Genomic DNA, 144,179 nt, shown 5'->3' on the forward strand with positions numbered 1-144,179 from the left:
GTTTTTAACTACCAAAGTGGATAACCTCACATTTATCCACATTATACTTCATCTGCCATGCATTTACCCACTCACCTAACCTATCCAAGCCACTCTGCAGCCTCATAGCATCCTCCTCGCAGCTCACACTGCCACCCAACTTAGTGTCATCCGCAAATTTGGAGATACTACATTTAATCCCCTCGTCCAAATCATTAATGTACAATGTAAACAGCTGGGGCCCCAGCACAGAACCTTGCGGCACCTCACTAGTCACCGCCTGCCATTCTGAAAAGTACCCATTTACTCCTACTCTTTGCTTCCTGTCTGACAACCAGTTCTCAATCCATGTCAGCACACTACCCCCAATCCCATGTGCTTTAACTTTGCACATTAATCTCTTGTGTGGGACCTTGTCGAAAGCCTTCTGAAAGTCCAAATATACCACATCAACTGGTTCTCCCTTGTCCACTCTACTGGAAACATCCTCAAAAAATTCCAGAAGATTTGTCAAGCATGAGTTCCCTTTCACAAATCCATGCTGACTTGGACCTATCATGTCACCTCTTTCCAAATGCGCTGCTATGACATCCTTAATAATTGATTCCATCATTTTACCCACTACCGATGTCAGGCTGACCGGTCTATAATTCCCTGTTTTCTCTCTCCCTCCTTTTTTAAAAAGTGGGGTTACATTGGCTACCCTCCACTCGATAGGAATTGATCCAGAGTCAATGAAATGTTGGAAAATGATTGTCAATGCATCCGCTATTTCCAAGGCCACCTCCTTAAGTACTCTGGGATGCAGTCCATCAGGCCCTGGGGATTTATCGGCCTTCAATTCCATCAATTTCCCCAACACAATTTCCCGACTAATAAGGATTTCCCTCAGTTCCTCCCCCTTACTAGACCCTCTGACCCCTTTTATATCCGGAAGGTTGTTTGTGTCCTCCTTAGTGAATACCGAACCAAAGTACTTGTTCAATTGGTCTGCCATTTCCTGTTCCCCGTTATGACTTCCCCTGATTCTGACTGCAGGGGACCTACGTTTGTCTTTACTAACCTTTTTCTATTTACATATCTATAGAAACTTTTTCAATCCGTCTTAATGTTCCCTGCAAGCTTCTTCTCGTACTCCATTTTCCCTGCCCTAATCAAATCCTTAGAACTCTGCTGAGTTCTAAATTTCTCCACTCTCCGGGTTCGCTGCTCTTTCTGGCCAATTTGTATGCCACTTCCTTGGCTTTAATACTATCCCTGATTTCCCTTGATAGCCACGGTTGAGCCACCTTCCCTTTTTTATTTTTACGCCAGACAGGAATGTACAATTGTTGTAGTTCATCCATGCGGTCTCTAAATGTCTGCCATTGCCCATCCACAGTCAACCCCTTAAGTATCATTCGCCAATCTATCCTGGCCAATTCATGCCTCATACCTTCAAGGTTACCCTTCTTTAAGTTCTGGACCATGGTCTCTGAATTAACTGTTTCATTCTCCATTCTTATGCAGAATTCCAGCATATTATGGTCACTCTTCCCCAAGGGGCCTCGCACAACGAGATTGCTAATTAATCCTCTCTCATTACACAACACCCAGTCTAAGATGGCCTCCCCCCTAGTTGGTTCCTCGACATATTGGTCTAGAAAACCATCCCTTATGCACTCCAGGAAATCATCCTCCTCCACCGTATTGCTTCCAGTTTGGTTAGCCCAATCTATGTGCATATTAAAGTCACCCATTATAACTGCTGCACCCTTATTGCATGCACCCCTAATTTCCTGTTTGATGCCCTCCCCAACATCACTACTACTGTTTGGAGGTCTGTACACAACTCCCACTAACGTTTTTTGCCCTTTGGTGTTCTGCAGCTCTACCCATATAGATTCCACATCATCCAAGCTAATGTCCTTCCTAACTATTGCATTAATCTCCTCTTTAACCAGCAATGCTACCCCACCTCCTTTTCCTTTTATTCTATCCTTCCTGAATGTTGAATACCCGTGGATGTTGAGTTCCCAGCCCTGATCATCCTGGAGCCACGTCTCCGTAATCCCAATCACATCATATTTGTTAACATCTATTTGCACAGTTAATTCATCCACCTTATTACAGATACTCCTTGCATTAAGACACAAAGCCTTCAGGCTTGTTTTTTTAACACCCTTTGTCCTTTTAGAATTTTGCTGTACAGTGGCCCTTTTTGTTCTTTGCCTTGGGTTTCTCTGCCCTCCACTTTTCCTCATCTCCTTTCTATCTTTTGCTTTTGTCTCCTTTTTGTTTCCCTCTTTCTCCCTGCATTGGTTCCCAACCCCCTGCCATATTAGTTTAACTCCTCCCCAACAGCACTAGCAAACACTCCCCCTAGGACATTGGTTCCGGTCCTGCCCAGGTGCAGACTGTTCGGTTTGTACTGGTCCCACCTCCCCCAGAAACGGTTCCAATGCCCCAGGAATTTGAATCCCTCCCTGCTGCACCACTGCTGAAGTCATGTATTCATCTGCGCTATCCTGCGATTCCTACTCTGACTAGCACCTGGCACTGGTAGCAATCCCAAGATGACTACTTTTGAGGTCCTACTTTTTAATTTAGCTCCTAGCTCCTTAAATTCGTTTCGTAGGACCTCATCCTTTTTTTTACCTATGTCGTTGGTACCAATGTGCACCACGACAACTGGCCATTCTCCCTCCCTTTTTAGAATGTCCTTCACCCGCTCCGAGACATCCTTGACCCTTGCACCAGGGAGGCAACATACCATCCTGGAGTCTCGGTTGCGGCCGCAGAAACGCCTATCTATTCCCCTTACAATTGAATCCCCTATCACTATCGCTCTCCCACTCTTTTTCCTGCCAACCTGTGCAACAGAGCCAGCCACGGTGCCATGAACTTGGCTGCTGCTGCCCTCCCCTGATGAGTCATCCCCCTCAACAGTACTCAAAGCAGTGTATCTGATTTGCAGGGGGATGACCACAGGGGACCCCTGCACTACCTTCCTTGCACTGCTCTTCCTGCTGGTCTTCCATTCCCTATCTGGCTGTGGACCATTCACCTGCGATAAGACCAACTCGCTACATGTGCTACTCACATCATTCTCAGCATCGTGGATGCTCCAGAGTGAATCCATCCTCAGCTCCAACTCCGCAACGCGGTCCGTCAGGAGCTGGAGGCGGATACACTTCCCGCACACGTAGTCGTCAGGGACACTGGAGTCGTCCCTGAGTTCCCACATGGTACAGGAGGAGCATAACACGTGACCGAACTGTCCTGCCATGACTTAACCCTTAGATAGGCAACAACAATGCTAAAGTTTACTCACTGTTATCGAAGAGAAAAAAGAAAAGCTACTCACCAATCACCAGCCAATCACTTACCCCCTTGGCTGTGACGTCACCTTTCTATTTCTTTCTACTTCTTTTTTGCCTTCTTCCTGTAGCTGCACAAGTCACGCCTCACCAATGAACTCCCGACGCCTCTCCACGCACCTCTCGCCGACTCTGGGCCCCGGACTCCCTGCTGTGCCTTTTATAGGCCTCTCTCCGAAGTCCCAACGCCTCTCCACGCACCTCTCGCCAACTCTGGGCCCCGGACTCCCTGCTGTGCCTTTTATAGGCCTCTCTCCGAAGTCCCAACGCCTCTCCATGCACCTCTCGCCGACTCTGCTTAAATTTTAGTTTAGGCTTAAATCCAACTGTTAGTTTATTACACAAAAACCAACTAAAAATTACAGAACAAGACTTCTGAGAGCTTGATCGAATACATACAATCACCCGTCCAGCCAATTGCTGCTGTTGTCGATTGTAGGCTCGTGGAGCTAGGGAAGATGTTAGATCCCAGCTGCTTGCTTCGTGGTCGTTGTTCCTTTGACCTGCTCCCCTGAGCTGCTGTTTCTTCCTTCTTCCTGTTGTTCCTTCTCTTCTGATGTTCTCAGCTCTTACATATATATCCATTTGATTATACACATCTCCTGCTGGGCTGCTTTTCAGTTAATGCATCTGGAAGAGTCTTGATGGCTGTGATGATGGGTCTGGATGGCCCATAATTCACACACGGAATCAACAGGCCAAAAGATAACTCCTTATCTTTTGTGCCTCATATCCAAAAATGTATGCCTTGTGGGATCCTTTGTTGTCCTGGGTTTTCGCAGACTTGTAGTCTCCATAGGGAACTGGTTTTTCCCTTCCGGCCAATGGGCTCCTCTGCTTGATTGTATCAAAACCCTTTGTCTCAATGTTAATCGGGTCTCGTTCCTGACCACAGAAATTGCATTAATCAGCTATGAGTCACCACCTGCCTTGGGCTGGTGCCCTTTTTCCAGCCCAACAGTCCCAAACGTTTTCTTTTAAACCATTTTAGTCCATGGCCTCTTGCTGTGCCTTGTTCATGAAATGTGTAAACCTTACAGCGGGGACCAAAAACAATGGTTTTGGTCTTCCCAATATTTAGTTGGAAGAAATCTCTTGTAATCCAGTACTGGATCTGGGACAAGCAGTGTAACAAATCAGAGACTCATTATACATTAATAAACATATAAACATACACAAGAGTAATACATTTATTAATACAATTGATAAAAGTTCGAAAATGTTTGCCAAACACATTTTCATGAAGTGAGTGTCTTTTTAATCTTCCCATACACTGACGGCCAACATAGCTGGGTAGTTTTCCTCTTAAATTGCTACCAACTCCAGGGCAATCTCAGGCTATTTTCATCTCCTACAGTGTGACTTGAAAACAAATGCTCATTATACAGTAATAAACATACACAAGAGTAATCATTTTATTAATAAAATACTGTCATAACCAGCCCTGTACTGTTGGGACCAGGTCACAATTCAATGCTATTTGATTTTAGAGTCAATTAAATCCACACTATCTGAGATAGTGTCAGAGTGATTGGGCCCAGGTAAAAATGTTGGTCCCCTGTGCAGTAAGGATTCATTTATGGCTTGCATTAAAATTTATGAATTGTATTTCATTTGATATATAGCCACCCAATACTTTACAAAAAACAAATCACAATTTGTGATGGCTTTGTAGACTTTGGAACGCATGCTGAGAATGTATTTTTTAAATAGGCTCTAATAAAAAAAGCAATGCAAGTTGGTTAAAAATTGTCAAAACAACTCAGAGGCAGGAAGATTTTCCATCCTTCAAATGCTGCTGTCTTGTTTTATATGCATGTATTTAAGTAATCATGAAATCAGCAAAAAAAAGTCAAATTGCCTGACAATTTATGTCCTTTAATAATGTGCTTCTGATTAAAAATGCCATCTCATTGCTCACTTGTGTCCAAGTCTATGCATTGAGTGACTGACAGATGAATGCAGTAACAGCAACTTGCATTTATATTGTGCTTTTAACATAGTAAAACATACCATGGCACTTTACAAGAGCATAATCAGGCAAAAACACACTGAATCAAAGAAGGAGACGTTAGGATGGGTGACTAAAAGCTTGGTCAAGGAGGTAGGTTTTAAGGAACATCTTAAAGGAGGAGAGAGAGTTGGAGAGGTTTAGGGAGGGAATTCTAGAGCTTGGGTCCTCGGTGGCTGAAGGCACGTTGTCAGTAATGTAGTGAAGGAAGTGGATGATGCACAAGAGGCAGAATTGTCAGAAGGTTGTAGGGCTGGAGGAGGGTGGTGTGAGGCCATGGAGGGAACTGAACACGAGAATGAGAATTAAGAAAGTGAAAGGGATGGTGGGCACATTCTATGGCGAGGAGAGCTAAATGCCATTGTTGTAATTGGGTGCACCATGGTGAGGAACAGTTGGACGGGGAACATAAGATTGGAATTGAAATCGAATGCTGTACAGCATGAGTATGGATATGGTGATGAGTTAAGCGCCATTTGATGCCTTGTCGAGGTAAGCAGAAAGGTTTTAATGGCAGTTGTCCAATGTGCACTGCAGGCACACAAAGGCAGCTGTTGGGTTCTACGCAATGATGCGAAAAGCTATGTATGAATCTTGCAGTTTATCATTTATGTTCATCACAATATGTGTTCAGAATAAATGATATTAAGTGCTGCTTTCAGCATTCAAAGTGCGAAGAGTGACTCTGGGATTATTTGACTGTAGCCCTGGACACGGGTTGTATGTGACATATACCCAATATATTACACCTTGGAGATTTGAACCCAATCAATTTTGAACAGACTTCACTTCCTTTACCAAAGGGAATGGCTTTTGCATAGAATACATTACAGTTTACCTGAAATCCATTATTCCTGACTTGATTTCAAAATCCTTGTACTCAAGTTATACTTCAAAAGCATTCATCTGCAACAATCTGCAAGTTTCCTCATTTGTACGGAGTGCGACACTGTTTCTGCAATAAAATGTGTTTAAAAGGGCGTCAGCATTTCATTTAGTTAAGAAGTGCAATAAATAGACCCAGCCCCTGCAGTTAGTTTAAATTGTGAGGTCAGCACTAATCACATCACATCCAGACAGTCTGCAGAAAGCAATCCAGAAATTCAATGCATTAGAATTCCCTCCGCGAACACATGTAGTCTTACTCTGCCATATCGCTGTAGGAAAGCTGCTAATCAAAACTAGAGCTTGTATATAATGCACGGTCCAGCTCATTTCCAATCACTAGAAATCATTTTCCTTTGAGCTTCCAACACATTCATTTTTGCTATACTTTTTCTGAAAATGCATGCGAGAGTGACACAAATCATATCATGTAGATGGTTTTAGAATGTCACATATGTTCTAAGCAGCCCTTTGTATTTTGGAAGGGACCAATGGAGAATGATTTCTTCTCACTGATATTTTGAGTGAAATAGGTCATGCATCAATGGCACTTTTGACTTATTTAGAACTACCGGCCAAAGAAAATCTCCAGGCCTTTCGTTTTAGCATGTTGCTGCACATATTGACAAGGGACAAACATTCCCACAGAAGTGGGATGGGCTGAACTATGTGTGGGTCATAGTCAGAATATTCTGTCATCAGCCCCTCACCCACCTCATGTAAATTTTGTGACCAGTTACTAATATTAAAAGACAATTGACCCCTGGACTTGGTGGAAGCTAAGTTTCGCCCAAGTGCTGCCCAAAGGATCACTGAGATCCTGATGGTACTTTGGGCAGAACTTCCATGAAAAAATCCTGGAAAGACCGCCCGGCGGCAAAAAAAGGACTTCCGCCATGAATCTGGGCGGGAGCTCCCAATCTCGGCGGCAAATGCAATCCTCGGCAAAGTACGGCTGAGGATTGAATCTGGTCCAGGGAGGGGGGGGAACAGATAAAAAATAAACATTTCCCCCCAGAAAACACAGGGAAACCTTCAGGGGACCCCGTCCACCTGAATTGCTGGAAAAAAATAAAGAAAAGTTTACTAACCTTTTTTAGCAGGTAATCATACTTACCATTAAGGTCAGACCTGCCTCCACGCGATGGTCCTTTCCCTGCTGCAGCGGAGGATGGCCCGGACCAAACTGGCAGCTCGGCGGGCGGGAGGACACTTCCGACGATGAGAATTTAAAAATTGCACAATGTGAAGCCATGAACAAATAGCAATAGAAAAATTCTTCTCTTTCTATATTAGAGAACCAGTGCTAGCAAGCTGATTAAAGAATTTGAACTGCGGTTTCATGGTGAAGATCGATCTGACACTTCTCAATTTCCTGCTGCAGTATGGGCCATTGTGCATTATTACTTGATCAGCTGATAGGTAATTGAATCTTTACTACCCTATTGAGTGGTGAGACAGGCATTAACGTGAAGTGAATGCTTGCCTTCCTAGAATCAGTGTGGCTGCAACAGCTCAGCAATCCTGGTAATTCCCCCTTAATCAGAAGCCATAAAAGCTCAGTCAGTGCAAGTGATAACGTAACCAACTAAATAACAGGTTAAAATAGAAATTCTTTATTTTGGCTGGTTTGGCAGTCAGGTCTTACAATACATTCATGAAGGTGACATTTTATTTGTTTACATCTGATATCTCACAGTAGTTAGGTTACAGCTACTACCAGAGCACATTACAGATGGACAGGTGACGGGACAGACAGAAGCTTTAGTCATGAATCAGGATCTATTACAAACCACCATCAATATTACTGTATAACAGCATCATCAATCCTATCATATAAAATATCCTTGCCTGTCTAAGTGCCATTAGTGGGTTCCTATATGGTCACTATCTTGTTCTGTATCTCTTGCCTCAACTGTGCTTGTTACCAGTTAATTTATAATAGTCAAGATGCAAAAATTAACACAGTATCGTTAAAAAAAAATGGTTGTTACGAAATGGGTATTTAAAACTCCATCCTTGAAGTACTGAAGCAAAGTTTTTTGCTTTTGAAACAGTGAAGTAAACTTTTATTTAAGGTGTTTAAGAATCTAGGAGGCTGAAATTGGCACTTTTTAGCACCCCATCGGCGCCTCGGGCGAAATTGCCCCGGACGTTTTGGGGGCGATGTGCCGGTAGCACGAGCCCCATGATTAGCACCCCGGCCGATGCACACCCGCCGAGAAAAAGGTGGGGCAATATCAATAAATAGCGCATACGGGCAGTTAGTTTACGTTCAGTGCTAATCTGTGCAATTGGTTTGCGGTCAGTGCAAATCTAAGCATTTGGTTTGTGCTTAGTGCTAATCTATGCAACTAGTTTTGTGTTTAGTGCTAATGTATGGATTCATAGACCAAGCAATTATTTACAGCCAAACGCAAGAGAGGAAAATCTATCCCCTCCTGCGGATTTTACTGATATCTTCAGCTATTTTATTGAACGTTACCAGGAATTGTCACACTGCTGTCTTTATCCCACAGTTAAAATGTCCTGTAAAATTAACACATTGGAGTGCATGTCCGCAGATCTCTGAAGGTAGCAGGATAGGCAGATAATGTTCTTAAGAAGGCACATGGTATACTTTCCTTTATTAGCCGAGGCACACAGAGTATAAGAGCACGGTGGTTATGCTTGAACTGTATAAAACACAAGTTAGACCATGTCTAGAGTACTGCGTGCAGTTCTAGTCATGACATTACATTGTTGAGGCCAATTCACCAATTCACTAAATATATTCAAAAAGGAGTTAGATGTAGTCCTTACTACTAGGGGGATCAAGGGGTATGGCGAGAAAGCAGGAATGGGGTATTGAGGTTGCATGTTCAGCCATGAACTCATTGAATGGCGGTGCAGGCTCGAAGGGCCGAATGGCCTACTCCTGCACCTATTTTCTATGTTTCTATGTTTCTATGAAAGATGTGATTGCACTAGAGAGGGTACAAAGGCGATTTACAAGGATGTTGCTAGGACTGGAGACTTTTAGCTATGAGGAAAGATTGGATAAGCTGGGTTGTTTTCTTTGGAACAGAGGAGGCTGAAGGGAAACTTAATTGAGGTGTATAAAATTATGAGGGGCCTAGATGGAGTGGATAGGAAGGACCTATTTTCCTCAGCAGAGAGGTCAATAACCCGGGGCATAGATTTAAAGTAATTGGTAGAAGGATTAAAGGGGAGTTGAGGAGAATTTTTTTTCACCCAGAGGGTGGTGGGGGTCTGGAACTCACTGCCTAAAAGGCTGGTAGAGGCAGAAACACTCATCATATTTAAAAAGTACTTGGATATGCACTTGAAGTGCCGTAATCTGCAAGGCTATGGACCAAGAGCTGGAAAGCGGCATTAAGCTGGTCAGCTCTTTTTCGGCAGGCACAGATATAATGGGTCGAATGGCCTCCTTCTGTGCCGTAAATTTCTATGATTCTAAACAGCACTCCCAGCAGTCACTTTCAACAAAAATGAATCATTCCAAAAATAATGGGCTGAATTTTAATGGGGAAGGCGCGTTTGAGAGGCTGGCTGGCTATGGGAGGTTAGGCCTGAACCACTAGACTTCACAGAGGAGGGGGGAGGATGGGATTGAGTGGGGGCTGGGGGTGCGGCCAGAAAAGCAAAGGCGGGGGCGTTGGATAAGGATCACGGGGCGGCTGAAGGAGCATGGAGTGGGCCTGGACCAGCACGGTGAGCGGGTGGGTCATTAAGGATCGGGGGGGTTTGCGAGGAGGCCCGGAGCAGCACGGGCAGGGTGCGAAGAAACTCGGCGCCTGGGGCAGCATGGGGCTGGGGGAGGGGGTGGGTCTGGAGGATTAGGGGGGAGCAGCACAGGATGGCGATCACAGGCCTGAGGGGGGCATTCGGAGGCCCCGTGGAGGGGGTGTCTCTGATCGCGTGGCGTGGGTAAGCAGGGTCCCTGGATCCAGGAGGCAAGTATAAAGGCACATACCTCCTGGATCCTGTAGTTGTTGCCTTGCTTTAGCTGGCGTGTTTTACCAGGCATGCAAAACTCAATCAACTAAAGTTAAGTACAAAATGGAGATTAAATCAGAGGCTTCCTCCCTCATTATAATATTTGAAACATAGAAACATAGAAAATAGGTGCAGGAGTAGGCCATTTGGCCTTTCGAGCCTGCACCACCATTCAATAAGATCATGGCTGATCATTCCCTCAATACCCCTTTTCTACTTTCTCTCCATACCCCTTGATCCCTTTAGCCGTAAGGGCCATATCTAACTCCCTCTTGAATATATCCAATGAACTGGCATCTACAACTCTCTGCGGTAGAGAATTCCACAGGTTAACAACTCTCTGAGTGAAGTGAATAGACGATCCACCACCTGGCAGCGTATTGGCTGCCCGCCCCCCCATCCTGTCTCCATTAAAACTGGAAGTGGGCGGGCTGGAGGTGGGTTCAGGGCAAGGTTCAGATTTCATTACCCACACACACCCCTCCAACCCACCTGTTTTTTTTAGCTTAAAATTTCTCCCAATGAGTGGGAAAAAGATGCTTTGCACTTTATTTTTCTAGAGGAAAATTATAGCCCTATTTTGGCGGCTCTAAGAGGGAGGGTTCGGTGGCGGGTCTTCTGTCAAAATCTGAAAGATTGACAGCAGGTCGGGATCCCACTGTGAACCTGTCTCCGTGTCAGTTTCCCAAGTGCTGGGTCTGTCTGCACTTTACAGACCCGACTCTAAGCCACGGGCGAGACAATTGAAGTAGTTAAGAGGTTGTTAAAAGATACTTAAACAGCATTTTTCCAGCTTGTTAACAAATTTCACGGTGCTCGTGCATCACGTCAGGTAAGTAGGTCAGGTTTTCAGTGACTCTCCATTGCTCTGAATAGATGACAACTGCAAAAGTGGTATAAAAGCTACTATTTCACAGCTGTTCACTTTCCAGTGTTAGAAGTTAGAGTCGTCAGGATTTGGAATACACTTTTCAGCTTTAGGAAGGTTGGAAGTTTTTGGAGTAAACTCTCTATCCACTGTCACCTCCTTGGAGCAACCTCTCTCACCATTAACAGATTGCTTTTGTCATCTCAACTTCAGCCTTAGTTCAAGAAGGCGGCTCACTACCACTTTCTCAAGGGCAATCAGGGATGGGCAATAAATGCTGGCCTTGCCAGAGACACTCACATCCCATGAATGAATAAAATAAAAAGCTGCCATCTATTCCAGCATTACGGTGCCCGTGAAAAAAATCTCACCTTGGTCCTCAGAATCCCACCACAATCAGCCCCAACATCAGCATCACCAGGCACACCAGCAGCACCGACAACAACATCAACCTGCTCCATAATCACCTAAAGCTGCACAGGACACAGGGCATCAGCACCCGACCATATTGCTGCCCAGGAGGACAGGGATGCCCTCACTGCGGCCTGATTTTCTTCACTTGACGCTGTACACCCTGGCTGCCACATGATGTGCCAGGTTGGCATCAGCCCACACCAGCTCCATAAAGCATCCCTGCAATGCCCAAGCCATTCCTTTAACACTCATCACCATTGCGGAGGGCATCGCTATGTCTCACCATTCACTGCAACTCACTAAGCCACTTCCAAAGGTGCACACAAATCTGTCCAAGAAGGCAGAGTGTTGAAAATAAAGATTTTAATGTTTGGCAACACATTAACAGAAACGTTACATGAACATTGGCTAAAAGACCCAAATGCCTACCTACCCTTGTGTGTTGTTAGTTGGTATAATTGGACAACGATTAAGATAAGTGTGAGGGGTGGCTATTGAGATGAGGAAGTGATAATGTAGATAGATTGAGAAGATGGAGGTGCTAGGTAAGTTGGTGTAAGGAGTAGGGTACCAATATCCTAGGGGAAGTGCTGTTGGGAAGGGGTTAAACTAATATGGCAGGGGGATGGGAACCTTTGCAGGGAGACAGAGGGAAGTAAAATGGGGGCAGAAGCAAAAGATAGAAAGAAGAAAAGTAAAAGTGGAGGGCAGAGAAACCCAAGGTAAAAATCAAAAAGGGCCACATTACAGCAAAATTCTAAAGGGACAAAGTGTATTAAAAAGACAAGCTTGAAGGCTCTGTGCCTCAAATCGAGGAGTATTCATAATAAGGTGGACGAATTAACTGCAAGCAGCTATTAACGAATATGATATAATTGGGATTACGGAGACATGGCTTCAGGGTGACCAAGGCTGGGAACTCAACATCCAGGCGTATTCAACATTCAGGAAGGATAGACAGAAAGGAAAAGGAGGTGGGGTAGCGTTGCTGGTTAAAGAGGAAATTAACGCAAAGTAAGGAAGGACATTAGCTTGGATGATGTGGAATCTGTATGGGTAGAGCTGCGGAATACCAAAGGGCAGAAAACGCTAGTGGGAGTTGTGTACAGACCACCAAACAGTAGTAGTGAGGTTGGGGACAGCATCAAACAAGAAATTAGGGATGCGTGCAATAAAGGTACAGCAGTTATCATGGGCGACTTCAATCTACATATAGATTGGGCTAACCAAACTGGTAGCAATACGGTGGAGGAGGATTTCCTGAAGTGTAATGTGGATAAATGTGAGGTTATCCACTTTGGTGGCAAAAACAGGAAGGCAGAATATTATCTGAATGGCGACAGATTAGGAAAAGGGGAGGTGCAATGAGACCTGGGTGTCATGGTACATCAGTCATTGAAAGTTGGCATGCAGGTACAGCAGGCAGTGAAGAAGGCACATGGCATGTTGGCCTTCATAGCTAGGGGATTTGAGTATAGGTGCAGGGAGGTCTTACTGCAGTTGTACAGGGCCTTGGTGAGGCCTCACCTAGAATATTGTGTTAGTTATTGGTCTCCTAATCTGAGGAAGGACGTTCTTGCTATTGAGGGAGTGCAGCGAAGGTTCATCAGACTGATCGCTGAGATGGCAGGACTGACATATGAGGAGAGACTGGATCAACTGGGCCTGTATTCACTGGAGTTTAGAAGAATGAGAGGGGATCTCATAGAAACATATAAAATTCTGACAGGATTGGACAGGTTAGAGGCAGGAAGAATGTTCGTGATATTGGCGAAGTCCAGAACCTGGGGTCACAGTCTAAGGATAAGCGGTAAGCCATTTAGGACCGAGATGAGGAGAAACCTCTTCACTCAGAGAGTTGTTAACTTGTGAAATTCTCTACCGCAGAAAGTTGTTGATGCCAGTTCATTGGATATATTCAAGAGGGTGTTAGATATGGCCCTTACCGCTAAAGGGATCAAGGGGTATGGAGAGGAAGCAGGAAAGGTGTACTGAGGTGAAGGATCAGCCATGATCTTATTGAATGGTGGTGCAGGCTCAAAGGGCCGAATGGCCTACTCCTGCACCTATTTTCTATGTTGCTATGGTAGGGAAGCCAGTGTGATGGGGATCTGATGAGTGACACAGCAGAATGAGGTTGAGTGTGGCTTTTGTGATCTACTGAGGTCATTGAAAAGTTTGCTCCACTACAGCCAGGTACTTCTGATGACATCCCTGCATATGTCCTCCTGTACAATGTGTAACAAAGCTGTGTTGGTGTCCTGGTGAGGTCTCTTCCGTTCATTGGAAGTGAAGAGAACCTCCCTTCATGCTGTGACTCCCTCCATATACTTATGGAGGGAGTCAAGGAGAGCCTGGGTGCAGCCCTGTATCTTTGTGCAGTGTTTGTTAGTGTTTGAAGCACCTCAATGCTGCAGAACACTGACAGCACAACTGTCAAAATTAACGTGGACATGGGTCCCTTTAGGGAAACTGGCTGATAACGCATCAGCAAATGATGTCCTCAGACCCGCTTCCTTTTAATTGGCTGGGAACCTTGCAGAGTAAGCTTAACAAGCCCCATCAACGGAAGATTTTTCTCACAGAGTGGGATGGAGCTGGGAGCGGGGTTGCAGTGCACCAGCTAGCTTGTCCGCACTGGGCCCGCCTCATTGGCACTGAAACCCCTCAACTGAACATACAACAGAAAGTGAAAAAATTATCTTAGAGGCTTGCAACAGGCAGGGTGAATAATCAGACATGGTTTACTCAGTCAGGCTGTCAGAGTGCTGCATTGGGATATAATAAAGTGACATGCTAAAAGGTTGTTTGTGGAGAGGTGGAGAGTTGATTGGAACAATGACCAAAAGCAGAAGAACTGGTGCATGCATAGAGGGGCAGCTCAGTAAGTTCAAAATGTGTACAATGCAAAGCTTTTCTGTTTCTTAAGTGCTGTTAGTAGCTTCATGAGGCTGAAATTGGTCTTCACCAGTAGTGGGAAATGGGCTCATTGTGAATTGGCAGCCATTTTACACTGCCACATTTTCCTCTCTGTTGACTGCAACAGAAAAGAAAATTGAGCGCTGTGTAAAATGGCTGCCGATTCACTACGGACCTGTCACGCGCTACTGGCGAAGATTAATTACAACCCCCTATGTGTTTGCGATTTGTTCTTCCTCCAATGCCTAAATAGAATTGGTGTCACAGTCCAGTGCGCGCAATGTGTATGGACAGAAAAGGATGTTGAGAGCGTGGTCTGTGCTAGGGATGTAGGCCAGGCCAGGCCAGGCCAGGACAACTGGTGTCGATTGTATTTACTTTGCCCAGTGGGAATCTCATCATGGAATTGCTGAGAAGGTAACTTTGATTGAGAAGCCATTCAACAGGTGGTACAGCATTGCTGAGACCAGAAACATTGTATAAACAACCCAGATTCTATAAAAGGGTAAGATTGGTAAGCAATATATGTTTTATTAGGACTTTGGGAACTATTCTGTGGTGTTTAACACATTAAATCTGACTTCTGTGTTTAATAACCTTTGGGGACTCAAGTACCAAATCGTTTTATAAGGCCCAGTTATGTGAAGTGCTGTTGTTAAACCTAATATAACACAGCCGGAGGACCATTAAGCAATGACTTTGAAATTCCTGAATTATATTGACTGTCATGAAAACCTGTTGCATTAAGATCTAATAATGGACAGAGGGAAAGGAGAAAATAAAGCCAGTTCAGATTGAATGATCCACGACATAGCCTCTGATTCCAATTATAATCTTTAGAAGTTGTTTTTACATCTGCACATTTAACAAGCTTGGGAGCAGGACTGCTCAATACATTGAATTCAGTGGATCCATTTTATTGTTTACTTAGATGCTTGTGAGGGAGACATTGCAGAAATAATTATAAGTTTTAGTGCACTCCTAATTCCCAGGCCTGAAGCTCCTGAAAAGCTACTTAGTTGGCAGAAAATGAATAGCAGCCAATTACAGCCAAAGAGGCCCAGACCCTGTCCCAAATTTCAGAGACATCTATGTACAAGAGGTACCAGTAACAACAACAATTTGCATTTATATAGCGCCTTTAATGTAGTAAAACATCTCAAGGTGCTTAACAGCAGCGTAACCAGACAAAATTTGGCAATGAGCCACATTAAGAGATATCAGGACAGGGGATCAAATAGAGGTGTTCAAAATCAAGAGGGGTCTGAACAGAGTAGCTAGAGAAAAACTGTTCCCATTGGCAGAAGGGTCGAGAACCAGAGGACACAGATTTAAGGTGATTGGCAAAAGAACCAAAAGCGACATAAGAAAAAACTTTTTTACGCGGCAAGTGGTTAGAATCTGGAATGCACTGCCTGAAAGGGTGGTGGAGGCAGATTCAATCATGGCTTTCAAAAGGGAATTGGATAAGTACCTGAAAGAAAAAAAAATGCAGGATAGCTCAGATGAATACGTGGCTTGAGCAATGGTGCAGCAGGGAGGGATTCAAATTCCTGGGGCATTGGAACCGGTTCTGGGGGAGGTGGGACCAGTACAAACCGGACGGTCTGCACCTGGGCAGGACCGGAACCAATGTACTAGGGGGAGTGTTAGCTAGTGCTGTTGGGGAGGAGTTAAACTAATATGGCAGGGGGATGGGAACCAATGCAGGGAGACAGAGGGAAAAAAAATGGAGACAAAAGCAAAAGACAGAAAGGAGATGAGTAAAAGTGGAACGCAGAGAAACCCAAGGCAAAAAACAAAAAGGGCCAATGTACAGCAAAATTCTAAAGGGTCAAAGTGTAATAAAAAGGCAAGCCTGAAAGCTCGGTGCCTCAATGCGAGGAGTATTCAGAACCCAGGAGAGGGCTCTGAGCTAGTTATTGTGGGTGAAAGCGCAGATGAGCAGGATCTCAAGAAAGAATGCAAAAGGCAGGAGGCAACAGAGCAGAGTAGCATTGGGGTAAGTGTAAACCACAAGGTGATAGGAAGGGACAATATGTATGAATATAAAGGGGCTGCAGGAGGGGTCAAAACTAAAAATCATGGTTTAAAAGCTAGTATTAAAACACTTTACCTAAACGCACGCAGCATTCGAAATAAAGTAAATGAGTTGATGGCACAAATCATTACAAATGGATATGATTTGGTGGCCATTACAGAAACGTGATTGCAGGGTGGCCAAGACTGGGAATTAAACATACAGGGGTATCTGACAATTCGGAAGGATAGACAAGAAGGGAAAGGAGGTGGGGTAGCTTTGTTAATAAAGGATGATATCAGGGCAGTTGTGAGAGATGATATTGGTTCTAATGAACAAAATGTTGAATCAGTCTTGAATGTGGAGATTAGAGATAGTAAGGGGAAAAAGTCACTCGTGGGCGTAGTTTATAGGCCCCCAAATAATAACTTCATGGTGGGGCGGACAATAATCAAGGGAATAATGGAGGCATGTGAAAAAGGAATGGCAGTAATCATGGGGGATTTTAACCTACAGATCGATTGGTCAAATCAAATCGCACGGGGTAGCCTGGAGGAGGAATTTATAGAATGTATACGGGATTGTTTCTGAGAACAGTATGCTACAGAACCTACAAGGGAGCAAGCTATCTTAGATCTGGTCCTGTGTAATGAGACAGGAATAATAAACGATCTCCTCGTAAAAGATCCTCTAGGAATGAGTGATTACAGTATGGTTGAATTTGTAATACAGATTGAGGGTGAGGAAGTAGTGTCTCAAACGAGCAACTATGCTTAAACAAAGGGGACTACAGTGGGATGAGGGCAGAGTTGGCTAAAGTAGACTGGGAACACAGACTAAACGGTGGCACAATTGAGGAACAGTGGAGGACTTTTAAGGAGCTCTTTCATAGTGCTCAACAAAAATATATTCCAGTGAAAAAGAAGGGCGGTAAGAGAAGGGATAACCAGCCATGGATAACCAAGGAAATAAAGGAGAGTATCAAATTAAAAACCAATGCGTATAAGGTGGCCAAGGTTAGTGGGAAACTAGAAGATTGGGAAAATTTTAAACAACAGCAAAGAATGACGAAGAAAGCAATAAAGAAAGGAAAGATAGATTACAAAAGTAAACTTGCGCAAAACATAAAAACAGATAGTAAAAGCTTTTACCGATATATAAAACGGAAAAGAGTGACTAAAGTAAATGTTGGTCCTTTAGAAGATGAGAAGGGGGATTTAGTAATGGGAAATGTGGAAATAGCTGAGACCTTAAACAATTATTTTGCTTCGGTCTTCACAATGGAAGACACAAAAACCATGCCAAAAATTGCTAGTCATGCGAATGTGGGAAGGGAGGACCTTGAGACAATCACTATCACTAGGGAGGTAGTGCTGGACAGGCTAATGGGACTCAAGGTAGACAAGTCCCCTGGTCCTGATAAAATGCATCCCAGGGTATTAAAAGAGATGGCGGAAGTTATAGCAGATACATTTGTTATAATCTACCAAAATACTCTGGACTCTGGGGAGGTACCAATGGATTGGAAAACAGCGAATGTAACGCCTCTGTTTAAAAAAGGGGGCAGACAAAAGGCAGGTAACTATAGGCCGGTTAGTTTAACATCTGTAGTGGGGAAAATGCTTGAAGCTATCATTAAGGAAGAAATAGTGGGACATCTAGATAGGAATAGTGCAATCAAGCAGACGCAACATGGATTCATGAAGGGGAAATCATGTTTAACTAACTTACTGGAATTCTTTGAGGATATAACGAGCATGGTGGATAGAGGTGTACCAATGGATGTGGTGTATTTAGATTTCCAAAAGACATTCGATAAGGTGCCACACAAAAGGTTACTGCAGAAGATAAAGATACGCGGAGTCAGAGGAAATGTATTAGCATGGATCGAGAATTGGCTGGCTAACAGAAAGCAGAGAGTCAGGATAGATGGGTCCTTTTCAGGTTGGAAATCGGTGGTTAGTGGTGTGCCACAGGTGCTGGGACCACAACTGTTTACAATATACATAGATGACCTGGAAGAGGGGACAGAGTGTAGTGTAACAAAATTTGCAGGTGACACAAAGATTAGTGGGAAAGCGGGTTATGTGGAGGACACAGAGAAGCTGCAAAGAGATTTCGATAGGTTCAGCGAATGGGCTAAGGTTTGGCAGATGGAATAAAATGTCGGAAAATGTGAGGTCATCCACCTTGGAAAGAAAAACAGTAAAAGGGAATATTATTTGAATGGGGAGAAATTACAACATGCTGCGGTGCAGAGGGACCTGGGGGTCCTTGTGCATGAAACTCTTTTGAGTTTACCTGCGAAAACATAAAACATTAAACGGTGCCACCCGACCTGGGTGACACTCCAGACATTTACAAGGCCCTTTTTTTTTCCCCCCCTTTTTTTGTTTTTTTTTGTGTTTTTCTTTTTTTTTTTTTTGGGCACTAAAATCACAATTTTCCCCAGTGCCCCCTATAAAAGGGAAGGGGGACACTAAAAGCACCGGCAATTAAAACAAATTAAACTTAAAAGCGTAAAATCAAATTAAAATTTGGTTACCGGGCATGATGATGCACTCCAGTCCCTCCGGTGCCCACCTCTCGCGGAAGGCCGCGAGCGTACCGGTGGACACCGCGTGCTCCATCTCCAAGGACACCCTGGACCGGATGTAAGAGCGGAAGAGAGGCAGGCAGTCAGGTTGAACGACCCCCTCGACCGCCCGCTGCCTGGACCGGCTGATGGCACCCTTGGCCGTGCCCAGGAGCAGTCCTACGAGGTCCTTGTGCATGAAACTCTTTTGAGTTTACCTGCAAAAACAAAAACATTAAAACCATGCCACCCGCCTGGGTGACACAGCAGACATTTACAAGGCCCTTTTTTTTTCTTTTTTTTTGTTTGTTTTTTTTTTGTTTTTTTTTTTGGGCACTAAAATCAAATTTTCCTTTTTTCCAGTGCCCCCTATAAAAGGAGAGGGGGACACTAAAAGCACTGGCAATTAAAACAAAATAAACTTTAAAACGTAAAATCAAATTAAAATTTGGTTGCCGGGCGTGATGATGCACTCCAGTCCCTCCGGTGCCCACCTCTTGCGGAAGGCCGCGAGCGTACCGGTGGACACCGCGTGCTCCATCTCCAAGGACACCCTGGACCGGATGTAAGAGCGGAAGAGAGGCAGGCAGTCAGGTTGAACGACCCCCTCGATCGCCCGCTGCCTGGACAGGCTGATGGCACCCTTGGCCGTGCCCAGGAGCAGTCCTACGAGGTCCTTGTGCATGAATCCCAAAAAGTTAGCTTGCAGGTGCAGCAGGTAATCAGGAAGGCGAATGGAATGCTGGCCTTCATTGCGAGAGGGATGGAGTACAAAAGCAGGGAGGTTCTGCTGCAACTGTCCAGGGTATTGGTGAGGCCGCACATGGAGTACTGCGTGCAGTTTTGGTCACCTTACTTAAGGAAGGATATACTAGCTTTGGAGTGGGTACAGAGACGATTCACTCGGCTGATTCTGGAGATGAGCGGGTTACCTTATGATGATAGATTGAGTAGACTGGGTCTTTACTCGTTGGAGTCCAGAAGGATGAGGGGTGATCTTATAGAAACATTTAAAATAATGAAAGGGATAGACAAGATAGAGGCAGAGAGGTTGTTTCCACTGGTCGGGGAGACTAGAACTAGGGGGCACAGCCTCAAAATACGGGGGAGCCAATTTAAAACCGAGTTGAGAAGGAATTTCTTCTCCCAGAGGGTTGTGAATCTGTGGAATTCTCTGCCCAAGGAAGCAGTTGAGACTCGTTCATTGAATGTATTCAAGTCACAGATAGATAGATTTTTAACCAATAAGGGAATTAAGGGTTACGGGGAGAGGGCGGGTAAGTGGAGCTGAGTCCATGGCCAGATCAGCCATGATCTTTTTGAATGGCGGAGCAGGCTCGAGGGGCTAGATTGCCTACTCCTGTTCCTAATTCTTATGTTCTTATATTCTAAAAAAAATTGCAGGGCTACGGGAAAAGGCGGGTGAGTGGGATTAGCTGAGGTGCTCTTACAGAGAGCCGGTACAGGTTCCACAGGCTGAATGGCCTTCTTCTGTACTGTAACCATTCTATGATTCTATGATTGGTCCATCCTCTAGGCACACAGCCTTCCCCTGCCAATTAGGAAGGGAAAAGACTCTTCGTTATCCAATTAGATTCAGCTTGACTGTTAGCGAAACAGGCTTTTTCCCCCACCTCCAATAGTTTTATGAGTAATAAATGAAAGTGTTCAAAGAAATTGGAAAGCACCTACAATGTTGTTTCAGGCGCCTATGAGGATGGCAGAGAGCTGCGATCCGGCCACCACAGGAATAATTTCCAATCTACTTGGGATGTTTTACTGTGTTAAAGGTGCCATTGGAGGGAGCAGCGTGCGGCGGCATACCACTGCAGGGAGCAGCGCGTGCTGCTGCAGGAGGGCAACGGCTACGAAACCAGGTCGCTGATTGCAGGTGCGGGCAGGCACAGTAGGAGGGCGAAGGAGTGGCAAGAGTCCGCAGAGGGAAGTGATCGGGGCCCAGGAGAGGCGTGAATCTGAGGCCCAGAAGAGGCGAGGGCCCAGGGGCAGCACGGGCCAGCCCACACTGCGATATGTGTGCGCGCTCGGTCTGTGCAGCAGAGCTGATCTCCAGTTAGTCTTGGGTAATCCTTGCCACTGGACCAAGACCTAGCTCGGTCAAGCCCATATGGTGGCTGGTGTGCAATGGCCACCACACGTTAAAACAATCCAAGCACAGGCATCTTCCACCCTTCACGATGTAGTTCAGGACCTGGAATATTAGGTCCTTCATTAAAACACCTGTGAACTCATCCCTTTTTGGTGTGGAAGCAAGTCATCCTCACTTTGAGGGACTGCCTATGATGATAATATAAATACAAGTTGTTGTTGTTGTTATTGCAAACACATGTCAACCCTCAGCCTTGACACTCTCCCCCAGCTGTGGGTATCGCATAGTGGGTCTGTTACTGGACTAATGATCTATTAGATGCTCGTTCAAATCTCACCACAACAGCTGGGGAATTTAAATTCAGTTAAATAAATCTGCAATAAAAAGCTAGTATCAGTAATCTGGTTCACTAATGTCCTTTAGGGAACGAAATCTGCTATCCTTACCTGGTCTGGCCTATATGTGACTCCAGACCACAGCAATGTGGTTGACTCTTAACTGAAATGGCCCAGCATGCCACTCAGTTGTACCAAACTGCTACAAGAAATAATAATAACAATAAAGCTCGATGCATCAACCTAGGTACCGGCTTCAGACACGACAACGGCACACACAGCCCAGTTAACCTTGGAAAGACCCCTCACTTACATATGGGGACCCGTGCCAAAATTGAGAGAGCTGTCCCACAGACTAGTCAAGCAACAGCCTGACATAGTTATACTCACAGAATCATACCTTTCAGCCAATGTCACAAATTCCTCCTTCACCATCCCTGGATATGGCAGGACAGACCCACCCGAGGTGGCGGCACAGTGGTAACAGTTGGGAGGGAGTGGCCCTGGGAGTACTCAACATTGACTTTGGACCCCATGAAGTCTCGTGGCTTCAGGTTAAGAAAGGGCAAGGAAACCTCCAGCTGATTATCACCTATCGCCCTCACTCAGCTGATGAATCAGTACTCCTCAATGTTGAACATTTTGGAAGAAGCACTGAGAGTAGCAAGGGCACAGAATGTACTTTGGGTGGGGAACTTCAATGTCTATCACCAAGAGTGGCTCGGGAGCACCACTACTGATCAAGCTGACCGAGTCCCGAACATATCTGCCAGATTAGGACTGCGGCAAGTGGTGAGAGAACCAACTGGAGGGAGAAACCCACTTGACCTCATCCTCGCCAATCTACCAGTTGCAGATGCATCTGTCCATGATAGTATTGGTGGCAGTGACCACCACACAGTCCTTGTGGAGACAAAGCCCTGTCATCACGCCCTCCATCATGTTTTAGGATAAGGGGTAGGCCATTCAGGACTGAGATGAGGAGAAACTTCTGCATTCAGAGAGTTGTTAACCAGTGGAATTCCCTGCCGCAGAGAGTTGTTGATGCCAGTTCATTGGATATATTCAAGAGGGAGTTAGATATGGCCCTTATGGCTAAGGGAATCAAGGGGTATGGAGAGAAAGCAGGAAAGGGGTACTGAGGGAATGATCAGCCATGATCTTATTGAATGGTGGTGCAGGCTCGAAGGGCCGAATGGCCCACTCCTGCACCTATTTTCTATGTTTCTATGTTTCTATGTTGTGTGGCACTACCACTGTGCTAAATGGGATTGATTCAGAACAGATATAGCAGCTCAAAACTGGGCAACCCTGAGGCACTGTGGGCCATCAGCAGCAGCAGAATTATATTCCATCACAATCAGTAACCTCATGGCCCGACATATCCCTCACTCTACCATTACCATGAAGCCAAGGGACCAACCCTGGTTCAATGAGGAGTGTAGAAAAGCATGCCAGAAAACCACCGGGCATATCTAAATATGAGGTGCCAACCTGGGGAAGCTGCAACACAGGACTAAATGCATGCTAAACAGCGGTAGCAGCATGCTATAGACAGAGCTAAGCGAACCCACAAAGAACGGATCAGATCCAAGTCCTGCCACACCCAGTCGTGAATGGTAGTGGACAATTAAACAACTAACCGGAGGAAGAGGCTCCATGAACGTTCCCATCCTCAATGACAGCAGAGCCCAATACGTGATTGCAAAAGACAAGTCTAAAGCATTTGCAACTGTCTTTGGCCAGAAGTGCTGAGTGGATGATCCATCTTGGCCTCCTCCTGAGGTCCCAAGCATCACAGAAGCCAGTCTTCAGCCAATTCAATTCATTCTAAGTGATACCAAGAAACAGCTGACGCACTAGACACATCCCGACTGTCGTGCTGAAGACTTGTGCTCTAGAACTAGCCACAACTCTAGCCAAGCTGTTCCAGTATAGCTACAACACTGGCATCTACCCGACAATGTGGAAAACTGCCCAGGTATGTCCTGTAAACAAAAAGCAGGACAAATCCAAGGCAGCATTTAACCAAGTGTGGGAACAAGGAGCCCTAGTAAAATTGAAGTCAATGGGAATCAGGGAGAAAACTATCCACTGGCTGGAGTCATACCTAGCACAAAGGAAGATGGTTGTGGTTGTTGGAGGTCATTCATCCCAGCCCCAGGACATCGTTGCAGGAGTTCCTCAGGGCAGTGTCCTAAGCCCAACCATCTTCAGCTGCTTCATCAATGACCTTCCCTCCATCATAAGGTCAGAAGTAGGGATGTTCTCTGATGATTGCACAGTGTTCAGTTCCATTCGCAACTCCTCAGAAAATGAAGCAGTCCATCTCCACATGCAGCAAGACCTGGGTGACATTCAGGCTTGGGCTGATAAGTGGCAAGTAACATTTGTGCGCACATCCCAGGAATGAATTTTAAAAAAGCTCCCTCATCTGCCCACTGTTCCAGTTCAAAGAACCATCCTCAGCATTAATGCATAACATCCATGCACGTGCTTCTGAACTGGAGGAAAGTGAATAAATAAATACAGAGCTAAAATTGCAATGTCCACCATGCCATCTGCAGTTCAAAGACCTAATTTGAAGAAGCTTCAACATTAATGTACCAAAGCCTGGCAATATATTACAAGCAACAATCTCATTAAGAGTTTTCAGGGAATTAATCACTGCTGCCTATATAAAATATGACCAAGCAAATTTGCCCTGGCATTTCAGCGCACATGTGCTTGCAAAAAGAAAAGTGATGCTATCCAACCTTTTAAGTGTTGATTGCAATAGCTGCCAGTAATGTACCTACCAAAGAAACCCTAGGCTTTTGGATGGGATGAGTGGGCTTTATTTTGTAACAACAAAGTCCACCAAACCCAGAACTGATGACATCAGGGTGGAAACTCTGTATCTTAACTCGCATCAAGTCCCGTTCACCCATCACCCTACATTGGTTCCTAGTCCGGCATGCCTGAAATTTAAAATTCTTATTCTTGTGTTCAAATCCCTTCATGACCTCGTCCCTCCCTATCTCTGTTACTTCCTCCAGTCCAACAGACCTCTGAGATCTCTGCACTCCTCCAATTCTGGCCTCTTGTGCATTCCCAATGGCCTTTGCCCCACCATTGGCAGCGGTACCGTCACAGTTGTCTAGGCCACAAGCTTTGGCATTCCCTCCATAAACCTTGCCATTTCTCTCTACCTCTCTCTTCTCCTTTAAGACGTTTCTTAAAACCTACCACTTTGATCAAGCTTTTGATCACATGTCCTAATATCTCCTTATGTGGCTTAGCGTCCAATTCTGTCTGATAACATTCCTCCGAAGTGCCTTGGGGCATTTTACTACAGTAAAGGTGCAGTATAAATGCAAGTTGTTGTTCAAATGCATTCAATTGAACAAAGTCAAAGTGAATGCCCTGATGATTAGGCCTAACAGCAGAGCCTGACTGCTTGCAGATTGCTGTGAAACCAGCAGTTGATCATAATGGATTACTGTGCACCACCGTAATCGAATCATGCTGATGGGGCATTATAAAATTTGGATGAATTACCTTAATATTAAAGGCAGCAGTGTGGCCTCCATTTTACAATGCTCTAATTGTAGAGCCAGATGGAGCCTGATAAAATATACATTCCTAGGAAAAGCTGGGACACTGGAGGACACGGAGCAATGGGTTTACATCTTTATTTGCATAAATTATCATACCACTGGCAGCAAATGAGTAGCATGCTGCGTTCTAAATATTTCAGTAAGGCTCAACACCATTACAGTTGGTTTAATGATCCCAGATTACTATTCTGTGGAATAACTAAGAAGAGTGACAGAGCAAGAGAGGCCTAAGCAGTCCCTTCCAGTGTCAGCCCGCCTCTGGTGAAGATGGTGGTGGGGGAGTGGGGGCGGGGGCAGAAGGTGTGAACTGATTATAGCAGGGTATCCGGTGGCTCTCTTGTCAAGTGAGACTCCATTGGGTGAAGTAGCACCGAGCTTTGATTTTATTAAGATAAAGATGCTTCATTAGCAAACCCAGTCATTTTACAATGAGAGCACCGCATCGGTTAAACTTCTATTGCTCACAGGAAGCTACAGCCAGCACTGTTATAACCCGACGTGTTAAAACTCATTTTAACAGTGAGAACTGTGGGCTGCTAACTTGCACTCTCTGCAACCTCCCCCGCCCCCCGCCACCAGCCCCCCCACCCCACTCCCCCATTTAACAGGCGGTGAGTTGTCAAAGGGAAGAATTCGTTTCAGAAATCATTGCTTTCGCACAACGCGCTAGTTATTATTTTTTTTTTTAAAGTGTGATTTTCATTTTGGCACTTTTCTACATGACACACTCTCACCAGATTAAATGGCACAGGGAACTTGTAATTGAAAGGAGCACAATTCCTTTTATTGGGACTTCCAACATCGTTAAATGCAGTAAGTTGTACAATTTGCCCCGTCTCATTATGGAACTGCTTTCAATACCTCAAAGATTGTAACAGCTGAGAAGTCCTATAAAATGTTATTAAGGAATACAATAATCATTTGCCAGTTGTAAAGGATATAAGCTAACAAAATGAAGCACTAAATACTCCCTGGATATTATTTAGCTGTTTGTTATCTGCTCTTTACTTTTCTCTTCCTTGTTAAGTTTATTTTGGGTGTTGATTTCTTGCTAGGTTACAAACCTCTGGGCAAACTACCTTCCCCAACTGCTCATTATTCATGTGCGAAACTGGAAGTCGAGTCTCAGCAGGCTATTCAACTAAGGTGGAATCGCATCTGAGACATTCTTACCCTCGCCCAATGGCCCCACTCACAAGCGCTACTCACAAGTCATTAGAGGGCACTCAGATAAGGATTTAAAAAAATGATTTAGAGCTCATACTGCAAATTCTTTCACAATGAGAACTGAAGGCAAATTATTGACCTGGTTAAGAAATAGGCTGTGCGGCAGGAGACAGAGAGTAGGGATAATTGACAGATACTCCAATTGGCAGGATGTGATCTCAACTATTCACCATATTTATTAACAAGTTAAATGATGGGATAGAGAGCCACGTATCTAAGTTTGCCGATGACACAAAGATAAGTGGCGTTGTAAGCAGTGTAGATGGAAACATAACATTACAAAGTGTCATTAATAGACTAAGTGAATGGGCAAAATTGTGGTAAAGGGATTTCATATAGGCAATTGGGAGGTCATCCACTTTGAACACAAACAGGATAAATCAGAATACTTTCTAAATGGTGAAAAGCTAGGAACAGTGGAGGACAAAGCGACTTAGATGTCTAAGTACATATTTTGTTGAAACATCAAGGTCAGGTACAGAAAATAATCAAAAAGGGTAAATGGAATGCTGGCCTTTTTGTCTAGCGGACTAGAATACAAGGGGGTAGATGTTCTGATACAAAGCCCTGATTAGACCACACCTGGAGTACTGTGAGCAGTTCTGGTAACCACACCTTTGGAAGGATATATTGGTCTTGGAGGGAGTGCAGCGTAGATTTACCAGATTGATACCTAAACTCCTACGGTTAAATTATAAGGAGAGATTACATAAACTAGGGTTGTATTCCCTGGAAGTTAGAAAGCTAAGCGTGATTTGATCGAAGTTTTCAAAATATTAAGGGGAACTGATTTGGTAGATAGAGAGTAACTATTACTGCAAATTGGGAAGTTTAGGACTAGGAGACATAGGATAGGCCTAGAAACTGACCTCCTTAGCGCCACGCGTTATCGCCTCCAGGGACGATAACGGGACCCTAATGACTTACCGACTGTGCTTGGCGGCTGTATGGCGTCGTGCCCCGATCTCCTTTGCCCGGAGATCATGACATCATCGCCGTGCACATCGCCCCCTGCAGCATCACCGGTCGAAAACGTCGGTAGCTGCAGGACGCATTCATCAGGAGACTGGGCGCTTTGGGAGCGATGCTGAAAGGCGAGGTGGCCGAGGTAAGTAAATATAAAAAAATGTCAAATCTCTCTTTCAATTATTTTCCTTGTTTTCTGCCCACGATTGATGAGCCCAGCACTCTGCTGCAGTGCATCGAGCTGATCGGGCCGGATTGTGCCTGCTTTAAGGAAGGGAAGAAAATTCCACCTCGCCTGCGGCCTCTTGTGCTCCAGGAAGGCGCTTGAAGCGCTCCACTTCCTTCTTGGAGCACAAACGCCAAATTTTTTTAAGTTTGAAAACATTAGCGCCTGGTGCTAATAAATAAGGAAGGGAATTCCAGAGCTTAGGGCCTAGACAACAACAACAACAACAGCTTGCATTTATACAGCAACCTTAACACAGCAAAACATCCCAAGGTGCTTCACAAGAGAGTTATCAATAAAAACATTTTTGACACCGAGCCACAGAAGTAGATATCAGGACAAATATCCAAAAGCTTGGCCAAAGAGTTAGATTTTAAGAAGCATCTTAGAGGTTGAGAGAAAGCTAGCGAGGCGGAGAGGTTTAGGGAGGGAATTCCAGAGCTTAGACACCTAAGGCACGACTGCCAATGGTGGGGTAAAGGAAATGCACAAGAGGCCAGAATTGGTGGAGCGCAGAGTTCTCGGAGGGTTGTAGGACTGGAGGAGGTTACAGAGATAGGGAGGGGCGAGGTCATCATCTGTCACAGTTAAAATAAAGAGCAAAGTTTAATATATCTGCAAAATAATCCTTTAATAACAGTGGGGACAGCACCTGGTGAGTCATCATAGCAGTGAGCAATTGCCAGCTGGGAGTCTATGGCAGGAATAGAGCAGTCAGATGGAAAAGGGCAGATAAAGGGTGAGACTGTGGCTCAAAAGTGTAAATGATATGAATTTAAGCAGCTTGTCTTATTTTACAACCAGAATATGGGATCAATTTTGCCCAAGTCCGTTTTCTGGTGTATTGCCAGAGTTACGCCCGTTTTTCTAGGCCATAAATGCACCAGAAATAGTTTGCTAAAGTTTCCCCGATGTATACTTCGAATTTAGCGCCGCGCAGCGTGTCCAGTCACCTCGGGGGGGTGGAGCTTGCTGTCTGCGCCGAAAAATGATGCCGCACCTTCTGCGCATGCGTGGAAAAAAAGTTACGTTTCTGATGTCATTGCAATGGACGCGCGTGCGCAGTACAGCTCCGAATTGGCAATCGGCCATTTTTAAAGAGCCAGTGGTGTGTGAGAGAAGGAGTGCTGTGTGAGAGCATTGGAAAAATCACAGCTGCAGCAGTACAAGATGCAATGTGGTGCAAGGAGCAAGAATGTCTTAGTGTGGGTGCTCGTGAGACATTCCATGGTATCCCATCTTCCGAGGTTGCGGGTCCCAGTGGTGGGGTGCAGCGAGGCACACCCATGGGTAGGAGTGCGGAGAGCATTGACCTTACCCGATCACTCCTGGACGCCATCAGTGGGTTGAGTGATGAGGTAGCGGGACTGTTGGGAGAAGTACAGCAATGACACAAGAAATGGGAACGATGTCCGGGATCATCAGTGAGGGAATAGGGGCCATGAGGGAGGGAATGTCAGAGGTAGCTGATGCGCGATCAGTGACCATCAGGGAGTGAATGTCAGAGGTAGTGCAAACACTGTCACTAACCATGAGGAAGGGAATGTTGCAGGTAGTTCAGACAGTTTTTCTCAACAGGAGGGAGGAAATGTTGCAGGTCATTGAGGCACTATCAGGGCACATGAGGGGCGGCACGTTGGAGTTAGTTGCTGCAGTAAGGAAACACGCCCAGATCCCGTGCCGATTGACAGAATCAACTGTCACCCCCACTCCAATTCCCACACCAGCCTCTGAAGAGTCCAAAGCCGGGCCCTCCACTTGCTGCCTGGGCCCTCCAACTTGCTGCCTGCCGCCGATGCCCCACCACTCCCTCAACAGGTACGCAGTACCCGAGATCTTAGAAAGAATAAGCTTGGTACCGAGCCCAGAAACACTGTGTCACTGTCTGAGGGCAGGGGTGGTGGAGAGTCCAAGATCAAGCGCAGCGGGTGGTCTTAGAATAAGGTGAGGAGAGATGGGTGGGTGCAGCCTTTCTTTGCTGTTGTTGCTGTTGTTGTTGTTATTATTATTGTTACTGTTGTAACTGTTCTCAAATTAAAAGTTTGTAAGTTATGTAAATTTACAAGTTTAAAAGTTTGTAAGTGATCGTAAAGAGTGATCTTAAAGTAAAGTTTGATACAAGAATCATTTTATTAAAGTTAAGTACAAAAGAACTGTTTGTTAAACTTTTGAATAAAATGTATTTTACATTAAAACTGAATCATTGACATTATTTGTTCCATTAACACAACACAACATTACAGAACAGCTGCAAACAGTAAACATGGTCCATGTGGAATAGTTGTCGCTGAGCCCTCAGGCATCAGTAAAGCGGTCACGGATGAGCTGTTGGCACAAGGCTCGAGCAATCGTTAAAGGAGCACGATGGCATGCCCTCCTCCACCGTCGTACTGCGGCCTCAGGCACTTGCATGGCTTCCTCATCCTCATTGTCCTCCTCCTTCTCCTCCTGCTCATCATCTGCATCTTCCACATCATTATCATCAGCCACTCTCACCGCAGCTGGGTCTTCCACTGCCAGGTGCTGCTGCCTCATGATGGCTAAGTTATGCAGCATGCAGCACACAACAGTGAACTGACCGACAATCTCAGGGGAGTACAGCAATAGCCTCCGGAATGGTCGAGGCATCGGAAATGATGTTTCAAGATGCCAATGGTCCCCTCTATGATGCTGCACATCGCAATGTGTGACATGTTGTGTTCACGGTCAGCTTCCGTCCGGGTTATGCGTAGGGGCGTCATGAGTCAGGTGGCGAGGCCTTTGTCTTCCAAGCCAGCTCTGTCCTCCTGGCTGCTGCTGCTGAAACATGGCAGATATAATGCTGTCACGCAGGATGAATGCATCATGGGTGCTCCCAGGGTATCTTGCATCGACTGACATGATATGACGCATGTCATCACAAACGAGCTGTACATTAATGGAGTGGAAGCCTTTCTGTTCCTGTACATCTCGAAATCCTCCAAAGGCATGCAAGTGCCTGTTGCTACAGTTGTACAGGGCCTTGGTGAGGCCACACCTGGAGTATTGTGTACAGTTTTGGTCTCCTAACTTGAGGAAGGACATTCTTGCTATTGAGGGAGTGCAGCGAAGGTTCACCAGACTGATTCCCGGGATGGCGGGACTGACCTATCAAGAAAGATTGGATCAACTGGGCTTGTATTCACTGGAGTTCAGAAGAATGAGAGGGGACCTCATAGAAACGTTTAAAATTCTGACGGGTTTAGACAGGTTAGATGCAGAAAGAATGTTCCCAATGTTGGGGAAGTCCAGAACCAGGGGTCACAGTCTGAGGATAAGGGGTAAGCCATTTAGGACCGAGATGAGGAGAAACTTCTTCACTCAGAGAGTGGTGAACCTGTGGAATTCTCTACCACAGAAAATAGTTGAGGCCAATTCACTAAATATATTCAAAAGGGAGTTAGATGAAGTCCTTACTACTCGGGGGATCAAGGGTTATGGCGAGAAAGCAGGAAGGGGGTACTGAAGTTTCATGTTCAGCCATGAACTCATTGAATGGCGGTGCAGGCTAGAAGGGCTGAATGGCCTGCTCCTGCACCTATTTTCTATGTTTCTATGTAAAGGTGCTCACAAGGCGATGTGGGTACAATCAATGCAGCACTGTATCTTTGGGAAGCCAGCAATCCTGGAGAAGCCCACAGCCTTGCGATAGATTGCTTGGGCGGTCATGGGGAACTTTATGAAGTAATTCCTCCATGCATACAGTGCAGCTGTCACCTGGCGAATGCAGACATGTGTTGCATATTGAGAGATGGCACACACATCCCAGTTGTAGCTTGAAACGAGCCGGAGGCATAGAATGAAAGTGCAGCTGTGACCTTCACTTCAACTGACAAAGCAGTCCTCCTGATGCTTCTAGGTTGCAGATCTGCTTGGACCAACTCACATATCTGTTACAACCTCTTTGCGGAAACGCAGCCTTCTGACACAGTCTGCATCACTCAGGTGGAGGCACAAACGCCTGTCTCGATATACCCAAGGTGGGTAAGGCCTCCTGCCCAACACCCTACGGGCTCTGATGTTCCTGATGTGATGACGTTGAATCAATTGTCTCCTATGTAGCACCATGATGCAGAAGGCTCGCACAAGGTATGGCATTGTCAGTATTGCCCACATACTTAAATTTAACCTTTGAAAGAAGCTCAAAATGGCAGGAAAGCAGGCAGGACAGGTTCGTAAGTGTTATGTATCTAAGCATGTAATACTTGCCTCCAGAGGACGCGACTGTTGGAGTCCTAATGGTCACCTGCACACACGTGCAGAGCCAGTATAAAAGGTTGGCTGCCATGTTGTTTAGGCACTCTAGAGTTGAAATAAAGAAGATTAAAGTTGCACTAAGTTTAGCTTACAGTACTCAGTCTCGTGGAGTTCTTCTATACACAACAATTGGCGACGAGTAACAGAATATGAATCTTCATGCAACCATGGCTGTCGTTGGAATATTAGAGAGATTCATAGAGGGTGATGATTGGGAAGCCTTCGTTGAGCATCTCGACCAGTACTTCATGGCCAATGAGCTGGAAGGAGACACTAACGTGGCCAAGCGCAGGGCGCTTCTCCTCACCGTCTGTGGGTCTAAAATTTACGGCCTCATCAAGAATCTGCTCACACCGGAGCAAAGCGAACGGAGAAGGAATATACAAAGTTGTGACGCTGGTTCGGGACCACCTCAAGCCAAAGGAGAGTATCCTCATGGCCAGGTATCGTTTTTATACGCACCATCGCTTCGAGGGCCAGGACGTGGCAGATTATGTCACCGACCTGAGACGCCTCATGGGACCATGCGATTTTGGAGCTGCATTGGGGCAAATGCTGCGGGACTTTTTCGTGTTGGTCATCAGCCACAAGGTCATTCTTCGAAGGTGCTAGCTACCAAAACCCTAGACCTGAGCAGGGCCATCGCGATCGCCCAGGCATGCATGGCCACGGACGATAACACCAAACAGATATCTTCTCAACATCGAAGCTCACCGGCAAGTACTGCGCATAAAATGACATTGCTAGCAGGCCAAACTGCATATGGCAGGGCCTATCCGTCTGAAGCTGCAAGACCTGTGATGACTCAGAGTCCGCCATCGGGGGTAAATGTAAATTCATTAGCACCGTGTTGGCGCTGCGGGGGTAATCATCGGGCCCATCAATGTTGATTCAAGCACTACGTGTGCAAAGGCTGCGCAACAATGAGGCACCTCCAGCGAATGTGCAAACGTGCTGTGACATACCACGTGGCCGAGGATGATCGATCCGGTGCGGATCACGCAGCACAGGCAACTCAACCCGAGGAAGAAGTGTATGGGGTACATACCTTCACCGCCAAGAGTCCTCCTATAATGCTGAAAGTCAAATTAAATGGAGTTCCAGTATCCATGGAGTTGGAGATGGGTGTGAGTCAGTCAATAATGAGCCAGAAGGCTTTCGAGAAACTGAGGGGCCGTAAAGCTCAAAGGCCCAAACTGAGCCCGATTAATGCAAAGCTGCGTACCGACACCAAAGAGCTCATACCAGTCATTGGAAGAGCGGCAGTGAAGGTATCGGATGATGGAGCTGTGCATGACCTATCATTGTGGATTGTTCCAGGCAATGGCCCAACACTGTTCGGCAGAAGCTGGCTAGAAAAGATTAGATGGAATTGGAACGACATCAAAGCACTATCTTCAGTGGATGACGCCTTGTGTGCTCAAGTGCTGAGCAAGTTTCGCTCGCTATTCGAACCAGGCTTCGGCTACTTCACAGGCACCAAAGTACAGATCCATCTAGGCCGCGATGCACGGCCCGTCCATCACAAGGCTCGGGCGGTTCCGTACATGATGAGGGAGAAAGTCGAGATCAAACTGGACAGACTCCAACGCAAAGGAATCATATCGCCAGTCGAGTTCAATGAGTGGGCCAGTCCAATTGTTCCGGTGTTGAAAAGCAATGGCATGGTCAGAATCTGCGGAGATTAACCGAGTATCACTACAAGACCAGTATCTGCTGCCCAAGGCGGATGACCTGTTCGCAAAGTTAGCTGGGGGGGGAGGGGGAAGTCATTCACCTAAACTCTGCCTACATGACACAGGAGCTGATTGAATCTTCGAAAAGACTGACGTGCTCAACACACACAATGGGCTGTTTATATACCATAGGTGCCCTTTTGGGATTCACTCGGCTGCAGCCATTCTCCAAACAAAATGGAGAATTTGCTGAAATCTGTTCCGTGCACCGTTGTGTTTCAAGACAACATCCTGATCACTGGTCGTGACACCATCGAACATCTACACAAGCTGGAAGAGGTTCTAAATCGCCTAGAGAGAGTGGGACTCAGGCTGAAATGCTCCAAGTATGTTTTCCTGGTGCAAGAAGTCGAATTTTTGGGGAGAAAGATTGCAGCAGACGGCACCAGGCCCACGGACTCCAAGACAGAGGCCATCAAGAATGCACCCAGACCACAGAATGTGATGGAGCTGCATTCGTTCCTGGGACTCCTCAACTGTTTCGGTAACTTTCTACCCGGGTTGAACACATTGTTAGAGCCTTTGTACATGTTGCTACGTAAGGTTGCCGACTGGGTTTGGGGCAAATCTCAAGACACAGCCTTTGAGAAGGCCAGGAACCTGCTATGTTCAAGTAAGTTACTTGTACACTATGACCCATGTAAACGTTTAGTGCTAGCTTGTGACGCCTCATCGTACGGGGTCGGCTGTGTGTTACAACAAGCCAATGTATCGGGTAATCTCCAACGGTTGCATACACGTCTAAAAGTCTGTCTAAGGCTGAGAGAGCCTATAGTATGGTCAAGAAAGAGGCGTTAACGTGTGTATATGGGGTTAAGAAAATGCACCAATACTTATTTGGACTTCAGTTTGAGATTGAAACTGACCACAAACCGCTCATTTCACTGTTTTCAGAGAGCAAAGGTGTAAACACCAATGCTTCATCCCGCATCCAAAGATGGGCACTAACATTATCCACTTATGACTATGTTATACGCCACAGACCAGGCACTGAAAACTGTGCTGATGCTCTCAGCCGGCTACCATTACCCACCACTGGGGTTGAAATGGCGCAGCCCGCAGACTTGCTACTGGTCATGGATGCTTTTGAGAGTGAGAGGTCACCCATCACAGCTTTCCAGATCAGGACCTGGACCAGTTAGGGTCCTGTGCTATCATAAGTAAAGAGTTGCGTCCTAAATGGGAAATGGTCGGCCGTTCCCGGTGAAATGCAAGATAAAATTAAGCCGTTTCACCAACGCAAAGATGAAATGTCTATCCAGTCGGATTGTCTCTTATGGGGTAATCCCGTGGTTTTGCCAAAAAAAGGCAGGGAAATGTTTATACGTGACCTACACAGCATCCACCCAGGCATTGTCATGATGAAGGCAATTGCCAGGTCGTATGTTTGGTGGCCCGGCATTGACTTGAACTTGGAGTCATGCATGCACCAGTGCAAAATTTGCTCGCAACTGAGCAATGCACCAAGGGAGACTCCACTGAGTCTGTGGTCATGGCCCTCCAAACCGTGGTCCAGGATCCACTTAGATTTTGCCAGCCCCTTTCTAGGAAAGATGTTTTTAGTAGTTGTGGACGCTTACTCCAAATGGATTGAATGCATAATCATGCCATCCAGCACTTCCACAGCCACCATTGAAAGCATCCGGGCCACCGAAGGCTTGCCCGAACTCCTCGTCAGCGACAATGGACTGTGTTTCACCAGCTTGGAATTCAATGAGTTTATGACCCACAATGCCATCAAGCATGTTAGGTCTGCTCTGTTTAAGCCTGCATCTAACAGTCAAGCGGAGCGGGCAGTCCAAACTATCAAGCAGAGCATGAAACGCGGGACGGACGGCTCACTGCAGACCCGCTTGTCTCGCATTCTTACCGTACGCGACCCCACTCGCTCACCGGGGCTCCCCCGGCAGAATTGTTAATGAAAAGAGCCCTCAAAACCAGGCTCTCCCTAGTCCACCCAGATCTTAAGCATCGCATGGAAACCCGGCGACACCGGCAGAACAAGTACTACGATCGCGCGGCTGTTTAATTGATGTTAGCGACCCTGTGTTTGTCCTGAATTACGGTCATAGTCCCAAGTGGATTGCTGCCACTGTTTTGGCCAAGGAAGGGAATAGGGTGTTTATAATCAAACTGTTAAATGGCCAAACTTGCAGAAAGTAGTTAGATCAGACCAAATTGTGATTTACTGACAACCAGGAACGACTTGAAGAGGACATCACCATCGATGATCCACCAACACGCACCCAACCAGCAATCGACCTCACCGTCAATCATGAGGATGAACTCACCGTTCCTGACAGTCTGGTCAGACCAGCCGCGGTGCAGTGCAGCAATGGTCCAACCAACTCACACACGCCAGGGTTTGAACTTAGACGATCAACGAGGGAGTGAAGGGCTCCGAATCGCCTCAACTTGTAAATATCTTGCACCGAAGATTTTGGGGGGAGTGATGTTATGTATGTAACCATGTAATACTTGCCACCAGAAGGCGCGACTGTTGGAGTCCTAATGGTCACCTGCACACACGTGCAGGGCCGGTATAAAAGGTTGGCTGCCATGTTGTTTAGGCAATCTGGAGTTGTAATAAAGAAGACTAAGGTCACACTGAGTTTAGCTCACAGTACTCAGCCTCATGGAGTTCTTCTATACACAACAATAAGAACATAAGAAATAGGAGCAGGAGAAGGCCATGCAACCCCTTGAGCCTGCTCCGCCATTTAATACGATCATGGCTGATCCGATCATGGATTCAGGTCCACTTCCCTGCCCGCTCTCCATAACCCGTTATTCCCTTATCGTTTAAGAAACTGTCTATTTCTGTCTTAAATTTATTCAATGTCCCAGCTTCCACAGCTCTCTGAGGTAGCGAATTCCACAGATCCACAACCCTCTGAGAGAAGAAATTTCTCCTCATCTCAGTTTTAAATGGGCAGCCCCATATTCTAAGATTATGCCCTTTAGTTCTAGTTTCCCCTATTAGCAGAAACATCCTCTCTGCATCCACCTTGTCAAGCCCCCTCATAATCTTATACATTTCGATAAGATTACCTCTCATTCTTCTGAATTCCAATGAGTAGAGGCCCAACCAACTCAACCGTTCATAAATCAATCCCCTCATCTCTGGAATCAACCTTGTGAACCTTCTCTGAACTGCCTCTAAAGCAAGTATATCCTTTCGTAAATATGGAAACTAAATATGCACACAGTATTTCAAGTGTGGCCTCACTAATACCCTGTACAACTGTAGCAAGACTTCCCTGCTTTTATACTCCATCCCCTTTGCAATAAGGGCCAAGATTCCATTGGCCTTCCTGATCACTTGCTGTACCTGCATACTAACCTTTTGTGTTTCATGCACGAGTATCCCCAGGTCCCGCTGTACTGCAGCACTTTGCAGTCTTTCTCCATTTAAATAATAACTTGCTCTTTGATTTTTTTCTGCCAAACTGCATCACCTCACACTTTCTAACATTATACTCCATCTGCCAAATTTTTGCCTACTCACTTAGCCTGTCTTTGTCCTTTTGCAGATTTTGTGTGTCCTCCTCACACATTGCTTTTCCTCCCATCTTTGTATCGTTGGCAAACTTGGCTACGTTACACTCAGTCCCTTCCTCCAGTGCATAGTTTTCTTTCTCCCTAGGGTCGGTATGGATGGACCACACCCAAGGTCTTGTGACTTCTCCTCTCCCCCCCCCCTTAACTAATTGCAGTCTTGTGACTTCTCCCCTTCTCTCTCTCACCTGCCCCCCCCCTCCACCCCCCACCACCCCACACCCTCATTGCAGTTCTCAGAAGCCTTCTGATCGGCACCTCGCTCCCCGGGCTCGAAACCTTCTGATCGACACCTCGCTCTCTATCTCTCATCCACCCCCACCCTTGGCTTGTTTTCTAGCTGAGCCCCGAGCCTCTGTGTCCAGGGCCAATTCTGCCGGCCAAAGCTACAACCCTCCAGCCTTGCTTCAAGACATTCGGTGGTAGAATGTGAATGAGTAAAAAAATGAGAAAACTTCTGAAATCCAACAAATTTACTTTTACTATGTCGACAGGTAAAAAAAGTTGAACTTTATTATTGATTTTGACAGTTTTCTTGATTCCCTCCAAAATCTTCGGTTTAAAAACAATAGCGTCTTTCAGCGGCGATTTGTGAATGTGCGCTGGTTTTCTTAAGTGCCCAGATGGTTTTTTGGGAGTGGCCAGATACGCTAAGAGGAAAAAATGTTGACAAAACTGCAAAAAGTTACAAACAACCGGCGCAGACATGAGGGAACGCTCCTTATAGAGTAAAAAAAAACTGGTTTAGAAAAATCGTAACGAGTCAGTTACGCCGGCGCAGATTGCAGGGGGAAACTTGGAAAAAATAAATACATAAAAAAAAACGGTGCACGCCAAAAAAACAGCGCAAATGACCGGGGAAAATTGATCTGGACTTTCCACCAAAACGCATAAATATGGCAAAGATTAAGAGTAATCAAAGTGAGAGATGAAATTACAACTTCCAGGTAGTTTTGTTAATTTTTAAAATGCTCTTAAACTGCACCATGTGTACTCGAGATTCTGTTCCACAACCATTTTACAAAGCACTACTTAAGCAAATTGAATTAGGTGATGACCAGCACTCTGGCTCAATGCTGCACTTTCAAAATCAATTTTAAAAACGACACGATGGGATTGATTTTAATTAGTCAGGGGAAAGGTAAAATGTAGCAGGGTGTAAAACTGGCTTGTCAGGAACGGTTAAAATCGACCCCTAGAATTTGTTCTGATATAGGACATGGAGACATGCCTTAGCTGTCAGGGATCGGAGCACTCAATCTTCTCGATCCATATTTATAGCACTGTAAGTATACTTGCATATCATGTTGAGATAGAATTTATGAACTAGTGCTCCTGATGGTTTGGTTTTGCACATTGGGAATCTGACTAAGGAAGATTGTATCCGGCACACAGACCTCCATTCCTGAACTCCTGAGCCGTATTCCCGTGCAGGGAACATTACTTCACAAAATCTATCTGGCTCAGCGCTCGCACTTCCAAGTCAGGGTTTCAAGCCCTACTCCCATCTAGACCTTTGGTCATCTGCCCTAACATCGCCTTATATGGCTCAGTGGCAAATTTTGTTTTTTGATAACACTCCTGTGAAGTACCTTGGGACATTTTATTCCATTAAAGGTGCTATATAAATATAAGTTGTTGTTGTACACTGACACTTGAGTGCAATACTGAGGTAGTGCTGCATTGTCAGTGATGCCATCCATTTGATGGAGATGTTAAACCAAGGCCATCAATCCTCCCAAACCCGTGACCTCCACCACCTAAAGAGACAAAGGCAGCAGGTACATAGGAAGACCATCATCTCCAAGTCTCGCACCATCCCGACTTGGGCATATTTCGCCGTTTCTTCATCGTCGCTGGCTCAAAATCTTGGAACTCCTTACCTAACAGTATTGCAGGAACAATTCACCCTGGAATGCAATGGTTCAAGAAGTCGGCTCACCACCATCTTCTCTAGGGCAACTAGAGATGGACAATAATTACTGGCCTTTTTAGAAAATTCTAATGCTTTTTAACCCTTTCACTAGTGACACCCATTTCCGAAGAATTCATTTAAAAAATACTTGTGGGTACAGTCCTTGGGCCAGAGCCAGCCTTCCTTCCCCTTCCTTTCCCTGTTGGGTTTGTAGAGTACATATTTTTCCTTACCTCTATTTTAATTTCCCTGTTCTTCTATTTTGAAGACAGCTTGTACCCCCCCATTTCTTTCTCTTCAGAGATATATATTATCTTGCACGTTTAATCTTAAATTAGCCAACAATTTAAATAATAAATAACTGTGAAGCCGCTGGTCGAAGCCGTGACTTCCCTTGAATGTTGGAGTTAGGAGTGCCCAGGAAAAATCTTCTGGAAAGACAAAGCCCGACTTTTGAGCAGGCCCACTGAATTGGAGAAAGGTGTTGGATAACATCAGTCATAGAGACGGGCATGTGCAAAAAGTGGAAAGCGTATTCAGAGTTGAGCAGCGGTGGCGGAAGAAATGCCATCAGTTGTTAATCTGAAGTAGTGGCGGCAGGTTGAGCCGAAGGATGGGGATCAGAAGGCCGAGAACAGAAGGGCGATGATGCAATGGATTAGCAGAAACGCTAATTCATAAAATCAACCAACTGCTTCACAAATTGCTGTCCACAACTGATTGACATGTAACGCACTTTCAAAAATGCTTTCTTAAATTCATACAGTCATATCAACAATCGTTTTATTTGAATCAGTCATTGCTATAAATAGCTATCAACACAAAATCAGCATACTAATCACTGAACAACCCCACTCAGTAATTCCTGAAATTAGTTATCAAATTCAACCAGCAACTTCATATATATACTGAAGTGAAATAAATATAAGGGATATGCGCCATCTCCAAAATGGAAGAACAGAGCGATTAACATGGAGGTAAGGAAGAAAATATACTGCACAAACCCAACAAGGAAAGAAAGAACTTGGAAAAAATATATAAAAATGTTCAAAAGGATTACATCAGTACAAAATAAAAAGAGTGCAATAATTGAAGATGAACAACAAAAAAGAACTAATTTTGGGGGCAAAAATGGAGGCGGGTCGGAAAATTTACCGCCCGATTAACGTTTGTGCCTTGTGGAGCAACTTTTGTCATTTGAGCCCTGCGCCAGAGCAAAGGGAGGCGTTATACTACTTTCGCGGCACAAAATCTGGAACCTTGCCAACTAAAGTGCGGGGCCGGGAGCGCTCCGAGAGAGGGGAAAAAAAAATTCACAATAACTTTCAAAAAACATTGCCAACACCCTTACAACACAAATCGCTGCAAAAATATAAAAGAATAAAAACTGGAACTTACCTTTTTTGCAGTTTATCCAACTCAGTGCGGCCGGCAGAGCTGGACCGCTGTGTTTTCCCTGGCGGTATACGCGGGGTGTCTTTCGGGGCGTATGGGTCGGGTGTTTGTTGAAACTTCTGCCGGTGACATAATGTGATCTGTTGCACACCCGGCGCAGTTCTCCCTGGTGGTGCTTCTAAGTACTGTCGGCCGCAAAAACCAACCCGAGGATCGTGCCCGGATGCAAAAGAGCTCACCACTCCATTTTTCGTCGCAGAGAGTCAAAACCCAGCGAAAACCGAGTCGCAACGACCCGAAAATCCAGCCCAATGTCTCGCACCTAATGTGGGTTATCTTTATTTCTAATTTTGAGCATTTTTTGCTGAACGGGGTCCAAAGCCAGGTGTCAGGATATTGGATCAGGACCACCATATAAGAATGAGTTTGACACCCCTGTTTTAAAGCAATCTGGGTCAGTCCTCTCAGGTGGACATAAAAGATCCCATGGCATTATTTGAAGAGGAAAAAGGCAGTTCGCCCAATGTCCTGGGCAATATTTATCCCTCAACCAACATCAATAAACAGATTATCTGGTCATTTATTTCATTGTTTGTGCAAATTGGCTACCATGCATTGCAACAGTAACTACACTAATATGGCAGGGGGATGGGAACCAATGGAGGGAGACAGAGGGAAACAAAAAGGAGATAAATGCAAAAAACAGAAAGGAGATGATAAAAAGTGGAGGGCAGAGAAACGCAAGACAAAGAACAAAAAGGGCCACTGTACAACAAAATTCTAAAAGGACAAAGGGTGTTAAAAAAACAAGCCTGAAGGCTTTGTGTCTTAATGCAAGGAGTATCCATAATAAGGTGGATGAATTAACTGTGCAAATAGATGTTAACAAATATGATGTGATTGGGATTACGGAGACGTGGCTCCAGGATGATCAGGGCTGGAAACTCAACATCCAGGGGTATTCAACATTCAGGAAGGATAGAATAAAAGGAAAAGGAGGTGGGGTAGCATTGCTGGTTAAAGAGGAGATTAATACAATAATTAGGAATGACATTAGCTTGAATGATGTGGAATCTATATGGGTAGAGCTGCAGAACACCAAAGGGCAAAAAACGTTAGTGGGAGTTGTGTACAGACCTCCAAACAGTAGTAGTGATGTTGGGGAGGGCATCAAACAGGAAATTAGGGGTGCATGCAATAAGGGTGCAGTAGTTATAATGGGTGACTTTAATATGCACATAGATTGGGCTAACCAAACTGGAAGCAATACGGTGGAAGAGGATTTCTTGGAGTGCGTAAGGGATGGTTTTCTAGACCAATATGTCGAGGAACCAACGAGGGGAGAGGCCATCTTAGACTGGGGTGTTGTGTAATGAGAGAGGATTAATTAGCAATCTCGTTGTGCGAGGCCCCTTGGGGAAGAGTGAGCATAATATGGTGGAATTCTGCATTGGGATGGAGAATGCAACAGTTAATTCAGAGACCATGGTCCAGAACTTAAAGAAGGGTAACTTTGAAGGTATGAGGCGTGAATTGGCTAGGATTGATTGGCGAATGATACTTGAGGGGTTGACTGTGGAGGGGCAATGGCAGACATTTAGAGACCGCATGGATGAACTACAACAATTGTACATTCCTGTCTGGCATAAAAATAAAAAAGCGAAGGTGGCTCAACCGTGGCTATCAAGGGAAATCAGGGATAGTATTAAAGCCAAGGAAGTGGCATACAAATTGGCCAGAAATAGCAGTGAACCCGGAGACTTTGAGAAATTTTGAACTCTGCAGAGGAGGACGAAGGATTTTATTAGGGCAGGAAAAATAGAGTACGAGTGGAAGCTTGCAGGGAACATTAAGACGGATTGCAAAAGTTTCTATCGATAAGTAAAGAGAAAAAAGTTAGTAAAGACAAACATAGGTCCCCTGCAGTCAGAATCAGGGGAAGTCATAACGGGGAACAAAGAAATGGCGGACCAATTGAACAAGTACTTTGGTTCGGTATTCACTAAGGAGGACACTAACAACATTCCGGATATAAGAAGGGTCAGAGGGTCTAGTAAGGAGGAGGAACTGAGGGAAATCCTTATTAGTCGGGAAATTGTGTTGGGGAAATTGATGGGAATGAAGGCCGATAAATCTCCAGGAGTACTTAAGGAAGTGGCCTTGGAAATAGCGGATGCATTGACAGTCATTTTCCAACATTCCATTGACTCTGGATCAGTTCCTATCGAGTGGAGGGTAGCCAATGTAACCCCACTTTTTAAAAAAGGAGGGAGAGAGAAAACAGGGAATTATAGACCGGTCAGCCTGACATCGGTAGTGGGTAAGATGATGGAATCAATTATTAAGGATGTTATAGCAGCGCATTTGGAAAGAGGTGACATGATAGGTCCAAGTCAGCATGGATTTGTGAAAGGGAAATCATGCTTGACAAATCTTCTGGAATTTTTTGAGGATGTTTCCAGTAGAGTGGACAAGGGAGAACCAGTTGATGTGGTATATTTGGACTTTCAGAAGGCTTTTGACAAGGTTCCACACACGAGATTAATGTGCAAAGTTAAAGCACATGGGATTGGGGGTAGTGTGCTGACATGGATTGAGAAATGGTTGTCAGACAGGAAGCAAAGAGTAGGAGTAAATGGGTACTTATCAGAATGGCAGGCAGTGACTAGTGGGGTACCACAAGGTTCTGTGCTGGGGCCCCAGCTGTTTACACTGTATATTAATGATTTAGACGAGGGGATTAAATGTAGTGTCTCCAAATTTGCGGATGACACTAAGTTAGGTGGCAATGTGAGCTGCGAGGAGGATGCTATGAGGCTGCAGAGCGACTTGGATAGGTTAGGTGAGTGGGCAAATGCATGGCAGATGAAGTATAATGTGGATAAATGTGAGGTTGTCCACTTTGGTGGTAAAAACAGAGAGACAGACTATTATCTGAATGGTGACAGATTAGGAAAAGGGGAGGTGCAACGAGACCTGGGTGTCATGGTACATCAGTCATTGAAGGTTGGCATGCAAGTACAGCATGCGGTTAAGAAAGCAAATGGCATGTTGGCCTTCATAGCGAGGGGATTTGAGTACAGGGGCAGGGAGGTGTTGCTACAGTTGTACAGGGCATTGGTGAGGCCACACCTGGAGTATTGTGTACAGTTTTGGTCTCCTAACCTGAGGAAGGACATTCTTGTTATTGAGGGAGTGCAGCGAAGGTTCACCAGATTGATTCCCGGGATGGCGGGACTGACCTATCAAGAAAGACTGAATCAACTGGGCTTGTATTCACTGGAGTTCAGAAGAATGAGAGGGGACCTTATAGAAACGTTTAAAATTCTGATGGGTTTAGACAGGTTAGATGCAGGAAGAATGTTCCCAATGTTGGGGAAGTCCAGAACCAGGGGTCACAGTCTAAGGATAAGGGGTAAGCCATTTAGGACCGAGATGAGGAGAAACTTCTTCACCCAGAGAGTGGTGAACCTGTGGAATTCTCTACCACAGAAAGTTGTTGAGGCCAATTCACTAAATATATTCAAAAAGGAGTTCGATGTAGTCCTTACTACTAAGGGGATCAAGGGGTATGGCAAGAAAGCAGGAATGGGGTACTGAAGTTGCATGTTCAGCCATGAACTCATTGAATGGCTAGAAGGGCCGAATGGCCTACTCCTGCACCTATTTTCTATGTTTCTATGTTTCTACACTTCAAAAGTACTTCATTGGGTGTAAAGTTATGATAATGTGAAAGATGCTGTATAAATACTAATTCTTCCTTTATTAATATGCCTCTGGGAGGAAACAGATTTCAAGGATCAGATAATGTCTAATAAGCTGCATTTGACATTATCTGAACCCAATATGTGTTACCATTTTGAAGAAAATTTGGATTTGTATAATATAGGATAGCATAGAATGAGAAAAGGCCTGGTGCATTTTAAATTATAAACTACTACAAGACTGGTGCAGCTGAAGTCTGTAATCTGAAATTCAATATTTAGGGTTTATAATGATAACAAATAATTAGATATAGAAGATGATTTTCTCTATGTTTCCTCTCTATCTCATCTCTGATCATAAAAAACTTCTTCAAAAAATGAAATAGCTAATGTGGATGGATACTGGAGATTCAGAGAACTAAAAATGTAGAAGACTCTCTCATTGCAGCACTGACTTCCCACCGTTTTCACTTACCCTTATCTATCTTTTTAAAATTAATTCATGGGATGTCACTGGCAAGGCCAGCATTTATTGTCCATCTCTAATTGCCCTCAAGAAGATGAGCTGCCTCCTTGAATTGCTGCAGTCCATGAGATAACAGCACTGTTAGGGAGGGAGTTCCAGGATTTTGACCCAGCGACGATGAAGGAACTGCGATATATTTCCAAGTCAAGATGGTGTGTGACTTGGAGGGGAACTTGGAGGTGATGGTGTTCCCATGCGCTTGCTGCCCTTGTCCTTCTAGATGGTAGAGATTGCAGGTTTGGGAGGGGTAGATGTAATAATACATTTTGACATGAATACGAATGTATTTAGAAACATGCCGTTTCATCCGCGCAGCGATAGGATGGGAAGAACTGAGATTGGGATCTTTATCCTGTTCAGATGCTGTAGCAGCCATGGGGCTAGAACCTCCACTTTTGAGCTTATTCCCAAAAATGGGCATTATTTCCAGCGTGGGCGTTAAAAAAGGGTTTTCAGATCACTGGCTTCTCATCCATTCTCAAAACACCTAGTTTACATTTTTGAAAATGGCCGTTATCGCAAGCCATATCAAATGGGCGGTAGCGTTAAATTTTTCTGACCACCTGCCGTAAAGTGTGACCGTCCTTAGCAATGGCATGGCAATGCTCAATTCCCGCAATTCAGGAGGTCAAGGGTCATCATGACATGCGCAGAAGAGGGGACAGAGAGAGAGGGAGCTCACTGGCACTGAAAGCATGTGTGGCTGTGGTGTGTGCTTGTTTGGCTATTGTGGGAGAAACGACAGAGGTTCACCAGCAGCAAAAAGCCCACTAAGCACCAAGAACATAGTTGGCACCGAGTTTTTGTCCAACAAATAACACATAAAATGGAAGGGATGGAGGAGACCATGGAGCTGGTAGCCAGGAACACTGGTGGCAGAGGGCTCCCAGTGGTCCCGGAGTGTGGCACTGCACTGCACCGCACCCCCATTGTTAACCACACATGAGAGCCAGCGGCAACATCTTGCTTCTGGCTCAGAGCACGTTCCCACCTCGGGACCGTCCTTTCCCGGTATCCGTCCAAGCAGTGCTTCGGCCGTCACCGCCCCTCCCCCACCCGCCCAATGAAGCACCACCTGAGAACCTCCTCAGCCAGGCAGCTTAGAGTCAGGAGGGTAAAGGGAAGGGGTAGAGGTGGGGAGGAGAAGCCGGCGGTGGGGGAGTGGGGTGGGTGGGAAGGGTTGATTTGTACAGAAATACTGATGATTTCAGACTAATGTTCGGTTTTTTATTTAACTATACCTTGCAGCGCATTAGCTCAGATAGCTGCACCATTACACACTGGTGATTCCTTAAAATCACTTAACTTCAATCAACTTAAACTTTAACTGTCACCAAGGTGATGCCCACCATTAATGTATGACCTGCACACCCAGCAGTGTGTCAGCCTTGTAAATAACACCAAAGTTCTTTCAGGCAAAATGATCATTGATGAGCTCCTGAGGTAAGGCTCTTGCAGCTATCATGCCACCTTGGGCCCTTTCATGCAATGTACAGGGGGGCAGGGGCATGGCTTCTGCGTCAGCTTGATTGTCTGGTCCGATGTCAGCGTCCGCCTCTTCGTCCTCCTCTTCCTCTCTCTGGTGAGGTGGACTGTCATACTCATCAGGCAATTCTTGTCTCCTCCTGATAGCCAAGTTGTATAGCATGGAGCAGACCACCACGAATTGAGCTACCTGCTCAGGGTCGTATTGGAGCTCGCCTCCTTAGTGGTAAAGGCATCTAAAGCGCTGCTTTAGCACTTCAATAGTTTTCTCCATGATGTTGCGAGTTGCTCTGTGGCTCTCGTTGTATCGCCTCTCGGCCTCGGTGTGGGTGTCATGCAGGGGGGTCATCAGCCAGGTGGCGAGACCATATCCTTTGTCCCTAAACATCCAGCATTGACCTTGTGGCTCATTGATAAACAAGTCAGATATAGTGCTCTCACGCAGGATGTGCGCATCATGGATGCAGCCTGGAAATTGAGCATTCACTGCCAGTATAATTTGCTGGTGGTCGACAACCAGTTGAACATTCAGGGAGTGGAATCTCTTGCGGTTCCTGAAAACCTCAGCATCCTGAAAAGGTGCCCTCATCGTGATGTGCGTACAGTCTATTGCTCCCTGCACCTTGGGGAAGTTTGCAATCCTGGAGAATCCTAGAGCCCTCTCACTCTGTGCCGCCCTGGTCATAGGGAAGCTGATCAAGTCCCTCCTGCATACATACAAGGCTTCAGTGACCTGTCTAATGCAGCGATGTGTGGCCAGCTGTGGCCTGAAAAGAAGCCGAGGTGTAGAACGACAGTGACTTTAAACTCGACGGACAATGCAGTTCTGATGGTCTGGCAGGCTGCAGATCTGCCCTTATCAGCTGGCATACCTCAGTGTTAACCTCTTTGTGGAAGCGCAGTCTCTGAAGGCAGGTGGTGTCAGGCAAGTCGAGGTAAGAATGCTTCTCCTTGTACTTGCGGGGGGTGTAATGTATGGTCCTCCTCATCAGTCTGTCACGTCTTACATTGGGCACATGATGCAGTGGAGCGTTACTTCAGCGATGTCGACTCTGCTGCATGTATTTGGTCACCAAGAGAGGGTGAGAAAGGACAGGCCCCATTGCAGTAGCTCTCTGTTTTCCACCGATTGCTCACAAACAAGGAATGTCCAGATGAAGACACCTCTTCAATTCCAATCACTCACAGTATGGTCAAGATGTTTTTACAGGTGTTCACATCAACTCCAACGACCTGCAGAGTACCTCCAAACTCCGCCAAAGTTGAAGCACAGCAGCCTTTTAAAGGACGTGACATGTGATCTACAACATTGCGTCCATAACGCTGTGATTCGTTCCGGTTAGTTCTACTTTTTGTGAGCGTTTTTTTGAGTGAGCGATATTGAGGGCGAAATGTGTGCGAGGTGGTGAAATTGATGATGGGCGATCTCCATGGCCACTAGTTTGGGTAAATATGCTCTTTCCGACAAAAAACAGTTGCCGGGCATTAATATTTTTTCTCGGCATTAAGCACATGGGGAAAGTAACGCTTGGTGATAGGTTTCCGAAAAATGCCTGCCAGTTTCCATTTTGTGCCAAAATGGGCGATATATGGGCATTATACGTCATTTCAGTGGTAAAATGGGCGCTAAGTGGGCGTTAAGCAGGCAAAAAAAGTGGAGGTTCTAGCCCATGGTTTTTGCTTATGCCAGTCACTTATTATTTGGTGGAGGCTATGGTAACGTGTTGGCACCCAGAACCTTGTGGGCATGTGTTGGCTAATGCTTTCTTTTATCTGGTACCGGTACAAGCATTGCACTGAGCCCAGTTTTCAAGCCTATTCCAATACTTTACAGCATAGCATGACAGTTCTTCTAGGTGACGTACCTAGAGTTGTTCATCCCATACTGCAATGTTACAGAACTTCTTGGAAACAATGCAATCAAATGTAACCTGTATAACTACATATTATTTATTATTCATATCAATGCAAACTTAGCATTCAACCATTGGTAAATGGTTATTCTTCCTCTGTAGCTGAATAAGGATGTCTGGTAAGTGTTGAGTGGACAATATACGCACGTATACCATCATCATCATCATAAGCAATCCCTCGAATCGAGGATGACTTGCTTCCATGTCAAAAAGTTCATAGGTGTTTCAATGAAGGACCTAAAATTCCAGGTCCCGAACTAAATCCTCAAGGGTGAAAGATGCCTGTGTGTGGATTTTTTTAACGTGTGGTGACCGTTGCACACCAGCCACCACACGGGCTTGACAGAGCTAGGTCTTGGTCCAGTAGCAAGGATTAACCAAGACGACTGGAGACCTGCTCTGCTGCACGGACCTAGTGCGCACACATATCGTAGTGTGTGCTGGCCCGTGCTGCACGTGGGCCCTTGCCTCTTTTCAGGCCCCCAAACTCACGCCTCTCCTGGGCCCCGATCACATCCCTCTACAATCTCTTGCTGCTCCTTTGCCCCGACCTCACCGCTCCTGCTGTATCTGCCCGAGCTGCAGTGACCTGGCTCTTGATGATGTCACTCTTCACTGCCGTTGCTTTCCTGCTCCAGCATGTGCTGCTCCCTGCAGTGGTACACTGCCACGCTGATCCTTCCACTCCCCGGCCTGCTCCGATGGTGCTCGCAGGCCGGGGAATGCTCAGACGGCTGGGCTAGGCCGCCACACTGCTCCTTCTGCTCCCCGGCCTGCTCCGACGCACATATAAAGCTGCGAGGGGCTCTCAGCCAGAGATTCAAATTGGGATGTCTAGGATTTGTTCAGCTGTACTGTACCAAGATTAAACATTTGGCTGACAAAATAATATCTGACACAGTGATTTTGGCAAACGTTTCATAGCTTTAACATCTCTTTGCAAGAACCAATCAGCAATTATCAACTCACAACACAAGCCAAGCAGCAAATCTGGTTGAGGAAATAAGCCATAACTGCAGGTAAAGTGACCATGCCTGGGGACTGAGAAGGTAGGTAGGGGGCTGGAGTGATTGCCGGTGGAATTTAGGCGGCAGAGTCTGATTTTGGACAGTAATCAGTCAATGTGGCCTTCAGTCAAACAGTGACTACAGCTGAACACTGAATCTGGGGATAGGGACAGCCAATGACTACACTTTACCAACGGATGGAGGTTATGGATTCCAAAATAGTGTGTGTTTGACATTTAATTCTGGACATGTTGATTTCAACGGGGTTTCAAACTTCATATCAACAATTGGTCAAGGGCTCTGACTAAAGGATACCCATCATGTTTGGTTAACAATTAGACTGACTATTTATTTTCTCAAGTCAGGGCATGCTATCTAGAGGCCTTGCTGAAAAGCTAATGAACCCATTAGGACCTGTGGCAAGCAGGTTGAGGGAGGCTAACGCTCCCCCAGACCTCAACAAATTAAAGCACACACCTAAAGACATCTGAAGGACCTAAACCTGAAGAATGTCTGATGTAAACCATACTACAACATGCCTTACATTAATCAATATATGCCTTTGAGGAAACTCCTAGGTTGATTTTGTAGAGCACTGCAATTTTGTTGGACAAGCAGCTCTGAAATTGACTAACATCAATGAGTGATACCAATAAAGTTTCAAGCTATACAACAGCGCAATAGTTCTTGTTTTCACTGTTATTCCTCTCTCATTTGCTTCCTGCATAGGGACATTACAGTGGAAAAAGAAGGATTTTCTGTATTTTTATTCCAAAATTGAGAAAGTCAGTAATGTTTCTTTCTTTCTTCCTGCACTTTCCTGATTCCAATGATCACAAAGGGCTACACTTTCCACTTTGCTCGCTAGGGCCCAAAAAATGGGCGATGTTCCAGCCTTAGCGATGTTTCAGCCTTCATGATCGCTGGACCATTGCCCATTTTTTGGATTGCGGCTTTTGGCTCGGCGATAGTCCAGCAATGTGAAATGGGTGAAGCAAGATCCCAGCGATGTGACATCGCCCAGTGATCACGCAGCATTGGTGAAGGCAAAAGCTTCCCTAGCAATGGGCTTCTGCGTATGCGTGTTTTTTTTTGGTGGACATGTTTTCCTGCGTGTCGGGAGGTCAGGGGTCTTCCACACATGCGCAGAAGGGGGAGAGAGATCGAGAGAGGATAGAGAGAGAGAGAGATAGAGAGAGAGAGAGGAGGAAGGCAGAGACAGAGAGGAGAGAGAAAATAGAGAGAGAGATAGAGAGAGAGGTAAAGAATATGTCTGACAGTGATGAAAGTGTTAGAGATGTGGTGATGAGGAGGAAGAGGTTCAAACCCTTTTCGGATGGGGCCAACGAGGCCCTCGTCATGGAGGTCCACTCCCGGTGGGCCAAATTGACTGGGACGGGGAGCATGGTGGAAAACCAGAACCACAGGCATACCGTCAGATATGGAGCGAGATTGCCGCTGTCGTCTCGTCTGTGTCCCATGAAGCCAGTGGATCCGACCAATGCCGTAAGCACTGGAACAACCTTGTGGCATCAGCAAGAGTAAGTATGATTTTATATTGTAATGATGCAAATTCTGAGTATAATTTTAATTATAATAGTCAATCTCCTAGATTGAATGTAAGCTTGTTATTGTAAAATATATAAGATATATCATCCCCACTAAGAACTGGACATGGCTATGAACCTTTGCCCTTTTTAAATCTCTCTGGCTGCTGTCACTTACACAGGGACCCAGCATGGACGGGGGGAGAGCTGCCTTTGCTCACTGTCTGGCCTGGGACAATTTTAGATATTAGCTACTGTCATTGCCGAGTTCAATGTAGATTGTATTTGAGAGAGATGTTTGTGTCAAGCATTAGCTCCTAAACACACCGATCTTTGTTATAATTGTGCATCAATTGTAGAAACAAACCCTTAGCGCACATAACGTTGTATATAAATTATATAACCTAGTCAAGTAGCTTATGCCATGCTCTTTTCACGTTTGCAGAAGAAGATATCTCATAATCGGGCGCAGCAGAGGCACACCGGAGGAGGTCCTGCTGTAATACAGCCACTGACCGGCCTTGAGGAATGTGCTGCAGCACTAGTGGGGGCCCACAGTCGCGCAATCACCCCCGTGGTGTTGTCGGACCATCCCATGTGTCACATGATAATGTGTCAAGCAGTGTTAAAGTAAGGTAACATCATTTCATTATAATAGAATAGACGAATGATGTCCTGTTATGCATGCAGCCTCTGTGCTACTCTGCGCTACTCTCAAGTTGACAACATAAGAACATAAGAACAGGCTATCTAGCCATCTGTCCCCTTCTCTGTCTGCACCCCATAAACCCTCGCTCCCTTATCATTCTGTCTATCTATGACTGATCCAGCCTCCACAGCTCACTGTCGCAGTGAATTCCACATAGATGTACCACCATATGTACTACCATATGATGCATTACTACGTAACATTTATTGGAGTAGTGCTGTTCCTCCTACGTATGCCGGCGCAGCGCAACAATCCCTTCTGTTCTAATAAGCTCAATTGTGTTTTGCAGGACTCCCAGCTCCCGAGGCGCCAATGGAGGACACACCCTCACATGCACCTACCCCACCACATGTGTCATTCACCACGGGTGGTGAAGAGGAGACCACCGAGCCCAAGGAGGAGGAATACTTGGAGACAGAGGAGGGTGCCCCTTGCATCCCTCTGTCTGTTGAACCTGTGGCCGCGACGTTGATTTCCACAGAAGAGGTAGCGGCAACAAGCGGCATGCAATTGGCGATGCCAAGGCGCACATTGGTGCTGTCGCAGACCCCACGGAGGCCGGGTCAGCGGCTTGAGCAAAGGCCTACCCTGGACGATCGTGTAGAGAGCCTGGCATGACTGTGTGAGGAGTCTGTCGTGATCAATCGCAAGCAGCTCCAGGTGTTTGGAGTTCACAGAGGAATTATCCCGGGTGTCTGCTCACCAAGCGGGGGCGATGCGGCAGATGATCCACGAGATACGTGAAAACACCACCTCCACCCATGCATTGTGGCATGCGTTCTTGGCGGCACACGGCATTGCACCCCAAGGTCCCGTGACTACAAGCACCAGCACACAGGCGGGTCAGGAGGAAGCACCACCTCCTGATTCGGAAGGCGATCCCCCTATTTTGTCTTCCCCTACAACAGCCCCCCAATAGGCGATCGTGCCACCATATCCCCCACCACGGCAGGAAGTCTTGCTGTTGCCCACTGCACGCCAGCTTCGTAGCAGTACCGGGGACCAAAATGGGTGGGTGAGGTAAGAAGACGGGTGTGTCCAGGATCTGGAAGGAAACGTGGCCGCAGGTAGCGGGAGGGGGAAGGTGCAATCTTTTTTGTATTGTACATATTGTTCACGTTGTTTGTTGTTGATGTTTTTATTGTTGTTTCACTGTTGTGGTATGGGTGGGGGGGTTGTAGGGGGGGTGCGGGTGTGGGTGGGAGTGTGCTTTTGTGTTTGTTATTTAAAAATAACATTCAAGAGCTATTATTTTATGAGAACAATTTTCTTTCACTTTACAATTGTTGTGCAGTGTCTTCTAATAATGTAAGTTTTAGTAAAACATGAATGCAACTGTTGTAAAACAATGCCAGGCTAGACCAAGTAAGGATGAAACGTCACTTATTAATATAAATATAATAAAACGTCTAATTGTGAGTGGATCTATCTTTAAGAGGCCCTTAAATAATTCACAAACTATCAAAAAGCCCCTGTTTAAGCAGCCTCCTCTCTTCCTGCGACGTTCAAAATGGCGTCCGTAGTGCCAAACTCTGTGAGGAAGGCCAGGGAAAAGCAACTATTCTCCAGCGATGTTCTCAGCCAGCGATCAGCCCATCGATGTGCCGAAAATTGGGCTGGGCGTTGTGTGGGCGATCACCTCTGCGATCACTTCGGCGATGTGAGCCGAAAGTTGGGATGTCAATTTTCCGGCGATGTATTGGCCCAATTTGCAACTTTTGAGTCAAAATGAGCACTAGCAAGCCTTTTTGGATGATATATGGGCACTAGCCCAACGATGTAAATTGGAAAGTCTAGCCCAAAGTATATGAGCAGCTCATTCGGCCCATCTAGCACATCCTTCCATAGAAAGCAATGATTGCCCAGTGACCGCAAAGCTTCACAGATCTCATCTCCGGGATTGAGAACCAATATTTTATTTTGGTGAGGGTTCCGCTTTAAAAAAATATTATTACCCCTTCCCTTTTCCTGGGTCCCTCTCTACCATTTCTGTTCTGTTCGAGGGGGCAGATAGGCAAGCGCTGCCAGCTTTTCTAGTGAAGCTCTGAAAATGGCTGCCAACACCTTTCTCAACAGTGGCCCAAGATAGCTCTCTGCCCTGGCTCTCCCGCTGCTTATTGTAATCTCACTCGAGAAAATGAGATTAATCCATTTGAAATGGCAGTGGGACAATTGCATTGAGCAATTCAACATGCACTAAGAATTATAGACATGTGGTGCAGCTTGGTTTGGGGTCCAACATACCGTTCCATTGTGCCAACTATGGATATGAACCATCAAAGAAAGACTCTGACCCGATCCAAGTCACTTCAGTTTTCAGATCGGAATTTATTTTCTCGCTAGCCTAGGGAGCAGGGAGCTGGAGTTGTTACATAGAATTACATAAAATGTATAGCACAGAAACAGGCCATTGGGCCTAACTGGTCCATGCCATGATTTGTGCTCCATATGAACTTCTCCTATCCACTTTATCTTACCCTATCAACAGATCCTTCTATTCCTTTCTCCCTTATGAGTTTATCCAGCTTCCTCTTAAATGCATCTATTCTATTCGCCTCGACTATTTCTTGTGGTAGAGAATTCCACATTCTAACTCAACTTTGGATAAAGATGTTTCTCCTGAATTCCCTGTTGGATTCATGAGTGACTATCTTATATTTTTGACCTCTAGTTTTGGTCTCCCCCCCACAAGTGGAAACATCGCCATGTTTACCCTATAAAACCCTTTCATAATCTCTATCAGGTCACCCCTCAGCCTGTTCTTTTCAAGAGAAAAGAACCTCAATCTTTCCTGATAGGTATAACCTCTCAGCTCTGGTTTCGTGCATTACCCATCAGTGGGAGCTTAAATCTTAAACGATTGTTAGATCTCTTAATTTCCAATGAAATACGAACTCCAGTTGTAGCTTTAATGTAACTTTATTCTGGCACCAGTAACAAGCTTCTGGCTTTAAGCCAGGCCTTTGTCCTTCTGAGACCACATGGCCAAAATGGCTGTACTTATACCTGGTTCAATTTACAGAAAAGAACTCGCCTTCTTTGACCTTATTGGCTCAATTGATAGTCTTTTAACCTTTAATTGGCTCGTTACCCAAGGTCATAAAATGTCAAGTTGATTGATGACTTAATGCAACATGCTGAGTTGCACGTAGCAGCTTTGACTTGGGGTCTGTGAATTTTCACAGCCTGTCTGAATGCAGCCTGTTTGAATTCTCTATCAATCCTCTCTTTGATTCTTTCACAAACTGAATCATAAAACATCAGATATCACTGGTTAAACATTCTACAAAATAATTTCATACATGTTAATAGAGTTTCCTTCTAAAATTTGTTGATGTGTTTCGCCACATGTCCGGACTAGTAACTCCCACACAAATTTACATCAACCTGAGTTCCATCGTGGCCACAATGGAAGTCTGGTTTTAGTAGGTTAATTAACCTTATTCCAATTTAATCCAAATCAATATCTTAATTCAACCAGTGAACAACCTTTCCTTAAGCATAACATACCCCTGTGCCACGTACAGACGGTCTGCTGGGACCTGCAAGGTGTCTCTCCTGCGGGACAGCAGCTACAGCCGCCTGGTCGCAACAACATTTAATCAACATAAACAAACAATATAAAAGTAAAATAATTACAACGACTAGAATTAAACCTTCCACCAATGAAGTTCCTATTGAACCTAGCCATTCAGTGGCTCCGCTCCACAAAGTGAATGATGGGGGTTGCTTAAGTTTTTCAACCTCCTTTTGGATATGCTCCGCTAAGTGGGTAATTTCTTCGGAGCTATCTGGGATATATGTGCAACACTCAGTTCCGAGTAGGGCGCAAGTACCTCCCTTTTCAGCCAGGATGTAGTCAAAGGCCAGTCTATTCTGTAGGGCTACTGTGCGGATTGCTACCATTTCTGCATTGATTTTAACTAGGGCCTCTGAGGTATCATTGGCTACCCGTTCCACAACGGATGCCATGTTAATGGATTCCCTTGCCAGTCTGTTTCTGTGATAGCTCTCTTAGGACGGTGCAAATGTTCCGACAGTGACTTTATATGTTACATATAAGGCACAATGTAGGCTAAATAGCAGGATCCCATCGAATTCTGGGGCAGCCAAGGGTAGGCCTTGTGGCCACACACCCAATAGGTGCCATTATAGGCAATGAATGTTAGCTGTTTCTTTGTCAGCAACACTCCAGGGCCTGTCCAGGCTTTTCCATCTGTTTTATTCAGAATCCCTGTTACGTTAAAAATTCCCACATCGGCCCAGTTTGTACGGTTCCGTGGCTTGATTACATTATAATTCTGGGAGCAGTTACTAAACCCCATATTTTAGCCTCCTTTGATGTTTCTAATCAGACAGACCGATTCCCCCGGTCTTTCTATTCCCGTTGTATTAGTGATAACAAAAAATGGGGGCCGTTTGGAATTATTGTACCACAGTTGGTATCCCCCTTCAAAGGTAGTCAGATTGTAACCTGCTGACTTCCATTTACATGCCCAGTTTTCCGTATCCTGAAATGCCTTGCCTGTTTTGTTTTGATTAATTATCCACTCAGCCATTTCCGAGATATTCAAGGGAACTGGCCTCAAGGGAATCCCTCCCTTTGAGTGAATAGGAATATGCGTACATACCCAACAACTAGAAATGTTACCTTGTTTGGCAAAAATGTATGACATATATAAAAAGGTATTTACATGTAATTCCCTTGCTACCCTACTATTTCCCTTTGGTGCAGAGGGTCGGCTAGTAAGAAGTAGGCAAATGCCTAGAATACCTACAATCAGTAATACAGTAAATTTATACATTTTGGCAAAAAGTAATTGTCCTTATTAGATTTCAGCTTCAGTTAAGGGTGCTTGTTTAACGTGTGAAGCGTGGATCCAGGCTTTCTTTCCTTGGACTTTAACAGCTGGACGGGGGTCAATAACACTTGATAAGGTCCCTCCCACATGGCACCCAAAGGTTCTTTATGCAACTTTTTCACATACACCCAGACTCCCGGGATGATGTCGTGTCCTCCTTCGGGTGGATTACCCCAAGCTGCCGCTACCTGTCGGGAAACAGAACTAATAGCATTGGTTAGGTTCTGACAGTATGATAACAAAGTGTCACTCATTAAGTGAACATCAGCTTTCCGTAAATTAATAGTTCCTGGCAGTGACATGGGTCTTCCTGTTATAATTTCAAATGGGCTTAGACCTGTAGTTCTGTTCAGGGTTGCCCTAATACTACATCGCACTATTGGTAGTGCCTGGGGCCATGGTGATATTTGGCAAGCTGTTGTTTCAGAGTTCGATTCATTCGCTCTACTTGTCCTGATGATTGTGGATGATAAGGAGAGTGTAAATCCCACGAAATGTTCAGTAACCTACAGACTTCTTGGCAGACGGCACCTGTGAAGTGTGTTCCCTGATCTGAGTCAATGCTACTCGGGACTCCCCATCGGGGAATGTAATCTTTACACAAGACCTTTGCAGTGTGATTGGCTGTGGCTCTTTTAGTTGGAACAGTTTCTACCCATCTAGAGAATCTGTCGACCATGACAAGAATGTTAGTGTATCCTTGGCATGAAGGAAGAGATATATAATCAACCTGCAGATGCTGGAATGGTCCGACAGGGGCAGGGGGCCTCAGTTGGGGCATTACCAGCTGGGCATGTTTTTAAAATCCCCGACCCCACCAGCTTTTCTGAAACCGTGCCGTCATCTGTTGTGAGGCCAAGTGTCCCCACGAGTGGATCTGTTGGGCTAAAAAAGGCATAAGCGCTTGTGGCGCGACTGGCTTGTCGGTAACTCTTTGTCTCCAGACACCATCTTCACATAACTTAATTTCTGCCTCAATCCATGTCCATTTTTCCTCTCGGGAGCACTCGCCTTGCATTGTTTGAAGGTCTCGTGTCAGAGTCCTGAGTGCTTTCAATCTGCACATCTGTGTTGGTTCTTCTGGGGGAACGCCCTGTGAGGCGGCATCTTTAGCTGTCTGGTTGGCTAGGGCATTTCCCTGTGCTTCTGTGGTATTTTCCTTGGTATGGGCCTTACATTTCAGGATGGGCACTTCCTGAGGTAATTGTATGGCCTCCAGTAAGTCTCGGACTTCTTTTCCATTTCGGATAGGTGTACCAGCAGCAGTGAGGAATCCTCTTTTCTGCCATAACAGACCAAAGTCCAAAAGCATAACGCGAATCTGTGTAGACATTAGCTGTCTGTCCTTCTGCTATTCGACATGCTTCTGACACAGCCCGTAACTCGGCCTGTTGTGCTGACGTTCCTGAGGGTAAACATCCTTTTGCCACTATCTCATATAAGGTTGTAACTGCCCATCCTGCTTTTCTGGTACCATTGTCAACAAAGGAGGAACCATCTGTAAACAGGATGAGGTCTGGGTTGTGCAGAGGCTCCTCTGCTGCTAAGGCTGCTTCTTCTGTTTCTTTTAAAATCTTCACACAGTCATGCTCTTCACATTCTCCCCCCTCTTGCTCCCTCGATTCTGACATCGGGAGCATAGTTGCGGGATTAACCGGGCTGGCCCGGACGATATGGAGATTAGAAGCTTCCAAAACTGCTGTCCAGCGGGTCCATCTAGCTGCCGTCACCTGAGACATTCTTTTCATAGACAGCAAAGCATGTACGGTGTGGGGACACTTGGCAATCAGCTTTTGGTCGAGGACTAGACCCGCAGTGGTCATTACCGCTCGACATGTAGCTTCCATGGCCCTTAGGCAACTTCCCCATCCGAGGGCTACCACATCCAGTTTTGCCGAATAATAGCCAATAGGTCTTTGCCGATCCCCATGTTCTTGTGTCAGTATAGCTGTCATATATCCTTCTTTCTCATGGACAAACAGGGTAAATGGCTTACCACTGTCGGGGATTCCCAGAGCCGGTGCTGAACACAAAGCCTTTTACAAACTCAGGAAGGCCTCTTGCTGTTCCTTAGTGAGGGTGATGGCTTCTTTAGAGGCACGTTTCCCCTTTAAAATATCATTCAATGGCTGAGCAAGCTGTGTGAAGGAGTCAATCCAATTTCTGTTAAAGTTACACAATCCCAAAAAAGATCTTAGTTCCTGAATAGTGGTGGGTTTTTTAGCAGCCCGAATGGCTGCAGTTCTATCCTGTTCTCGCTTTCCTTGTGAAATCTTTTGTCCCAGGTATACAACCTCTTCTTGGGATATTTATGCTTTGTCGATGCTGGCTTTATGTCCTTTCAGCCGAAGGTGGTCCAGCAAAGCTCGTAAATCTTGTTCATGCTGTTCTTCCGTGTTTGAAGCTAGCAAGATATCGTCTACATATTGGATGACTGTGGATGACGGGAGGTAATTCTCGCAAATGGCTTTGTAAAGCCATGTGGAATACCGTAGGCCTGTTGTGGAAACCCTGCGGTAACCGGGTCCAAGTATACTGTTGTCCTTGGACCGTGAAAGCAAACCACTGTCGAACCTCCGGTGCCAGAGGCACCGACCAAAATCCGTTGGCCATATCTATAACCGAGAAATATTTATGTTCCGGTTTGAAGGCATTAAAAATGGTGGAGAGATCTGCGACCAAAGGAGCTTTTTAATCAATACACTTGTTAGCTTTCCTATAATCGATAGTCAAACGCCAAGTCTCATTATATTTCTGTACTGGCCATACGGGGCTATTGGAGGAGCTATGCGTTTTAAAAGCACCCCTTGTTTCTCCAATTGCTGAATAACTGGTAAGATTCCCGCGATGGCAGTTGGACTGATGGGATACTGTTTAGTGCATGGAGGCTCGGTCCCGGTAAATGACGCAGGCTCCATCTGGAGTAGGCCACAATCGTTCTTATCTTTAGCCCATATCGGGTGTTCCTTCAATTCTTCTTTCTTCAAAGTTCTAATTGACCATGTCACCCGACCATCCTCAAAATGCAACGATGAATCTACTTGGATTAGAACGTCCATTTCCAAAAGGAGTTAATCTACTGGGCCTATCCAGACTGACGTGGTTAGTTCATGTGGACCCAGCCCTATAAGTACCGGTGTTGTCCTTTTAATTTCCATTTTATGGCCCCCAACTCCATAGGCTGTACGTGCCCTACCATCTAACGACGTCCCTGTGTCTAAAAAACAGTCCACATCCTTAACGCCCACCCTCACAGTTATATATAGCCTATCTCCCCTCTGTTGTATTAGTGCGAGGAGGGTGGCCAGGGTGGGCTCTAATCGTTTTTTGCTATCCCAAGTAACTCCTTCTGTTGTTGTATTGTCAGTCGCTGAAATGCTTCTATGAGGTCGTTATCTTGTGACAAGCCTGGTTTGTTGGCTGAATTGTATCCCTGGCTGCGTCCTCTTCCCCGGCCGCGACCTTGCTGTTTTGCCCTGCACGTCTTGGCCCAGTGACCTTCTTTCCCACAATGATGACATTTTCCGGGTAATTTTCCTAATAACTGTTTATCGGAATCCTGGGATTTCCATCCCACAGCCTGTACAGCTCGGACTTTAGCTCCCATATCCCGACCTAATTAGTTACATCGATCCACCAATGCTGCAAAGGTAGTTCCTCTACCTTCCCAGTCCGGTAACACTACCTTAAGCATTTTGGACAGTTCTGGCTTTAGACCTGCCATGAAAGCTGCTTTCAGGGGTCCAAACACTTGTTCATCCATTTCCTCATCCGTATTATTCATACCCGAATGTTCTAGCCACATGCATCTAAACCGCTCGTCATACTCCAGGACCTCCTCTGTTCCTTTCTGTTAGCAGTCTGTAATTTTTCCCCAGTCTGTCTTAGCTGGACTGAAGGCTTGCAGCCAGTGTTTAATCGCCTCCCACCCTGCGTTTAATTCTTGCTCATCCTGCTCCAAAGCTTCTTCTACCTTGCTGTGCAATTTTCTTCCCTGTGTTTTTGGCACCATTATGGTCAAAATTTGCACTCCGTCCCAGGGATGAAGTTGATATATATTTCTTAAGCGGTCCAATTGGTCCCACATTTTTACTCCCCCTTTCTTTGGATTGGGCAATTCCTTGGACCATTTATCAATTTTCACTGGGTCTGCCGGATCATGAACTAAGTATTCTGCATACACCCTTTTTCTCATTTTTTTGATTCCGCCCTCATCTGCAGTCTCTTCTGATTTGACTACAACTCGTCTTTTTTTAAATGGGGCAAAGCGCAAGCCCTAATTCTTCATCCTCCGACCCTGTATCGTTAGAGGATTCAGAATCCATATCTATTCCTCGGTCATGTCTTCGGGTTTGTGCTTTTAATTTATCCAAACATGGGTGCCCTGGGAATTGACCGATACATTTTCCTTTTCCTATTACTGTCTCTTGACCTAATGATTTTTTCCATTCTTTAATTTCATCTTTAAGATCTTCAACTTCCGCTTCCGACTTTTCAAGTTCAAGTCTCTTCTGTCGCAGCTGTGCACAAACAGCTTGCAATTGATCCTTTGTCCTTTGTACTGGTCAGTTCTCGATCATGTTTCATTCCGCTTTCGGATCTGTCCCATAACGGCTAGGGGCCATCTAGTTCGGTCTTTATTTTTCATACGGGTCATTTTTCCCCAGACCCTTTTAATCTCGTCCAAGGACCATTGTCCTTTGGAGGTACCGTACTTTTGTTCGATCTTAATATAGGTTTTAGATAAGTTGAATTGTTGCTCTATGTATTCTTTCAACTGTTCGAGGATTTCATCTATCGAAACCTCAGGTGGTGCCCGCCCGCCTTTAACAGTTGTAGGCAATTCTTTGCTCTTATCTCCTGCTGCCATAATACTGATTTCTTTACTGGGGTCTCGAGTCATAGGCTTTCCAGCCGATCAGTGAGTCGGTAATTAATTAACTAACACACCGCCAAAGTTAGACATCTATGGGACCGTGAGCCGACTACCAACCGGAGGGTTCGCAAACCGGAGGCTTTCGGAATCGCATAGAAGGAGAGGCTAATTTAGACTTTTGACCGAGGACTTTTATAAAGAGGAGTCCTTACCTCAGTATGCAGGTCCTATGTCCAAAATTCAGTTTCTTCCCTCAGCGATCGTGTTCGTGACGCCAAAATTGTTAGATCTCTTAATTTCCAATGAAATATGAACTCCGGTTGTAGTTTTAATGTAACTTTATTCTGGCAGCAGCAACAAGCTTCTGGCTTGAAGCCAGGTCTTTGTCCTTCTGAGACCACATGGCCAAAATGGCTGTACTTATACCTGGTTCAATTTACAGAAAAGAACTCGCCTTCTTTGACCTTATTGGCTCAATTGATAGTCTTTTAACCTTTAATTGGCTCGCTACCCAAGGTCCTAAAATGTCAAGTTGATTGATGACTTAATGCAACATGCTGAGTTGCACATAGCAGCTTTGACTTGGGGTCTGTGAATTTTCACAGCCTGTCTGAATGCAGCCTGTTTGAATTCTCTATCAACGATTTAGGTTGTTGCAATGAAAAGAACATCATTCTTATAAAGCAAAAACTCATATGCTCAGTTGATGAATGTGTCCCATTCTGAATTAATATTTGCTTGTTTTAGGTAAGGGCTAAACCTATGCACCTCATCTCTCCCTGTCTGCACCTCCTCACAGCCCAATAACACAGTTGGCTCCCAGGCCACAAAATCCAATCATCCCTCCAACCCTGAACCAGAGGCAGCAAGCCATTTTACCACACCCCAAACTTTTTACCCCTTTCCAGAGCACCACTCCATTCCAGCCTAGGCCCCAGCCATCTACTCCACCCTACCCACAAGCTTCAGCAGCCATTTTCTTTTTCACCTGTGCATGTTCAAACAGCTTCCAGACACACCAGTATGGTTCCAAATCCACTGCTGCAGCAACAGGATAGACTATGCAGCTGAGAATAGAGCTGTACCCTAGCCCAGGCTCTGGTCCCGCAATTTTTCCTATCCTGAGTCTCCCAACTCCTAATCCCTCGGCCCGCTTCCTATTTCATACCGAGTGATGATTGAGATGAATACTGATGAGAGGAGCAGACCTGTCTGGATCCTGTGCTTCAGGGGAAGAGAGGAACAGAGTTAGAGAGATAAAGGAAGACAGTGCTTGAGAGGCGTCTTATTCCCATAGATGCATCAATATTTGCAGGGGGTTCTCAGAGTGTGACAGCAATCGCAAGGGGTCCTTGCAGGAGTATATCCATATCAAGAGGTCCTCACGTGTACATCAATATTTGCATTGGACCCTCGAACAGAAAAGTTTAAAAGTCACCAAGTTACAGCAAACGATAGACAATTTTTAAAATTGCTGTCCATGAGCAATGCTTTACAAGATAGGAACATGGGAATTGCTAGATGAAAAAAAACATGGTCCATTTAATTCCCTTTTACCATCCTGGTCGTCGCATCATACAATGATAATGGAGTTGTTGACTAATCTGAATTTTCCAAATTCATTTAAAAATCCATTAAAATGGTCGATCAGAAAAACCTCAGAAAAGCCCTTGGGATCACTGACCTCCACACTCTCATTCCCAGTAGGACGCTCCCATGGTCAAAACTCCCTGCTGGGAACTCAAATTCATAAAATGTATTAACATAAGAACATAAGAAATAGCCAGAAATAGGAACAGGAGTAGGCCATGTGGCCTCTCGAGCCTGCTCCGCCATTCAATACGATCATGGCTGATCCGATCATAGATTCAGGTCCACTTCCCTGCCCACTCTCCCTTATCGTTAAGAAATTGTCTATTTCTGTCTCAAATTTATTCAATGTCCCAGCTTCCATAGCTCTCTGAGGCAGCGAATTCCACAGATCCACAACCCTCTGAGAGAAGACATTTCTGCTCATCTCAGTATTGAATGGGCAGCTCCTTATTCTAAGATCATGCTCTCTAGTTCTCGTCTCCCCTATCAGTGGAAACATCCTCTCTGCATCCACCTTGTCAAGCCCCCTCATAATCTTATACATTTCGATAAGATCACCTCTCATTCTTCTGAATTCCAACCTACTCAACCTTTCCTCATAAGTCAACCCCCTCATCTCCAGAATCAACCTTGTGAACCTTCTCTGAACTGCCTCCAAAGCAAGTATATCCTTTCATAAATATGGAAACCAAAACTGCATGCAGTATTCCAGGTGTGGTCTCACCAATACCCTGTACAACTGTAGCAAGACTTCCCTGCTTTTACACTCCATCCCCTTTGCAATAAAGGCCAAGATTCCATTAGCCTTCCTGATCACTTGCTGTAACTGCATACTAACCTTTTGTGTTTCATGCACAAGTACCCCCAGGTCCCGCTGTACTGCAGCACTTTGCAATCTTTCTCCATTTAAATAATAACTTGCTCTTTGATTTTTTTCTGCATGACCTCACACTTTCCAACATTATACTCCATCTGCTAAATTTTTGCCCACTCACTTAGCCTGTCTATGTCCTTATGCAGATTTTGTGTCCTCCTCACACATTGCTTTTCCTCCCATCTTTGTATCGTTAGCAAACTTGGCTACGTTACACTCAGTCCCTTCTTCTAAGTTGTTAATATAGATTGTAAATAGTTGGGGTCACAGCACTGATCCCTGCGGCACCCCACTGGTTACTGATTGTCAAACCGAGAATGAACCATTTATCACGACTCTCTGTTTTCTGTTCATTAGCCAATCCTCTATCCATGCTAATATATTACCCCCAACCCCGTGAACTTTTATCTTGTGAAGTAACCTTTTATGTGGCACCTTGTCAAATGCCTTCTGGAAGTCCAAATACATCACATCCACTGGTATCCCTTTATCCAACCTGTTTGTTACATTCTCAAAGAATTCCAGCAAATTTGTCAAACATGACTTCCCCTTCATAATTCCATGCTGACTCTGCCTGACCGAATTTTGCTTTTCCAAATGTCCTGCTACTGCTTCTTTAATAATGGACTCCAACATTTCACAACCACAGATGTTAGGCTAACTGGTCTATAGGTTCCTGCTTTTCGTCTGCCTCCTTTTTTAAATAGTGGCGTTACATTTGCAGTTTTCCAATCTGCTGGGACCTCCCCAGAATCCAGGGAATTTTGGTAAATCACAACCACTGCATTCACAATCCCTGCCGCTACTTCTCTTGGTTGGCAAATTGTATAGGGTACACTGGTTTAGAAGAGAGAAGATGAAACAGTAAAATTAAATACAATAGCTGATCCTGAAAAGGCCCTGAGCAGATTAATATATTTAAGCAGAATACAACTTCTCTTGGTACAAGCTGAACTAGAGAGCGATGAGCATTTTGTAATCCCATCAGGGATCGGAACCACTCTTGGGCTTTAGTATATGGATCAGCAATAAAAATGATTTGACTTATTGTAATAACTTTTATAATGAGAGATTAAATTTTTGTCTCAGTGATAACAAGGTCACACACAGATATACAGATTAAATACAGAAAACTCTCAGCGCTAAATGGAACCCTATATAGTTTAGCTCACAAATGAAAGAGGGTGAATAATTTATTAGTGCAAGAGGCATGAGGTAGTCTTCATGAATCAGATGCTCTGTAAAATGCGCTGTGATCTGCAGTGATAACTAAACCTCTAAAGAGATTGCCGATGTTAAACATGCTAAAGGTCAGAGCTAAGGTCGTACAAGAGACGAACTACCAAATATAACAAAAGAAAAAAGAGCCTTGCATTTATATAGCACCTTTCACAAGCTCAGAACGTTCCAAAACGTTTCACAGCCAATGAAGTACTTTTCTGAAGTGCAGTCACGGCTGTAATGTAGGAAACATGGCAGATTATTTGTACACAGCAAGATCCCACAAAACAGCAATGTGATAATAACCAGATAATATGTTTTCTTTTTAGTGATTTAGGTTGAGGCATAAACATTGTCCAGGACTACCCTGCTCTTCTTCAAAATAGTACTATATGATCTTTTACGTCCATTTGAGAGGGTCAATTGGCTTAAGGTTTCATCTGAAAGACGGCACTTCCAACAGTGTAGCACTCCCTCAGTGTGAGCGTGAGTGTCAGCCTGGAATATGTGCTCAAATCACTGATTGGTCCCACAACCTTTTGACTCAGAAGCAAGTGTGCTGCCCACTGAGCCATGGCTGCCAACTAATGGTTTAAAGCCTCCATATAGGGCCGGTCAGGTGTTCCAAATGAGCTGTGGCAGTGCCAGCCAATGATGTGTCGGCCATTTACAATAATGGATGGAAATTCAGAGGCTGGGATACCTATCAGGGTGCCCTGCTGGTGCCATTCCTCACCAAGAGTGCCTGATCATGCAACCATGCCCTACAAAGCCCTCAGCTGACACATGCCAGCTGTTAAGTTATGATAACCAAGAGAACAAAAGGAGTAAGCATTCTCATGGTACAAAGACAGACCTCAAAAAGACCTTGCAGCATGATCCCAACACATTGGGACCGTGCATGCTCGTCCCCTCCAGCACGGACCCCATTGGAGCTTGCAAGGTCACTGGGAGGGCATTTAATTTGTGTGGGGAAAATGAGGTCACCCCCAGTCCACACCAGCCTTCCCCTAAGTTGCCCAACCCCATATGCTCGGCAGCCTCTAGCCACGTCCCCTTGTTCCCCTGTGTACTTCTTTAGGAGTTCAAGCTATTTGTCTGGCCTGGAAGCCCGCCCACATGCCCCCCTCTCCCCGCAAAACTGGCCATCTGGCTGTTGATATTACACATTTCATTGGGCGTCTCAGCCTCCCACGCTACGCTGAGCCATGAACAAGCCAGCGAAGCCAGAATCCCCGTCATCAGGATGTCCTGCCTCTGGCTCCACCCCTTATTGACATTCGGTCTTGTCAGGGGCAGGCACAGGCTCTGTCGCTTGCCAGACAGGTTGGAAAGTCCCGTAAATGAGAGAAGACCAATACAGCCAGATCCCTGCCATTTTCCAGTGTATTCATTGGTCTGCTGTTCGAGTTAAAGGAAGAGATCAGTAGATCCCACACAGAATTTCAGGGTCATGAAGTTAAATGCTGGTTGGAAAGCACTTTAAGTCACTGTATCAGAAATACCATAAACAGTCAGTTAGACCACTGCCATTTGCAATTTGAACAATGAGTGCCCGCAGTACGGCACAGTCATCAACACTCACTAAGGCAGCTTACCAAAGGCTCCTCTTGCTGTATTGTTTTTGTATTGTTTTTAATATTCATGAATGACTTCACGAGGTCTGGTTTTGTACTTGAGCTGTTGTGACCTTAGTCCCATTTATTGTAACTCCAGAGTGAGGCACAAGCATGGTGGGCAGCCTTTTATACTGGGCCCTGCACACCTATGCAGGTGACCCTCAGGTCTCCCACTGCAGTGCCCTCTGGTGGCACACCTTATGTGACTATATGGTTAGTATACATGATCTACATACATGACATCACTTCCCCCCAAATCTTTAATGCAAATTGACTCGTACATTGACGGTAACCTGGGCTTAGCTCTTCCTGGTTGACCATTGGAGGGTCGCTTCCAGCCTGGCTGGGTTGGTAGTGAGATTTGTTGTCAGTGGAGGTCCCAGTGATTTCTGGTTGTGAGTCCATGACTACTCCATTCTCCCCACACAGAGATCATGTTAATGGTCTGTTACATGCAAGTTGCATTCAAGTTCATCACATGGGTTTTACATTTACATCTTGGTACATTTGTTGGGTGGATTACAGTTGCATTTTTTTTTGTGTGGTACATTTACATGATCAGTACAGGTATATCAGTACAGGTACACAAGGACAGTCTAGTTTCAGCACGGCCGGATGAGATCCGGGTCGTCTGGTGGCGGCGCAGTATCCCATGCTAGTGGGTCTGTGGGTGAGGTGAGCTCGAGTTGCCGGAGCTCAGGGCTCTTGCCGTTACTCCTAGTGTCAGGCAGGCCCAAAGACAGCTGATGTGTCTGTGACCTCCCTGCCCTTTTCGTTTGCACAGTGTTGCTGCTGCTCCCTGGGAAGCGGTCTGAGCGAGTGAGCGTTTCGTCTAAACGACGGTGGAGTTGCCTCATCTTGTCTAGCAGTTCGCAGGGGACTGCTGACTCGCTTTCCCTGAGGGCACCGTTGTGAGCACTCTCTAATTTGGGATCCTGGCTGGTCCAGGTCCCGTTCCGAGGAGCCGTTGCAGGTGACCCTTTGCTCTTGGGCATTGCCGTGGTGGCGAGTGGGTTTGTGGGCTGCGCCTTTTCCACCCGGGTGGTGGGCGACGATAGCCGACTACGAGCATAGGCGCAGTTTACTGTTTCTGGCCCGTGGCGATCCATGCCATCGGGTGTCTGCAATGTTAAACCGATCTGAGGCAGGGTATCGCTACCGGTGCCTCTGCTCTCCGGGATCGTTTACTCTGCGGCTTGTCTACTTCTGTCAGCTGTGGGGATACTTTATGATACATCGTTCTTGTCATGTATGCAACCTTCATACAACTGTAACCTTCATGTAACTGTAACCTTCATGCAACCACACTGTACGCTGTATATATGTCCTGGAAATGCACACCTTGACCACAGGGGGTGAACTTGTGGGAGACACTCCTCACTTGGGCACTCAGGTATTTAAAGGGAGGTCCCACGCAGGGTCATCACTTCTTGGTCCTGGAAATAAAGAAAGGTCACGCAGTGACCGTGTCTGCAGTACATGCCTCGTGTGATTCAGTAGCAAGGTGCAGGGACACTACATTTGGCGACGAGAAACGGGAATCACTGACCACGAGGATGGCCACCGGTAGCACAGAGGAACGTTACTGTGTGGGTGAGGACTGGGACGACTTCGTTGAGAGACTCCAACAGAGTTTCGTCACGAAGGACTGGCTGGGAGCGGCAGCGGCTGACAAGCGGAGGACGCATCTACTGACCAGCTGCGGACCAAAGACATATGCACTGATGAAAGACCTGCTCGCACCCGAGAAGCCGGCGGACAAGTCCTTCGAAGAGCTCAGCCAGCTGATCAGTGAGCATCTCAAACCGGCGAGTAGTGTACACATGGCCCGGCACCGGTTCTACACACACCGGCGTCGGGAGGGACAAAATATCTTGGACTTCGTTACGGACCTGCGGCGCTTGGCCAGTCTCTGTAAGTTCACAGACGCCTTCAGGGGGGAGATGTTAAGGGATTTCTTCATTGAGGGCATTAGTCATGCTGGGATTTTCAGGAAGCTCATAGAGACCAAGGACTTGACTTTAGAAGGGGCGGCGTTGATAGCTCAGACCTTCATGGCAGGGGAAGAGGAGACCAAGCTAATTTATGCACGCAGCCCTGGTCCCAACATGGCGATGGACCAGGGAGTTAACATTGTGAATGTGGCTCAGGACTCTGCAGGCAGGCAAGGGCATTTTGAAACCGGCCAGGCAGCAACAGATGCTAGAGTGGGCCTGCAACAGGGACAATGGAAGGGGGATCGGCAATTCACGCCATCTCGAGGAACAATGCGTCCCGTGATGAGACCATTGACACCCACCATCAGAGCGCCTAGAAACAACCAAAGGGACAATCAGAGAGGAAACAGTCCTTTTGTAAACAACAACCTCAGCTCATGCTGGAGGTGTGGAGGTAGACATACTGCGAAAAGCTGCAGGTTCCAGCAATTTATCTGTAGGAATTGCAACATCAGTGGACACTTGGTCAGAATGTGCAGGAAGGCTGTAGCGAGGCTAATCTATGAGACAGAGGAACCAGATGAGGGGTCTGCAATGCAGGATGATGCTTGGGGCAAAGTGATGGATGCTGAAGTTCAGCGGGTTCATGTGGTTGACGTCCACAGCTCATATACCAAAACGCCATCCATGATGATGAAAGTTTTATTGAATGGCATCCCGGTGCGCATGGAGCTGGACACAGGAGGACCAGCCAGTCCCTTATGAGTGTCCAACAATTTGAGCGACTATGGCCACACAGAGCTAGCAGGCCAAAACTGGAACGCTACGGACGTACACCAAAGTGATCATCCCAGTGCTTGGCAGTGCAAACTTGATGGTAACACATAATGGGTCAGAGAACCGGCTGCCACTCTGGATTGTCCCGGGAAATGCCCCCGCACTTTTGGGGAGGAGCTGGCTAGCCGAGATGAACTGGAAACGGGGGGATATGCACACCATTTCATCTGTGGAGCGAAGCTCATGCTCACAGGTCTTACAGAAATTTGGGGCACTGTTTCAACCAGGTGTCGGGACTTTCAAGGGCACCAAAGTAGTGATACGCATCACCCCGGACGCCAGACCAGTGCACCACAAAGCCAGAGTGGTGCAGTATGTGATGCATGAGAAAATTGAAAGTGAATTGGACAGGCTGCTCAGAGAGGGCATAATCTCGGCAGTTGAATTCAGTGACTGGGCAAGCCCCATCTTTCCTGTTCTCAAAGCGTATGGCTCGGTCAGGATTTGTGGCAACTACAAGGCCACCATCAACCGAGTGACACTGCAGGACCAATACCCGCTTCCGAGAGCGGAGGACCTTTTTGCCACATTGACAGGTGGCAAGCTGTTCACCAAGTTGGACCTCACTTCAACCTACATGACCCAGGAACTGGCCGAAGAATCCAAGCTTCTGACCACCATCACCACGCACAAGGGGCTGTTTGTCTACAACAGGTGTCCATTTGGCATTCGTTCGGCAGCCGCTATCTTTCAGAGGAACATGAAAAGCTTGCTTAAATCCATTCCTGGAACGATCGTATTCCAAGACGACATCCTAATAACGGGTCGAGACACCGAGGAACACCTCCAAAACCTGGGGGAGGTGCTACACCGACTGGACCAGGTAGGCTTGCGGTTGAAAAAGCCCAGGTGTGTGTTTTTGGTCCCAGAGATCGAGTTTTTGGGCAGGAGAGTTGCCGCAGATGGGATCCGGCCCACCGAAGCTAAAACGGAGGCGATACGCCGGGCGCCTAGGCCCAGCAACACACTGGAGTTGCGATCATTCCTGGGACTTTTGAACTATTTCGGGAACTTTTGGCCGAACTTAGGCACATTGTTGGAGCTATTACACGTGCTCGTGCCTAAAGGTTGTGAATGGTTTTGGGGGGGGGGGGGCGGTCAAGAACGGGCTTTCAATAGAGCACAGAACCTCCTTTGTTCTAACAAGCTGTTGACCTTGTACGACCCCTGTAAAAAACTGGTTTTAACATGTGATGCATCATCCTATGGGGTTGGGTGCGTGTTGCAGCAGAGTAATGATGACGGCCGATTCCAACCGGTGGCTTATGCCTCCAGGTCGCTCTCCCAGGCAGAGCGTGGATACGGCATGGTCGAAAAGGAAGCACTCGCTTGTGTTTACGGTGTGAAAAAGATGCACCAGTACCTTTTTGGTAGGCAGTTTGAGCTAGTAACGGACCACAAGCTGTTAACATCCCTGTTGTCCGACAGCAAGGCTGTCAATGCCAATGCGTCAGCTCGCATATAGTTGGCTGCGTATGACTACACCATGTGGCACCGGCCAGGCACCGAGAATTGCGCTGACGCGCTCAGCAGGCTTCCACTGTCCACCACTGAGGGGGCAGCGGAGCAAAGCGCGCAGATGGTCATGGCCGTTGAGGCTTTCGACACCGCAGGCTCCCCCATCACAGCCCGTCAAATCAAAATCTGGACCAACAGAGACCCCCTCCTGTCCATGATTAAGAAATGTGTTCTGACTGGGGATTGGGCGCCCGCACACGGGGCGTGCCCCGAGGAGGTCAGACCGTTTCACAGGCGGATGGATGAGCTCTCCATCCAAGCCGACTGCCTACTATGGGGCAGCTGGGTAGTCATGCCCCAGAAAGGAAGGGAAGCATTCATCAGGAAACTCCACAGCGAGCACCCTGGCATCGTGCTAATGAAGGCCATTGCCCGGTCACATGTATGGTGGCTGGGAATTGACTCAGACCTGGAACACTGGGTTCGCAGGTGCATGACGTGTGCCCAGCTGGGAAATGCCCCCAGGGAGGCCCCACTCAGCCCGTGGCCCTGGCCCACCAGGCCATGGTCACGTATTCGCGTAGACTATGTGGGCCCGTTCATGGGAAAAATGTTCCTGATCGATGTCGATGCATACTCAAAATGGATCGAGCGCATCATATTAAACTCGTGCACGCCATCCATCACAGTGGAGAGTCTGCGCACAGTTTTCGCGACCCACGGCTTGCCGGACATTCTGATCAGCGACAATGGCCCGTGCTTCACCAGCCATGAATTCCAGGGGTTTATGTTGGATAATGGCATCAAACACAAACGGACAGCGCCATTCAAGCCAGCTTCCAATGGCCAGGCAGAACGTGCGGTCCAAGTCATAAAAACAGGTCATGCTCCGTATCCAAGGCCCCTCCCTTCAGCACCGCCTATCGCGTCTCCTGCTGGCCTACAGGTCCCGCCCGCATTCGCTCATGAGAGTCCCGCCAGCGGAACTACTCATGAAATGCATGCTTAAAACGCAGCTGTCCCTCATTCATCCAGTCCTGTCAGACATTGTTCAGGGCAAGCGCCAGTCCCAAACCGAGTGCAATGATCGAAACACAAGGGAGAGATGTATAGAAATTGATGACCTGGTATTTGTTCTTAACCATGCCTTGGGACCCAAGTGGCTTGAGGGCACCGTAATTGGCAAAGAGGGGAATAGAGTCATAGTGGTCAGACTCAACAATGGGCAGATATGCCGCAAACACTTGGACCAAATAAAGAAAAGGTTCAGCATAGACACTGAGGAACCTGAGGAAGAGCATGAGATGTTACCCACACCACTGCCAGTGGACGAGCAACAAGGACATTCACCACATGCACAGTCCCTGCGGCCAGCCCAGACAGGCCGGAATCACCTCAGGTAACAGAGATGCATGCCAAGGCTCAGCCACAAGAGCCCCAACTGCAGCGCTCCACGAGAGAGCGTCGACCACCTGAAAGACTTAACCTTTGACACAATAAGACATGAGGGGGGAGGTGATGTCATGTATGCAGCCTTTATACAACTGTAACCTTCATGTAACTGTAACCTTCATGCAACCACACTGTACACTGTATATATATGACCTGGAAATGCACACCTTGACCACGGGGGGGTGAACTTGTGGGAGACACTCCTCACCTGGGCACTCAGGTATTTAAAGGGAGGTCCCACCAGGGTCATCACTTCTTGGTCCTGGGAATAAAGAAAGGTCACGCAGTGACCGCGTCTGCAGTACATGCCTCGTGTGATTCAGTAGCAAGGTGCAGGGATACTACAGTTCTGATCCCGGGGATGCAGGCTACAGCATTGGGTAGCCCGCTGGACTTGTATACGACCGTTAGGTATTCGCCCGCTACATTGGCTGATTGCAATTTGCACCCGACATTGCTCAACAACATTTTTCTCGTTACATCTGGACTTTTACATTGGTTACCAATTTCAAGCAGTTCATTCAAAAATGGCGGGTTGCTGGCTTCCTTTAAAATGACCTTACTACTTTTACCCCAATCGTCTTCCTTGCGTGGAATCATGTGTCATTGCTCCATTAGTGCTGCACCTCGTGGTTTGGATGCCATCTTTTCCCTGTCCATGATGTCGACTGCCGCGATCTTCTTTCCCAGGGATTCTGCCACTGAAGCTGGGAAGGCGCCCTCAGATCCAATCTTCCTCCCCAGGAGTCCTGCCACTGAAACCGGGAAGGTGCGTTCAGGTCGTCTTGGCCGGATCATCGCCACGCAGTCGTGATGAGCGGTCTGTGCCTCGGGGGCTGCGCGGATCTGCTCTCCGGTGCCTGGTCCAACCGAAGGTGGGGGCTTGTTCTGCCTCTGAGCACAGGGGACATCGTTCGCTGGAGGGATGAAGTCTTCCCAGTTCCAATGAATCTTCCCCATCCATCTTCTTCCAAGTAGCTTTGGTCCATCACCTGAAACAATCCACAATGGTAAATTGTGCACTACAATCATGGGATACACTTACATCCGCACTACCAACAACTGATATCAGTTCCTTAGTGTAGGTGCGCAGCTTTACCTGAACCGAGATCAGCTTGGGTCGTTCAGATTGATCATTCCATAGCCTCTCAAAGGCTTCCTGGCTCATTACTGACTGACTCGCCCCGTGTCCACTTCCATGAAGATTGGAACGCCATTTATCTCGACTTCCATTATCACTGGAGGACAATCTGTGGTGTAGGTATATACTCCATATACTTCGTCCTGGGACTGAGCTGCCTCTCTAGCCATCTCCTCGTAATCCACGCTGGATTCACAGTATCTGTTGACTCTTCCACGTGGTGAGTCACAGTTCTTTTGCACATTTGCTGGAGGTGGCCCTTTGTGCTGCAACCTTTGCACAAATAGTCTCTGAACCGACACAGGCGAGCCCTGTGATTACCTCCGCAATGCCAGCATGGTGTTACTTGACTTACGTTTGCACTCCTCAGCGGACTCTGAGGTAAAGGACTCGGGGGCCTGTACGCTCTGCCCTGGGCAGCTTCACGTTCAACAGTTCTGCCTGTGAAAGGCACCATTCTATTTACAATACTTGCCGGGTTTGAGTCCTGAGAGTGTCATCATCTGCTTGGAGCTGCAGCTTGAGGTCCTGAACGTCAAGCTGCTAATGGCCTTCTGCAGAGTGACGGTGGTTTCGGCAGACAGTAGCCTGTGAAGAAGGGTCTCATGACCGATGCCAATTACGAAGACGTCCTGCAACGCATCGGCGAGGGATGCGCCGAATTCACACTGTCCTGTCAGCCTCCTGAGGTCGGCAGTGTACTTCGCGATTTCCTGGCCCTCGGCGCGCGATGTGTATAAAATCGATGCCTGGCCATGAGGATGCTCTCCTTTGGTTTGAGTTGGTCCCGAATTAGTACTTTCAGCTCCTCATATGACTCGGTCGTTGTTTTCTCTGGTGCAAGCAAGTCCCTGATGAGGCCGTAGACTGCAGGCCCACAACTGGTCAACAGGATAGTTCTGCACTTATCTGCCAGCGTGGCCGGATCATCGCCTACCAGGTCGTTTTGCTACGAAATATTGGTCGAGCCGCTCCATAAAGGCTTCCCAATCTTCATCCTCTGTGTAATCTCGTCTCCAGTTGTTATGTCTTTAATACTCTTATGAATGACTCCACGAGGTCTAGTATTGTACTTGAGCTGTTGTGACCTTAGTCCCATTTAAGGTAACTCCAGAGTGAGGCACAAGCAGCTTTTTATACTGGGTCCTGCACACCTATGCAGGTGACCCTCAGATCTCCCACTGCAGTGCCCTCTGGTGGCACATCTTATGTGACTATACAGTTGGTATGCATGGTCTACATACATGACAGTTGTGGTGCTGCTTTCACTATGTGGAATGTACAGAAAGCACAAGGTAACCACCAGTACCAGCCAATGTTTTGTGCTGACATGCTTTTTTTTGTGGAAAATAGTTAAAGGCAATGGGAGCCTAGTGACATACAGACAAGAAGAACAAACAAACTTGCATTTCAAGTCCTAACGCACCTCACAGTCAATGAATTACCTTTTGAACTGTAGTCACCATTGTAATGTAGGCTAACATGGCAGCTAATTTGTGCACAGCAAGATTCCACAAAAGCAATGAGATAAATCAGCAGCTAATCTGTTTCTGGTAGTGTTGGAAAGTGCTTGGTTCGGTTCCTGGTCTGTGCTGAGGTAGCTGGAAGTGCAAGTTTTTCTGTGTTTGTATCGTCAGGAAACAAAAAGATTCTACTAAGTTCATGTTTTTAATATTACATAAGAACATAAGAATATAAAAAATAGGAGCAGGAATAGGCCATCTAGCCCCTCGAGCCTGCACCACCATTTAATAAGATCATGGCTGTTCTGATCATGGACTCGGCTCCACTTCCCTGCCCGCTCCCATAACCCTTCACTCCCTTCCGTCTATCTCCACTTTAAATATATTCAATGACCCAGCCTCCACAGCTCTCTGGGGCAGAGAATTTCAAAGATTCGCGACCCTCTGAGAGAAGAAATTCCTCCTCATCTCAGTTCTAAATGGGTGACCCCTTATTCTGAAACTATGGTCCCTAGTTTTAGATCCCCCCACGAGGGGAAACATCCTCTCTGCATCGACCCTGTCAAGCCCTCTCAGAATCTTATATGTTTCAATAAGATCACCTCTCATTTTTCTAAACTCCAATGAGTATAGGCCCAACCTGCTCAAACTTTCTTCATATGTCAACCCCTCCATCTCAGGAATCAACCTAGCGAACCTTCTCTGAACTGCCTCCAATGCAAGTATATCCCTCCTTAAATAAGGAGACCAAAACTGTCATGTATGTACTTTTTGAATCACTGGCCACTAGATGGCGTAACTGTTGGAGTCCAAGTATAAAAGGCCAGCCGTTTTGTATATTAGTCACTTTGGCCTTGATAAAGCAGAGTCAAGATCATACCTCTTGGAGTTAAACAGTACTCAGTCTAACAGTTATTGCATACACAACATTTGGCGACGAGGCAACAAGAACCTTTGCATGCAAAAATGAGTACAGTTGGATTGTTGGAGCGATTTGTGGAAGGAGAAGGTTGGGCAGATGTTGTAAGCGGTTTGAGCCAGTTCTTCGTGGCCAACAAAATGGAGGAGGTCGGTGATGCAGATCGGCGCCGGGCTGTGTTCCTCACGGCTTGCAGTCCAAAAATTTATGATCTGATAAAGAATCTATTCCTGCCTGTGAGTCCAACAGAAAAGACATATGAAGAATTGTGTACACTGGTACAGGATCACCTAAAGCCAGACGAAGGCATCGCCATCTCGAGATACAGATCTTACACGCACGTTCGCTCAGAGGGCTAGAATGCGGCGGAAGTCATTGCTGACCTGAGACATCTAGCAGGACCGTGTAAGTTCGGGGCTGTGTTGGCAGATATCCTGCGGGACTTCTTTGTAATCGGCATCAACTACGAGGTGATCCTGCGTAAACTACTGGTGGTGGAGACTTTGGACTTGAACAGGGCCATCACGATGGCTCAGCCATTCAGGATGATGGATAGAAGTCTAAAGCAGATATCAGTGAAAAATTGAAACTTGGCAAGTACTGTAAATGTGATTGATTCGGCGTTCAGCAGAGCGGCACATGGCAGGGCCTACCCAACTGTGTACGTGAAACCTGCGGCGGTCCAAAGCCCACCAGCAGGAATGCATCCATGTTGGCATTGTGGGGTAAATCACCGGCACCAGCAATGCGAATTTAGGCAAAATAGTTGCAAAGGCTGTCTGAGAGTGGGGCATCTCCAGCGCAAGTGTCCGCAGATGAGCAAGCGTGCTGCGACACACCATGTGGAGGATGATGGTCAGACTAGGGTGAATCTGGATACGCAATCTGAGATACCAGAGGAGGAAGTGTATGGACTGTATTCATTCTGAACAAAGAGCATACCGATAATGATCAACGTGAAATTTAATGGGGTGCCGATATCGATGGAACTGGACACGAAGGTGAGTCAATCGATAAGGAGCCAGAGGGCATTCGCCAAGTTGTGGGATACTAAGGCTGTGAGGCCCAGGCTGAGTCCAGTTAATGCCAAGTTGCACACGTACACCAAAGAACTCGTAAAGGTGATTGGCAGAGCCACAATTAAAGTGTCATATGATGGTGCGGTTCAGGAGTTACCGCTATGGATTGTCCCAGGCAATGGCTCAACGCTGTTCGGCGGGAACTGGCTTGAAAAAATAAGATGCGACTGGAACGACATCAAGGCGTTGTCATCGGAGGAAGATACATGTGCCCAAGCACTGAGCAAGTTCCCCTCGTTGTTCGAACCAGGCATCGGCAACTTCATGGGAGCCAAGGTGCAGATCCACATGGACTCAGACGCAAGACCCATCCATCATAAAGCTCGGGCAGTTCCGTATATGATGAGGGAGAAGGTAGATATCGAACTGGACAGATCTAGCATGAAGGGATCATATCGCCGGTTGAATTTAATGAATGGGCCAGCCCCATTGTTCCTGTGCTGCAAAGTGATGGCACAGTCAGAATCTGTGGAGACTGCAAGGTTATGATCAACAGGGTTTCAAAACAGGATCAGTACCCGTTACCAAAGGCTGATGACATGTTTGTAACACTAGCCGGGGGGGGAAGTCGTTCACCAAATTGGACTTGACGTCAGCCTACATGACACAGGAGCTGGTCGAGAAGTCGAAGAGACTTATGTGCATTAACACACATAAAGGACTGTTTATTTATCACAGGTGCCCTTTTAGAATTCACTCGGCTGCAGCAATATTTCAGAGGAACATGGAGAGTCGACTGAAGTCCATTCGCAGAATCTTCGTGTTCCAAGATGACATCCTGATCACAGGTCATGACTCTGAGGAACATCTGAACAACCTGGAAGAGGTTCTACATCGTCTGGACAAAGTGGGACTCAGACTGAAACGCTCGAAGTTCATCTTCATGGCACCAGAGGTCGAATTCCTGGGGAGGAAAATTGCTGCTGACGGCCTCAGGCCCACGTACACGAAAGCCAAGGCCATCAAGAATGCACCCAAGCCGCAGAATGTGACAGAGCTGCGTTCTTTCCTGGGTCTACTCAACTACTTCGATAACTTCCGACCTAAATTGAGCAGTTTATTAGAACCACTGCACATGCTGCTAAGAAAAGGCGACAACTGGGTGTGGGGTGCATCTCAAGACAGAGCTTTTGAGAAAGCCACTAATCTGCTTTGCTCTAACAAGCTGCTGGTACATTATGACCCATGTAAACGTTTAGTATTGTCCTGTGATAAGGAATTCGTCATATGAAATTGGTTGTGTACTCCAACAAGCTAATGAGTCGGGTAATCTTCAACCAGCCGCGTATGCTTCAAAAAGTTTGTCTAAAGAGGAAAGAGCCTACAGCATGGTAGAGAACGAAGCACTAGCCTGTGTGTATGGGGTTAAAAAGATGCATCAGTACCTGTTCGGTCTTCGGTTTCAACTGGAGACAGATCACAAGCCGCTCATTTCACTGTTCTCCGAAAACAAAGGTATCCATACCAATGCTTCATCCCGCATCCAGAGGTGGGTGCTAACATTATCCGCTTATGATTATGTCATTCGCCATAGACCTGGCACCAAGAATTGTGCCGATGCTTTGGATTGTCTACCGTTGTCCACACCGGAGGTGGAAACGCCACAACCGAAGCACCTATTGTTAGTTGTGGATGCTTTTGAGAGTGAAGGAACCCCTGTCATGGCTCAACAAGTTAAGACCTGGACCTGCCAGGACCCTATTTTATCGGTGGTGAAGAGTTGCATCCTCAAAGGTGATTGGTCTGCCATACCCAAGCAAATGTGCGAGGAGACCAAACATTACATTCGTCACAAAGACAAACTGTCTATTCAGTCGGAGTGTATATTGTGGGACAATCGTGTTGTTATGCCCAAGAAAGGGAGAGAGAAATTTGTACGTGAGCTACAAGGCACACATCCCGGCATTGTAATTGTTATATATGTGAACTTGTATTTACTCTGCACAGCCGCCAGAGGGCTCATCCCCTGGAGTCCCAAGTGATCCCATAATCCCTTGGGAGCACAGGAATTTAAGGAGGCCTCACAGGTTGGAGAGACACTCTGGAGATCTGCAATAAAAGACTAAGGTCACACTTTACTTTGAGCTCACAGTGTTCAGACTGACTCTTTGTCCATACATAACAACTGGCGACGAGATACAGATAGCGAACCCAAAAATGCAGAGGACAGTGGGCATCCTGGAGAAATTCTCGGAGGGAGATGATTGGGAAACTTTTGTCGAGTGACTCGACCAATACTGCGTGGCCAATGAGCTAGATGGGGAAGAGAACACTGCCAAATGAAGGGCGATCCTCCTCACCATCTGTGGGGCACCAACGTATGGCCTCATGAAGAATCTGCTCACTCTAGCGAAACCCACGGAGAAATCGTTCGACGATTTGTGCACACTAGTCCGAGAGCATTTGAACACAAAGGAAAGTGTTCTGATGGCGAGGTGCGGTTCTACACCAACAAAATGGCTGAAGGCCAGGAGGTGGTGAGTTATGTCGCCGATTTAAGACGTCTTGCAGGACATTGCGAATTTGAAGGACATTTGGAGCACATGCTCAGAGACTTTCTCGTGCTTGGCATTGGCCACAAAACCATACTTCGCAAATGTTTGACTGTAGAGACACCAACCTTGAGTAAGGCCATAGCGAAAGCCCAGGCGTTCATTGCCACCAGTGATAATACAAAGCAAATCTCTCAGCACACAAGTGCTGCTACAAGTACTGTGAACAAAGTGATGTTGTTTTTGAATCGTTATGTATAGGGCAGGTCACACATACCTGTAGCTGCATGTCCGCAGATGTCTCAGAGTTCACCATCAAAGGTGATGAATGCAAGGCCATTAACACTTTGCTGGCGCTGCGGGGGTTATCATCGTTTCCATTCATGCCGATTCAAAGGGTACATTTGCAAGGGCTGTGGAACAATGGGACACCTCCAACGAGTGTGCAGGTGAGCTGCAAATCCTGTCAAACCTGCAACCCATCATGTTGCAGAGGAGGACAGATCCACGGAGGATTACGACAAACCAGAGCCTCAGACCGAGGAGGCAGAAGTACATTCATCACGAATTGTCCTCCGATAATGCTTAATGTTGAACTAAATGGACTCCTGGTGTCAATGGAGTTGGACACGGGCGCGAGCCAGTCCATCATGGGCAAAAAGACTTAAGGCCAGTCTTAACTCCAGTTTGCACGAAACTAAGAACTTACACAAAAGGACTGATTCCTGTAATCGGCAGTGCTACCGTAAAAGGTCTCCTACGATGGCGCGATGTACAAGCTACCACTCTGGGTGGTACCGGGCGATGATCCCACGCTGCTCAGCAGGGGCTGGCTGGAAAAGATACGCTGGAACTGGGACGACATCTGAGCGCTATCGCCCGCTGACGACACTTCGTGTGCCCAGGTCTTAAACAAATTTCCTTCACTGTTCGAACCAGGCATCGGGAAATTCCAAGGAGCAAAAGTGCAGATCCACCTAATTCCGGGGGCGCGATGCATCCATCACAAGGCGAGAGCTGTACCGTACATGATGAGAGAAAGAGTAGAGATCAAGCTAGACCGGCTGCAAAGAGAGGGCATCATTTCACCGATCGAGTTCAAAGAGTGGGCCAGTCCAATCGTTCCTGTCCTCAAGGGAGATGGCATCGTCAGAATCTGTGGCGATTACAAAGTAACTATCAATCGTTTCTCCCAGCAGGACCAATATCCACTACCAAAGACCGATGACCTCTTTGCAATGCTGGCGGGAGGAAAGACGTTCACGAAGCTGGATCTGGCTTCAGCTTACATGATGCAGGAATTGGAGGAATCATCGAAGGCCCTCACCTGCATCAACACGCACAAAGGTCTTTTTGTTTATAACTGATGTCCGTTTGGAATCTGATCAGCGATGGCGATATTCCAGAGAAACAGGGAAAGCTTACTGAACCCATACCGTGATCTTCCAGGATGACATCTTGATCACAGTTCGGAACACAGTCGAGCATCTGCAGCACCTGGAGGAGGTTCTTAGTCGACTCAACCGCGTGGGGCTCAGGTTAAAACGCTCAAAGTGCATTTTCCTGGTGCCTGAAGTGGAGTTCTTGGGTAGTAGGATTGCGGTGGACAGCATCAGGCCCACCAACGCGAGGACAGAGGCAATTGAGAACGCACCGAGGCCACAGAACGTGACGGAGCTGTGGTCGTTTCTGGGACTCCTGAACTACTTTGGTAACTTCTTACCGGGTCATAGCACATTGTTAGAACCACTGCCTGTTTTACTACGAAAAGGGGATGAATGAGTTCTGGGCAAAAGCCAAGAAAATGCCTTTGTAAAAGCGAGAAAATTGTTATGCTCAAACAAATTGCTTGTGTTGTATGATCCATGCAAGCATTTGATACTAGCATGTGATGTGTCGTCATATGGCGTCGGGTGTGTATTGCAACAAGCTAATGATTCTGGGAAACTGTAATCGATTGCTTATGCATCCAGGAGTCTGTCTAAGGCTGAGAGAGCCTATAGCATGATTGAGAAAGAAGCGTTAGCATGTGTCTATGGGGTAAAGAAAATGCATCAAAACCTGTTTGAGCTAAAATTCCAATCGGAAACTGACCATGAGCCACTTATATCCCTGTTTTCTGAGAATAAAGGGATAAATACCAACGCATCGGCTCGCATCCAGAGGTGAGCGCTCACGTTGTCCGCATACAACTACGCCATCCGCCACAGGCCAGGTACAGAAAACTGCGCCGATGCTCTCAGTAGCCTGCCACTGCCCACCACGGGGGTGGAAATGGCGCAGCCCACAGATGTTGCCATGGTTATGGAAGCATTTGAGAATGAGCAATCATCCGTCACTGCCCGGCAGATCAAAACCTGGACAAGCCAGGACCCCTTATTATCTCTAGTCAAAAGCTGTATGCTTCATGGGAGCTGGTCCAGTGTCCCAGTAGAAATGCAGGAAGAGATTAAGCCATTCCAGAGGTGCAAAGATGAAATGCTTATACAGACAGACTGCCTTCTGTGGGGCAATCAAGTAGTAGCCCCCAAGAAGGGCAGAGACACCTTCATCAATGACCGCCACAGTACCCACCCAGGCATCGTAATGATGAAAGCGATAGCCAGATCCCACGTGAGGTGGCCCTGCATCGATGCGAACTTAGAGTCCTGCGTTCACATGCTCGCAGTTAAGCAATGTACCCAGGGAGACGCCACTAGGTTTATGGTCTTGGCCATCCAAACCGTGGTCTAGGGTACATGTTGACTATGCAGGCCCATTCTTGGGTAAAATGTTCCTTGTGGTTGTAGACACGTACTCCAAGTGGATTGAATGTGAGATAATGTCGGCTAGCACGTCCGCTGCCACTACTGAAAGCTTGCGGGCCATGTTTGCCATTCACGGCTTACCCGATGTCCTGGTGAGCAACAACGGGCCATGTTTTACCAGTGCTGAGTTCAAAGAATTCATGACCCGTAACAGGATCAAACATGTCACACCTGCCCCGGTTAAACCAGCGTCCAATGGTTCAGGCAGAGAGAGCAGTGCAAACCATCAAGCAAGGCTTGAAGAGGGTAACTGAAGGCTCGCTGCAGACTCGCCTATCCCGAGTCCTGCTTAGCTATCGCACGAGACCCCACTCACTCACTGGGATCCCACCTGCTGAACTGCTCATGAAAAGAGTACTTAAGACAAGGCTCTCGTTAGTTCACCCTGATCTACATGAACAGGTAGAGAGCAGGCGGCTTCAACAAAGTGCATACCATGATAGCGTAAATGTGTCACGCGAGATTGAAATCAATGATCCTGTATTTGTATTCAATTATGGACAATGTCCCAAGTAGTTTCCCGGCACTGTCGTGGCCAAAAAGGGGAGCAGGGTGTTTCGGGTCAAACTTTCAAATGGACTCATTCACCAGAAACACTTGGACCAAATCAAACTCAGATTCACGGACTATCCTGAGCAACCCACCTTGGACCCTACCTTTTTTGATCCCCCAACATACACGCCAGTGGTAGCCAGCACCGCGGTTGACCACGAAGCAGAACCCATCATCCACAGCAGCCCAGTAGGACCCAATACACCAGGCAGCCCAGCAAGGTCAGGAGCATAGCAGCCCAGCGAGAGCCCAACAAATGATTCAACCATACCAGCTTTCACACCGAGACCAGGGCAAGAAGGGCCCCAGATCGACTCACATTGTAAATAGTTACACTATTGACTTTGGGGGGGGCGGGGGGGGAGTGTGCTTATATATGTGAACTTGTATTTACAGCCACCAGAGGGCTCATTCCCTGGAGTTCCAAGGGATCCCATAATCCCTTGGGAGCACAGGTATTTAAGGAGGCCTCACAGGTTGGAGAGGCACTCTGAAGACCTGCAATAAAAGACTACGGTCACACTTTACTTTGAGCTCACAGTGTTCAGTCTATATCTTTCTCCATACCTAACAGTAATGATGAAAGCCATCACCAGGTCTCATGTATGGTGGTCCAGAATTGACTCTGAGCTCAAATCATGTGTGCATCAGTGCAACACTTACATGCAGCTCAGCAAAGCACCAGCGGAATCGCCGCTGAGTCTCTGGTCATGGCCATCTAAACCATAGTCCAGGATCCACATAGACTTTGCAGGTCCCTTCCTGAGGAAGATGTTTTTAGTTGTGGTGGATGCATATTCGAAGTGGATAGAGTGTATAATCATGTCATCCAGCACATCCACAGCGGCCATTGAGAATCTCAGTGTCATGTTCGTGACACATGGTCTGCCTGACATTGTTGTTCGCGACAACGGATCGTGCTTCACCAGTCAGGAGTTTCAAGAGTTCATGAAACTCAATGGTATCAAACATATCAGGTCAGCACCGTTCAAACCTGCATCCAATGTGCAAGCAGAATATGCTGTCCAAATCATAAAGCAGAGTATGAAGCGAGTAACCCAAGGGTCACTGCAGACCCGGCCTGTCATGCATACTTCTTAGTTACAGGACAAGACCACACACGCTCACCGGGGTCTCACCTGTTGAACTAATGATGGAGAGAGATCTTAAGACTAAGCTATCTCTTGTACACCCTGACTTGAATAATCATGTTGAATATAGAAGACAAAGTCAGCAAGGGTATCACGATCGCGCAGCTGTGTCACGCGATATTTCTGTAAATGATCCTGTATATGTTCTGAATTATGGTCAGGGTCCCAAGTGGATCGCTGCTACTGTCATGGCCAAGGAGGGCAACAGAGTATTTATTGTCAAGCTCAAAAATGGGCAAGCATGCAGGAAACATATGGATCAGACAAACCGGAACAGTCGGAGGAAGAGACAATCGATGACCGACCAACCTACCCCAGTCATCAGAGGACTCAGTGGTCATCAGTGAATTGGGACTTTCAATCACTGACATGTTTAATGAAAATGGACTTTCAATCCCTGACATGGCCATTGCCGCTCCCACCGGGTCAGCCACCCAGCCACCAGTCACAACAGACTCTGAACACTCACCCAAGGCTGGAGTTGAACTGAGACGGTCAACCCGGCAGCGTAAAACACCGGACCGTCTCAATTTGTAAAAGACTGTTATAATATCTCAGAGGGGGATATTGTCATTTATGTACTTTTGGGATCACTAGCCACTAGATGGCATCACTGTTGGAGGCCATTGGGCTGCATACACCTACGTGCAGCCCAAGTATAAAAGGCCAGCCGTATATTAGTCACTTTGGGCCTTAATAAAGCGGAGCCAAAGTCATACCTCTTGGAGTTAAACAGTACTCAGTCTAACAGTTATTGCATACACAACAAAAACTGTACGCACTATTCTAGGTGTGGTCTCACCAATACCCTGTAGAATTGTAGCAGGACTTCGCTACTTTTATACTCCATCCCCCTTGCAATAAAAGCCAAAATTCCATTGGCCTTCCTGATTACTTGCTGTACCTGCATACTAACTTTTTGTGTTTCATGCATAAGGACCCCCAGGTCCCTTTGTACTGCAGCATTTTGAAATCTCTTTTTGTTTAAATAACAATTTGCTTTTGTATTTTTCCTGCCAAAGTGGATAACCTCACACTTTCCCATATTATACTCCATCTGCCAAATGTTTGCCCATTCACTTAGCCTGTCTATATTCCTTTGCAGATTCTTTGTGTCCTCCTCACAACTTGCTTTCCCACCCATCTTTGTATCATTAACAAACTTGGTTACATTACACTCGGTCCCTTCATCCAAATCATTAATATAGTTGAGTAGTAATATTGGTTCTGCACATGGCATGTTTTCTTTGGCCATTAACGTGACCATTTGACAATCAAAATTTTTTTAACTTCATTTTCAAGATGGGCGCTGCTTAACTGGCTTTTATACAACCAAAAATGGAGTCTCAAGCCGGCATGAACCAGAATGAATACAGCTTTGAATAGCTCCCGCAAGGTCCTAATGCCCGTCCTGTGAGCTGTAACAAATAAATAGAGTATGAACACAACATATTTCCCCCTTTTTTAAAACCACAGTCTATGTGCAGATGAAGTCCTTGAGATAGCCAGGTCGTGTTCTGATACGCTGAGACCGGTGTGGAGCTTGCAGTGTTTGCTCTAGGTTTTGGTTGGGAAATAGAAGGGTGCCTCTGTTCCACCCTGCTGGTCTCTCCGCGCTAGGTTTGGCTGGGGGTTTGAAAATGTACAGTAGCCAGTGAAGATTCCGCCCAATCATGAGCTCAGCGGGTATCTTCCCCATTAGCGAGTGCTTTGTCGAACGGTATGTGCGGAGAATGGTTTGAATCGCTTCGTCAAATTTTTGGCATTGGCTTTCAAACCCTCTTTGATGACACTGTTAAATCGCTCAACACCTCCGTTGCTTTGAGGATTGCACCAAGCAGTCATCATCATCATAGGCAGTCCCGCGGAATCGAGGAAGACTTGCTTCCACTCTTAGCATGAGTTCTAAGGTGGCTGTACAGTCCAATACGAGAACCACAGTCTGTCACAGGTGGGACAGATAGTCGTTGAGGGAAAGGGTGGGCAGAAAGCCTGGTTTGCCACACGCTCCTTCCGCTGCCTGCGCTTCATTTCTGCATGCTCTCGGCGACGATACTCGAGGAGCTCAGCGCCCTCCCGAATGCACTTCCTCCACTTAGGGCGGTCTATGGTCAGGGACTCCCAGGTGTCAGTGGGTGTGTCGCACTTTATCAGGGAGGCTTTGAGGGTGTCCTTGTAACGTTTCTTCTGCCCCCCTTTGGCTCGTTTGCCGTGGACGAGTTCCAAGTAGAGCGCTTGCTTTGGGAGCCTCGTGTCTGGCATGCAAACTATGGGGCCTGCCCAGCGGAGCTGATCAAGTGTGGTCAGTGCTTCAATGCTGGGGTTGTTGGCCTGGACAAGGACACTAATGTTTGTGCATCTGTCCTCCCAGGGGATATGCAGGATCTTGCGGAGACATCGCTGATGGTATTTCTCCAGCGACTTGAGGTGTCTACTGTACATGGTCCACGTCTCTAAGCCATACAGGAGGGCAGGTATTACTACGGCCATGCAGACCATGAGCTTGGTGACAGTTTTTAGGGACTGGTTTTCAAACACTCTTTTTCTCAGGTGGCCGAAGGCTGCACTGGTGCACTGGAGGCGGTGTTGGATCTCGTCGTCAATGCCTGCTCTTGTTGATAGGAGGCTCCCGAGATAGAGGAAGTGGTCCACGTTGTCCAGGGCCACGCCGTAGATCTTGATGTCTGGGGGGGGCAGTGCTGTGCGGCAAGGACAGGCTGGTGGAGGACCTTTGTCTTACTAATGTTTACCGTAAGGCCTATGCTTTCATACGCCTTGGTAAATACGTCGACTATGTCCTGGAGTTCAGCCTCTGTGTGTACACAGACACAGACGTCATCCACGTACTGTAGCTCGACGACAGAGGTTGGAGTTGTCTTGGACCTGGCCTGGAGATGGCGAAGGTTGAACAGCTTCCCACTGGTTCTGTAGTTTAGTTCCACTCCAGCGGGGAGCTTATCAACTGTGAGGTGAGCATGGCAGCAAGGAAGATTGAGAAGAGGGTTGGAGCAATGACGCAGCCCTGCTTGACCCCGTAAAGCGATGCTCAATAGCATGACGAATGAAGAAATCCACAAACTGGTCGGACACAAACTGTGGTCCATTGTCAGTGATTATGACCTCTGGGAGGTCCCACCTCGTGAACATACACTGCAGAATAGTGACCATCATTGATGAGGTCACTGAACTTGTTGTGGCGATTTCGGGCCATTTGGAATTCAGGTCATGTACTACAACAAGGAAATGCTAGTGTTGTGGAGCTGCTTCAACTGGACCGAAGATATCCAATTGAAGTTGTTGCCATGGTCTTTCTGTCCATGGACTGGGCTTCATTGGTGCTCGTCGGCTGTTTGTGGCCTTTTCACTCAGACTGCATGCTTCGCAATGTGAGACAAACTCCTCGATGTGAGTGTCAATCCCAGGCCACCATACTGAATCGTGACATTTCTGCTTCATACGGACTATGCCAGGGTGTCCATTGTGTGCCAAGGAGAGAATGCGCTGTTGAAGCGACTTGGGAATTACGGCTCGATCACCACGAGCTAGACAGCCATCATTCCAAACGGAAAATTAATCGTGAAGTCTGTGGAATGTTTTCAGCTCTTCCCGAATTTGCTTAGGCCACTCAGTGTGGAGGAAGTGGCACACATGCTGCAGAGTGGCACCATGCTGTGATTCGGTTTTGAGTTCGTTGCAGGACACTGAGTGATGATCGACGTGACATATGTGTCGTCATCTGTGAACAAGTCAGCACCAGAGTCCGAAACAGGTGTCGGAGTGGCTGAGCATGTCAGCTACGTGGTTGTGTCTGCTAGCAATGTACTGTAATCAAAGTTATACTGTAATGAAAGTTATACTGATGAAGGCGATCTGACCATTGGCTGATTCGTAGTGGTTTGTGCCCAGATCCAGTTGTAGTGAGTAGCGTAGTTAGCGCTTGGTGATCATATGGAAGGTAACTTTCCTGCCATAGAGGTAGATGTGGCAGCGTTCACATGCATAGATGCAAGCGAGTGCTTCGCATTCCCCTGTAGACGAGAGCGTGTGAGAGGCGATGGCTACTAGGCATTGCAGGCCGTCAATCCATTGTGATAGCACAGCACCCATGGCGGTGCCTGATGCAGTTGTGGTAACGTACGTAGTGGCATTCGGATCAAAGTGCATGAGGATAGAAGGGGATATGATTTTCTCCTTTAGCGTGGTGAATGTCTGAGCCTGGGAATCTGTCCATTCCCAAGGGACGTCCTTGCACAGCAACTTGAGAAGTAGTTCGGCAATGTGCACATAGTGCGGGATGACCTTAAGATAGAAGTTGCAAGTGCCAAGGAATGATGAAAGTTCTTTGACATTGGTAGACTCCTGCATTCGCTGGATCGCATCAATGTTGTCAAGCATTGGCTTGACACCTTGTGCTATGACTCTGTAGCTCAGAAAGTTTATTTCTCCAGCAGCGAATGTACACTTATCAGCATTAAGTGTAATGTTTTGTGTAGCAAGTCTAGCCATAACTGCATCAAGTCGCTGGTCATGTTCTTCCATTGTCCGTCCATGGACAACGATATCGTCAAGCAGATTGAGGGCTCCCTCTATGCCTGCTAGCATAGTAGTGATAATCTTCTGAAATGCACTTGGTTCAGAAGATAGCCCGTAGAGCATGCGTCGATACTGATTCAGACCATCATGCATTGTGAATGCCGTAAACGGTTTGCTGTCTTCCGCTTGGGGTATTTGCAGGTAACTGCGGCATATGTCGAGTTTCGTAAAAACTATTGAGCCGTGGAATTCTGAAGACAGTTCGTCGATGGGGACGATGACAGAATTTTGTTGTCACTCCAAATCCTGTGAAGATTGAGGGATACTGCTTGTTAAAGTCTTCTGTGTACACTGGCATGCCGGTTGGGTCGCAAACTTTGAACCCAAACTTGTCAAAAAGGTCAACACCCATGAGGCTTCGTCCCTTCGTGACATGAAAGGAAAAGTTCTCCAATGTTATGTCCTTGTAGTGTATTGGGAAAGATATGACCCCAAGTACCTCAATCTTGGAGTCGGAGTACGCATGTAGAGTTGAAGTTGCGGGCTGCATTTGACAGTGCGTGAAGTGGGTTTTGTACACTGCCTCGCTCAATATGGAGACTTTGGCTCCAAGGTCAATGAGGAGGCAAATGGGTGTGCCATCACTGTTTACCTCACAGTCCTTGAATTTGCCCGAACCAATGTGTGAAATGTCACTAACAGTGTAAACCATACTGGCTTTATCACTATCGAGATTGTCTACATGTCGAATATGCTGCGATGAACGACAGACACTAGCAAAATGGTTCATTTTACCACATGCAGAGCATTTCTTCCCACATGCAGGGCAGTTAGGACTCTTTGCTGAGTGTGATTTGTCCCTATAGTTAAAGCAGTGGAAGTTTTAAGCCTGCAATCTGTAATGGGTGGCTTATTACTAGCCCTGGGTCTCTGCTGTGATTTCCTACGGACGAACACCTTGCACATGGGCTGTAGCTGCAGTCTGCTGCACAGGGGGAGCACGGGATCTGATCACCTTTGCATCGGAAAGCGCTGATTTGATTTGGATGGCCAAATTAGTTGCTTTGTCTAAGGTCAATTTATCATCTTCCATTGGCAAGCGTTCCCGAATACGAGGGATTGTTGTTTTCTCAATAGTTTGATCCTTGATCATTTCCTCTGTGAATGCTCCAAAGTTACACGTAGCAGCCAGTTCAGTTAATGGTTTGATTGGTTCACCGTTCCTTTGCCCCCTTTTACAAAATTGGTATCTCTCCATCATGATACTTTTCTTTGGCCCAAAATATTTCTCTAGGGCGCTTACTGCTTTGTCGTAGGACTCCATGTCTTCGATTTGGCCAAAGATGCGTTGGCCTTCGGTGACGAGACAGTAGATAAGTATTGCACCGCGGTGTTATGTTATTGCTGTCTAACTCACTCGCCGTGATGTAGAAAAACTGTGTATCCATCTCGGCCACGAAATTGGAGGGACCCCGGATATGGCTAGGAAAGGCGGGCGGGTAGGGAGGTTAATTTGAATCATCCTCGTCGCCAAATTGTGTTTCCCTGTAGAGTGCAGATTCAGATCAGGAAGCAAAGTAAGTGCTTTAAAATGTGTTTAAAATGTTTTTTTTTATTCTCAGGGGAAGTGTGGGCTCATTGTGGAAATGTGAGTTTTTCGAGGATCCAGGTTCAGAAGTACTGAATTCAAAGTGAAAGATCCAATCCTCATTCTATCACTTGTCATTCATTTCTGAAGACCATCATTACACATAGAGGAGGCATCCAAGTTACTATACAGCCAAGTGGGGGAAACTGGTGCATGCTCTGTTAGAATGGCAGGAAGATGAAATAGTAAATTAAAAGTAAATCACCTATCCTTGTTGCTGACATTCAAATCACCATAGTAGGCACTTGCTTAATACACACTAACTGTGGCAATCGACTAACAGAATATATTCAAGGGCCAGGTACCCAGATGCAGAGGAGCTTTTTGTCCTATGTATGCACTTGGCCATTCTTTAAAAGAAATAGCCAATGCGAATAAGCAAATGGGCAGAATTAAATGTTTCAACATGGCCCAATTGAATGGCCTAATGTGGGATTATGTATTAAAATCCCTTTCTTACTTTGTAATTTATAAAGTAAAATATCTTATCTGGAAAGATATGTACTGGACTGGGCTGAAAATAACCAAAAAGGAGTATACACATGAAAAGTTCCTGAAGGAATGGCACCGAACCAATAGATTGTCCAGGCATTTTCTATCATTTTGGCATTATTTATCTGATCTCAGAGTTGATAGCTCACCATCTCCAGTTAAAAAAAATTAACGTCAAAATAACTGCTCTTCATACCATCGCGAGTGATTTGTGAAATCATAAAACCTCCTTTAGTGCCTGTAGCATTTAAAAAAATGATAAGAGCCAAAATTATATAGAATGTACAGCATAGAAACAGACCATTCAGCCAGTGTTTATGCTCCACACGAGCCTCCTCCCACCCCTCTTCATCTAATCTTATCAGCATAATTTTCCATTCCTTTCTCCCTCATGTACATATCTGGCTTCCCCTTAAATGCATCTGTGCTGTTTGTCTCAATTATTTCATATGACAGTGAGTTCCACATTCTAACCACTCTCTGAATAAGGAAGTTTCTCCTGAATTCCCTATTGGATTTATATTTATGGCCCCTAGGTTTGGTATCCTCCACAAGTGGAAATGTCTTATTTACGTAAAGCAATGGCCCCGATATTTACAGGGAGTTAGAGAGAGAACACAGCCGGGGTCATAGCAGCCAGGAAGCTCGGAAGTACGGGGAACGCGAGGGTCCTGCCGAACTTAACGGCAGGACTTCATTTGATTTTTTTTCCTTCCTTTTCCTGGCCAGCAGCCAGCTAGATTGAGAGGCTGTCTGGCTGTTGGGCATGACGTCTTTGCTGGAAGGCCGCAGCTGGGGAATGGGAATGGGGAGGAAGATCGTAGATTGCCGGGAGATCGTGGGTTGGGGGGAGATGGCAGGGTGGAGGGATTTCAGATTGCAGGGTGTGGGGGCTTTGGATTGTGGGGGAGGGAAGCAGGTTTGCTTGAGGGGACGAGGTGGGGGGATCATTGCTGCTCCTCTTGACTCACAAGCAATGCTGGAAAAACACTTACCTGCTGGATCCTGCTCTTCTCAACTCACCTCAGCTGCCAGGTTTCTCGAGCCCTGGATAACCCAGCCCTTAAATCTAAGAATCTGTTTAAGTTTGTGGCACGCAACTTCATTAGTCTCTCGAGATCCGGTTAGTCGCCCATCCCACGACATGCCTCCAGAAATGGGCATGTTCGAGGTGGGTAGGGGACGGGTTTCAGATTTTAACACTGCCCATGTCCCCCGACCCCGCCCCCTCCTTGTGGGAGGTTAAAATTCTCCCTGATGTTTCCAAACACATCTGAATTCCAAGTTTCGGTTTGACATGCAACAGTCTGAAGTTTGATTGCTCTGAAACAAAAGTACAAATTAAAGGATACGCAGAGTACAAGATGTCAAATTAACACATTACTGGTACGAGATCAGATATCCCCTCTAAAACATCATGGGGGAGAAACCTGTCAGGCGCTAATCTTTTTCTACGTTAACAAAATTCAGGGGTAATGCTCCAGGAAGGAAGTAGAGCTCTAAATCAGGCGCTCCACTTCCTTCCTGGAGTGCAAGAGGTAGCAGACGGGACGGTAAGTTAAAGGCAAGGGCCATCACTGCAGGCTCCGCGAAATAAAAACTTACCCTCTCCCCGATGGCAATCGCAATCCGGCCCGATCAGCTGATGCACTGAAGCAGAGTGCTGGGCTGATCGATCGCAGGCAAAGAAGAGCATCAACAAACCTGAAAGAGGGCAGTAAAAAATTTTTTGAACTTAGTTCGGCCACCTTGCCTTTAATCATCGCCCCTGAAGCGCCCGGTCTTCCGATGGATGCCTCCTGTAGCTGCCGGTGTTTTCGCCTGGAGATGCTGCAGGGTGCAGAGCCCAAGTTTGGGTCCGGGTCACCACTGGGGCAATGCACGTGGCGATGATGTCATGATCTTCAGGCGAAGAAGTACCACCGCCGCAAACCTCCTGTCGAATATGGCGAGAGTCGATGTTATCACTGTGCCAAGTCGGTACCTGGTTAGCGCCCCGTTATTGCTCCCTGGGAGTTGATAATGGAAGGTGTAGTGGAGTATTTAAAGTAGACACTCAACACGAGGTCTGGCTTCAAAGATGCAAGTAGTCTTTATTGCACCGGTGGGGAGACTGCCTGCTCTCTTGTCTGTAGCCAGGCTTCTCCGATGATACATGGTTCTAAGCAATCTTTTATACACTTAATGATGCATGTCAGCCTTGTGCACGATCCCCCGGCAACGTTTAATTGACCCAAAGCCAGCGTACACATTTGCTGATTGGTTACTTCCCTTCCGCGTCACATAATCACTCGTTGATGTTTTATGCTGGCTCGTGTAACATTAAGGTACCGCCTCCATTACTGATGTGATCACAATCTGTTGTTGCTACTATGACCCTAGCTCAGGCCAGATAGTATCCTGTTAACATTTCACTTCTGCCCCATTGTTCTGCTTTCCTGCCCTTCTAGGCCCCTGTGGTTCAATCTCCAAGTCACACAGCTTACATCCGTTGGCTATTGAAAAGTCAACATGTTATATCTAACGTTATCTCGACTGCCCTTCAAGCCACCTAAGAAACTGACCACTGCAAAAGTCTCTTAACTCATTTGACTCCCGAGACCCATTCTTAGCCCTTTAATTAAAGCAGAGCTCGAAAGCCACACTTCAGGAGGTGCTAAGGAGACCAATTTCTATGCCCAGGTACTAGATACATGCAAAAAAAATGGCAGCGATATTCAAATGCAAAACTTCATGTGAATTGAGTCAGTAGACCTGCAGAGCTGATTCATCTATGCTAAGGACTGAAGGGCTGGAATGACTGGATGACTAACCATCACAGGGAAACACAGCCACCCCTCTTCTACACTAAACTACCAAGAAATAGATGGACCATCCAAAGAAGTCCATTCTTCTCTTTAGCGCGCTAAAAGATATTATCACTACTAGGTCACAGATCACACTCCCAACTACATTACTGTGAATCAAAGATATACATACCTATGTTGAACTGGTGGTGTGTGGAGGGATGTCTAAGCCCAGATTTTAATTCCTGTTGTGTTCCGAACACAGATGAGACTGCACACAGGGAGGTTAAATTAGTAGTGGCCTCAGTCTTTATTAAGACACTCCAGAGTGAGGGACAGGCCTTAGGGATAGGCTTATATACAGTGCTCCCAAGGGATGCTGGGATCCCTTGGGACTTCAGGGGATGCGCTCCCTGGTGGCGGAACATGGGAGTGCATGCTTTACAGATACACAACATCACTCCCCCTCAAAGTCAAAATGAAAACTATTTACAAGGTGAGGCGGTCGGGAGCCTTTCTTTCCCTGGCGAACCGCCTCGGAACAAAAGTCTGTTCTGGTGTGTTGGCTGTGCCCTCGCTGGGCTGGTGTGTTGCTGGTCCTGCAGGGTTGCTGGGTGAGCCTGGCCTTGCTGGGCTGTTGGGCGTGATGTTGAATTCCTGGTCCGAGGTGGTGTCGTTGATCCTTTGGGTGTGTGTTGGGGGCTCGAAAAAGGTGGTGTCTGCTGTGGGTTGTTCAGGGCAGTCTGTGAACTGCAGCCTCATTTGGTCCAGGTGCTTTCTGCAAATTTGTCCATTGTCTAGTTTGACTACAAACACCCTACTTCCTGTCTTTAGCTATCACCATGCCCGCGATCCACTTGGGACCATAGTTTAGCACATACACAGGCTCATTCAGATCAATTTCCCGTGACACAGTGGCGCGATCATTGTTTACATTTTGTTGCTGCCGCCTGCTCTCTACCTGGTCATGTAGGTTTGGAGAACCAGCGAGAGTCTGGTTTTAAGTGCCCTTTTCATGAGTAGCTCAGCCGGGGGCACCCTTGTGAGTGAGTGGGGTCTTGTGCGGCAGCTGAGCAGTACTCAGGACAGGCGGGTTTGGAGTGAGCCTTCTGTGACTCGTTTGAGGCTCTGTTTGATTGTTTGTACTGCCCGCTTTCCTGCTCCATTGGAGGCTGGTTTAAACGGGGCTGAGGTGACATGTTTGATCCCATTGCGGGTCATGAATTCTATAAATTTGGCACTGGGGAAGCATGGCCCGTTGTCACTGACCAGTATGTCAGGCAGACCGTGGGTGCCAAACATGGCCTTCAGGATTTCAATGGTGGCAGTGGTGGTGCTTCCCGACATTATTTCACATTCAATCCACTTAGAAAAAGCATCCACCACCACCAGGAACATTTTACCGAGAAACGGGCCCGCATAGTCGACATGGATCCTCGATCATGGTCTGGAGGGCCAGGACCACAAACTTAGTGGTGCCTCTCTGGGCGCGTTGCTCAACTGAGCACACACGCTGCATTGCCGTACACAGGACTCTAAGTCAGAGTCGATACCAGGCCACCACATATGGGATCTGGCTATCACTTTCATCATCACTATACCCGGGTGTGCGCTGTGGAGATCCGAGATGAACGTCTCCCTGCCCTTTTTGGGTAGCACTACGCGGTTACCCCACAATAGGCAGTCTGCCTGAATGGACAGCTCATCCTTTCGCTGCTGGAACAGCTTGATTGGTTCTTGCATTTCAACAGAGATGCTGGCCCAGTTCCCATGCAGTACACAGTTTTTTAATAGGGACAGCAGAGGATCTTGTCTGGTCCAAGTCCTAATCTGGCGGGCCGTGACAGGTGATTTATCATTTTCAAACGCTTCCATGACCATCAACAAGTCTGCGGGCTGCGCCACCATCAACAAGTTTGCAGGCTGCACCATTTCCACTCCTGTGGTGGGCAATGGTAGCCAACTGAGAGCATCTGCACAGTTCTCGGTGCCTGGCCTGTGGCGGATGGTATAGTTATACACTGATAGCGCGAGTGCCCACCTTTGTATACGGGCTGAGGCATTCGTATTTATCCCCTTGTTTTCAGCAAACAGGGGCTTGTGATCAGTTTCCAGCTCAAATTTGAGGCCAAGCAGGTACAGATGCATTTTCTTTACCCCGAACACACACGCTAATGTCTCTTTCTCAATCATGCTGTAGGCCTTCTCTGCCTTAGACAAGCTCCTGGAGGCATAGGCGACAGGTTGCAACTTCCCCGCAATGTTAGCTTGTTGTAATACACACCCGACTCCGTACGATGAGGCATCACATGCTAGCACAAGTCTTTTACACGGGTTATACAATACAAGCAGCTTGTTGGAGCATAAAATATTTCTGGCTTTCTCAAAAGCAATTACTTGTTTTTTCCCCATGCCCAGTTCTCACCTTTACTCAATAACACATGTAGGGGCTCTAAGAGGGTGCTTAACCTCAGTAGGAAGTTACCAAAATAGTTGAGAAGTCCCAGGAACGACCGCAGCTCCGTGACGTTCTGTGGCCTGGGCGCGTTCCTGATAGCCTCTGTCTTGGCGCCTGTGGGCCGAATGCCATCCGCCGCGATCTTTCTCCCCAAAAACTCCAGTTCTGTTGCCATGAAGATGCATTTCGACCTCTTCAGCCGCAGCCCGACGCGATTCAGTCACTGGAGGACCTCCTCCAGGTTTTGTAGGTGCTCGACGGTGTCCCGACCCATGACCAATATGTTGTCCTGAAAAACCACCGTGTGTGGTACCGACTTGAGTAGGCTCTCCATGTTTCTCTGGAAGATCGCTGCAGCTGACCGAATTCCAAACGGGCGTCTGTTGTAGATGAACAGTCCCTTGTGCGTGTTGATGCAGGTGAGGCCCTTCGAAGACTCCTCCAGCTCCTGCGTCATGTAGGCCGAAGTCGGGTCGAGCTTGGTGAACGTCTTGTCTCCTGCCAGCGTCGCAAATAGGTCGTCTGCCTTAGGTAGCAGGTATTGGTCCTGTAGCGAGAAACGATTAATAATTACTTTATAACCTCCGCAAATCCTGACCATGCCATCACTTTTGAGTACTGGAACAATCAGGCTGGCCCACTCGCTGAATTCCACTGGGGAGATGGTGTCCTCGCGTTGTAGCCTGTCCAGCTCGATTTCCACTCTCTCCCTCATCATGTGAGGTACCGCTCGTGCCTTTTGGTGAATGGGTCGTGCCTCTGGGATCTGCACCTTCGCTCCGGAAAAGTTTCCAATGCCTGGCTCAAAAAGGGAAGGAAATTTGTTAAGAACCTGGGTACATGAGGCCTCATCGACATGAGATAGCGCTCGGATGTCATCCCAGTTCCAGCGGATTTTGCCCAGCCACCTCCTTCAAGCAGTGTGGGGCCATCGCCCGGGATATTCCAGAGTTGCAGCTCATGCACCGTGCCCTCATAGGTGACCTTGACCATGGCGCTGCCCAGGACAGTGATAAGCTCTTTGGTGTACGTTCTCAGTTTTGTGTGGATGGGGCTCAGGGCTGGTCTGAATGCCTTGTTGCACCACAGTCTCTCAAACATCCTTTTACTCATGATGGATTGGCTAGCACCAATGTCCAGTTCCATGGCTACGAGAAGCCATTCAATTTTACATTTAGCATTATAGGTGGACATTTCGTCGAAAATGTGTGCATCCCGTGTACTTCAGCATCTGCCTCCTCTCTCTGAGGCTCGAAATTGCTTTGGTCCACCATGGACCAATCTTCTTCTGCCACGTGGTGGTTAGCAGCTCATCTGCAAGCTCTTGGAGGTGCCCCATTGTTCCACAGCTCTTGCAAACATACCCTTTGAAGCGGCATGAATAGGCTGAATGGAAGCTTCCACAATGCCAACAAGGTGTGAATTGTCTTGCATTCATCCTTTGTTGTGGACTCAGAGTCATCTTGGTCACCTGAGACCTGCTGGCAGTTGCTGACTCGTGGGTTCTGCCCTGTACACTTCTGCTCGCAAACACAGTTCCAGTTAATTTATGAACATTGCTAGCACTTGTGCGCTGAGAGATTTGTTTGGTTTTATCACTGGTGGACATAAACGCCTGTGCTATCGCAATGGTCATACTGAGAGTCGGTGTCTCTACAATCAAAAGTTTTTGTTGGATGGTCTCGTGACCAATGCCCAGTAAAAAAAGTCTCTGAGCATTTGCTCCAGGTAGCCATCAAACTCATATTGTCCTGCAAGTCGCCTTAGCTCGGCGACATAGCTCGCCACTTCCTGACCTTCAGATCGCTGGTACGTATAGAACCGATTCCTCGCCATCAGCACGTTCTCCCTCGGGTTAAGATGTTCCCGAACCAGTGTACACAGCTCCTCATACAACTTATTTGCGGGTTTCACCGGAGCCAGAAGATTCTTCATCAGGCTGTAGGTTGGTGCCCCATAGACTGTGAGGAGGACCGCTCTCCTTTTTGCAGCGCTTCCTTCTCCGTCCATCTCGTTACCTACAAAGTACTGGTCTAGCCGTTTGACATAGGCTTCCAAATTCTCACCCTCCGACAACTTCTCCAGGATGCCCACAGTTTGCTGCATCTTTGCGTGGATTCGTGTACTCGTCACCAGTTGTTGTGTTCCTAACATAATTGAGACTGCACACAGCGAGGTTAAAGTAACAGTGACCTCAGTCTTTATTAAGATACTCCAGAGTGAGTAACAGGTCTTAGGGGCCGGCTTATATACAGTGCTCCCAAGGGATGCTGGGATCCCTTGGGACTTATGGGGATGCGCTTCCTGGTGGCTGGTGGTGGAACATGGGAGTGCATGCTTTACAACGGGAGTCGAGCAGGCGGGGGCTGAGGGAGATGGGAAACTATTCGGCCATCTGCAGCGTGAAGCATGGGAGATGTTAGCTGCCAAGCCTCATCTGCATAGGCCTCATCATTCGTCTGCCCGAACCCGGCGGGAGGTGTTATAAGAACATAACAACATAAGAAATAGGAGCAGGAGTAGGCCATTTGGCCCCTCAAGCCTGCTCCGCCATTCAATAAGATCATGGCTGATCTGATCATGGAATCAGCTCCACTTCCCTGCCTGCTCCCCATAACCCTTTCTTCCCTTATCGCTCAAAAATCTGTCTATCTCCACCTTAAATATATTCAATGACCCAGCCTCCACAGCTCTCTGGGGCAGAGAATTCTATAGATTTACAACTGTCTGAGAGAAGAAATTCTCCTCATCTCAATTTTAAATGGGCGGCCCCTTATTTTGAGACTATGTCCCCTAGTTTTAGTTTCCTCTATGAGTGGAAATATCCTCTCTGCATCCACTTTATTGAGCCCCCTCATTATCTTATATGTTTCAATAAGATCATCTCTCATTCTTCTGAACTCTGTAGAATTTACCAATATCTCGCAAAGATTTTAGGTACCTTTCCCCTGCAGAGGAGAAGGATCCCTTTCTGGGCTTTTAAAATGAGTTTAAAGGGACAGACGAAGCCTGCGGGGGATAAAAGAGGATGCATTCATGGAGACCCCCCCCCCCAGTGTTTGGACTCATAGGAAATGGAATTCAAAATGGACCTAAATTACAGAAGTTTGAGATCTCCTAAACATCTATGGGAAGGAGCATATCAATTTTAAGATTCTACAACATTTTGGCTGTGAAAAAGAGTTACCAAATACAGGAGGTGGGGCCAACATCTGAAGCAAATTCGTGTATTAAAGACCCCAGGCTATTCACCCCCTAAGAGATAATCGAATTACCCAATCAAGCACAATGGAAATCATGGTCAGAAAAACTGGACAATCCTAAAACAATGCAAAACCAATGATAGCACATTCTCACACCCTAATCGAGTTACTGCTGACAAAGGAGACATTTGAAAATCAATGGACAGAACAGTTTAAACAGAGCCCAAGAGATTTGATGGGAGATAACGGAGCCTTTTTTTGGGGGATATATCTATCCCCCAGTTTTACAAGGAAGGACTAGCAGAACACAGAAACTAGCAGAACACAGACTCTAGCAGAACACAGGTAGCAGAACACAGACTCAAACAGAACACAGAACGAAGCAGAACACAGACTGTAACTCGCACAGACTCTAGCAGAACACAGACTAGCAGAACACAGACTCGAACAAGGACACAGATGGGAACACGGAGACAGACACAAGCAGCCGGAGTGAAGAAAGGGAATAGTGAAGGAACCTACAAGAAATCGTCAAGGACCGACTGAGCATGAGGCCCACGAAATGGAAGGTTTTCAGCAACCAAATTGACAAACCCGGGCTACCACAACCAGCGAAACGACCAATCAAAACCAACTCAGCAAAAACCGAAGAATCAACATTTATTTCCACTTTACAATCTACTTCTGAACGGCCAACGGGTGAGAAATTACCTAAAGGGACTAACTAAATCCAAATAAAGTGGGTACTTATCCTATACATCCGAAATGCAACTTACCGCATCAACGGACGCACCCCAACTGAAGACTACGCAGTCCGAAGTCCTCTCCTCCGTCCGGGGTGCGGCTCGCCTAGAAGGCCAAGTGCAGCAAACCCCGAAACCGTGATTCACCGGCAACTGTCTAAAGGGATTGCTGAGCATAGCCCCTGAACCCTCAGAGCTATAACTTAGTTAGTTAGGGGAATTGGGAGGGGGGAGGCTGGGATAACTTGTGTAAATGTATCTGCATTCTCCTCGTTACCCCATTTAGAGTTTAAGCTGTATTCTTTTCCCCACAGGCTGTAATTTGACATTTTATTCAATGTGTTGTACCCTTCAGTGTGTATTGGTCTGTGTGTGTTATTAAAGGTGTGCCTTTTACTTCTTTTTAAACACAATAAAGCCATACCTGCTTCCTACCTTGAAACCGATTGTCTGTCCAAGTCTGTCACAGTCCCTTCATAATTCCAGTGTCGAGAACCAAGGGTGTGGGAGCGATTCGGAACTGCTCATATAAGGTCAGAAGGGAAAGCTGACCCCCTGCAAACCACCCCTTACAACTCCAATGTGTACAGGCCCAATCTACTTAACCTATCCTCATAAATCAACCCCCTCAGCTCCGGAGTCAACCTCGTGAACCTTCTCTAAACAGCCTCCAATGCAAGTATATCCTTCCTTAAATACGGAGACCAAAACTGCATGCAGTTACTCTAGGTGTGGCCTCAACAATACCCTATACTGTTGTAGCAGGACTTCTCTGCTTTTATACTCTATCCCCCTTGCAATAAAGGCCAACATTCCATTTGCCTTCCTGATTACTTGCTGTAGCTGCATACTAATGTTTTGTGTTTCACGCACAAGGACCCCCAGGTCCTTCTGTACTGCAGCACTTTGCAATTTTCCTCCATTTAAATAATAATTTGCTTTTCTATTTTTTCTGCCAAAGTGGATAACTTCACAGTTTCCCACATTATACTCCATCTGCCAAATTTTGCCCACTTACTTAGCCTGCCTATATCCCTTTGCAGATTTCTTGTGTCCTCCTCACAATTTATTCTCCCACCCATCTTTGTATCATCAGCAAACTTGGCTACATTACACTTGCCCGGTGGAATTTTTCTGCTCATAAGCAAACGATTTGTTTAAAATAACTTACCTTTCTAGGCTTGTTTGGGCCCGGATCCTCTTGTGACCAGGTTTGCCTGGCTGGCACAGCTTCCTCTCACAGGTCTGAGGTTAAGATTGCAATCAGACCCCCAAGATATCATCGGAGTCTGATCTGCATATTTAAAGCAGGACCCCAATGCCTTCCGGCGGGCGTCCTGCTCGTCTGCTCAAAAGAGAGGACACGGAGAGAGTACAATGGGATTTGTGGGGGCAAGTCATGTGGCCATTTGAACTTCCCTCCCACCCATACAGCTTGCACCAGGTGGGCAGGAATCAATTCTTCAAAAAGCACAGTCCCAAACCTTAAAAAAAGAGCTGTATTGAGCCAAATTTGAGTACATTCACCTGACTCTAAATCAAAATCTCTTACGGTTTAGAATTAGGTTTAGCATTCATCCACAGAACTTATATTTTTACTGAAACACAAATAGATATTTGGATTTCCAGTCATCATGATATGCCTTCGATCTGTTTTGTACATACCATTGAGGTTTATAGATCTGGAAGAAAAACATAACGGAGTTCCTGAATGCTGCAATGATGGTTCTACATATTAGGTGTAGCTCACTTTATAAACATTATCAATAATAGAACAATCTTTGTGCTGGTTGCATTGATCTCTTTTGCCCTTATAATACTCACAGTAAGAATTTTATAGACTATTATTGATGGATGAGCAAACAGCTTCTTTTCACATGAAAATAAATCACCTTCATGTGAAAATGTTAGGGGTGAAAAAATCAAATAAAGCACCACAAGGTATAGTACCCCTTCAATGGCAGTCAAGTCTTTTGATGTGAATTCTTTTGATTTGATTTCTCGGGGGAGGGGAAGGCAAGCAAGTTCCCTTCAAACCCGAGACACTGCTATTTTCTTTAAAAGGACAATAAAATTTGTCGTGGTTTTTGGTTTGCTTCCCTTTTTTCCCATTTCTTCACCAGAAGGTGACTTACCTTCACATAAAGAAATATGAAAGTCTGACATAGATTAAAAAAGAAACACAATCCACATTTTGGTTTGACATAAATCACAAGGAAGCTTCAAAGAATGCACTTCAAAAGGGGCTGTGCAAAAAGGACAAGTCTGAGCGATTCACTCATCCTACCGATTAATCCCATAGGTGTTGGAGATATGATAACAGAGCACATCGAATCATACAGCACAGAAGACCCATCATGCCTGTGCCTCTTTGAAAGAAATATCAAAGATATAAATCAAGAAATAATGGAGGCTTGTAAGAAATGTACGGCAATAATCATGGGTGATTTTAATCTTCAGATTGATTAGACAAATCAAATTGGCAAAGGTAGCCTTAATACATTCATAGAATGTATTAAGGATGGTTTCTTAGAACAATACATTGTGAAATAAACCAGGGAGCAGATCATTTTAGATCTGGTAATGTGTAATGAGACTGGATTAATTAATGATCTCACAATAAAGGATCCTCTTGGGAAGAGTGATCATAGCATGGTCGAATTTCAAATTCAATTTAAGGGTGAGAAAACCAAGTCTCAAACTAGTGTCCTGAACTTAAATAAAGGCAATTACAAAGATATGAAGGCAGAATTGGCTAAAGTGAACTGGGAAAATAGATTAAACGGTAAGACGGTAGATTAGCAGTGGCAAATACTTACGGAATTATTTCATAACTCTCAGCAAAGATATATTCCAGTGAGAAAGAAAGACTCTAAGAGAAGGATGAACCATTCATGGCTAACTAAGGAAGTAAAGGATGGTATCAAATTGAAAACAAATTATTTGCAAATTGTTGCAAAGAACAGTGGAAGGCCAGAGGATTGGAACATTTTTTCAAAGCAGCAAAGGACGAGTAAAAAAAATAAAGAGAGAGAAGATAGTTTATGAGAGTAAACTAGCAAGAAATATAAAAACAGACAGTAAGAGCTGCTACAGGTATATAAAAAGGAAGAAAATAGCTAAAGTAAATGTTGGTCCCTTAGAGGATGAAACTGGGGAATTAGTAATGGGATACAGGGAAATGGCAGAGACGTTGAACACATATTTTGTATCGGTCTTCACAGTAGAAGACAGTAAAAGCATCCCAATAATTGATAATCAAGAGGCTATTGGGAGGGGGGAACTTAAAACAATCACTATCACTAGAGAAAAAGTACGAAGCAAGTTAATAGGACTAAAGATGGACAAGTCCCCTGGACTTAATGGCCTGCATCCTAGGGTCTTAAAAGAAGTGGCTGCAGAGATAGTGGATGCATTGGTTGTAATCTACCAAAATTCCCTGGATTCTGGAGAGGTCTCAACGGATTGGAAAACCACAAATGTAATGGCTCTATTTAAGAATGGAGGAAGACAGAAAGCAGGAAACTATAGGCCAGTTAGCCTAACATCTGTCATTGGGAAAATGCTAGAGTCCATTATTAAGGAAGCGGTAGCAGGACATTTAGAAAATCATAATAGTCAAGCAGAGTCAGCATGGTTTTATGAACGGGAAATCAAGTTTGATAAATTTGCTGGAGTTCTTTGAGGATGTAATGAGCATGGTGGATAAAGGGGAAGCAATAGATGTCATGTATTTGGATTGCCAGAAGACATTGGATCAGATGCCACATAAAAGGTTTCTCCACAAGATATGAGCTCATGGGGTTGGGGGCAATATATTAGCATGGATAGAGGATTGGCTAACTAACAGAAAACAGAGAGTCGGGATAAATGGGTCATCTTCAGGTTGGCAAATTGTAATGAGTAGGCTGCCACAGGGATCAGTGCTGGGGCCTCAACTATTTACAATCTATATTAATGACTTGGATGAAAGGACTGAGTGTAATATAACCAAATTTGCTGATGTTACAAGGCTAGGTGGGAAAGCAAGTTGTGAGGAGGACGCAAAGAATCTGCAAAGGAATATATATAGACTAAGTGAGTGGGCAAAACTTTGGCAGAAGGAGTATAATGTGGGAAAGTGTGAGGTTATCAACTTTGGTCGGAAAAATAAGAAAGCAAATTATTATTTAAATGGGGAGAGATTACAAAATGCTTCAGAGGGATCTGGGGTTCCTTGTACATGAAACACAAAAAGTTAGCATGCAGGTACAGCAAGTAATTAGGAAGGCAAATCGAATGTTGGCCTTTATTGCAAGGGGGATGGAGTATAAAAGTAGGGAAGTCCTGCTGCAACTGTACAGGGCATTGGTGGGACCACACCTGGAGTACTGTGTACAGGTTTAGTCTCCTTATTTAAGGAGGGATATACTTACATTGGAGGCAGTTCAGAGAAGGTTCACGGGGTTGATTTGAAGGTGTTGATTTATAAAGAAGGGTTGAGCAGAATGAAAGGTGATCTTATTGAAACATATAAATTTCTGAGGGGGCTTGACAGGGCAGATGCAGAGAGGATGTTTCCCCTCGTGGGGGAATCTAGAACTAGAGGCCATATTTTCAGAATAAGGGGTTGCCATTTAAAATGGAAATGAGGAGGAATTTCTTCTCTGAATCTTTGGAATTCTCTACTCCTAAGAGCTATGGAGTCTGAGTCATTGAATATATTTAAGGTGGAGATAGACAGATTTTTGAACGATAAGGGAGCAAAGGGTTATGTGGAGTGGGCAGGGAAGTGGAGTTGAGGCCAAGATCAGATCAGCCATGATTTTATTGAATGGCGGAGCAGGCTCGAGGGGCCAAATGGCCTACTCCTGCTCCTATTTCTTATGTCTATGTCTTATCCAATGTTCACCAAACCTGCCTGATGAAATTCATAATAAAAACATATTTCTGCTCTACTACACTGCAAAAGACTTTAATAACTTAATTGCACTTTTGCCCGAACACAATAAGAATGTAGTCAGGTCTTTGGAGGTGGTATTAATTTTCTATTGGAAGAATTCATTTTGCTTTACAGTGATTATTATTTTATATGTCTGAGGATTTGACATGACAGTCAGTTTACAAACAAGATATGTCAATCTTGGCAGCGCTTCAAGAGCCCTAGGTAAGCAAGGACTAATACAGCTGCTTTCTTCCTGACAATCTCTCTATTTTTTGTAATGAGCCGTATGGCTCTGCTGGGGCAGGGGGTTGGGTGGGGGTGGGGAAATGTAATGATAATGTTCACCTAATGGGCTTGGACTAGCCTGAACAAATCTGGTTATGTTCAACACAACCTAATTGGCTTTGGGCACACATTTAGACATTCCAGACCAAGGCTTTGGAGGCTTGTGAATATCACTGCACTCTGAAGATTTGACATTGTTAATTGCGCTTGCATGCATATTTGTCCAATAACATGCTCTCAAGACAACAAGCAAGATTGCATCACTCAGGATATGTGCCGAGCATAGATACTCTGATCATGGAGACACTGTATGATCGTCAGGTCATGTGGTGCGAATGTCCGCCGAACCAATCCTAAAGATGATCTTTTTACGGTGCACTGACAACTGGAAAGTGATTTTGTGGTGGGTACAAAAGAGATATAAAGACTACTCTCTCACCCCCCAGTCAGAAGATTGTGGGTTCAAGGCCCACTCCGAGGACTTAAGCACATAATCTAGGCTGACACCTCCGTGCAGTACTGAGGAAGTGCTGCACTGTCAGAAGTACGGTCTTTCAGATGAGATGTTAAACCAAGGACCCACCTGCCCTCTCAGGCAGACAAAAACGATCCCATGGTACTATTTGAAAGAAGAGCAGAGTGGTTCTCCCCAGTGTCCTTGTCAATATTTATACCACAACCAACACCTAAAATAAACCCCAGATGATCTTGTCATTATCACATTGCTGTTTGTGGAAACTTACAGTGTGCAGGTCAGCTGCCGCGTTTCCTACATTAAAAGAGTGACTACACTTGAAAAGTATTTAATTGGCTATAAAGCACGTTAGGACGTCCTGAGGACGCGAAGGGTGCTATATAAATGCAAATCTCTTTCTTTCTTTTACAAGCGACTCTAAAATAGTGCCACATAGACAACCATAAATGGGAACAACTTGCTCAAGATAAGATAGCAAGGCAAAAAAAATCCATGAAGCAACCTATTACTATGAAGCATGTCATATTGCTGATGCTGAATGCAAACGCCAGCTGAGGAATACTCACGTGAAGAATCGAAATTCATAAATCTGATGTATCCAGGATCCACTGTTCCATCTGCGTTCGCTCATTCCGAGCAAAAATAGGTCTAGACAGTCACCAACGGACTCACTGCAAAAAATGAGATGATATTCTGTCTGTCTTCTTCGCTATGGAATGAATGATGTTGGGTGCATGTATGTGAGGGGTTGATTTTCACTTGTTTCACCTGGTGTTACTGCGACTGTAACGCCCACAAACTGGGTCCTTACTATCCTGTTAACCCCGCCCATGCGGCCGGTGACATTTTGAAAGGGGCCTAAACCACTGGGCATCCAAAGCCCTTCATTAAAATAGAAATCGGAGTCCGAGGACCCTGTTTGCCATTTTAAGCTGGAGTTGGCCGGAGGTACTGTAAGCAATACAAAAATACAAATTAAAAGAAACAGATTGCACACAAACTGTACCTTGCTGCCATTCTAAAATTAAAATGTCCAAACACAACTCAAAAAGTAAGGGCCCGAAATTAATGCACTCACCAGCCACATTCCTCCTCGGGTTCCGCCCAGTGCCAGTTTCAATCTGGTCTGGAGCAGGCGGGAGGCGAGTGCCGCCGGGAACTGCCCGCTGATGTCAGCGGACAGCCGAGTGGCGTAAGTGGATTCCCACCCGCCGAGATGCTAGATTGGTGCGGGCGGGACTCGGCGCCAGAACGGGAGTGGACCACTGCGAGGTGGCTGGTCTATCCCCGACGGTAGGTGTAAAGAGCTGGAAAAAAACTGACTTACCTGTATGGGGTCCCCTGAAGGTGTTCCGATGGTTTTTTTTTGATGCTTTTATTTGCAGGTCTTTGACCCTCCGTGGGCCTGACTCCATCCTCGGTGGCACTTGGGCGGCAAGTGCCTTTGCCACCGAGATTGGGAGCTCCCGCCGGCTGCCGCCCAGATTGGCGGCATAAGTACCTCATTTGCCACCCTTTGAAGGACCCTTTTGTTGAAAACTCCGCCCAAAGTACCGTCAGGTACCTCGGCAGCCCTTTGGGCGGGCGGGGGCCTTCACTAAATTCGGGCCCTTTATAATTATGTTAGATTTTTCTTTCCAATACTTTTCCATCAAATTCAGGACCCTTTGTAAATTTGTTCTTGGGGTGTGGTGCCACTTGCAAAGGTGCCTTTGTTGCCTATCTCTAGATGCCCTGAGAAGTTGGTGATGGGCTTTCATTTTAATGCACCAAGCACTAAATGAGCACTAGCACTTCATAAAGACAGAAAGAAGTTTCATTTATATAGTGCCTTTCACAACTGCAGGACATCCCAAAGCATTTTACAGGCAATTAAGCACTTTTGAAATGTAGGAATGTAGTCCCTCAATACTGCGCTGGAATATCAGCGTAAATTTTGTGCTCAAGTCTCTGAAGTGGGACTTGAACCCACAACCTTCTGCCTCAGAGGCGAGAGTGCTCACTCTGAGCCACAGCTGACACCTATAATAAGATGCTACAGTGTAGAATGGCAGCCCAGTCAGAAGTGGGCAATAGGCCCATTTTCCCAATTCTACGATCAATGATCTCCCATCAACTGTGCACCTGCTTTACCCTTGCCATGGACCGGAACAAACAGCGATCCCAGAGTAATTTTAATGCAGTAAAATTCTGAGATAAGGCAATTATGTTGTATTAACAAAAGTCTTAAAGAAGCTAATTTATAAAAAAATGAATCATTCTTGGGATGTGGGCGTCACTGGCAAGACTGGCATTTGTTGCCTCTCTCTGGTTACCCTGACAACATGGTGGTGGGTCTTCTACTTGTACTGAAGCAGTTTGATACAATTGAGGGCGGTTAAGAGTCAGCCGCACAGGTGTGGGGCTGGAGTCACATGTAGGCCAGACCGGGTAAGGACAGAAGACTTTCTTCCCTAAAGGACATTAGTGCACCAGTTGGGTTTTCACGACGATTTGACAGTTTCATGGTCACTTTGACTGACACCAGCTTTTTATTTCCAGATTTTGTAAAGAGAATTCAAATTCTCATACTGCCCTGATGGGATTTGAATGAATGACAATCTCTGAAGGGCAAAGAAAATTGAAGGAGAGGATTCACAGCCCCTTTAAATTGTAAGTCATAAATATGCCTAATTCCCCTGAAGCACTGGCTTGATTAACCAGGGAATGCATTTCTAATCCAATTCTGGGCTGCTTCCACATCTGGCAGGGACAAAGAGTAAAGTAACAGCTCATTTACCCCATGGTGCTATGGAGGGGGTTGGGTTCTGATAAGATTTCATTAGCTTATCAAGCTGAGTAGCCAAGTCGACTGCAAATCAAATTACACCTCTTCCCTGCTGCACCTCAACATCTGTTTCAACATTGAGTGATAAAAAAAACTCCCTTTCTGTGTGTAACTGAGTGAAAGAGCGGAGATGTGGCTTTTGTCAATGGCAGTGGATCAGTGGTGTGGTGTGAGCCTCACAGTTAGGATTGCCAACTGTCCAGGATTGTACTGGAGTCTCCAGGAATGAAAGCTTAATCTCCTGATGACAGCATTCTGGCTCCCATCACTGACTCTCCCACCATACACTTAATGCGGTCTACACCTGAACTATCAGAGACTGCTGCCACCAATGCTGAGGCGCAGCAGTCCGAAGCCGGGCCTTCCAGACCCAGAGCTGGTCCAGGGCATCCTCCTAGGTCTTCTGCACTGTCTTCCCTCCTTACACAGCAGCCCTCAAACAGCCGTGCTGTAGTCACTAAGACCTCATTGAGGAGGAGCAGCAGGTGTGGGAGGCGGTTAAAGGGTAGGGGTGGAAAAGTGCAGGGCAAGTCAGAATAACGTGCAAGGAAAGGTTGTGCAGATGCCCTGGTTTTTGTTCATTTTGCTTGTAAATAATTTTGTTGATTTAAGAACTTCATTATTATTCATTGCCCTGCAACACAACATTGTATATTGTATGGTTTTCTTTTGGTGGGGGAGAGTTTTTGTTACTTTGTAAAATTTATGATTCCTCCTTTGCCATTGATGTCTTATGTATCATCCAACGTTCACCAGAGATGTGCCTTTACGGAGGCAGATAGCGTGTCCAATATTAGCTCCATCCTTCAGTTTCCTCCATTTTGGAGAGCGGGTCCATTATGAGCTGGCGGCGTGCGACTCTTGGTCCGGCAGCATCTCCATGCTCCCACCCCCATGGATTCGGGTGTCGCCAGGCTCCTCTTCGTCGTCCTCCTCCTTCTCCTGACGTGGGCCTGCAATCGCCACTGGAAATGCCTGGCCCCTCATGATGGCCAAGTTGTGCAACATGCAGCACACCACAATTAATTTTGAAACCTGTTCAGGGGAGTATTGAAGGCTGCCTCCAGAGCGGTCCACTGGACCGTGGGAATGCCTGACTTTTGGGGTGTATAATGGGGTGTTAAGGCGTAATTTTGCATCTGAGGTGCTAGAGGAGCATTGCACAACAATTGACGTCATGATCTCAGTGAAACTAGAGGGCGGGCGGTAAGTTTTTACGCCGTCGCAAACCCTGAGCCAAATTTGCCGAACGGGCAGTTAAAGCTGGCCGTCCACCATTACACCTAAAAACACACTTTACTGCCTCTCAGGGGCGCTACCAGAGGTGCAAGGGAGCTGAAAATCCAGCCCCTGGTCTCCATATTATAAAAAGGATAGAGAGCCACTGGAGAAGATGCAATTATTTACAAGGATGATATCTGAACTGAGAGGTTCTACCTATCAGGAAAGATTGAACAAGCTTGGGCTATCTAGAAAAGTGAAGGATGAGGGGTGACCTGATAGAGGTCTTTAAGATTATGAAACGGTTTGATAGGGTAGACATAGAGATGATGTTTCCACTTGTGGGGGAGACCAAAACTAGGGGCCATAAATACACTAATAAATCCAACAGGGAATTCAAGAGCAACTTCTTTACCCAGGGAGTGGTTCGAATATGGACCTTGACACCACAAAGAATAGTTGAGATGTGAGATAGACACATGAGGGAGAAAGGAAAGGAAGGCTATGGTGATAGGATTAGATGAAGGGGGTTGGTGGGAGGAGGCTTGTGAGGAGCATAAACACCAGCATAGACCAGCTGAGCTGAAAACCTTTTTCTATGAGGCACATTCTTTGTAATTCTATGTAATCCTGAACACTGCTACGAGAGAACCCGTGAGAAAAATCAATGGGGCATTCAAAAAAAGTGTTTTCATTTTTTAGAACACTTTCATTTATTAGTTATGAAAATATTGGAGATTGAGAGGGGAGGAATGCTGAATGACTGGGTGGGATGGTTGTAGGCAGGAAGCCATGTGATGACATTTCCAGGGATACGTCCAACCAGAGGTGGCTACTCGACTGACATCCAAGAGACAAAGTGACAACTTCACTTCACTGCACTGCAAGGCTCGAGGGATTCGGGAAGTCACCATGGTCACACAGCTGCTTGTGGCTTGTCCCAGCAGGTCAGGCAGACCTGCCGAAATTAGTCTGCTCTCATTTTCAGTTAAAGTGAGGTTCTGCGCTCTGCAAGGTTTTTCAAAATTAGCATTATCCGTTCAAACTCAAGAACACAAATCACAGACCTTCACCCATGCCCGATATTAAATTTAAGATCAAGACACTGTACTCCTTCAGTCTTCTGATTCCGGCTTCCTTTGCAACCCCACCCCTCCCCTATCTCATTCCAATAGCAGAGCTCACAGTCATCTCAGCCTCACACTTTAGAATATTCTGCTTAAACCCCACCCCTCTCCCCCACTGCCCCTTGAAATCCTTTGATTGCACCTTTGGTCACCTCCCCACCACTGCTCAGTTTCTCCTCCCTGAAGCATGGTTAAAGGTCCTTCAGTACTGCACTGAAGCGTCAGCCTGGACTACATGCTCCAAGTCCTGTGAGGCAGCTTGAACGTACCACTTTCTAACTTAAGAGGCGAGAGTTTGACCACTGAGCCAAGCGAAGAATTTAGAACCTGACACGCGTAAGTCCATCAGTTGAAAATGCAGCCAATGCCTTGATTCCCAAGATAAGAGAACTTGCTTGAGCGCTAATGTCCATTTCATGTGGTCAACAACAACTTGCATTTATATAGCACCTTTAATGAAGTAAAACATTCCACGTGCTACACAGGAGCAAAATGTGATAACAAAATTGAAGGCAATAGCTTTGCTGCTGAAAAACAAATCTATTAAAAATCTTACGTTTGCATGCACTTCCTGTTTACAAAACCTCATTTGTTGTCAACTTTTTTCCATTATAAATTCCTAAGTCCACATTTTTAAAGGGAACTGCCGATGCAAACTGGTTGCACTGTTATTACAGACTCCTGACAGTGGTGGGGCTGTAGTACCACTAACTTGGATCCTCAGTTCACACTGCCAAGACGCACTTGCACTCCAGCAAACTCTACAGACCCGATATGTATGGGGAAGCAGAGAACATAAGAACATAAGAAATAGGAGCAGGAGTGGGCCATTTGGCCTTTCGAGCCTGCTCCGTCATTCAATAAGATCATGGCTGATCTGATCTTGGTCTCAACTCCACTTCCCTGCCCGCTCCCCATAACCCTTCACTCCCTTATCATTCAAAAATCTGTATCTCCACTTTAAATATATTCAATGACCCAGCCTCAACAGCTCTCTGGGGCAGAGAATTCCAAAGATTCATGACCCTCTGAGAGAAGAAATTGCTCCTCATTTTCGTTTTAAATATTCGACTCCTTATTCTGAAGCCCCTAGTTCTAGACTCCCCAACGAGGGGAAAAATCCGCTCTGTATCTATCCTGTCAAGCCCCCTCAGAATCTTATACGTTTCAATAAGATCACCTCTCATTCTTCTAAACTCCAATGAGGGGGAGCACGATAATGCGGGGAAAATCCAGCAAGGCTGGGGGCTCAGAGAGGTCCAGCCGAATTTAATGGCATTTCCATTTCCATCCCCCATCCAGCCAAATGGATAGGCTGGCCAGCTGCCGGGCTGGAAAACCAGCGACAGGAGGCAGCAGCCAACGATGCTTGGGGAGAGTCCCTGGCAATTGGGACCGACAGATCGGGGCTAGCGGAGTGGGATGGGGGGGGGGATTTCTTCAATCACGGCAGGGTGGGAGAGAGAGGCTGCAATCAGCAGAAGGGAGGCCAAAGGCTTTGTTGAGGGGCCGGGGGGAGCACCCGGGCTTCTCCAGACCCACAAGAAGTGCTGTAAAAAGGCACTGACCTTCTGGAGCTGGTAGTTCCCGCCTCCATTTTACTATCGGGATTCCCGAGCCCTGGGAAACGAGGCTGGCACCTGTTAATTGAAATCAGGCTCCCTAATTGCACTCTGGAGCCAGACTTAAATATGTTAATGAAATGTTCTGCCACTCGAGGGTGGGACACTTGCACGGTATTCTAGCCGCCACCGTAAAACAGCAACGGGTGCATACGCGGCAGTTTGGGGACGTTTCGCTGTTGAACAAAATTTAAATCCCACCCCCCCCCCCCGCCCCCTCCTGTCCATCCAGATTGGGGGGGGGGGCGAATCTTAATATAGGGGCCTAGATTTTGTAAGCTTTGCCATTTGACTGTAAATCCTATCAAAATATTACATAGAAATGTAATGTTATATCACATGGCTTGGCATGAACATGCCAGTTCACTCTGGCCTATTAAAGCAAGCGCATGGACAAGCAACTCATGTTCTTCTGTCTCTGTCCTTCATTTGTTCGATCCAAGTATATTACATTTTGGCAACGAGGATGGGATCCCAAAGCCATTTATAGGGATCATGAAAGGACACAGTGCTCATCCTTCGAGTGGACAAGTTTAAGGTGAATTTGTGACACCTAAACTGAATTTCTGCCACGTTTTACCATTAATGCTCATGCAGAATTGTCTGCGCTTCGCATTCGCGTGTATGTATACACAGCAACAGCGGCGTTGATTCTCATAGGTACACAGGTTGCGTGCTGAGTCACTGTTCGATGGGATCGGGACAATCATGGTCGCACCTACAGGATTCATCGAAAGCCTTGGCATGTATGACCAAGCTCACAAACCATTCAGTTCTTACATTGAGCGGATAGAGATATTTTTTTAGGACCAATAACATTATTGAGACTGAAGGGGCAGGTGAGAATGTTCAAGCTCAAAATAAAGTAATTATTGAATGGAAGAAAGCAATTTTTCCAATAGCGATCGGGCTAGATGACTACGTAACACTGACAAACTTATTCACGCCAGGGAAAGCAATGGATGCGTCATTTAAAGACATTGGGACCAAAATTGCCCTCCATCTCAAATGGGGCAGACAAACCGGAGAAATTCTGTCTTTGATTTTTTATTGAGCGGGGTTGTCAGTGGGGCGGAAGTGTGGGCGGGTCTGAATGGCCATTGCTCTGAGTCATCAGTGCTTAACTGATGATGTCAGCACGTCACTGACGATGTCATAGTGACACGGACGTGCCGCGCTGTGCTGACGCGTCCCTCCACTTCAGTAAAAGGGGAAGGTGGCTGCGAACACTGCAGACACTTTAGTGGAAAACACTGGGCCACCAGGGAGGGTTTCAGCTGGGCCAGTGGCCCGGTACCCAAGAGAGGGCCCGGTCGAACCAGTGGCCACCATCGTTGGGCCGACCTGGTAGTCGGCTGACAATTAAAATAAAATGGCGGCCGCAGCAGTGCGCCCTCCCCTTTAAGGGCAAACGCGCCACCCAACCATAAGAAGCTTCCCACCGGGGAATGCTGTCGGGGGCATCGAGCGGCGGTCAATCTGCTCCCGCGGGGCAATTTCCTATGCGAGGCGGAAAGGGCATTGCCACCGGTCGGTAAGGGATTGGTGCATGCCTGACGGGGCGGGCAGACGGCCGGGGCGGTCACGTACACCGCTTCAAAAATAAAGGAGGGCAATTTTCAAAATGGCGGCCCCTCTCACACCGGCCGAGCAGTGAGTCCTTACCGACTGATGGCCATCTCTTTGAGGCAGTCACGGCTCTTATAGAAAGAGACAATTTTGGCCCCTTTGTCAAGAAACTCGAAGACCATTTCGACCAAAAGACGTTAGAAATATCAGGGAGCTATAAGTTTTGAACCAGAAATCAAAAACAAAGTGAAACCATCAGTGAGTACACTGTAGCTCTTAAGAACCTGTCTGTGTTGTACTTTAGCAATGTTTTTGGATCATGCATTGCGAGATAAGTTTGTGTGTGGACTGGTGGATGAGCGCACACAGTCCAAGTTACCGAGTACTCCGAACCTAAAGTTTGACATAGCATGAAAAGTTGCCCTATCTATGGAAATGGTGTCTAAGAATGCTAGTGAGCTCTGTCCAACTGAAGTGACTAGTCAAGGGACTGCACTCATAAACCAAGCTGCGGTTTGGTGTATTATGTGTCCAAGAACTCCACGAGGCTGAGTACTGTAAGCTAAACTTTAGTGTGACCTTAGTCTTCATTATTACAACTCCAGAGTGCTTAAACAATATGGCAACCAACCTGTTATATTGGCCCTGAACGTGTGTGCAGGTGACCGTTAGGACTCCCAACAGTCATGCCCTCTGGTGGCAAATATTACATAGTTACATAGATAACATCACTCCCCCCACAAAGTCTTCGGTACAAGTTATTTACAAGTTGTGATGATCCGGAGCTCTTTGCTCCCTGATTGATCGTTTAAGTTCAAACCCTGGTGTGTGTGAGTTGGTTGGACCATTGCTGCACTGCACCGCGGCTGGTCTGACCGGACTTTCAGGAACAGTGGGTTCATCCTCGTGATTGACAGCGAGGTCGATTGCTGGTTGGGTGTGTGTTGGTGGATCGTCGATGGTGATGTCCTCTTCAAGTCGTTCCTGGTTGTCAGTAAATCGTAATTTGGTCTGATCTAAATGCTTTCTGCACGTTTGGCCATTTAACAGTTTGATTATAAACACCCTATTCCCTTCCTTGGCCAAAACAGTGCCAGCAACCCACTTGGGACCATGAACGTAATTCAGGACAAATACAGGGTCGTTAACATCAATGTCACATGAAACAGCCGCGCGATTGTGGTACATGTTCTGCTGGTGTTGCCGGGTTTCCACGTGATCATTAAGATTCGGGTGGATTAGGGAGAGCCTGGTTTTGAGGACTCTCTTCATTAACAATTCTGCCGGGGGAACCCCGGTGAGCGAGTGGGATCGTGTCCGGCAACTGAGCAGAATACAAGACAAGCAGGGAGCCGTCCGTCACGCGTTTCATGCTCTGCTTGATTGTTTGGACTGCCCGCTCCATTTGACCATTAGACACGGGCTTAAACGGAGCAGACCTGACATGCTTGATGCCTTTGTGGGTCATAAACTCGTTGAATTCCGAGCTGGTGAAACACGGTCCATTGTCGCTGATAAGGACGTCGGGCAAACCATGGGTGGCGAACATGGCCCAGAGGCTTTCAATGGTGGCTGTGGACGTGCTGAATGACATGATTACACATTCAATCCATTTGGAGTAAGCATTCACTACTACTAAAAACATCTTTCCTCGAAAGGGGCCAGCAAAATCTACATGGATCCTGGACCATGGAGGGCCATGACCACAGACTCAGTGGAGCCTCCCTTGGTGCATTGCTCAGTTGTGAGCAAGTGTTGCACTGATGCACGCATGACTCCAAGTCCGAGTCAATGCCGGGCCACCAAGCATGCGACCTGGCAATTGCCGTCATCATGACAATGCCTGGGTGGATGCTGTGTAGGTTGCGTATAAACGTTTCGCTGCCTTTTTTTGGCAACACCACGCGATTAACCCATAAGAGACAATCCGACTGGATGGACATTTCATCTTTGCGTTGGTGAAATGGCTTAATTTCATCTTGCATTTCACCGGGAACGGCCGACCAGTTCCCATTTAGGACGCAACTCTTCACTAATGATAGCATAGGATCCTGGCTGGTCCAGGTCCTGATCTGGCGAGCCATGAAGGGTGACCCCTCGCTCTCAAAAGCATCTATGACCAGTAGCAAGTCTGCGGGCTGCACCATTTCAACCCCAGTGGTGGGTAATGGTAGCCGGCTGAGAGCATCGGCACAGTTTTCAGTGCTGGTCTGTGGCGGATAACATAGTCATAAGCGGATAATGTTAGTGCCCATCTTTGGATGCGGGACGAAGCATTGGTGTTTATACCTTTGCTCTCTGAAAACAGTGAAATGAGCGGTTTGTGGTCAGTTTCAAACTCAAACCGAAGTCCAAATAGGTATTGGTGCATTTTCTTAACCTCATATACACATACTAACGCCTCTTTCTCGACCATACTATAGGCTCTCTCAGCCTTCTAGGTGTGTATGCAACCAATTGGAGGTTGCCCGATTCATTGACTTGCTGTAACATACAGCCGACCCCGTACGATGAGGCATCACAAGCTAGCACTAAACGTTTACATGGGTCATAGTGTACAAGTAACTTATTAGATCATAGCAGGTTCCTGGGCTTCTCAAAGGCTGTGTCTTGAGATTAGCCCCAAACACAGTCGTCACCCTTACGTAGCAACATGTGCAAAGGCTCAAACAACGTGCTCAACCCGGATAGAAAGTTACCGAAATAGTTGAGGAGTCCCAGGAACGAACGCAGCTCCATCACATACTGTGGTCTGGGTGCATTCTTGATGGCTTCTGTCTTTGAGTCCGTGGGCCTGATGCCATCTGTTGCAATACTTTCTCCCCAAAAATTCGACTTCTGGCACGAGGAAAACACACTTGAAGCATTTCAGCCTGAATCCCACTCTGTCTAGGCGACTTAGAACCTCGTCCAGGTTGTGTAGGTGTTCGATGGTGTCACGACCGGTGATCAGGATATCCTCTTGAAACACAACGGTGCGCGGAACAGATTTCAGCAAACTCTCCATGTTTCTCTGGAAAATGGCTGCAGCCGAGCAAATCCTGAAAGGCACCTGTGGTATATAAACAGCCCTTTGTGTGTGTTGATGCACGTCAGTCTTTTTGAAGATTCAGCCAGCTCCTGTGTTATATAGGCAGAGGTTAGGTCCAACTTAGTGTATGACTCCCCCCCACCCCCCCCGCTAATGTTACGAACAGGTCATCCGCCTTGGGCAGCGGGTACTGGTCCTGTAGTGAGACTCGGTTAATCGTTACCTTGTAGTCTCCGCAGATTCTGACCGTGCCATCGCTTTTCAACATCGGAATAATTGGACTGGCCCACTCATTGAACTCGACTGGCGATATGATTCCTTCGCATTGGAGTCTGTCCAGTTCGATCTCGACTTTCTCCCTTATCATGTACGGAACCGCCCAAGCCTTGTGATGGACGGGCCGTGCATCGGGGCCTAGATGGATCTGTACCTTGGCTCCCGTGAAGTTGTCGATGCCTGGTTCGAATAGTGAGGGAAATTTGCTCAGCACTTGAGCACATGAGGTGTCATCCACTGAAGATAGTGCTTTGATGTCATTCCGATTCCATTTAATCTTTTCTAGCCAGCTTCTGCCGAACAGCGTTGGTGATTGCCTGCAAAAATCCACAGTGATAAGTCATGCACAGCTCCATCATAAGATACCTTCACTGCTGCACTTCCACTGACTGGTATGTGCTCTTTGGTGTAGGTTCGTAGCTTTGCATTAATCGGGCTCAGTTTGGGCCTTTGTGCCTTATTGCCCCACAGTTTCTCGAAAGCCTTCTGGCTCATTATTGACTGACTTGCACCTGTGTCCAACGCCATGGATACTGGAACTCCATTTAATTTAACTTTCAGCATTATAGGAGGGCTCTTGGTGGTGAAGGTATGTACCCCATACACTTCTTCCTCGGGTTGAGTTGCCTGTGCTGCGTGATCCGCGCCGAATTGATCATCCTGTGCCATGTGGTATGTCGCAGCACATTTGCACATTCGCTGGAGGTGCCCCATTGTTGTGCAGCCTTTGCACATGTAGTGCTTGAATCGACATTGATGGGCCCGATGATTACCCCTGCAGCACCAACACGGTGCTGATGGATTCACTTTCACCCCCGATGGCGGACTCTGAGACATCACAGGTCTTGCTGCCACAGATGTATAGGCCCTGCCATTTCCAGTTTGACCTGCTAGCGACGTCATTTTATGCACAGTACTTGCCAGTGAGCTTCGATGTTGAGAAGATATCTGTTTGGTGTTATTGATCGTGTCGTGGCCATGCATGCCTGAGCGATCGTGATGGCCCTGTTCAGGTCTAGGATTTCGGCAGCCAGCAGCTTTCGAAGAATGACCTCGTGGCTGAAGCCCAGCACGAGAAGTCCTGCAGCATTTCCCCCAACGCAGCTCCAAAATTGCAAGGGCCCACAAGGTGTCTCAGGTCGGTGACATAATCCGCCACGTCCTGGCCCCCGGAGCGATGGTGCGTATAAAAACGATACCTGGCCATGAGGATACTCTCCTTCGGCTTGAGGTGGTCCTGAACCAGAGTGCACAACTCTGTATATTCCTTCTCTGTTGGTTTTGTCAGTGCGAGCAGATTCTTGATGAGGCCGCATATTTTAGGCCCACAGATGGTAAGGAGAACCGCCCTGCACTTGACCGCATTAGTGTCTCCTTCCAGCTCGTTGGCCACGCTCAATGAAGGCTTCCCAATCATCACCCTCTACGAATCTCTAATATTCCAACGGCAGCCATGTTGCGTGAAATTTCGTATTCTGTTACTCGTCGCCAATTATTATGTGTACAAGAACTCCACGAGGCTGAGTACTGTGAGCTAAACTTAGTGTGACCTTAGTCTTCTTTATTACAACTCCAGAATGCCTAAACAACATGGCAGCCAACCTTTTATACTGGCCCTGCACGTGTGTGCAGGTGACCATTAGGACTCCAACAGTCACTCCAACTGGTGGCAAGAATTATATAGTTGCATACATAACACGGTGTACAGTCACAAAGCCACCACCAAACCTAAAACTGTGAGACCTAGTCAAAAGCATGTCGGTGAGAGCAGTTCAGTGAATTGTTATCGCTGCAATGGAAATCACTCACCTCAGACTTGCTAATACCGAAATGTGAAGAGTTTTCACTGCCAGAAGCAAGTCCTTATTTCAACAGTTTTCAAGGCAAGATCTAAAACAGGAAGTAAGAACCAGTCTGACGACAACAAAAGGGAGGAGTTCACAGTATTGAAGAACTAGGCATCTACAGTATCTGTGCCACTAGCAGCAATACTAGCAGTCATGAGAAAGATCTCCATACAAAACTTTGATCAACAAGCAATATATTGATATGTGTATTGACACATCGGCGGACTGCTCTATCATGAGTAAGGATACATATGAGAGTAAGTTTAATCAAGTACCACTTACAAAGAGTACCATGGCATTAAAAACCTACTCTGGAGAAATCCTACAGACTTGTGGACAAATTGAATGTACAGTTCAACACAATAGCCAGTCAGTAAAGCTGCCTACTATTGTAGTGAGCTCATCATCATCATAGGCGGTCCCTCAAACAGGGATGACTTGCTCCCACGAGAGTTCACACACAGCAGGCCAAAGACTGGTTGAGAAAGTTAAAACTAGACTGGAAAAACATCTTCAGTGTAGGTGCTTCAAAGAAGTGACTCGACACAATGCTGAACAAGTATGAAAGCATGTTCACAGACAGTTCTGAGGGCATTACTGGGTATGATCTGCATATCTGCATCAATTCCAATGTGAAGCCTGTCTATTGCAAGGCAAGGCCAGTCCCTTATGCATTGAAAGGTCAGGTGGAGGAAGAGCTAGCGAAACTCAGAGAGAACGGAGTGCTAGTAAAAACTAGCAAAAGTGAATGAGCTACCCCGATCGTGGTAGTGCCAGAACTGTATGGTTGTGCGGTGACTACAAAGTTACTATCACCCAAGCAGTTGACGGTGAGAAGTACCCATTACCTACATCACAAGATTTTTATATAGCACTCTCTGGATCAAAGGTTTTCTCCAAGCTTGACCTGTCGCACACTTACGCTCAGCTGAATGTTGACAAAGAGTATCTCACCATCAACACACATAAGGGACTGTACTCATACACCAAGCTGCCGTATGGTGTAAATTCTCCCCCCACCCCCACTCCTCACATCCCCCCCACCCCCACCCCACCCCTGCAAATCTTCCAGGCTACGATGAATAAGATTTTGCAAGGAGTTTCAAATTGCTTATGCAATCACAGCAATGTGCTGATTGCAACAAACAATGAGGAAGAAAACAAAGTGTTAGATATGGTGCTTCAAAGTTTGAATGCTCACAATGTCAAATTTAAAAGGAGCAAATGTGCTTTTGAACAGCCCGAGGTTGTGTAACTTGGTCTGAAAGTTGATGCAAATGGCTTGTACCCAGTGAACAGAAAGGTTGATGCTGTCATCAATGCTCCAAATCCACAGAACATGTCTAAGTTAAGATATTGCCTTGGAATGGTCCAGTACCATGCATGTTTCTTACATGAGTTAGCGACCATGTTAGCTCCCTTGCACGAGCTCCTCAAGAAGAACGTCCAGTGGAAGTGGACGAAGGAGGAACAGGAAGCTTACGAAGCTTGTAAGAGAAGTCTCTCTCGCGATGTTCTACTTGTGCACTACGACACAGAGCGTGAGCTTAAGTTAGCATGTGATGCTTCCAGCTGCGATGTGGGAGCTGTCATAGCCAACTAATGGATAATGGCCCAGAGAAACCAATCATGTTTGCATCGCGAATCCTCACAAAGAATGAAGGAAATTACGCGCAAATTGAAAAGGAAAGTGTTTGGAATCAAGAAATTCCACCAGTTCCTGATCTGCAGAAAGTTTACCCTGATAACCAATCACAAACCACTCCTAGCAATATTGGGGCCCAAATCTGCCATCTCTGCAATGGCTGCATCAAGAATGCAACATTGGGCAGTGTTATTGTCATAATATGACTACACGATTGAATATCGCACTTCAAAGCAAAATGCAATCGCAGATTCCTTGCCCAGGTTGCCACATGAGGATTCGTGTATTGGGAGTGAAGGTACGATTTTCACGCTATGTGCAGTTGACAAAGGCTTTCCCATGAATGCAACTGAGATTGCAGATGAGACTCAACAGGGCTCAGTACTGACAAGAATGTATGAAAATACCTTGGGGCTGAAATTCAGGGTCTCAAAGAGACCCGTTAGTGCCCGTTTGCAGCGGCCATTCCTAAAAATCGAATGGCCACCGCTTTGGGGTCAACAGGTCAACCAAACCTAAATTCAGGTCGGGGATTTTTATGGCCTGGACCCCATACTGCCCAAATGGTCTCACTGCCATTAAAATCAATAAAAAATCAATAAAGAATATTTACCCTCAATTTTCACCTTACTCCATGGATCCCCCCGATGCGCGGTGACCCCGACAGGTTTCCATGTCGGTGCACCTCTGCAGAGTGACTGCAGGCCGGCAGCACGGCCGCCCTTAAAAGGGAGGGCCCATTGCCTCGACTGCAGTGCAAGAATTTTTGCTGGCCGACTTGCTGATCGGCCGGCAAAATACTGGTCCCGGGTTCGGTCAGGCTGCCAACGGACAGCCTGGCACCCCCTCTTGGGTGGCAGGCCGCTGGCCCGGCTGAAACCCTCCCTGGTGGCCCAGTGGCCAAAGTTAAAAATCAATCGAATCTCTCCCCTTTAACGGAGAGAGAGAGAGCGTAGTGACGCACACGTACTGTGACATCACCACGCTGATTGACAGCGGTGGGCGGGCCTTCCGACCCATTTTCAGCCTGGCTTTGAGTCTAAGGCCTGTCCCCATTATGAGCCACTTCCTGTAGGACTTTGAAAAAACTCAAAGTCCTGAAAATGGATCTACTTACCGCACCAAGAGTTCCAGCGGTGAGTACCAGTTAAAAACTCATAGGTGCGCCAGCTTTCTGGCAATTTTCGCCTCCTTGAATGGATTGACTGATCAGTGTATGGACACAGAATTTAAATCATTCCATAACTGTCATACTGAATTGTCTTGTTAGGAAGATTGTATCAAGTGAGGAAACAGAGTGGTGGTACCTACTTCTTTGAGAGATAGAATTTTGGCAAAACTTTATATTGAACATCCAGGGGTCGTAAGTACGAAGTCAGTTGCAAGAAGCTTTGTTCACTGGCCTGGATTGGACAGTGATCTTGAACATAGAAACATAGAAACATAGAAAATAGGTGCAGGAGTAGGCCATTCAGCCCTTCGAGCCTGCACCACCATTCAATAAGATCATGGCTGATCATGCACCTCAGTACCCCTTTCCTGCTTTCTCTCCATTCCCCTTGATCCCTTTAGCCATAAGAGCTATATCTAACTCCCTCTTGAATATATCTAACAAACTGGCATCAATAACTCTCTGCGGCAGGGAATTCCACGGGTTAACAACTCTCTGAGTGAAGAAGTTTCTCCTCATCTCGGTCCTAAATAGCTTATCCCTTATCCTTAGATTGTGACCCCTGGTTCTGGACTTCCCCAACATCGGGAATATTCTTCCTGCATCTAACCTGTCCAGTCCCGTCAGAATTTTATATGTTTCTATGAGCTCCCCTCTCATCCTTCTAAACTCCAGTGAATAAAGGCCCAATCGATCCAGTCTCTCCTCATATGTCAGTCCTGCCATCCCAGGAATCAGTCTGGTGAACCTTCGCTGCACTCCTTCAATAGCAAGAACATCCTTCCTCAGATTAGGAGACCAAAACTGAACACAATATTCCAGGTGAGGCCTCACTAAGGCCCTGTACAACTGCAGTAAGACATCCCTGCTCCTATACTCAAATCCCCTAGCTATGAAGGCCAACATGCCATTTGCCTTCTTCACCGCCTGCTGTACCTGCATGCCAACTTTCAATGACTGATGAACCATGATACCCAGGTCTCGTTGCACTTCCCCTTTTCCTAATCTGCTGCCATTCAAATAATATTCTGCCTTCATGTTTTTGCCACCAAAGTGGATAACCTCACATTTATCCATGCATTTGCCCACTCACCGAACCTGTCCAAGTCACCCTGCAGTTTCTTAGCATCCTCCTCACAGCTCACACCGCCAACCAGCTTAGTGTCATCTGCAAACTTGGAGATATTACACTCAATTCCTTGATCTATATCATTGATGTATATTGTAAATAGCTGGGGTCCCAGCACTGAGCCCTGTGGCACCTCACTAGTCACTGCCTGCCATTCTGAAAAGGACCCGCTTATCCCGACTCTCTGCTTCCTGTCTGCCAACCAGTTCTCCATCCACGTCAGTACATTACCCCCAATATCATGTGCTTTAATTTTGCACACCAATCTCTTGTGTGGGACCTTGTCAAAAGCCTTTTGAAAGTCCAAATACACCACATCCACTGGTTCTCCCTTGTCCACTCTACTAGTTACATCCTCAAATGAGCTGCTATTTCATCTTTAATAATTGATTCCAACATTTTCCCCACTACTGATGTCAGGCTGACTGGTCTATAATTATCCGTTTTCTCTCTCCCTCATTTTTTTAAAAGTGGTGTTACATTAGCTACCCTCCAATCCATAGGAATTGATCCAGAGTCAATAGACTGCTAGAAAATGACCACCAATGCATCCACTATTTCTAGGGCCACTTCCTTTAGGATGCAGCATATCAGACCCTGGGGTTTTATCGGCCTTCAATCCCATTAATTTCCCTAACACAATTTCCTGACTAATAAGGATTTCCTTCAGTTCTTCCTTCTCGCTAGACCCTCGGTCCCCTAGTATTTCCGGGACGTTATTTGTGTCTTCCTTCGTGAAGACAGAACCAAAGTATTTGTTCAATTGGTCTGCCATTTCTTTGTTCCCCATTATAAATTCACCTGATTCTGACTGCAAGGGACCTATTTATATGCCTCTTCCTTGATTTAACACTATCCTTAATTTCCCTTGTTAGCCACGGTTGAGCCACCTTCCCCGTTTTATTTTTACTCCAGACAAGAATGTACAATTGTTGAAGTTCATCCATGCGATCTTTAAATGTTTGCCATTGCCTATCCACCGTCAATCCTTTAAGTATCATTCGCCAGTCTATTCTAGCCAATTCACATCTCATACCATCGAAGTTACCTTTCCTTAAGTTCAGGACCCGAGTCTCTAAATTAATTGTGTCACTCTCCATCTTAATAAAGAATTCTATCATATTATGGTCACTCTTCCCCAAGGGGCCTCGCACAACAAAATAGCTAATTAGTCCTTTCTCATTACACATCACCCAGTCTAGGATGGACAGCCCTCTAGTTGGTTCCTCGACATATTGGTCTAGAAAACCATCCTTAATGCACTCCAGGAAATCCTCCTCCACCGTATTGCTACCAGTTTGGTTAGCCCAATCTATATGTAGATTAAAATCGCCCATGATAACTGCTGTACCTTTATTGCACGCATCCCTAATTTCTTGTTTGATGCTGTCCCCAGCCTCACTACTACTGTTTGGTGGTCTGTACACAACTCCCTCTAGCGTTTTCTGCCCTTTGGTATTCCGCAACTCCACCCATACAGATTCCACATCATCCAAGCTAATGTCCTTCCTTACTATTGCGTTAATTTCCTCTTTAACCAGCAACTCTACCTCACCTCCTTTTCCTATCTGTCTATCCTTCTTGAATGTTGAATACGCCTGGATGTTGAGTTCCCAGCCTTGGTCACCCTGGAGCCATGTCTCCATGATGCCAATTACATCATATCCATTAACTGCTATCTGCGCAGTTAATACGTCCACCTTATTATGAATACTCCTCGCATTGAGGCACAGAGCCTTCAGGCTTGTCTTTTTAACACATTTTGTCCCCTTAGAATTTTGCTGTAATGTGGCCCTTTTTGATTTTTGCCTTGAGTTTCTCTGCCCTCCGCTTTTACTTTTCTTCTTTCTATCTCTTGCTTCTGCCCCCTCTGTCTCCCTGCATAGGTTCCCATCCCCCTGCCATATTAGTTTAAATTGATCATGAACATATACATGAGTTTGACTCAGTTCAGACTTCAGTAACTGAAGTACTAGGTTCAAACAAGTCTGAGATAGAAACAGAATCATCTTTGAGTTTGGAACCAAAACAAAACAGCCCAAAAATTGTTTCTATACCAAAACCTTCTGTAAGAGATTAGGAAGGCACCACATACCTGTTACTAAACTGGATTTATACTAAACTGGATTTATAGTTAATTTAAAAGAAAATACGCCAGGAGTTTTTGTTATGTGGTATATGTAATGCTGGGAAAGGTGGGACCAGAGTTTGGTTGTGTTTGAGAAGGGAATACATACATTTTTTTTTTAAGGAGAAAGCTTCTTAATGTATTATCGCATGGTTTGGTATGAGCATGCTCAGTTCGCTCTGGCCTGATAAAGCAACACATGGATTAGCAACTCATTGGAGCTGAAATTCAGGTGCACCATAAAGCTGGTGGGTTTTGGGCTGGTACTCAGCGCTGGAACTCTTGGTGCGGTGAGTAGATCCATTTTCAGGAATTCGAATGTTTTTCAAAGTCCTGCAGGAAATGGATCATAATGGGGGTGGGCCTTAGACGCAAAGCCAGGCTGACTGGCTGAAAATGGGTCGTTAGGCCATCCACTGCTGCCAATCAACATGGTGACATCAGAGTGCATGTGCGTCACCACGCTCTCTCCCCTCCATTAAAGGGGAGAGATGTGATCATTTTTTAACTTTGGCCACTGGGCCACCAGGGAGGGTTTCGGCCAGGCCAGCAGCCTGGCACTCAAGAGGGGGTGCCAGGCTGCCCATTGGCGACCCGGCCGAATCCAGGGCCAGTATTTTGCTGGCCGATCAGCAAGTCGGCTGGCAAAAATATTTCCATTGCGGCCATGGCAGAGGGCTCTCCCCTTTAAGTACAGTCTTCAGAGGGTGCACCGGCAGAAAAACCTGTCGGTGGCACCATGCGGCGGGGATCGAGGGATTCAGCTGAAAATGGCTGGTAAGTATATTTTTATTGCTTTAAATTGGCAGTGCAACAACTTGGGCGGAATGGGGTCCAGGCCGAAAAATCCCCAACCTGAATTTAGGCCTGTTGACCCCAAAGCGACGGCCATTTGACTTTTAGGAATGGCCGCCGCAAATGGTTCCCTTTGAGACCCTGAATTTCAGCCTCATCGTGTCTCTGTCCTTTATTTGTTCTACCCAAGTATATTTCAAAAAATAAGGGCAGGATGTACGACTTTAAAATAGGGACTGAATTATGACCTCATCCAATTATCCTCCACGCTCTAACTCCACTTTATCTGAAGACTACACTTGGCCTTCACTCTCCGTGGCAACAGGTTAGTCTCTGCTGCCAAGCTGGAAACAAGTAAGGTTGGAGCTTGCCCTATCTTAATAAAACGTCCGGCAAGCCGGAATTCCCTATGCATGCTCCCGACAGTCCGGGCTCTCCAATGAGGGCACATTGATAAAATCAGCCCTATGCATTTTAAATCCGTAATCCCATTAATTTGCACACATGATACCAACAGATTTCGGTGTTCTGATTACAGATCTATGCGGTCACAAACTGTATTGGGAACAGTCCTTTACCAAACCTCCAGACTCACAAAAATTCAAACAGGAAAATCAGTAAATAAATAATGTGTGTGTAAATGGGATTGAATTACCTAGACTTGGAAGGCAGATTGCCAGGGTTCAGGTGTCATGTGGTCATGGGTCACCCGGGCTTAATGGACTCTGAGCTATGTCCAGTGCTGGCATTCATCCCTCGTGTATTTTTAAACGCACTCTTATTTGTCGTTGCATAAGAATCCACACCAAGGGAAACAAGTGTGCAATTGGCAATGAAGTGGAGATATTCCAACACACTCCTGGCTGACCTCCCATTTTCTATCCTTCATAAACTTAAGCTCATCCAAAACTCTGCTGCCTGTGTCCTAACTCACACCAAGTCCTGTTCACCCATCACCCCTGTGCTCGCTGACCTACACTGGCTCCCGGTTTAGCAATGCCTCAATTAAAAAATTCGCATCCTTGTTTTCAAATCCCTTCATGGGCTCGCCCCTCCCTATCTCTGTAAACTTGTCCATCCCAACAACCCTCTGAGATATCTGCACTCCTCCAATTCTGGCCACTTGCATAACCCTGATTTTAATCGATCCACCTTTGGTGGCTGTGCTTTCAGCTACCTAGGCCCTAAGCTCTGGAACTCCCTCCCTAAATCTCTCTGCCTCTTTACCTCTCTTTCCTCCTTTAAGATGCGCCTTAAAACCAACCTCTTTAACCAAGCTTCTGGTCATCTGTCCTAATATTTCCTTATGAGGCTCGGTGTCAAATTTTGTTTGATAATACTCCTGAGGAGCACCTTGGGATGTTTAACTATGTTAGAGATTGTTATGTATGTAAACCTGTAAATACCATGTCTAACCACCAGAGGGCTCATCCCCTGGATTCCCAAGGGATCCCACAATCCCTTGGGAGTACCTGTATATAAGGAGGCCCACACAGGCTGGAGAGGCACTCTGAGATCTGTAATAAAGGACTACGGTCACACCTTACTTTGAGCTTGCAGCATCTAGTCTGACTCTTTATTCAAGACATAACAACTGGTGACAAGATACAAATGACGAACCCCACCACAACAATGCAGAGAACCGTGGGCATCCTGGAGAAATTTTTGGGGGGAGATGATTGGGAAACCTTTGTGGAGCAACTTGACCAATACATCGTGTCCAATGAGCTGGAAGGAGAAACGAATGCTGCCAAATGAAAGGAGTTTGCGGGGCACCAACGTATGGTCTCATGAAAAATCTGTTCGCTCCAGCGAAACCCACAGACAAGTCGTACGATGAGTTGTGCACACTGGTCTGGGAGCATCTAAACCCGAAGGAAATCATTCTGATGGCGAAGTATCGGTTCTACACGTACAAGAGGTCTGAAGGCCAGGAAGTAGCGAAATACATTGCCAAGCTAAGGCACCTTGCAGGACATTGCGAATTTGAAGGACGCTTGGAGCACATGCTCAGGGACTTCTTTGTACTTGGCATTGGCCATGGAGTAATACTTCGCAAACTTTTGACTGTAGAGACCCCAACATTGAGTAAAGCCATAGCGATAGCCCAGGCGTTTATTTCCACCAGTGACAATACCAAACAATTTTCTCAGCACACGAGTGCTGCTGCAAGTACTGTGAACAAAGTAACATTGTTTTCGAATCGAAATGTACAGGGCAGGACTTACATGCCTGCAGCTGCACGTCCGCAGATGACTCAGAGTCCACCATCAAGGGTGGTGAATACAAAACCATTAACACCTTGATGGCGCTTCAGGGATGATCATCGTTTCCATTCATGCCGCTTCAAAGAGTACGTTTGCAAGGGTTGTGGAACAATGGGACACCTCCAACATATGTGCAGGTGAGCTGCAAACCCTGCTAATCCTGCAAACCATCATGTTGCAAAGAAGGACAGATCCATGTTGGATCATGACGAACCAGAGCCTCAGACCAAGGAGGCAGATGTATATGGGGTGCACACATTTAACACAAAGTGTCCCCCGATGATGCTGAAGGTTGAATTAAATGGACTCCCAGTATCCATGGAGCTGGACACGGGCGCAAGCCAGTCCATATTGAGCAAAAAGACTTTTGATAAATTGTGGTGCAGCAAGGCCTCAAGGCCAGTCCCGACTCCCATTCATACTAAACTGAGAACGTACACAAAGGAACGGATTCCTGTAATCGGCAGTGCAACCATAGAGGTCTCCTACGATGGAGAGGTGCATGAGTTACCACTCTGGGTGGTACCAGGTGATGGCCCCAAGCTGTTCGGCAGGAGCTGGTTGAGAAAGATACGCTGGAACTGGGACGACGTCCGAGTGCTTTCGTCCGTCGACGCCTCCTCATGTGACCAGGTCCTAAACAAGTTTCCCTTGCTGTTCAAATCAGGCATCGGGAAATTCCAAGGAGCAAAAGTACAGATCCATTTGATTCCGGGGGTGTGACCCATCTATCACAATGCAAGAGTGGTACCTTACATGGTGAGAGAGAGGGTGGTGATCGAGCTGGACAGGCTGCAAAGAGAGGGCATCATTTCGCCGATCGAATTCAATGAGTGGGCCAGTCCGATTGTTCCAGTCCTCAAGGGAGACGGCACCGTCAGAATCTGTGGATATTACAAAGTAACTATCAATCGTTTCTCACTGCAGGATCAATACCTGCTACCGAAGGCAGACGACCTATTTGCGACGCTGGTGGGAGGGAAAACATTCACGAAGCTGGACTTGACCTCGGCCTACATGACGCAGGAGCTGGAGGAATCATCGAAAGGCCTCACCTGCATCAACACGCACAAAGGTCTCTTCATTTACAACAGATGCCCGTTTGGGATTCGATTGGCCGCGGCGATATTCCAGAGGAACATGGAAAGCTTGCTGAAGTCGGTCCCGTGCACCGTGGTCTTCCAGGACGACATCTTGGTTACAGGTCGGGACACCGTCGAGCACCTGCACAACCTGGAGGAGGTCCTTAGTCGGCTGAATCGTGTGGGGTTCAGGCTAAAAGGCTCGAAGTGCGTTTTCCTGGCACCTGAAGTTGAGTTCCTGGGGAGAAGAATCGCAGTGGATGGCATCAGGCCCACCGATTCGAAGACGGAGGCAATCAAGAACGCACCGAGACCACAGAACGTGACGGAGCTGCGGTCATTTCTAGGACTCCTGAACTACTTTGGTAACTGCTTACCGGGTCTTAGCACATTGCGAGAACCCCTGCACTCTTTATTGCATAAAGGAGATGATTAGGTATGGGGTAAAAACCAAGAAAATGCCTTTCAAAAAGCTAGGAAGCTGTTATGTTCAAAGAAATTGCTTATGTTATACAATCCATCTAAGCGTTTGGTACCAGCATGTGATGCGTTGTCATAAGGGGTCGGGTGTGTATTGCAACAAGCGAATGAATTTGGGAAATTGCAACTGGTTACTTATGCATCCAGTAGTCTGTCTAAGGCCGAGAGGGCTGACAGTACGATCGAAAAAGACGCGTTAGCTTGTGTTTACGGGGTAAAGAAACTGCATCAATATCTGTTTGGGCTCAAATTCGAATTGGAAGCCAACCATAAGCCGCTTATATCCTTCTTTTCTGAAAGCAAGGGAATAAATACGAATGCTTCGGTCTGCATCCAGAGATGTGCGCTCACATTGTGCACATACAACTATGCCATCCAACACAGGCCAGGCAAAGAAAACTGTGCCGATGCTCTCAGCAGGCTGTCATTGCCGACCACAGGGATGGAGATGGCACAGCCCGCAGATTTAGTTATTGTAATGGAATCATTCGAGAGTGAGTAATCGCCTGTTACCGCCCGACAGATTAGAACCTGGATGAGCCAGGACCCCTTACTGTCCTTAGTAAAAAACTGTGTACTCCACGGGAGTTGGTCTAGTGTCCCGTTAGAGATGCAGGAAGAAATAAAGCCATACCAGCGGCGTAAAGATGAAATGTCTATACAGGCAGACTGCTTCCTATGGGGTAATCGGGTAGTGGTGCCAAAAAAGAGCAGGGACACTTTCATCAGTGATCTCCACAGCACCCACCCAGCATCGTAATGATGAAAGTGATAGCCAGATCCCACATGTGGCGGCCCGGTATCGATGCAGACTTAGAGTCCTGCATGCACAAATGTAATACATGTTCACAGTTAAGCAATGCACCCAAGGAGGCGCCACTAAGTTTATGGTCCTGGCCCTCCAAACCGTGGTCCAGAGTCCATATCGACTATGCAGGCCCATTCTTGGGAAAAATGTTCTTGGTGGTTGTAGATGCGAACTCCAAATAGATTGAATGTGTGATAATGTCGGCAAGCATGTCCGCTGCCACCATTGAAAGCCTACGGGCCATATTTGCCATGCACGGCCTACCTGATGTCCTTGTAAGTGACAATGGGCCGTGCTTTACCAATGCTGAGTTCAAGGAGTTCATGACCCACAATGGGATCAAACATGTCACATCTGCCCCGTTTAAACCAGCGTCCAACGGTCAGGCAGAACGAGCAGTTCAAACAATCAAGCAGAGCTTGAAAAGAGTAACTAAAGGCTCACTGCAGACCCGCTTATCCCGATTCCTGCTCATTTACCGCACAAGACCCCACTTGCTCACTGGGGTCCCTCCCGCTGAACTGCTCATGAAAAGGGCACTTAAGACAAGGCTCTCATTAGTCCACCCTGATCTACACGAGCAGGTAGAGAGCAGGCGGCTTCAACAGAATACATATCATGATCGCGCAAATGTGTCACGCGAAATTGAGATAAATTATCCTGTATTTGTGTTGAACTATGGACAAGATCCCAAGTGGCTTCCTGGCACTGTGTTGGCCAAAGAGGGGAGTAGGGTGTTTGTGGTCAAACGATCAAATGGACTCACTTGCAGGAAACACTTGGACCAAACCAAACTCAGATTTACGGACTATCCAGAACAACCCACAATAGACTCCACCTTTTTCGACCCTCCAACACACACACAAGTGGCAATTGACCCAACGGTTGACCACGAAGCAGAACTCATCACCCGCAACAGCTCAGCAGGACTCACCACCCCCAGCAGTCCAGCAAGGCCAGATGTGCAGCAGCCTAGCGAGGGCCCAACAAACGGCTCACCAAAACCAGCATTTGCACCGAGACGATCAACCAGGGAAAGGAAGGCCCCAGATCGACTCACATTGTAAATAGTTACACTGTTGACTTTGGGGGGGGTGGGGGGGGGGGGGAGTGTTGTTATGTCTGTAAACCTGTAAATACCATGTCTAACCATCAGAGGGCTCATCCTCTGGAATCCCAAGCGATCCCACAAACCCATGGGAGCACCGGTATATAAAGGGGCCTCACAGGCTGGAGAGGCACTCTGAGATCTGTAATAAAGAACTACGGTTGCACCTTACTTTGAGCTTGCAGCATCTAGTCTGACTCTTTATTCAAGACATAACAGAGATGTTATATAAATGCAAGTTATTGTTGTTGTTGTTGAGTTGGTCATGGTCTATACAGGGAGGACACTGAGGACCCCTCCGGAGAACATTACCAAAGTTAAATGAAGAACATGGCAGACCATACCACCATGTACCCAAGTTAAATTGCACCTAGTGTATGTATCAACTTTCCAGTGTATTCAAAATCTCTCCAGGAAATAATGGATTTGTTGGGCTCTGCACCTCCAACCTGAACAAACACCATAGGGCATTCATGTATATGGGTCGGGGTCCTCATAAGTCTCCCTGTCATCAGATCATGTGGGGAGTGTCCCATACTCTTAGAGAGACTGGCTCAGTGGCTCATTAGTGTTAAGGGTAGGATCTCATCCCATTTCTTCGGGGTATTTCCTAGCTCCTTTCTTAGCCTCTCTTTTAAGGTACAGTTTGTCCTCTCTACTGGACCTGACGATTGGGGATTATACGCCACATGCCATTTCCCCTGTATCGCTAACAGCTTCAGGGTGGCCTGCATTACCGCTCCGGTGAAATGACTCCCTTGATCTGATTCCACTATCGGGGCAGTCCCCATTGAGAAAATACTTCTCGCACCAGAAACTTTGCTGTGACTACTGCAGTGGCCGCCTTACAAGGAAATGCTTCTACTCATTTTGTAAAGAGATCTATTAACACCAAGCAATATTTATTGCCTCTGTCTGAGGTGGGCAGTGGCCCTATGAAATCTATCTGTATAGCCTGCCAAGGCCCCTCTACCCTCCTCGTGTGTCCCAACAGAGTCTTTCTCCTTGGGGGTCTGGATTGTTTGTGGCACATACCAAACAATTTTGACAGTAATCCCTTACATCACTTCTAAGCCCGGGTCACCATCCTATGGCTTCTACTTTATTCCACATCGTTTCTGGCCCTGGATGTCCAGCTCCTGGACCCCCATGCGCTAGTTGCAAGAATTCTTCCTTGCACTGCCCTGACATGATCCAACTATCTCCCTTAAACAAAATTCCCTGCTTTACTACTTTGTCTGCAGCTCCCAAAGGTCCCGCTACAGACTTCCCGTCTATCTCGTCCCTAATCGCTGCTCTAAGAACTGCATTCCGTAGCTGAGCCTGTTTTAAATCAGGCAATGGTACTTCTTTGGGCCCCTCTCTGCCTGTAACAGTCATAATCTGTCCATAGTGATATGGATTCCAAGGTGTCCCTTCTTCTGCCCTGTTTTGGCCAGTGTGTCTGCTTTTTCATTCCCTTTCCACTTGGGCTCTGTCTTAGAGTGTGCTTTGACCTTTTGAATATAATAATCCTTCTGGTCCCTACACGTGACGTCCAAAATGACTTTTAACAACGGATCTGTCACCAACGGTTTTCCGTCTGAGGACTTAAACCCTTGCCTAGATGAGGCCATGCCTGGAGTGCTGCGTGCAGTTTTGGTTTCCATGTTTACGGGGGGATGTGCTTGCTTTGGAGGCAGTTCAGAGAAGGTTCGCTGGGTTGGTTCCGGGGATGGGGGTGTTGACTTGTGGGGAAAGGTTAAGTAGGTCGGGCCTCTACTCGTTGGAGTTCGGAGGGGTGAGGGGTGATCTTGTCGAGGCGTGTGGGATTGTGGGGGGGCTTGACAGGGTGGATGCGGGGAGGATGTTTCCACTGATGGGGGAGACTAGAACTAGAGGGCATGATCTTAGAATAAGGGGCTGCCCATTTAAAATAGAGATGGGAAATTTCTTCTCAGAGGGTTGTAAATCTGTGGAATTCGTTGCCTCAAAGAGCTGTGGAAGCTGGGACATTGAATAAATTTAAGACAGAAATAGACAGTTTCTTAAACGATAAGGGGATAAGGGCTTATGCGGAGCGGGCAGGGAAGTGGAGCTGAGTCCATGATCAGATCAGCCATGATCTTATAGAATGGCGGAACAGGTTCGAGAGGACGTATGACCTACTCCTGTTCCTATTTCTTATGTTCTTATGTGTCTGCAATAACACTTCTACATCAGTGATGAATGTTTCCGAACAAGAATTCCAGAAGTGTAAGAAAATGATGCAACTTCCTCCCGAATGTTGAAAGAAGTGCTCGACTCCACCAATTTAAGTCTAGTCAGTACATAGAGGTATCTGCAGTGACAAGGAATAACTCAGGCCAATTTGATTGACTGAATTGCTATTGACACCTGTGAAAATAATTGTTTTTAAAATCCAGGTTAAAGGTAAGAGGTCACATTACTCAAGACCAGTGACCCTATACCTCATCACTTGACTCTTCCAATACCCACCCCTCTGAGCTGAAGTAGTTGCACAATTCCTCCAAAATCATCCGACAATGTACCCCAACATCTGGTCCTTTTCTTCCTCCCAGCATCGATCCCATCAGTCTCCACTCTGTTATTAACTTTGCATTTTTTTAAAAACAAATTTTATCAATGTATGTATTTTACAATGCACACGATAGACCTCTAGAGACATTTATCACAAAACAAAAGCACATTGAACATTATTAGAATTTCTGTGGTTATGTAGTCTTCGACCTTTTTCTTAAATAAATTTGAAAATAATGTTCTTCTTTAATGAATTGAACACTGGACTCATAACTGACTGGCTGGTTGACATTTGAGTTCTTGTATTGCTTTGTTGACGAGATACCGCTGTTTTAGTTTGTTCAATGGAAAATCAAACCAAATTTATAAAGTAAATATAATTGTAATGGGAGAAACACATATTCAGAACTGTTAATCATATAACTTAAGTACCCATAGTTCAGAATTAACTGTTTGTTGCTCATTAAAGGGCATTTGAATTTCTAAATTTGGTGCAGATTGTTCAGAGAAATACAAGGAGTCACAAATAGCTCAAATACAGCCCCCCATAAATCAAACAGATTTTATCTGGTGACATTCTATTGAAAGTAATGCTATTGAGTTTATTTTCCTTTTACCTCATCATCGATGAAAGCCACATTAGTGCTTTGAACAAATCAAAGAATATAGGCCCGATTTTAATCTCCTTCTCCCGCCCGGTGGGAACGGTGCAGGCTTGGGGGGGAGGAGGGGAAAGATGGCGGGGCAGGGCGGAAGCTCCCGGTGAGCTCCTGATGCAGTCCCACCGCCCACCATTTTTATTTGTCTGAAGTAAGAATGCCTGCCCAGAGGAGCAGGTGGTCTCATTTAAATGGCAGTGTCGCGTCCTGATGACATCATTGGGCCTGACTAGGGTGTAATTTAAATGGCAGTGTCGCGTCCCAAAGACATTATTGGGCCTGATTAAGGCTTTCATAGTTTACAATCCACCAGCAAAAACTGTAGGTGGCAAGGATCCTGGCCACATGAGGCCTAGGTAAGCAGTCTTTTAAAATAAATATTTAAAGGTTCCTCGTGGGACAAGAGGAGCAGGAGAGCTTTTCCTGACCACACAAGAATACCGGGTTGGGGTCCCCAGAAGCTTCGCCGCCTCTTTTGGTGCCTGTACCCCCCCTAATTGCCACCCTCAGTTAAAATCGGCTATCGTATCATGATTACGCCAGAGCGCATTCTCCCAAGGGTCTGTCACATACACGGGCACCTTATGAAACAGCTGAGCTGGACAACTGGTCCCATCACGGGCATCTAAACAGGCGCCTGAAAGGACTCTTCATTTTTATCTCGGGTCAAAGGTATCTGTGCAGCAGAAGTCCTCGTGACTGTGCTGGCAGCTTCGTTCACAGCAACATCAGTGGTGTCTCCCACTGAATGCCCTGAATCCTGGACCATTTAAGGGCCAATGCTTTGCTTCATTAACTGTGCCATCTTACAGCCCACTGGGTGAGGTCAGGTAAGAGAGTTTGTAAGTGGCTACCCGTCGCTAGGAGAGAACATTTACCAAATGCCGGGGGAATTGGGAAGGAGAGCTTTGGTTGTCCGTAGATAGCCCATGGGAAAAGCTGACATTTCCTGGGCTCTCTTGCCCTTTCATAGCCAAGCAAAGGCCTCACTACATATCGGATTCCTGTGTGAAGTTGTCGTAACAGTTGCAGACAGCACTCTGAGCAACTAATTCGATGTGCAGAATTTCTAAAACAAAATTTTAAAAAGGTATCAACTGTGGCTCAGTGGTAGCACTCTCACCTCCAAGTCAGAAGGTTGAGCCCTACTCCAGAGACCTGAACACATAAACTAGGCTGACATCCCAGTGCAGTACAGAGGGAGCGCTGCACTGTCGTAGGTGCCATGTTTCGGATGAGATATTAAACTGGGGCCCCGTCTGTCTTCTCAGGTGAATGTAAAAGTCACATGGCACTATTTCGAAGAACAGCAGGGGAGTTTTCCAGTATGCTGGAAAATATTTATCCCTAAACCAACATCACTAACACAGGTTATGTGGCCATTAACTCATTGCTGTTTCTGGGAGCTTGTTGTGTGCAAATTGGCTGTTGCAATTCCAACATTACAACAGTGACTACACTCCAAAACGACTTCATTGGCTGTAAAATGCTTTGGGACATCCTGAGGTTGCGAAAGGCGCTATATAACTGAACGTTCTTCTTTCTGTATAAAACTGGTCTCATAATAATAATGAAAAATCCTATTGTATTCGGCAGTGTCCCCGAGTTATGGAGATAGAAAATAAACCTGGAATCTTGCTTCTGATCACTACCCAGTGACGTTTATAGAATAGTGAACCTGTGTGGATATTAGGGGAGGACAGGCTCAGGAGCAGCAGTGATGCCCCTGTGGTCAAATAGCACAGCCACCTCCTCTTTACATTTAATGGCATTACCATCACCAAGTCCCCAACCACTAATATCCTGGAGGTCGCCATTGAACAGAAACTCGACTGGACCAGCCACATAAATGCCATGGCTATTAGAGCAGGTCAGAGACTATGTATTCTGCAGTGAATGGCTAACCTCCCGACTCCTCAAAGCCTCTCCTCCACCTACAAGCCACGAGTCAGGAGTTTGATGGAATAATTTCCGCTTGCCTGGATAGGTGTATCTGCAACAACACTTAAGAAGCTTGACACCATCTAGGACAAAGCAGTCTGCTTGATCGGCAGCCCATCTGCTATCTTAAGCATCCACGTCCTTCTCCATCGGCGCACCTGGCTGTGGTGTGTACTATCTACAGTATGCACTGCAGAAACAAAGAAAAGAAAAGTCGCCTGACAAAATTCACACACAATAAATGAGTATTTGAGCGAGGTCGGCAGGGTACCTGGTCTCGGTGGAACTGTACTCCAGTCCGAGGCAGTGTGTTCAGGATCAAAGAGAAATTTAATGGGGAGGAAGGCAGAAAAACACCCATAGGTAGAGTGCATCTCAGAAAGGGTAGGAGCTGTTAACCAATATTTATCCATCAGTTCACAACATGCAAATACCACCTTGGAGTGAGCAAATACACAGAATGCATCATTTCCAGTGAAGCAGTCTGTTTATTCAGTGTTTCAAATGTTTAGCACTTGTTTGGATAAGGGACTCACACTCCTGTGGCTTGAAAGGAATATCTGAGCCAAAGAAAGTGGTTTTGAATTCCTTTTGTAAATGTATAGCGCAGAGGCTGTAGGGGAGCCCATTACCCCAGTGTACCACAGTCAAGGTTCTCCGATGAGCTCATGAAATCACAAGAGTGCTCAAAGCCCCATCTGCTCTCTTGGGTGGACGTAAAAGATCCCATGGCAGTATTTGAGGAAGAACAGGGGAGTACACCCTGATGCCCTGGCCAACATTTATTCCTCAAAACAGATTATTTGGTCATTGTCACGTTGGTGTTTGTGGGACCTTGCTGTGTACAAATTAGCTGCTGCATTTTCTACATCACAACAATGACGACACTTCAGTAAGTACGTAATTGCTTTGGGACATCCTGAGGTTGTAAAAGGCACTATATAAATGCAAATTCTTTCCTTCTTCACAACAACAACAATTTGCATTTATATGGTGCCTATAACATAGTAAAACATCCCCAAACAAGTCACAGGAGCATTATCGGACAGAATTTGACATTGAGCAACATAAGGAGTTATTAGGATAGGTGATCAAAAGCTTCGTCAAAGAAGTAGGTTTTAAGGAGCATCCGAAAGGAGGAGGGAGAGGCGTAGAAGTGGAGTGGTTTAGGAGGGAATTCCAGAGCTTAGTCCTAGACAGCTGAAGGCACGGCCGCCAATGGTGGAACGAAAGGAGCGGGGGAAGCTCAAGAGGCCAGAATTAAAGGAACACAAACTTCTCGGAGGGTTGTAGGACTGGAGGAGCTTACGGAGATAGTGAAGGGCGAGGCCATGGAGGGATTTGAAAGTTCGGATGAGAATTTTAAATTCGGGCTGTTGCTGAAGCAGGAGCTAATGTAGCTTGGCGAGCACAGGGGTGATGGGTGAATGGGATTTGTTGCGAGTAAGGAATTTTTGTACTTCATGTAATACAGATGCTGGATTCAAGCCTGAAGTTGGACACCGGTGGCTGAATTTCCCTGGAGCTTCCCCTGCTGCACCACTGGAACTTCAACAGAGAATCCTGGTCACATGCTTAAAATGGGGTATCCATCGAAGTTAACAAAGAGCAGCACCAGAATCTTCATGTGTCCAGAAAATGGTAGTGGTTGTCGTCAAGTGACAGGAAGTGACCACGACACAGAAACATTTCACCATCTGTTTTGAAAATTACACAATGACCATATATTATGCATAAACTTAATTTTTAATCCAAAAGATCATAAGAAATAGGAGCAGAAATAGGCCATCTGGCCCTTTGTGCCTGCTCCGCCATTCAATAAGATCATGGCTGATCTGATCATGGAATCAGCTCTACTTCTCTGCCCGCTCCCCATATCCCTTGACTCCTTTATCTCTCAAAAATCTGTCTATCTCCACCATAAATATATTCAATGACCCAGCCTCCACAGCTCTCTGGGGCAGAGAATTCCAAAGACTCACAACCCTCTGAGAGAAGAAATTCCTCCTCATTTCTGTTTTAAAAGGCCGACCACTTATTCTGAGAAGGACATTAATCTGGATTCTCTAGAGAAAAGAGTCCCATCCTTTTCAGTTTTTCCTGATAGTTATAACCCCCCAAAAAAGGGCTGGATTTTTGGTTCTGCTCATTTCGGGGCGGTAATGGCAGTGGGACGGTACAATTTGTGCCCGGGAACAACTTGCGCCTCAGTCAGCAAAATTCATCAGCTGAGCCCTGAGTGTGGGGCGTCGGGCACTAAGCCGGCTTAGCAAGTGATAATCCCAAGGTAAACAGCCAGCCTCGGAGCACTCTAAGAGAGGCCTGGTTGGTGGGGGGGGGGGGGAACTGAAAAAAACCCCACCAAAAACATTCCCAATAAATAACTCACGCCGTCACAACATAAATCACATAAAACAAAAAAAAACAATCACACTTACCTGAGATCGACATTACTTACCTCACTGTGGCTGCTGCAGCTCGGACCACCCGCTTTCACAGGCGGTCGGTCCCAGCAGGACGCTCTATGGAGTGCTACGGATCGGGTGACGGCCAAAAATTGCACACCAGCTCACCTTTTCCGGGCAGTAATGCTCAGCGCCCTGTTGAAACTGACACCGACTGTCCTGGCGGGCGCTGGAAGCTGGTCGCCGCCATTGCTGCTCCGCCGCGGTGCTAACATGGGCGGCAGAAGATTGAAAATCCAGCCCCAATTGTTTTAATCCTTTGAGTAACCATTAACTTTTTGAGCACTCAAAATGCACCAAATCACACATTTCATTCTGTCACCTTCCAGTGATAATTATGAAATAGAACAACCGAAAAATGCAGAACCATAGAACATAGAATTACACAGAATATACAGCATAGACAAGCCCATTCGGCCCAACTAGTCTGTGCTGGTGTTTATACTCCAGCCGAGTCTCCTACCATTGCACTTACCTCGCCTCAGACTTTCTATTCCCTTGTCTCTCATGTACTCGTCTAGTTTCCTTTTGAAAGCATTTAAGTTATTTGCCTCAACCACTTCCCGTGGTAGCAAGTTCCACATTCTACCCACTCTATGAGTAAATACATTTCTCCTTATTTCCCTATTGGATTTATTAGTGACTATCTTGTATTTATGGCCCACAGTTTTGGATTGTCCCACAAGTGTCCCATGTGGTCTATCGGTTAGGATTCCTGGTTTTCACCCAGCTTCGACTCCCGGTGTGGGAAAGACATTTTTTTCATTGAATATATTTAAGGCGGAGATAGACAGATTTTTGAATGATAAGGGAGTCAATGGTTATGGGGAACGGACAGGGAAGTGGAGTTGAGGCCAAGATCAGATCAGCCATGATCTTATTGAATGGCGGAGCAGGCTCTAGGGGCCCAATGGCTGACTCCTGCTTCTATTTCTGATGTAAGTGGAAATATTCTTTCCACATCTACCCTCCCTGTCCAACGCATTCATAATTTTAAGGGCCTCTATCAGGTCTCCTCTAAGTCTTCTCTTTTCTAAAGAAAAAAAGCTTTAACTTGTTTCATCTTTCTTTACTTTTTGCTTTGCTTTTTCGTCACTCTTCTTTTGAAGATGCTGACTCATTTTGGCAGGCTGAACAACTGCATGGTGCATCGCACATATCAGTTCGTGCCCTTGCCCGACCTCCACACACATGTACATTTTAGCCAAGTCACTCGATAGTGGTTAGCCCACCAGATGGACTATACTGCTCATATATCGGCCCCAGCAAATCAAGCACAGTACAGGGACTCATTCTTTAACTTGGCTGAGGTGTATGCCTTAGTATCGCTATATTACAACAGAGACTACACTTCATGGGCTCAATTTTCCCCAAAGCTTTTTTTTGGCGTACTTGAAGAGTTACGCTGTTTTTTGGGGGGCCCCAAGTATACCAAAAAATTTTTTTACGTTTCCCCGTTTGATTTCTTCATTTTGGCGCAGCCTAACCTGTTCTTCAGTTTTGGGGGTGGAGCCTTGATCTGTGCCAAAAAGATCGGGTTGCTACGGTAACCAGGGGCACAATGCGGGCTGAGGCTGCAAAGTGAAACATACAGCCAGCTCGCAACACAGTAAAATACATTGCAGCAACTTAAAAACACATTAAAATACATTGCAGCAACTTACCTCCAATTATTAAAGTTCCCCACACCTCCCGGTCCCCACCCCTATCCCAGGCCCTTAGTCCTAGCCAAGTGACCTGCCGGTCCGCTCCCCCCTCCCCCAAACCAAGTGATCTGCCGGTCCACCCCTCCCTCCCCCCCGCCAACCAAGTGACCTGCCGGTCCGCTCCCCCCCGGCAACCAAGTGACCTGCCGGTCCACCCCTCCCACCCGCCAACCAAATGACCTGCTGGTCCGCTCCCCCCTCCCCCCGCCCACGACCAAGTGACCTGCCGGTCCACTCCCCACTCCCCCAACCAAGTGACCTGCCGGTCCACTCCCCACTCCCCCAACCAAGTGACCTGCCAGTCCACCCCTCCCTCCCCCAACCAAGTGACCTGCCGGTCCACTCCCCACTCCTCCAACCAAGTGACCTGCCCATCCACTCCCCCCTCCCCCAACCAAGTGACCTGCCCATCCACTCCCCCTCCCCCAACCAAGTGACCTGCCCATCCACCCCCCCTCCCCCAACCAAGTGACCTGCCCATCCACTCCCCCCCTCCCCCAACCAAGTGACCTGCCCATCCACTCCCCCCTCCCCCAACCAAGTGACCTGCCAGTCCGCTACCCCCTCCCCCAACCAAGTGACCTCCCCATCCACTCCCCACTCCCCCAACCAAGTGACCTGCCCATCCACTCCCCCCTCCCCCAACCAAGTGACCTGCTAGTCCACTCCCCCCTCCCCCAACCAAGTGACCTGCCCATCCACTCCCCTCCCCCAAACAAGTGGCCTGCCAGTCCACTCCTCCCCCCTCCCCCAACCAAGTGACCTGCCAGTCCGCTCCCCCCTCCCCCAACCAAGTGACCTGCCCATCCACTCCCTCCTCCCCCAAACAAGTGACCTGCCCATCCACTCCCCCCTCCCCCAACCAAGTGACCTGCCCATCCACTCCCCCTCCCCCAACCAAGTGACCTGCCAGTCCACTCCCCCCTCCCCCAACCAAGTGACCTGCCAATCCACTCCCCACTCCCCCAAACAAGTGACCTGCCAGTCCACTCCCCCCTCCCCCAACCAAGTGGCCTGCCGGTCCGCTCCCCCCCTCCCCCAACCAAGTGACCTGCCCATCCACTCCCTCCTCCCCCAAACAAGTGACCTGCCCATCCACTCCCCCCTCCCCCAACCAAGTGACCTGCCCATCCACTCCCCCTCCCCCAACCAAGTGACCTGCCCATCCACTCCCCTCCCCCAAACAAGTGACCTGCCAATCCACTCCCCACTCCCCCAAACAAGTGACCTGCCAGTCCACTCCCCCCTCCCCCAACCAAGTGGCCTGCCGGTCCGCTCCCCCCCTCCCCCAACCAAGTGACCTGCCGGTCCGCTCCCCCCTCCCCCAACCAAGTGACCTGCCCATCCACCCCCCCTCCCCCCTCACCCCTCCCCCAACCAAGTGACCTGCCCATCCACTCCCCCCTCCCCCAACCAAGTGACCTGCCAGTCCACTCACCCCTCCCCCAACCAAGTGGCCTGCCGGTCCACTCCCCCCTCCCCAACCAAGTGACCTGCCCATCCACCCCGCCTCCCCCCCTCCCCCAACCAAGTGACCTGCCCATCCACTCCCCCCTCCCCCAACCAATTGACCTGCCCATCCACTCCCCCCTCTCCCAACCAAGTGACCTGCCAGTCCACTCCCCCCTCCCCCAACCAAGTGACCTGCCCATCCACTGCCCCCTCCCCCAATCAAGTGACCTGCCAGTCCACTCCCCCCCTCCCCCAACCAAGTGACCTGCTCATCCACTCCCCCCTCCCCCAAACAAGTGACCTGCCAGTCCACTCCCCCCTCCTTCAACCAAGTGACCTGCCGGTCTGCTCCCCCCCTCCCCCAACCAAGTGACCTGCCCATCCACTCCCCCCTCCCCCAATCAAGTGACCTGCCCATCCACTCCCCCCTCCCCCAACCAAGTGACCTGCCCATCCACTGCCCCCTCCCCCAATCAAGTGACCTGCCAGTCCACTCCCCCCCTCCCCCAACCAAGTGACCTGCTCATCCACTCCCCCCTCCCCCAAACAAGTGACCTGCCAGTCCACTCCCCCCTCCTTCAACCAAGTGACCTGCCGGTCTGCTCCCCCCCTCCCCCAACCAAGTGACCTGCCCATCCACTCCCCCCTCCCCCAATCAAGTGACCTGCCCATCCACTCCCCCCTCCCCCAACCAAGTGACCTGCCCATCCACTCCCCCCTCCCCCAATCAAGTGACCTGCCCATCCACTCCCCCCTCCCCCAACCAAGTGACCTGCCGGTCCGCTCCCCCGTCCCTAGTCCTGGCCGAAGGGCTTGCCGGTCCGCTCCCCCGCTCCCCTCTAGCCCCAGTGCCTTGCCGGTCCTGCTCCCCTGGCCCTAGCCCTGGTCAAGTGGCCTCCCGGGCCACTCCCCGGCCCTAGCCCTGGCCGAGTAGCCTCCCGGTCCCCGCCCCTATCCCAGGCCGAATGGCCTCTGCCCTCGGCACCTAACTATACCCGAAAGGCTCCCCCCGCACCCACCTCTCTTACCTCTCCTGCTGCTACTATCCGGGCATCTGCTGCACTTACCTGCACTGATTTCTTTAACTCTCCAGAAGATTTTTCTGCAGAGGCCACATACGCTGGCGTAAGCAGAAGTGGATTAACTCTCAGCTGGCCAAACTTGCCTAACTGGCCAGAATTGGCGCGGGTGGCAGGTTACGCCCCCTTTGGCTGAAAAAAAAACTTACCTAAAAAAAATCGTAACGCTGGTACAAATTGATTGAGGAAACTTGGGTTTTTAACTTAGGCCAAAAAAAGCGGCCTGCTCCAAAAAAATGGCACAAATCACTGGGGAAAATTGAGCCCTATACAAGTACTTCATCAGTCGTGAACACTTTGGGGTGTTCCGAGATCATGAAAGGCACGATATAAATGCAAGTCTTTTGTTTCTAAGTCAATGTTACTTTATCTGGTGACAATACATCTGAGACGCAGGATTTCTCTCTCCCCTTGTCGAACAAGGATAGAAATTATGTCATTTTATCATTCAGATTGTGGTGCAGAGCACAGCTGCAGTCCTCCAAGGGTTAACATGCAAGCGGAAAAGGTTCAGTGCGAAGCATCCAGGTGCATGTAATCCAGTACAAAAAAATAAATGACATTCAATCTTCTTTTTTTTAATGTACTTCATACTTCATTAGAAAAAAACTCTCAAAATTACCCACCATTAGCATTTCGCTTCACACAAAAAGAGAGAGGGAGAGAGAGGCAGGGTACAATTTAGCAAGGGCTGTGCTTTGTAGACGAACTATAATCACTGAACGAGTCAATTCTGGTGAAGAGGTTGCTGAAGTGGTGATGAGCCTGCGGCACACAGAGAGGCAATGTAAAAAAAATAATTATGGGCATTCATCGACTGAATAATAACACGCGGCGTGAGTGGCTGAGGCCCGCTCCGGAATTAAAGGCGTGCGTGTGTGTGTAGGGAATGGAGCCATCGGAAACAAAAAAAGTGGCACAGAGAAGCTGGCTTTTTTTTGGGAATCAGGCCAAGTGTGAAGAGCGATGTGTGCAGAGTGAGGGGGGGCTGGTGGAGGAGGAGGGGGTTTGACTGAATAGGCGAGCAGCAGGGCCGGCCATATGTCAGGCTGCGCCACACAAAAGAGAGTTTGCCTCACGCCTTA

This window comes from Pristiophorus japonicus, chromosome 5, assembly GCF_044704955.1.
Source record: "Pristiophorus japonicus isolate sPriJap1 chromosome 5, sPriJap1.hap1, whole genome shotgun sequence".
Lineage (NCBI taxonomy): Eukaryota > Metazoa > Chordata > Chondrichthyes > Pristiophoridae > Pristiophorus > Pristiophorus japonicus.